General features: G+C 44.9%; 3 protein-coding genes, 1 long non-coding RNA gene and 1 pseudogene across 4 annotated transcripts; 1 reads left to right on the forward strand and 4 right to left on the reverse strand.

Annotated features, from left to right (window-relative positions):
* Positions 1-290: 290 nt before the first annotated feature.
* On the reverse strand, positions 291-17,213 carry C1H10orf53 (chromosome 1 C10orf53 homolog). The gene is made up of 3 exons (XM_078020374.1): positions 17,117-17,213; positions 1,163-1,282; positions 291-598 (listed from the first exon to the last, which is right to left on the reverse strand). Exons 1-3 carry the CDS (start codon positions 17,211-17,213, stop codon positions 534-536), a joined length of 282 nt encoding a protein of 93 aa, XP_077876500.1. The 3' UTR covers positions 291-533.
* Positions 17,214-20,917: 3,704 nt separating this feature from the next.
* Positions 20,918-72,298, reverse strand: Chat (choline O-acetyltransferase). The gene is given in 16 exon segments (XM_005339063.4): positions 20,918-24,487; positions 24,489-24,731; positions 26,769-26,906; positions 31,257-31,319; positions 31,450-31,591; positions 33,330-33,452; positions 36,025-36,153; positions 37,683-37,783; positions 40,530-40,699; positions 59,550-59,727; positions 61,683-61,863; positions 64,758-64,811; positions 66,247-66,365; positions 66,991-67,182; positions 69,956-70,059; positions 72,079-72,298. Coding segments are annotated over 15 exon segments (1,953 nt in total). The 5' UTR covers positions 70,022-70,059; positions 72,079-72,298; the 3' UTR covers positions 20,918-24,433.
* Positions 72,299-73,713: 1,415 nt separating this feature from the next.
* On the reverse strand, positions 73,714-76,874 carry Slc18a3 (solute carrier family 18 member A3). Its single transcript, XM_005339065.4, has one exon. It carries the CDS (start codon positions 75,672-75,674, stop codon positions 74,079-74,081), a length of 1,596 nt encoding a protein of 531 aa, XP_005339122.2. The 5' UTR covers positions 75,675-76,874; the 3' UTR covers positions 73,714-74,078.
* An 808-nt stretch (positions 76,875-77,682) lies between these two features.
* LOC144376122 (uncharacterized) lies at positions 77,683-82,747 on the forward strand. Its single transcript, XR_013436217.1, has 2 exons — positions 77,683-79,275; positions 79,817-82,747. It is a non-coding gene; the product is annotated as an uncharacterized LOC144376122 (long non-coding RNA).
* Positions 82,748-99,611: 16,864 nt separating this feature from the next.
* On the reverse strand, positions 99,612-101,414 carry LOC101967055 (cytokine receptor-like factor 3 pseudogene; annotated as a pseudogene).
* Between the last annotated feature and the right edge of the window lie 22,303 nt (positions 101,415-123,717).

Here is a 123,717-nt window from a genome sequence, read left to right on the forward strand (position 1 = left end):
ACATTTATTTCAGTTAATTTTATATTAGCAATTTAAAATATTTATTCCAGTGGGAACAGGAAATTAATCTATAGAAATAACCAGGTTTCCAAATACTGTACTGACATTGACTTTTGGTTCAGACTTCCAAAGGCCTAAATTCCTGCCCCTACCCCCAACCCCAACCTTTTCCCTCCCTTTAATTTTATCTGTTCCTAGCTCTTCACTTACTATAGAATGGAAACTCAAGTGCTTCTGGCAATGATGCGTTATTAGTAAGGCATGGTGCTTTGTTATTAGATTGCATTTTATTATTTCCTTCAGCTCAGTATGTACCTGATATTGGAGGGCTATTCCTATGGGTCAAGATTGAGAGATGCTGCAAATGATGTGGTTTTATTATTTTTGTGGCCCTTGTGCTGCCATACAGGAAACCGGAGGCCAGCGTCGCCTTGTTCTGATTGGTAGAGCCCGATGTCCATGTTCCGGAAGGCCACTTTGCTGGCATCCCAGAATGGCCAGAGGCAGCTGACATTGTCTGTTCCACGAAGGGATCAGTCGGCATTTAGCACGGCTATTCTGGCCTCTTCACACAGTGGGTCTAGCTTACCATCACCTCCTTGGGAGAGAGAAATCATTTTCTTTTGGCCACCTTTACACTCAGTTTGATATTATATTAAATACAACTAGGGCTTCCACCAGGAGTGCATTTTCAAAGGCCACAGGCATTTAAAATGTTAACTAGGCTTTAACAGAGTTAGTGGATTGTAAAAACTCTTGCTTCTGAGCACAGGGATGCATGCATAGTGCCAGTCTTCCAAGCCAGAAGCCCTCCAGGGCAAAGAACTCCCTAGAAGGTTGCTGATAATGCCATATACTACAAGCATATGGACTTTAATTGTCTTAGCGAGTGTAGATAGAACAAACAAATGGAACAGATATTACTTTAAAAGCAAATGATAATAAAGCACACCTTATTAAAGAGCAGAAAAAGCTATTATCTTTAAATTCCATCATATATTTGAAAGCTCAGGGCTTCATTTTTTTTTTCTTTTCTGTTTTCAGTGTTCTGGAAACAAGCTCAGTCACAAGCATTTTACTGTGTGTGGTTGGAATGCTTTCCTTCATGTGCTACAGGTTGCAGGGCTCTTAGTTTGCATTAAAAATTCAGAAAAAAGCTTACCAAACTCCAAGTCCTTAATGTTGCAATGGAAGACGATTTCTTCATTCACCATGAGTTCTACCACATTCCAGTCTTCTATCTTCTCTAGGAAGACATCATGTCCATCTTTGGTCAACACAGCTGGAAAACAGAGTGAGATGGGGACATGGGGACAGACTCCAGACTTACCGAATATGTAGTTGTCCTCATGGATGACAACAGTTTGTTGGCCCGCTCATGGCTGTGAGTTAACCAGATGGTGGGCACATATATGGACTGACCTAATGTGTACTCACCCTGACTGGGAAGCACAGCTAGACATGAAAAACTCAGATCTTGGTTACAAATGACTCCAGACCCAGAGGATCTGCTGGGCAGTAGCCTTTCTCTAGGAAAGGGTTACTGACCTTTCCACAGGTTTAATCTCATAGAGATGATGCTCAGTGTCAAAGGGGATTTAGGATTAGGCAGCTTCTTTTCTTACTGAAGAAATATAATTGGTAAACTATTCGGATGGAAATTAACAGTACAAATCAAAAGCTTTGAGAAACAATTCTAGTCTTTGGCCTAGGAAATTGTACTTAAAATAAATCCTTTCCTTTTTCCTATAAAGGAAAAAACTAGAAAAACAGGGAGATTTTGGCAACAAGATGTTCTTTCTTTCCATATTACTATAATGGCAAAATTCCATGAAAAAGAGAATGGTTGGGTAAACGGTGATATGTTCATATGCTGAGATTTTATTTAGATGTTTGTGAACTTTTTTCCCCACCTTTTTTATTGGTGCACTATAGTTGTGCATAATGATAGGATGTGTTTGTTGTTGTATATTTGCACATGCACACAATACAACAATATGATTTGGCTACTATCACTTCCCAGCATTTCCCCCCTTCCTCCCTACCTCTCACCTCTTGGTCCCTTTCCTCTATTGACCTCTCTTTGATTTTTAGGAGATCCATCCCAACCTGTTTTCCGTTTTCCTCTCTAGCTTTTGCATATGAAGGAAAACATACAGCCCTCAACCTTCTAAGTTCCATTCATTTTCCAACAAATGCCATAATTTCATTTTTCTTACAGTTGAGTAAAACTCCATTGTGTATATATACCACATTTTCTTTTTCCATTCATTCTTTGTGAACTTTTTAAAATAGCAAGAGTAATACTTGTGATATAAACAAAAATCAGGCAATAAATATGTACAATTCCATATTAAAAATACATGCCCAATATCAATTAAAGTACATATTCAAGAAAGAAGAAAAATACCCATGGTTATCTCTCTGTGGTGAGCTTCGATGGAAAGAGAAATCAGATTGGGGACATATTTTTTTTAAAAAATCTTAGCATTTCAATCAGTCTTCAGAGGAGAAAAGCAGACATTTATGTCAGTTAATTGCATTTAATTACAGAGACAATTGCTGTTTCAAAATGTTGGCGTGTCCACTTCTTCATCTTTCAATCAGTTCAAGAACATCTAGCCCCAACTGTGAGCATTTTAATTGTGTGATTTTAATTTCACTTGTGGAAAAAAACTTCAGAAAGACTCAGTGAGAATCTCTATTAACAAGATAACACTGCTTGGGCCCCTGATGGCAACCCTAATTGACCTGCGTCAGCTAATGCCTCTCTCTGCAGAATGCCATGTCATTTTCTTTGGCATATTTATGTTATTGTATCCTGTTTAAGTGTCTTGTTCTTAAACATCTTTGAAGAAGGCACTCAGCTTGGACCAATGACTTGTTTAAATGAAGCAGTCCCGCTGGGGTGGAATGGTAGTTGATTATCTACCTTTGATTATCTAGGGAGACATGCTGGCAGTACAAAGCACAGGGTTTTTGGGGCTTAGAGTTCCTCAAGCAGCACCCCCTGAGGAGGGAGCATCAGTGGAAAGGTACAGTGAGGGCTCCATGTTTGTTGGCTTTGCACTGTACTGCGGAGGAATGGACTTCAATCTGACCGGAAGGCATCAGGAAACAGCTCCCTCTTTGGGGAGCAAGGTGCTGCTACTCTCCTAGTCACACCCAAGGCCAACTCTCCAAGGTTTGAGGGATTTTGGAGAAAATGTTGGCCAAGGAACTTGGAGGAGGAGTCTAGGGGGCATGAGCACCCTGCAACCTGCCCATATTCCCCTCCCTGAAGGGCCTAGCTGACACAGCCTCACTTTGCACCTGGGTTTGGAGTTTGTTTTATGGAGACAGTGTCACTCTTACATGACATAGTGTAGACCTGGAAAGAAACAGGATTTGATTCACCAGTTAACCCACCGTATGAGTTGGAGGGTGGTGCTGATTAATGCAGGTCCACCTTATCTGTGAGCAAATGAAGCTCCTTAGGAAGAACCCTCTTAGGAGAGCATCTCCTCTCACCTGCCTTCCAGGGGGATGCCAGGAAAGGCTCTCATGGTCTTTAAGAGCACGTGTCTCCCTCACTGACCACAATCCTTCCCTGCTCCTCCTCCAGGTGCCTGGTGTTAACACAGTCTCCCTGAGTAAACAAACAGAACGATGCTGGGCATCACCACTAGTTCTTGTGGATCAAGGGACCTAAGTCTGATTTGTATTGGAGTGATAACTGCAGCAGAGTCTACCTCATATATTCAGCCTCAGGACACTTGTCACCTTCCCATCAGTCCAGGATATGATGCACCCAGTTAGCTGCATGGCCAGGGCAGGCTTAAGGGATCAAAGAAGAAGAATCCCAAGAATTCCAGCAGCTCATCCAAATGCCACCGCTCTATGTGGAGGACCCATTTTTTTTTTCCTGAGCTGCTGTGTAGTTGTCTATTCAAAGAAAGGTCAGATAAACATACTTCCTGAAGCAAAGTCTGTGCAAAGGCAGTGGCTAAACTCCAGCATAAATCAACCAGAAGCTGTAAGGCCACCCGCAGAACACCCACCTCTTTGAAGTGGCACCACATTCTTCAAGAGGGATCTGGATAAAGTGAAGGGACTCAGGAAGAGCTCCATCCTCTTGCACCCTCAGTGGATGATTTAAATGCTGCCGAACAGGAGGGCAGGCATACAGACAGGTGTGGTTCTTTCCTCAACACAGATGCAATGCGAAAGGCCGTTAATGAGTGCAGCTAATGTGTAGCTAGGGATAAGAGAATGGCGCTTAAGGTGGCTTCGCTAAATAACTGGTTCTAATTTTAAGGGTCAGTTTCAATTCCTTCCAATTGTTTTGAATGAGTCATTTGGCAGATTTAAGTACAGCAGGCGGGGAGTAACCCTGGCCAGGACAATTACTTAAAACTCATTGTTAAACATCAGTATTGAGGCTAGAGTGGAGACATTTTTGCTGAGCTATTATAACTCATGGATAATAAAGAAAGAACAAACCTTTTCAGATTGTTTAAGGCAAGGTAAGTTCAGAAAAGATTGGGCATATTTCCAAAGCAGCAGGGCTTCAGGAAATGATAAAGGGTTATGAGTTTTTAAAAATAATACCAAGAATTCAGATGCAGATTTTACGGAGGAGGGCTTGCAAATAGATTTGCTTGCTGTGATGTTAGTGTTTGGCCTAAAGTGGTGGCGTGGAGGGGTTGGGAGATGGGAAGGGAGAGCATGTGCCCCCTGCTTTGCTGCTATTAACACCCTGGCTCTTGTCACCTGTGGTGACTTGTTGGCAGCCAGTATTAGATGAGTTATCATGCATAGATATACAGAGCTTACTTTATCAATCAACCACCTGCTGATACCACACAATCCTCAAATCTCCTTCAGCCATAAAAATGCTCCTCTGGATTTAAAAACTCTCCTTCCCCTCCATTCCTGGAGGAGGAGCAATCTGCGCCTGTGGTCTGAGTCTTTGCCTTAGCTCCACTGACTCCTTTACCTTCTGCAGAATGTCCCTAGAGGAAACCACCCACATTCAATGGCCCACCCAGTTCTCCCTCCCTCTTCTCTGACCATTCTCCTTTCTTAATTTTTAAAAGTACTCGTGTTGGGAAAATTTGTTTTTAATCTCTAAAATTTTGTTGGACTATAAAAGTAATGCAGACTTGTGATTAAAAAAATAAAAATTATAGAAATGGACAAAATTTTTTAATCATCCATAATTCTGCCCTAGTCCCCTCTTGGTCTAAAACAATAGAAGTGGGGTGGTGGTATTCATGGTATTCAGGAACGTGTTTTATGACCTTAACACCATGTCATGGGGACCAAGCCCTGTCAATACACATAGTCTTGCATTATTTTTCACTTCCACATTGTACTTCACATGCTGAATGTGCTCCGATTTATTTAGCCATTCCAATTTTGGGTTTTTTTTTTCCCTCCCAATTTTTACTATCTCCAAGAATGTTGCAGAAAACATTCATGGGCATACCTCCTTCTTTATGTGCAATTTTCCTTTAAAACAAGAAGTAGTTAGAAATGGAACAGCTGGATTCTACAGTATGGATTACATTTTAATAGACACTGCCAAGCTTACCTCCAAGGTCACTGTCCAATTTTCCTTCCCACTGAGAGAGTATGAAAGCACTCATTTTCTAAGTCCTTTTCTCAGCCATAAGTTCATCTATCTCTCGAGATAACTTCTGCTCAATAGTTTGGTGTTCACTGGCCATTCTCTTCTTGAAATTCCTGGGTCACCTGCCTCTGTCTGCATCCAGTGCCCATTCCTTCTATGACTTCTCTTAACACTCTGCCCCTCAGAGCGAGTCCTGTCAACCTCCTGCTGTCTGCTTGGCTCTGTCTTTCATTGTTTCATTCTCCTTCACCTCCTGAGATTCCAGCATTTGACCTCATGCAGGTTGATTTACTTAACTAATCTTCATTGCTCCTTATGATATGCCTGGCAGAGTTCTAGGCACTGGGCGCTAGAAGAGAGTGGAACAGAATAGAACCCCTGCTCCCTGAAGCACACATCCAAGTGCGAAAGAAGGATAATGAGGTAAATAGGTGAACTATATGTGGTTTCAGGTAGTTATGAAAAGAAATAAAGGAGGAGGGAAGAGACGAAAGAGAGAATGAGAAAGAAGAATGGAGATTTTAGGTGGGAATACCTAAAGAAGGCCCGCCCATGAAGGTGACTTTTGAAGAAGATCCCAAACCTGAGACGGTGAAAAGTGAAGACAGTGTTGGAAACAGCTTTCCATGTGGGGCAACTGCCAACACTTGGGTAGAAGTTTGCAAGGAGTATCCAGGGGTCCTTGGGAGGGTGGATGTGGCTGGAGCCACAGGGTAAGCAGTGGTGGGAGAGAGCAGGTCAGGAAGGCCATGAGGAGTCTGGCAGCCATTGCAAGTTCTTGGCTTCTACCCTGAGTGAGCTGGGAGCCACTGGATGTTCTTAGAGGCAAAGGTCATACTCTGACTCAGGATGAACAGTGTCACCTGGCTTTGGTACTGAGACTGCAAGGGGACAAGTGGGGTCACAGGAGCGCAGTCTGGAGGCCAGCGCAGTAATCCAGGCAGGAGATGATGGCAGCTGAACAAAAAGGTGGAGGAGGGAGGTAAAAAGGAGCAAGAGGGCTGGATTGTGGACATGCCTTGGGATAGAGCTGACCGGATGGACTGACGCACTTGGTGGGGAGTGTGAGGGAAGGGGGAGTGAACAATGACTTCGAGGTTTTTGGCCTGGGTAACTGAATGAGTGCAGCTGGCATGAACAAGACAGGGAAGCACCCAGGAGTTTCGGAGGTGAGTGTTAGGGGTCCAGTTTGGAAACCATGGACACACAGGGACTGAGCTGCCTTCTCAACATTCTGGCAATGAGAGCTCCTGATTAAAGATATAAATTGGGGAGTCATTAGCCTGTAGATGTCATTTAAAGTCAGGCACTCTTAATTCAAATTTCCTGCCCTCATTTTTCTTCTGAATTCCAGAACATAATTTCTAACTGAAGATTAATTTTCCCCCCTCTCTTCTTTGTTTCTTGCTGTGAAGGAAGTAGGAAGCAAACCCAGAGCCTCACACATCCTAGGCAACTGCTCTACCACTGAGCTTCATCCTCAGCCCTTAATATTTTTTTTTATAGTTCATTTTCCCCCACTTCTCTTGCCAGAAGCTTCGCCTTCAGAATTGGCTTCTTAGAGGACAGTCTGATCTCATTATACTTCAGTTCAAGAACCTTTGCTGGCTGTCCATTGGCATGGGCAAAACAGGCCGGATTCTCTTTCTGGACACTGTCTTCCACCCAACCCAACCACTTTCTGTTCCCCAAACATGATCCAAGCGGTCCCCTCCTCCCTTTCCCTAAGTTGACCTGCTCCCCCAGAATAATAAAAAATGACACTTGTTGAGCCCTTACTATGTACACACATTTCTTAGTAGAATCTCACTCCATGAGGTGGGGATTCACATTCTTCTTTACCAATAAGTAAACAGAGGCTCACAAAGGCTAAATGATTTTGGCTTTGCCCACAAAGCTACTGATTTGATGGGGACAAGTTCAAAACTAGATTGGTTGGACTTCAGAGCCTCTGTTCATACTGTCTCCCTGCCCAAGAGTATAGGAGATAAGCAGCCAGGGAGAGGTGACAGGTAACATTGACAGGATTTGTGGACGAACTAGAGGAGGGATTTTTCCCCTCAATACTAATAAGTTGTATATTATAACAAAATGTTCATTTATGCTTTCTGCTTTAATGATTTTGGCAAGTAAAAGATCTAATTGAATTTTTATGATTGTGCCAATTATGGAGGCCGTAAGGAACACAATTTAAAGGACCTGCAGACATCAGCAAAATGGCAGAGCAGATAGCCCAAAACTCTTTGCAGAAACATAAAAATAGACAAAAATAATCCCTCCTCCCACCACTGAAACTGTGAGAACCAACTTTGTCATAATTCTAGAAAATAGTCAAAGGTCTATAGCAATAAAATGAGCACTAATCAAGAAAAAGGCAACCTGAAAACAGTAAGCAAGCTTTGTGGCATTTTTACTTGTCCTTGACCACTTTCTCCCTGACTTGGTGTCATCTTGAAGACTCTAGCTCACGTTCCCAGTATGGACCCTCATCTTTAATTCCAGATAATGCAGAGCAGATCCTATTGGCAGATTCTTGTGTTGTATGTTCTAATCCATTTGGGGACTTCCTGAAGGACTGACACAAGGCATTTGTCTTTGCCTAACTTGGGATTCACACAGGGTAGAAAAGCCATGAGAAGGGTTTAAAAACATTGTGAGGCAAATGGAAAATCTACAGTTGCCTGGCAAAAGATTATAATTGGGACATACAATGTAGGTCATAAAGTCCAAGAGGAAAAGTCAGAGAGAGAGAAAGAATTTCTTTGAGAAATTAGGGCTTCCAAAAGCATTCATGTATCTGAACAATTTAGAAAACAGAGTGCATGCCCAGTGTGGGACGCATGTTCAGAAAAGACTGAAGATCCTAGCTTTCACCACTGATCTACAGGCTCAGTGAAAGCAGGGAGTAAAGTTGGAGGCAGAATTGTAGACAACCTGGATAAATGCTAAAAAGTGTCTCAACAGGGCACAGTGGTGCATGCCTGTAATCCTAGTGGCTTGGGAGGCTGAGGCAGGAGGATTGTGAGTTCAAAGCCAGCTTCAGCAATGGCAAGGTGCTTAGCAACTCAATGAGACCCTGTCTCTAAATAAAATACAAAATAGTGCCAAGGATGTGGCTCAGTGGTTGAGTACCTGGGAGTTCAAACCTTATACCAAAAAAAGAGAAGAGTTTCTCAACAGAGCAACCACACAAGAAATGAAAGGATTTTTGTTTCATTTTAAAGCTCCTGGCAATTCAAGGAAATCTTTGTCAAAACACTGACTAAATATAGGCCAAAAATTAAGAAGAGCAAACTCTGGGGGAAAGAGGAATTCTCATTTCCAGGAGGAATAAAATAAAATATTTGCTCTCTTGGGGTCATATGTGTTTGTATTGCTGAGGCTGATTCTGGGCCTGGTGAATGCTGAGCAAGCACTCTACCACAACATATTATAACTTTTGGATGTGTAATTTTCAACAAAAGCAATAGCAATAACAAAGCATACACAAAATAGGAAATAAAACAAAACAATTGTCAAAAACTGTCCCTGAGGAATAAGAAACATTGAACTTATTTTAAATAAATTATCATAGTATTCTCAAGAAACCAAAGAAAACTGTAAATAAAAACTAAAAGAAACAAGGAAAAATGAACAAAATAAGAATATTATGAGAAAAAAGTCAAAAAAAAAAAAGAAAGAAAAAGAAAAAAAAAAAGAAAGTCCTGGAGTTGAAAAGTACAATAACCAAAATGAAAAATTCTCTAGACAGTTTTGACAGCAGATTTGAGTAAGTAGAAGAAAGAATCAGAAAATCTGACGACAGGATAAGGGAGGGGCAAAAAGAAAAAAGAACAAAGAAAAATAAACAGAACCTTGGAAAACTGTGGGAAACCTTCATATTTGTATGTATGTTATGTAAATAACAGCATATTCATAATGGAAGTCTCAGAAGGAGAGGAGAGAGAAAGGAACAGAAAGGTTATTTGAATAAATAATGACTGAAAGTTTCCAAATTTAATGAAAATACATATCTGAGACTCTTGACCAACTCCCAGCAGGATAAACTCTAAGAGAGCCATATTAAGACATGACACAGTCAAACTGCCAAAAGACAAAAGCAAGCAGTGAGAGAGAGGAAACTAATCACGCACAAGATGTCCTTAATAAGATTAGTAGCCAATTGCACATCAGAAGTCAGGGAAGCGAGATGTTCACAGGAAGACACACTTAAAGTGCCAGAAGAAAAAAGTAAGCCTAGTGCATTGGTCAGAGTTCTCCAGGGGAATAGAATCAACCGGACACTAAACTCATCATAAGTTGAAAATATTTAAGTCACACAGGCACTTAATACACCCCACTGCCAAGTATTATAGCTTAGCAAAACAGTACACCATAGAGTGCCCTTGGTTTCCTGTCATGACCCTGTGGCTGACTGGGAACTGCCTCTTGTTGCTGCTGCTGCCTAGCATTGCAAAGGAGCATCATCACTAGCCCGGGAAAAAAAAAGAAAAGATCAAAGTTTAAAATTTGAAACACAGTTTCTACAGAATGCATGTTGCTCTTTCACACTATTATAAAGTCAAAAAGTTGTAAACCAAATCATTATAGATTGGAGATAATCATCTATGGAGAAGAGTTTTAAGGAATGGACTCAGAGACACAGGTATGGCTTCTATGTTGCTGTCTCAAGGAAAACTTTTTCTTCTTCAGGAAACCTCAATCATTTTTCTCTTAAGCCTCTAAACTGATTGGAAGAGGGCCATCCACATTATGAATGGTAATCTATGAAGTCTAATGATTATAAATAATAATCACATCTAAAAAGATACATTGCAACATGTAGACTATGGTTTGACCAAGCAATTGAGCACCGTAGCCCAAGTTGAAAATGAAGGATCACAACTGTCAGCCAGTATATCTGACAAAACTATCCTGCAAGAATGAATGAGAAGGGGAAAAGTCCTGGGGAATGATACTGGCCAAATTGTATCGTTATATTGTGTATTGTGTGCATGTAGGAACATGTAACAACAAATCCCATCAGTATGTACAATTATAATGCACCAATAAAAACGTGAGGGAAAAAGTGAATGAGAAACCAAGACATTATCCAATAAATAAAAGTTGATGGTGTTTGTCATCAGTAGACCTGTGCTACATGAAACGCTAAAGGAAGCCCTTCAGGATGAATGAAAGGACATCGGAAAGTAACATGAAGCCAAACGAAGAAACAAAGAGGACGGGTAAAGGCAGTGATATAGATTAACATAGAGGAGCAAGTGTCATTTCACTTTTTGTTCATAACATCTCCTTCTTTTTGCCATATGATTTTTTAAAAAAACCAAATCAATAACAGAGTAGTTATAAATCTATGTTAATGGGTACATAATGTACAAAGATTGGATCTGTAACATAACAACCTAAAGGAAGAGGGACATGGGACACCAGGCATGGTGACACATACTTGTATTACCAGCATTTTGGGAGGTTGGGGCAGGAGTGTGGCAAGTTTGGCCAACCTCAGCAACTTAGTAAGATCCTGTCTTAAAAAAAAATCTATATATGTAGGTTAGTGGTAAAGAGTCCCTAGGTTCCATTCTCCATTTCCAGGAATACACACACACATATACACACACTCACACACACACACACACACACACACACACACACACATGAGTGGGGGGGTGGGGGGTGACATTTGCATACTAATTAAAATTAAATTGGTATTATTTAAACAAAGTCTTTAAAAGTTTAGGATATTAATTGTAATCTCCAAATTAGTAACTAAAAACATGCCAGAAAGGATCAAAGAGGTACATTACAAAAATACAAAAATAATAATGGAGAAATTTAGAAACAAAATCATGTAAGACATACAGAAAACAGCTAATTGGCAAAAGTAAGTCCTTCCTTAGTAATAATTACTTTAAATGTAAGTAAATCAAACTCTTTAACTAAACTAATCAATTTACTGCTAATAAATGAAATTAGCAAAGTTAAAGGATACAAAATAACACATAAAAGCAGTTTTATTCTATACAGTGACAATGAAAAAATTAAAAAGGAAATTAAGAAAATAATTCCATTTAAGATACCATCCTAAAGATAAAACACCTAGAAACAGATTTAAGCAAGAACTGGGTTGTGGCTCAGAGGTAGAGTGCTCGCTTAGCATACATAAGACACTGGGTTTGATCCTCAGCACTGAAAAACCAGCTTCTACCTCAGAGCAAAGCCTGTCCGTGGAAGGGGGAGTGACCCTTGTCCTTGGAAAGACCCACAGAGCACTCCTAGGCACATTCCCACCCTGCTGAGTTGTTTATCTACAAATAACAGGAGAGATCTGCTGGGCCAGGTGTCCCTGACTCAGTCAGACTAGGTGGGGACCCATAGCAACCCTCTAGAAGCCACCAATCAGCATGAGACAGGGAAAATACCTGGCAGATGACCCTCCCAGTAGTTTATGGTGGTTGATAACATGTTGGGAAACCATGTAGTTCAGCAAGTACTCCACTCGTGGCTTAAACCATTCAGTTCAGAGGAAATCCCCTTTTTGTACTAGCCAATCACCCTTACCCAACTTGTTCCCGCCAGTGAATGTGCTAATCGTGTTTTAGAGTTGTTTTATGATTTTCCCGCAGTGTGTGATGATTTGCTAAGAGATGCTATGATGTATGTGAAGTCCCTGCCTTCTCCAAAGAATGTATAAAACTGCCGCAAACTCTGGGCTTGGGGCCTCTCAGTGTCACTAGTTGCTGTGTGCCCACGGAGGACTGAGCTAGCTGGCAATAAACACCTTTTTGCTGCTTACTTCGATCTTGGTCTCTGGTGGTCTTTTGGGGGTCCCGAATTTGAGCATAACAGCACCACATAAAAATAAAATAAAGATATTGTATCCACCTATAACTAAAAAATTTTTAAAAAAAGAAATAGATTTAAGCAAAAAGATGCATGTCTTGTACACTGAAAAATGACAATTGCTAAAGAAAATTAAAGAAGACCTAAATAGATGGAAATACATCCTGTGTTTAGGGAATTAAAAGACTTAGTATTGTTAAGATGATGATACTACCCAAAATACTGTACAGTTTCAATGAGACCCCCATCAAAATCCCCTGGCTTTTTTTTTTTTCAGAAGTGGAAAATTTAAAGAGAATTTTAAAGGATCTAGAATAGCCACAATGAAACTGGGACTCATTATTTCTTGATTTCAAAACTTACTACAAAGCTACAGTAATCAAAACAGTGTGGTACTAACACAAGGATAGACATATAAAACAGTGGAACAGAACTGAGAGCTGAGAAATAATTGACTGAGGTTAATGATTGGACAATTGATTTTTGAAATGGCTGCCAAGACCATATAAAGAGCAAATGGTGTTGGTAAAATTTGATACCCATGTGAATACCTCTTTAATGAAGTTGAATCATTATATTATACCATAATCAAAAATTAACTCAAAATGGATCAAAGATTTAAATTGGGAAATTTAAAAAAACTCTTAGAATAAGACAGGGGGAATCTGCTTGAATTTAGATTTGGCAATAGTATCATAAATACCAGAGCACATGTAACAGGAGAAAACTATAGATAAAGTGGACTTCATTAAAGCTAAAAATTTTGTGCATCAAAAGACATTATCAGGAAAGTGTGCAGTGGTGCACACCTGTATTCTCAGCAACTTGGGAGGCAGGAGAATGGCAAGTTCAAACCGGCCTCAGCAACTTTACAAGACCCTGTCACAAAATGAAAAATAAAAAGGGTTGGGGTTGTGGCTCAGGGGTTAAGCACCCCTGGGTTCAATCCCAGTACAAAAAAAAAAAAAAAAAAAAAGATCAGCCATATTTCAGCAGTCAACCATCTCTATGTCACTGAGCCCCAGCCCAAACTCCAAAGTTCAGGCAAACTTAATCTTATTGGCAGTATTCTGAGTGTATTGTCACACATTGCTGCCAGGAAAAATGAACACCACTTAATAATTCTACTGTGAAAAGAAAATTGGAAGCTTCACACTTGGAACTCTCCTGAACTTTGCCCTGTGTATCTCCTCCCTTAGCTGATTTTAGTCTGTATTCTTTCATTGTAATAAACTATGAGTAAAAATTTAAAAAATTTTTGTTTTGTAAATCATACGTTTGATAAGTATCCAGTATCCAAAATATATAAAGCACTCTTCCAATTCAATAACAATAGAAGAGCAACTCAATTTAAAAATGGGCAAAGGACCCACACAGACATTTCTACAAAGAAGACGCACAAATGACCCATAAACACAAGAAGGAGGCCCAATATCATTAGTTATCAGGGAAACAGAAGTCAAAACGATGAGAAACCAATTTATACCTACTAAGATTGGCAATAATACAAAACAAAACAAAGAAACAAAATAACAAGTATTGGTGGAGAATGTGGAGAAACTGGAATTCTCATGCATTGCTGATAGGAGTGTAAAATGATATAGCTGCTCTAGAAAGTTCTTCAAAGGGTTAAATGTAGAGTTACCATATGACTCAGCAGTTCTACTCCTTTGAACAAAGAAACTCAACCAGACTCTTTATAAGGTTCATAGCGTCTCTGTTGGCAATAACCAAAAGGTGGAAATGGCTCACGTGTCCATCAATGAATGAGAATGAGCAAATCTGGTATATACATAACATGGAATATCATTCAGTCATAAACACGAAATATAAATACATGCTACAACATAGATGCTAAGTTAAAATGACCAGACACAAAACAACACATATTATGTGATTTTACTTATATTAAATACTAGAATGGACACATGCATAGAGACAGAAAATATATTCGAGAATTTCAGAGGCTGGGAATGGGAGATAGAGAGTTATTGCTTACTGCATATTCTCCCTGGATCTTTGAAAAATTTTGAAAACAGCTAAGTGATGATGGTTCTATTACACTGTGAGTAGAATTTGTGTCACTGAGTTAAAACTTGAAATGCTTAAAATGTCAGATTTTTGTTATAAATATTTTACTCAATAAAAAATAGGAAAGAAAATAAATAGCTGAACCGACAGAAAACGTGCAGATGGGATGTGGAGGGTGAGCTTGCATACCTAGGACTGGGGCAAAGAGTTCTGCAGAAGTCAAGAGTCTGTGGACAAAAGGAGAAAGTGAAAAGGGGTAGAGATCTCTTGAATTCTTTTTCAGCAGTCTAAGATTCCTGCTATTTTCAGAGAAGCACTGTAGCTGCTCAGTCTTATCATTTAGTGGACTTAAGCTAGAGGTAGTTGCAAGGTGGCGGGGGGGGGGGCACCTTATCAGAGGGGCAGGAAGAGAAGTCAATTATATAGGTTGGGTCCTTAGCCAAGACTATAAAACATTTTAAGCATCGTCATGTAACAGTGCTGTGGACTGAATTGTATTCCCCCCGTAATTTGTATATTGAAGCCCCATCTTCTTTATGACTGTATTTGGAGAAAGGACCTTTAGGAGGTAACCAACTATAAATGAACCCTAATCTGATGGAATAAGAGTCTCTATAGAAAGAAACACCATTCTCCCCACCATGGGAGGGCAAGAGAGAGGGTGGCTGTCATCAAGCCAGAAAGGGAGCTTTCCCCAGAAACCAACCTAACTGGACCTTGATCAGGGAGTTCTAGCCTCCAGACTGAGGAAATAGACTTCTGTTGTTAAATCACCAGTATGTGGCATTTTGTTTTGGCAACCCAAGGAGACTAATGTGCACAGTATCTCTTTACAACAGAAATGTCTCAGCCAACTGTTTTCTCAGAGCAAGTAACTTTCTCTGTCAATTGAAATTCTACTTGTCTATCAAACTTGAACAAAAAGCATTTCTTCTAGGATTGTCTTCCCTGAAGGCCAGACCAAGACTCATTTTTTTTTTTTAATCTTCTGGACTCCTACAGCATTTTGCCTGGAAGATCCTTACTTTGGGTCAAGACTTAGTCCTGGATTCCCTTTCATTTGGAATGTTCTCTCTAAATCACGGATGCATCCCTTTCCATCTCCAGCTTGGGCTTTTTCTCTGAACTCCAGAACTGCAGATCTGACTGAGTACTTTCATCTAGGAAGCTGAAAGCACATAAAACTTAATATGTCCAAAATGTTCCTCCAAATGTCTTTGGTGTTTTTCAATTTTAGTGACTAACACCTCCATTCATCAACACCTTCTCAAGCTAGACACAAACTAGATGTAGTTGGCATCCTCTTTGCCCTTGCCGACCGAATCCACCCTCTCAGGCAGTAGCATTGCTTTTATTTTGACCCATTATCCCTTTTGTGGATGTCCTGGTCCAAGCTACTCTCATCTCGATCCTGGACCACCCTCAAATTGTCCTTTCTTCCACATTTGACCCCTCTAATTTGAGTTCTAAACAGTTCTCAGACCAACCTTGGTTTCGTCTCCCTGCCTAGAGTTTTTATGTGATCCTGGAGGATCTGGCCCCTGTCTATCTATCCAGATTCATTCCTGTATCACTTCAACAATTCCATCATTTTTCCATGCCTCCAGCTTTTGCAGGTATCAGTGCTTCTGCCTGGAATGCCTCCCCCTACCTCCTGGCAGTGGTGAGGATTGAACCCAGGGACTTATACATGATAGGTAAGCACTTCACCATAACCTATACCCTCAGGCCTCAGGATTGTTTGTCACTGTCTTTACCTGGTTAGTTTCTATACATTCTTTTTTGGGGGTTGGAATTGGGGATGGGAATTGAACCCAGGGGTGCTTTTCTACTGAGATACATCCCAAGACTCTTTTTACAATTTTTTTATTTTGAGACAGGGTCTCACTAAGTTGCATGGCCTCAAACTTCCCATCCTCTTGCCTCAGCCTCCTGAGTTGCTGGGACTACAGGCATGTACCAATCATGACCTGCTTCTACTCATTCTGTAAATCTCAACTCAAATGTAATTCCTCAAATGAACCCTTTCCTCCACCCTATCTCCTCCAATTGTGGACAGTCACTGGTCCCACTATGAGTAGGCTCCCTCCACTTTCTGTGCTTCAGCACACCTGTCATTTAATAGTCTACAATGAGAAGATCACTTTAAGGATATACAGCATGGTTCAACAGTGTGTCCTAGATACCTGGAAGAATGTCCCATACATATTAGATGTTCAGTAAGTGTTTGCTGCATAAATGATCAAGGAACAAAATCTCAGCACTCCCATTTTCCATCCATTTGACTTGGGAAAGTCACTTAATATTCCTGATTCATAAAGAGAGTTTATTTAATTTTTAAAGTTTTATATTACTATTATTATTATTATTATTATTATTATTATTATTATTATTATTATTATTATTATTTTAACAAGGTGGGCCTTAGGCTCGTGTTTGCGTCCACTCTTATGTCCAAACAATGAAAGCCAGAGGAAGCTGTTTAATCATCCTGGGTAGTGTGGGCTCTGGGAAGACTTCCTGGGGGAGGTGGCACTTGGTTAGGGTCTAAAGAAATCTAGGCAGAGAGCACGCACTACATGGATGCTCGGAGGCTGCGGCTCACAGAAAGCCAGGCGTTGGGTGGCCCACCTTGCAGGCCCTCCAGGCGGAAGGTGCGGTGTTCCACTGAGAGCCCGGCTGCGCTGTAGGGCCCGTAGCGCAAGATGACCACAGCGTTCCTCGGCATGGCGCTCGCTGCCGCCAAGGCTTCAGCCTGGGATACCAAACAACGCGCGTTGCTGGGTAACCGCTCTTCCGGCCCCCAGAGGACTGGGCGAGGCCTCGAGTGGGCGGGACTAAGGCGGGGCTGGGGATTCCACGCCCCCAAGGCTCCAGCCCAGGGGCAGGGAAACCAACGCAATTTCAACCTGCGGGGCAGGTGTTGAGGATAAGTAACAATAACCGACATTTACTGTGCAGATATAGGAAGTTTGTGTCAGGATACAGTGCTAATCACTTTACGGATTTGTCATGTATATATATATATATATATATATATATATAATTTTTAATATTATATAATATTATATATATAATATTTTCTTTGGTCCCAGGGGATTAAACTCTAGGGACATTCGGCCACTAAGCCACATGCCACATCCCCAGCCCTATTTTGTATTTTATTTAGAGACAGGGTCTCCCTGAGTTGCTTAAACCTCCACGTTGCTAAGGCTGGCTTTGAACTTGGGATCCTCCTGTCTCAGCCTCCCGAGCCACTGGAATTACAGGTGTGATTTCTCATAATTTAACCATGATATTATCCCTATGAAGTAAGTTGCATTTTGTATTTTTTATTTTCAAAAAACAAAAAAACAAAAAACAGGTCAAGCAACAAGCCAAGCAGGGGTTTGGTTTAGAAAATTTTTGCATTTCCTCTACTTTTTTTGTCTGCTTTTGGATTGATTCAATATGTTTTTTTAATCATTCAGTTTCTCCTCGTTTGAAAGTTGTTTCTTTTCTCTAGTTAAAGAACAGAATGGTGAGCCCACAGCTCAGGTTTGTCCCAACTCTTGTATCCAAGCGGTGGAAGTCTATTTGGTGAAGACAAAACTATAGGTTCGCAAACTTGTATTCATTTGCTGGGTTCTGCCGGTTGGAATGCAGACCTAAAAGACATCCATTACTTCTAGCTCTGGCCTCTAAAACCTTTTCTGTGTCAGTCAGACACAGAGGATGCTAGGAGGACCTGGAGGTCCCATGGATTGAGGGACCCAAACATGTCAGGTGACTGGGTCTCTGAATATCTGCACCTAATAAAGCCCGGCCAATCTGCATCAGTCTGTGACAGGAGCAAGAAGGAACATTTACTCTGCAACCACTGAGATTTTGAAGTTGTTTATTACAATGATTAGTGAAATCTAATAATTACACCCTTGAAATTACAACATATATCTTTAATTTCCAAAAATCAATGGTAGCTGTTATTTTTTATCCTCCTTTTGAACGGTGAAAAGATTTAAAAACCCTTTATCATTACTTTTTCTCCCAGCATAGGTTCTTGTTTCTGTGTTTTAGTTCTTTCTGTGGGTACAATCTGTTCTACTATGACACATATTTCTTTGAAGTTAGTTTATACATGTTTGGTAAATAGAGGGATGATGCCAGGAGAATTCTGAATTGGGGGGGTTATAAATAATTTCCCCCAGCACATTGTTTTCAACATCAAATGACAACTGAACTCACCAACAGAGTTGAGTACAGTAAATTGGGGAGGAATGTGGAACTGTAATGACATTGTTAATCTTCCTGCTGGCTCAGTATGGTCAGGTGTCCTGTCTTACAGGGATTCATATTATCTGGTTCTTTCTAAGTTTTATATACTTTTTATGAAGCAAAAATCATCATTTCATTTTAATGTTTTTATTTATTAGAAATTTAACTGTAGCATTCACTTTGCTAAAAATTTTAGAAGTATTATTATTGCTTTGTTGTTGTTGTTACTGTTCTGTTTTCATGTTTATCACTTGCTTTCTACGGTTTCACTGTAAGGTGCCTATGTATAAATTTCTTTTTCTTTATCCTACTTGGAATTTGTGGAGATTCTTGAGACTAAATGAATGCCCTTCATTAGTTTTTGGAAAAGTTTTAGATATTACTTTTTTTCTTCCCCATTGATACTGGTGATTGAACCCAGGAGTGCATTACCACTGACCCCATCCCGACCCTTTTTATTTTTTCTTTTGAGACAGTCTCACACTAAGTTGCTTAGGGCCTCACTAAGTTGCTGAGGCTGACCTTGAACTGTGATCCTCCTGCCTCAGCCTCCTGAGTCCATGGGATTACAGGTTTACACAACCATGACTGGTTGAGCCATTAGTTCTTCACAGGCTACTTCTGTTCCATTTTTACATTTCACGGACTCTAAATATGCTAGACCTTCTTACCATATTCTTTGTTTCTTCTCTTCTGTATTTTTTTCTCTTTTTACCCCTCTTTCCCTGCTTTTTTTTCTAGAATGTATATATGCTTGTACACTATCTATGTGCAATTGTTCATTTTTATAAACAATCCAGTTTACTAATTTTCTTTTCATCTGTGTCTTCACTTATGTGAAAGCCATCAACCTGGTTATTTATTTTCCAATTCTAGAATTTTAGTCTGTTCCTTTTCAAATCTTCTGTGTCACTTTGTATAATTTTTCCCTCCATATGTGTTTGGTGTGTCCATATGTGTTTGGTGGGTCCAGGAAAGTAGTTTTGAATTTGATTCTTCTGAGGTCCTTTGGGTCTTACTGACCCAGGCCATTTTTTTTTTTTTAATGCCAGGTTTTAAATCTGGGACGCTTATCCACTGAACCATATCCCCAGCCCTTTTTTATTTTGAGACAGGGTCTTGCTAAATTGCTGAGCCTGGCTTTGAACTGGTGATCCTCCTGCATCAGCTGGGATTACAGGTGTGTACCACTGTGCTGGGCCCAATTGGTTTTTTAAATTATAGTCTTAGAGGTCCTACTTTACACAGAAGGTGTGTTGATTCAAAGTCCTCATGTGGCACAAGTTTGTGGTTTTGATTTCTCATGGGTTGTGTTTCCTCCTCTTCTACAGCCCCGAGTACATGGCAGATTTCTTCATTGCTCCCTTGAGCCAATGGAAAGGGTTTTTCAGGGCTTTTTCACAAGGTTGGGATACCTCTAGGAGGTCTTGGTTTTGTGGAGGGAGTTCCTAGCTGCTTTTCCCAACTTCCGTGGGCTACGTGGCCTTTCAACTGGCAGCAAGGGTAGACCCCCACCAGCCCCACTGCGGTCTGGGTCTGTCTGACGCACCTTTAGCTTCTGCTTATTGTTGTGTTTTGAACATCCTTCAGTTGATTCTGGAATGTGAAGATTCCTTCCTTCCTTCTTTACCTCCCTACGTCTTTCCTCCCTCCTTTCTCCCTCCCTTCCTTCTTTTTTTCCTTCCTCATTTTCCTGGGGATTGAACCCACAGTGTTTTATCTCTGAGCTACATCCCCAGCCCTTTTCTTCTGGGGATTGAACTCAGGGGTATTCAGCCACTGAGCCACATCCCCAGCCCTATGTTGTATTTTATTTAGAGACAGGGTCTCACTGAGTTGCTTAGCACATCACTTTTGCTGAGGCTGGCTTTGAACTCAGTATCCTCCTGCTTCAGCCTCCCAAGCCACTGAGATTACAGGCATGTACCACTATGCTGGCCCCTTTTCTCTCTTGACCCCTATAGCTTTTATTTTTATTGTTTTTTTTTAAGAGATAAGTTCTCAATACAGTGCCAGGTTGGCCTCAAACTCCTGAGTTCCAGAGATACTCCTGCCTCAGCCTCCCAAGTATCTGTGACTACAAGTGTGTACCACTGTACCCAACTTCCCTATATCCTTTAGACATTTGCCACTATTGCTGGCAAAATACAGACAAAGGCCAAAGAATTATTGATCCAGTTCACAGAATTTACAGCATTATATTTTATAGCATTTGTCAGTAGATACAATGACCGGCGACATCTTTCTTGGCATTAAGTTTTATTGAATACAGAGTTAGGGTCTTTTAAATACATTGAATAGAATGCTTTCAATATACAGTTCTTTAATCATACATATATTTCTTTAAAGCACAAAACTATAAATTAAGATGGAAAGGCTATAAATACACATGTACATATTGCCATAAATCTATAACTATTTTATAAAAATAGAACTTAAATATTAACTTTATATATTTTGGCAACTTAGCAGTCTTGTAAGGTGGCCACATTTATTATGCATCATTGTTCCAAATGACTGTCTCATTTTCCATCTCTTTGGGGACACATGGAACAATCTCCTTTCCCAGAGTCCCCACAGAAATGCCCTTGGCCATGGCTCAGTGTTGCCTTTGCATAAAGACGTAGTGGACCCATCTGTTCTTGGAGGGGGAAGACCAGCTTCCAGCCCCTTCCTCAGACAGAAGAGGTGTTCCCTCCAGCCAAGTGTCTGTCACCCATGATTCTCAGACCCTCACAGTGAATGGTTTAATATCTGAATATACAGAGTGAGTTCCCTTTCCCTATATTCAGAGAATAGCAGCTATGAACTTGGTTCTGTCCGAGCAGTGTGAACAATGCCTGCTGGGGAAAGCCATTCTGAGGGTGGGCACTACTGCCCCCCTGCCACACAAGAGCTTTGCGCACATGGTCTCCATCCCTCAGAGCCTGGCAAGATGGGGAGACTATTGTTCTCATTTGACCATGGAGGGAATTAAGTCTTTGGGCATTTAAATCACTTGGCCACGTTCAGTGGAGCTGCCTGACCCTACAGTCAGAGAATTTTGTCTGCAGAAAAATCCACGGAGGGAAACTGGAAGAGAACTCAGATCTGGCACTGAGGTCACTGAGTGAGATCAGACAGGGGGCTAGTATTCAGAAGGTAGACTGCAGGTCCCCAGAAACCCCCAGAGTCTTTGGGCTGCGAGTTGCCAAGAGAAACTGGAAGGTAGGCCTCAGGGGAAGCCACATGGACCTACAGACCAGTGGCTTAAGTTTAAATGTTAGAAGCCAGTGGCCAAATCTCCCCCATCATTCAATAGGAGTTCTTCCTCCTGAAACCAGGGTCTCAAGGACTCCTCTCCTTTGGGTTGCTTGTGTTCTCAAATAGCTAAGCAAGATCAAATGCCTGCCCTGCCTTAGCCCACCTGTGGCAACCCAAAGCAAGGTGCAGACAGCTTTCACAGTGGCCCAGAGAAGGAACTCTTGCAGTACCCCTGGGTCAGAGTGGATGGAGCGCTTAGAATGACACAGAGCTCACCTGGACTGGGGAGGGGGCTTTTCTAGGAACTCCACAGGAGGGCACAACAACACAGTAGGGGGTGGGCTCTGCCTGTTCCCTGCACTTTAGATGTTTTACTTTCCCATTCCGCTTCCCCTGCCATTTAGACTTCCAACTAAAAAACTGATCTGATTTACAGAAGCTGAGAGTAGGATGATGATTCCTAGACATAGAGGAGGGTGGGAGAAGGAAAGAGCAGAGGCGGGTCACCAAGTACAGGGTTATGGTCAGACAGAGGGGTGAGTTCTGGTGTCCTGTTGCACAGGAGGATGGCTGGAGTCCATAGCACTGCGTAGGTTACTTCAACTCTAGAAGAGGGGATTTGGAATGTTTGTACTGCAAAGATGTGATGGATGCTGGAGGTGCTAGATCTGCTGATGACCCTATCTGACCATCACATATTGTACACGTGTACTGAAACATCACATTGCATTCCATAGTAAATACGATTATTACCTGTCACTTAAAGAATTTTAAGGTGCCTCTCACACCTCCTGTACAGTCACAGCCCTGCAGGACAATCTTAACCTCGCTTCCCTGTCTGGCTTTCTGTCAGCTGTCCCCTCAGTCCCAGAAGCCAGAGGAGAGACTTGTATTGGACTCCTTCAGAATCCCGAAGGTGAATCTTCCAAATAAAGAAGCCCAGTCACTTAAGGGTATCGTGCTTGAGCCGTGGAGGTAATTTCTGAAATTAATGTCAATCTGACTTTCTTTTTCTTCTCATCTACCCCCCTTCCTTCTCTACTTCCCTTTTTGGTACTGGGGGTTAAACCCAGGGATGTTTTACCACTCAGCTACATCCTGTCCTTTTTATTTTGAGACCGGGTCTCACTAAGTTGCCAAGGCTGGCCTCAAATTTGTGATCTTCTTGCCTTAGCCTCCCACGTAGCTGGGATTACAGGTATGCACTGCCATGCCTGGGCAGAATGATTTCCTTAAAAATTCCTCTCTTGAAAACAAACAAAAAAGAGTAAAGTGCAGTGGCACATGTCTGTAATCCCAGGAACTCTTTTGAGAGGCTGAGGCAGGAGGATTACGAGTTCAAGGCCAGCCTTGCAGGTTAGAGAAACCTTATTTCAAAATAAATACAAATTTTAAAAGACTGGGGATGAGCTCAGTAGTAGAGCAACCCCCCCTAGGTTCAATCCCCAGTACCACAAAAAATATGTTTTTAAATAAAAAGTTTTAAACAAAAGATAAATTATAACAATAGAAAAACCTAAAGCAACTCTCTTTGACCTCCACCTACTGGCACCAATCACACACTGGGCCTATTTAGTGTGAAACAAATAGGAAAAAAAAAACTGCAAAAGGCATGACCTTAGGAAGTGAACCTGTCCTCCACATATCCACTCTGCCTGCTCAGGGCCGCATGGTTTGCTCACTTTGAACTGACCCTGGTGCTGCCTGAGACGCTGAGAGTCACAAGTCACAGGGTCAATGCAAATTTTTTTTTCTTTCAGAATAGCTAGATAAGATTTTTGAATGCAACAGAAGGTTTCTCCCAGAGGGTGAAAGGAGAAATGTGTTTGGGACATAGGTCACTATATTTTATGAACTTGGGGTGTGTGTGTGTGTGTGTGTGTGTGTGTGTGTGTGTGTGTGTGTATGTAGAGGGTAGAGCAGGGTCTTGCAGGACTGTATGGCTCAATAGAGATGCTCTGAATGCCAAGATCTGATACTTTAAATCTGAAAACAAAGCCCCCTGTCCCTCCCCCAAAGAAAAGAGGTAATAATCCAGAGCTAGCCTCTGCCTTCATGCTTCATTTGGGTACACTGCATGTAATTGAGTGACTCACTCTTTCATTGGGCAGAAACATTACCTGGGCATGCTTACGTCCTGCTGGGGAGGGACACATGAGTATTAAGCTTCTGAGGTCTATGGAAGGAAGACCTTGATGGGGATCTCCTACCTCCAGGCCACCTCCAAGCCAGTCTGGTTTCCCTTCCCAGTGCACAGACCAGAGGGCACCTTGATGAATAGTGATGATTCCCATGCATAATGAGGGACCCTTTCTTGCTAACACTGCAGCCTTGTGTGATGCCTCTAGGTGACCTGTGGGTTGGGTCCTGAGGAGAGGGAAGCTACAGAAAGCTGGAGTGACGGATGGGAGCAGGGATTTGGCAGGGTCTGGCAGCCTCAGAAGGCTGGGCTCAAGGAGCTGAAACCGAGTGACAGGAGTCAAGGCTGGTGCCCCTGGCTGGGCCTCATGGCTTTTTCCTTTGTTGCCAATGACTTGCCGTCAGCTGGCTGCAGCGAACTGCAGAGGTCTCTCATGTCGGTAAGGCTTGCTCCCACAGCTTTTGCAAACTCTGTAGAAGAGGTTTCCTTGCAGTTGTGAAAACTGGAGATGCAGAAGAGGATGGTCTCAGGCTGGGGGTTATAGCAGGCACCATAGCCATTGGGGACCACAGGACCATAGCAGCAAAACATTTCCATGGTTGTGGGCACCTGAAGAAGAGATCAGGTCAGCAGCAGCTTGTTCTGAAATGCAACCTGTGAACCTGCTAGAATGTGGGGCGTTCCAATATCCCGGGGCCTCTGCTGGGTATTTGCTTCCCTATTTTCCACTCCTGGGGTTTGACTGAATTAACCAAATCAACTGATTGCTTCAGCATGGGTGGACACAGCCAGAGTCATAAAAACAAATGCATCTAACTGCATGATTTCAGAGGGAGAGGGACCCCAAGCCCACTCCCCAGTGTACAATCTGCTTTACTTGTGGAATTGGAAGCTCCCAGGGTGACCTAGTGCTGGGGCTTGGGCTGAGTCTCTTCTTCACCTGGGGGCCATTTGAGGCACAGTGGCAATCAGGGTAATTTACTAAATGGCACCCTGGTGGCACCCAACTGTTAGATGGCTTCCCACAGGGAGTAATTTATGAACTGGAGGAAATCTGGCCCATCTTCTCTGTTGATTTCCCCCAATCCTTAATTACTGTCAGTGTTGCCTGGCTGGTCTGATTCTCTCTCCACAGCCTGGCCATGCACAATTACCCAGGATCGGGCTTTTAAAAGGTTGCCATCAGCTGGAGTTTTAGTTTTGTGCCTGATATGTTTTAAAGTCAGAGTGCTAAGATTTTGTAATCTGGATCATAAACACAGTAAGTGTGTTTCAGAAGGCTTTCAAGTCATAAATGCTACTCTCCAGTGGGAAAAACAACCATCAAAAAACCCACACCCTAATTAATTAATTAAATTAGCTGTCCCTAGGTGTGGGACAGGGTTTGTTTTTAAACCTAACAGGTTTCTGGTGCTGTGTTCTGGTGCTGTGTTCTCTGGCCTTCTTTAGCGATACTGGCCATTTTAATGGGGCAGAACAAACCATTAGTCTTACTAATAGAGTCACCGCATTGTCAGATAAATTTGCCGTGCAATAGCCGAAGGCCATAAAGCCATTCCAAAGCACTTTTTGCCCATGGATGGTTTCCTGAAGAATTTATGTTGTTATGTTCTGTCCCCGTTTATTCATGTCGGCAAGCTCACTGCCGTAATGACAAAATCAAATTACTGAGTGGGCTTTTATCCTCAAACACAGCTTTATCAGCCCCTTTTATTGCCCATGTCCGGCCGTTCACAGATGAGGTGGAGTTTTAGTAAATTGACGAGTGTGGGGGTATTCCTCCCCTTGACTGCTGCCTCCCGCTAATGGATTTCATTCTGTCTCTGTGACAGTGGTCCTCCAACACAAGGGGCCTGTCTGTAGCACAGATTAGAAAATATTGGGCTGGCCACTCACCTTCTGCTCTTGGTGGCATGACCCTTTATGATAATGCCTGTGACTTGTGTGGAGGGTCCATTTAAGCCTGTTGGGCTTCAGAGTCTTTGGTCCCCATGGTGGGACACTACCTCTCAGGTAACAGGTTGAAGGAAGTGCTGCATAATGGTTAGAGTACTGGCATGGTGTGTTCCTAGCATGGTGTGTTCTTGGCTAAAATGGAGTCTGTGGTTGTTCCCATTTAGGAGATGGCAAACCAGTGCTCTGAACTTTTAGATTATTTTGCCAAAGGTGACACAATTTGTAAGAAGCAGAGCCAGGCAGAGGAAGGAGGGATGGAGAGAATGATGAATGGGTATGGGGTATGGGGTTGGGGGGTAGTTAGATAGGAGGAATCAGTTCTAATGTTCTATGGCACAGTAGGGTAGATGGTTGACAACAATTAATGAAATATTTCAAAATGGATAGTAAAGAAGATTTTCAATGTGCCCAACACAAAGAAATGATAAATGTCTGAGGTGATAGATATGTTAATTATCCTGATCTGACCATTACACATTGTATATAAGTACTGCAATATCACACTGTAGCCTGTGAATATGCATAACTATGTGTCAGTTAAAATTTTAAAAAATTTTTGAAAGAGGCAGAGGTAGAGTCAGAACTTGCCTGACTCCAGCCAGTGGGCTCTCAACTACTGAGCCTTCTAGAAAGCTCACTGCTTACACTCTGGGTTCTCTTGGGTCATGACTGTGCATACAGGGGCTGTACCTGGCTGGTGGAGAGGACAAATCGGTTGCTCATCAGATATGTCTCATCTGTAAACATCTCAGGTGGCTCCTTGTACAGATCCCGGGCCAGCTCCCGCAGTGCTAGCAGGTGGTTGTCGATGGCCATTCCTGTTATGGCCTGGGTGGTTGGGGACAAAGAACAAGAGATGGGACATGGGCTCCTCTGTGCATCCTTTTCCCTTACTCTCTACTCCACAACACTAATGGTGTCTCCAACAGTCATGGCTCCTGCTTACCTAGTGCTTGCTGCAGCCAAAGTATGTGAATGGCCACTTAGCATCACCACTTTACCTCTGGCCCTTGGGCCAGGTGCATTTCTGCAGGTATAGGATGAGTCCAGAGCAGGTTGGACTGTACCCTAAGGATGTCTGAGTTAAAGGTCAGCAAGCATCCACTCTACACCCACATCCACATGGTGCTCCAATGGAGGAGTGAGTTTAACCTGGCCAACCCAAGTAGCAACCTGCTCAGACCTGGGAGGGAGTTTGGGGAGAAGGTTGTGTGCTGGGTCCAGGGACTGCTGAGCCCCATTCAAGCACTGGGAAGGGTGTCTCTGACTGTCGTGGTGGGGGGCTCTCTGACCACAATCAATGCTTCATCCTCTGGCAGGAGACTAAGGAAGGCAGGCCAGAGAGCAAAAGGTCTGTTGCTAAATCTTCGCCATTTGTGGGCCCCAGATCAATTCACTTTATCTAGATTCGTGATCTAAGAAATCATTTTGAGCCAGGAGCTAGATAACTTAGCAGAGGCTCTGCTGACATTTTCAAGGGGAAAGAGCTACTTGAATAATGAGATATTTTCTCTCTCTCTCTTTTTAAAAAAAAAATTACAAAGATAAACTCTTATCAAATCATAGGCTAATAGAGCTAGGGCTTCAGAATTTTAATGCAGGAGGGACTCAGAGGGGTGGTGTGTCTGCCAGGGCACTAGTTCTGGCCTTACTTTATTTGCATACTGTTATTGTTATTATTATTATTATTACATATTTATCTGGGGGCAATTGGGGGACTGTGGAGACTTGCAGGGAGGGCTATCCCGTCCCTAGAGCAATAAACTTCAGATTAACTTCAGGTAAATTTGGGGGTTTCATAGTTCATAAATTGGCCATTTCCTGCTACAGCCCGTCACAGGGGGAAAACTTCCTTCCCTGTAAACTTTGCTTAGGTTTACAAAGCACGTTTTGGGATTTGACAGCTGTTCTCTTTCAGTTGAGAATGAATGCATAAAGATGATGCATAAGGTCTTTTGCTAAATCTTGGTCACTTTGTGGGCTCCAGATCAATTCACTTAATCTAGATTCATAATCTTCAGAGGCCCCAGGCTCTCTAAAGGCACCTGGTTAACAGTCTGAAAAGACAAGGTTTACAAACCACAGCTCATTTTTATATGTTTTATTTATTTATTTACTTGTTTGTTTGTTTTGCAGTGCTGGGGATTAAACCCAGGACCTCATGCATGCTAGGCAAGCACTCTACCACTGAGCGACACCCCTATTCCCCCATCTCACCTTAGATGTGCTCCATTAGGACAGACAGGAAGAGCTATGAGCCTGTCCATAAAGGAGATGGCTCTTTTCATTTCTCAGGCTACTCTATTTAAGCTCTGATTTGTGTCCAAAAAAGCAGCCGCTCTCTAGAGCAGCTGATCCACTTCTGTTTTCACCACCTCTGTGCCAACTGAAGCAAGAGCTGAGTAAAAAGGATGTTTAGATTAGAGCCATGAATAGTTAAGAGTAAAACGACTCATGGTTCAGGCTCTCATTTAGGGAAACTTTCAGTGCCCACCATATGCCTGGTACTGCGAGGTACTGAGCAACAGTGGAGAACAGAGGAGTCAAAGTTGGAGCTGTCATAGAGCTAATGGTGTAGTGGGGGTGGGGGGACAGGGAGCCACCAACCAACAAAAAACATATCATCATAAATGAGGAAAGAGATGGGAAGGAAAAGTACAAGGTGATCAAAGAGTTCATGAGAGGGCACCTAAACCACATTGTCTCTGTATCCAGTCTCAGGTATTCAGTTATAGCAGTTAACACTGACTAACAAATCAATCAGCCCTCTTCTTTTCAACCCCTACATCCACCCTGTTTTGGTGGGTGTCCACAATGCCTGAGCCACCCCAAGGCTCTGCAGTGCAGTTCATTGGGGACCCCGGCTTCTCTTGCTGTTTGCTAAGTCAGTTGCTAGCTGTTCTATTTCTAGCTTGGACACTTTGATGTTACCTTCTTTCTCAATCTCTTTGCCCTACCGTATTTATGGGTTAAAAAATTCCTGTCTTTTTAGAGAGTTTCAGAGTGAGTGCCATAGACCCTTGTGTTCAGTTTGCATGTTAAATCAAAAGTTTGTGTTGACTTCTTTAACCCCTGCTGTTGCCCAGTGGAAGCCCTTAATCAATTCTCCTTCAGTGTCCTAGAGCTTCCTAATCAGCATCTCTGCTGGTTGGCACACCACCACCGATCAATCCCACTGGTCCTTTGTAGACTCCATACTGGGGTAAGCTTTTAACAGGAAATCCAACATCTCCTGCTCCTCTGTCCTTGGTCAGCTGTACACACAGAGCTACTTTTCTTCAAATGTATCTTATTCTCCCAAGACTCTTTGCCTTTGCACCTGATGTTCCCTTCTTGGGTTATCCTCTCCTCTCTTCATCCTTCAAGTCTCATGTGGAGCACCACTTCTTCTGGAAAGTCTTTTTTGGATTTTCCAAGCAGAGGAAAGAGCTTCCTTCTCCATGTTTGCTATTTCCTCCTGAGTGCTCTTTTCACAAGGGATTGGACTTGACTTTGAATAGCCTCTCCTCCAACTATATACTAAGCTCCCCAAGGATAGGGTTTATAGGCTTCATTTTTTGTTTGTTTGTTTTTTTAGTACCTAGCACTTCTCCTGGCCTATAGCAGGAAAATACAACAACAACAACAATAACAACAACAACAACAAAATATCCACTGAATCCAGAATACAAACTTGCTGTAGTTTGAATCTGAAATGTCTCTCAAAGGCTTGTGTTAAAGGCTTAGTCCGTAGGTTGGCACTATTGGATGGTGGAAATTTTAAGAGGTGGGCTTCATGGGAGGCCTTCTGGTCACTGAGGAAGGAGTGTGAACCCTTACCAGGGATAGTGAGAACCCAACCCCTCCTCCTCCTCCTCTTTCTCTTTTGCATTCCACCATGAGGTGAATGGCTTTGCCCCACTATGGGCTCCCATCATGATGTGCTGTCACCAAAGGCCTGAAAATCATGGGGCCAACTGACCATGGACTGAAACCTCTGAAACTGTGAGCCTACACAAATCTTTTCTCTTCCTAAGTTTATTATCTTAGGCATTTTGTTATAATAATGGAAAGCTGACTAGCAGAGCATTTAATTTTTCCCTTACAGAACAAACATAACTCTTCAGATAAAAGGGACATAGCAACTGAGAAGAAGTTGCTAAAATCCAGAGCCAGGTGCGGTGGTACACACCTGTCATCCCAGTGGCTCAGGAGGCTGAGGCAGGAGGATCACGAGTTCAAAGCCAGCCTCAGCAAAAGCAAAGTGCTAAGCAACTCAGTGAGACCCTGTCTCTAAATAAATTACAAAATAGGGCTAGAGATGTGGCTCCGTGATCCAGTGCCCCTGCATTCAATCCCCAGTACACCCCCCAAAAAAAACCCTCAGAAATGTATTATAGTTGCTTTCAAATATATAGAGTAAAATTTGATCAAAACTTTTCATATTATCCTTCAAAGACTGTATTGGAATGATTTTCTATCAATATATTGATTATCGGCCCAAGCAGATGCTTATTCTCTATTGTTTACCTGCAAGTGATGTCTTTGCAGTGCCAGAAAATACATTATTTCCCTAAACCAGGGAAAAGGCCCCCTTACAGTTTTTTTTAATATTTATTTTTTAGTTATAGGTGGACACAATATCTTTATTTAATTTTTATGTGGTGCTGAGGATTGAACCCGGTGCCTCATGCATGGTAGACGAGCACTCTACCTCTGAGCCACAACCCCCGCCCTTCCCTTACAGTTTGAATTCAGTATTAATTTTCAGTGCGGGTAGCATAAATAAACACATGGAAATTAAAAGCAAAAATCAAACCTAGGTGGGAATAAATACTGCCTCCCTCGCAAGTGCAAGTACAATTGTGAAAGGTACACAAGCTGCTTCCACTTGCCAGCCCAGAACCCCGTTCCCTCACATTTGACCTCTTTTGTATAAACTGAAAAGTTCTATGTTATTATTAACATTATGGTTGTTTCAAAGGACTCCTAATACTCTTATAAAATCTCAGGAAAATAAGGAACAGGGTGCTCTCTATGTTCTAAAAACAAGAAAAGAAGACTCTGAGAGGGAGGTGGCCAAACCACTGGCAGTTGGAGATGCTGTTCTCACCCAGGGTCTTGTGCCACAGCCCCAATCCTGGCAAGCTCTGGCTCTGGGCACAGACTGTGGTCACAAGGAGGCACGACATCACTCACCATGACTGTGTACTCAGTCTGGGCTCGAATGGCATCCTTTAAAAGCAGCAGTTTCTCGGAAGCCTGTCAACAGAGCAGAGGGTCAGCGCACAGGGCTTTAAGGAGCTGGTGTCCAGGAGCCCAGTGGATGGGCAGCTCACGGTGGCCTCAATGTCTCCCTCCTTGTGTCTCCTTAGGATGGTATGGGACTTACTGGAATGGCAGCCTTGTGGTCAGTCATGGCTCTCACAAAAGTCAAAGCCTGTGGGGTGGCAGATCTGATGTTGTCCACTCGCCCCTCCCGGAATCGGCGAATGGATGCACTCTCATAAGTGGGCACCAGTCTCTGGTGGAGCCTGCAGAAGATAAAGGATGAATGGCAAATGGTAATTTATTCTCAAGGAATCATAAACACTGAAAGAAAAATAGCCTTGGCAGGCTTTATTTTTACAGTCCTGACTTGACTTGGCATAGTATTTCATTTTAATGTTAATAGAATTCTAGAGGAGAATTCCCGAAGATGAATGCTAGGGGGTCTCTAATGGGAAGAGCTGTGTACATTTTTATACATTGGAAATGCTATGTTGATATAAAATAAGAGATGACTGGTTGCTTTTTAAAAAATTCCCAATCTGTGGGAAAACCTGGAATTTCTGGTGAGACCTGATGAGTGAGTTATTAATAGCACAGAATGGAATAATGGCACCATTAATCATTTACACCCAGGAGGGAATCCTATTTTATTTAAAACAATTCAGCCATGGCCTCTGCATTAAGGCAGGGAGGGGTTTTAGTGATGTTGAGTGTAAACTGCTGCCCAGGTCACCCTTTCATGGCTGTGCCTCTCCTTTCTTCACAAAGCAGACCTGAAAGAGGTCGTTCACTTGACCTGCATAGGGAGGTGTGTCTGGCATCTGTATGGATTATTTTGACAACCTGGTTAACCCAGCAGAGCTCATGATAGTGGCCAGAATAACAATAGCTACTCCCCAAAACAATCAAGGGACACTTCTTTCCTTGTGTGTGAGAACCAGGTGAGGATCCCCAGGCTGGTACACCCCCTTTCCTACCAGTCAGTAAAATCCTTAGTGTTGAGGGTGAGAGAGCAAAAAAGATACAGAGCTCAGAAAGGGATAGGGATCACCCAGAGTTACACAGCAAGTCATGCCCCTGTATCTTAGCCCTCCTGCACTGGGTGGACTTTTGAGGGACCATGAGGTATGACAGAACTGGGTGGCAAGGGAGAGCCCAAGGTGGCTACTTCAGGTAAGAGAGTCCAGACAGACCTCTGAGGACTGACACGTGGTCTGGAGGTGACTGGGGTGGGAGGGCAGAGGCATAGGCAGGACAAAGTTCTAGAACTAGAAGAGAGCTTGCAGGAGGGTCTCGAGCATGGTGGGAAGCCACCAGGAAGTTTCAAGGGGGCAAGGGACGAAGTCTGGTTTGCAGATCTCATAGTTCATATTTCATGAAGTGGGGGTTACAGGGGACAAGAGGGGGAACAGAGAGCCCTAGGGAGTGTGCTGCAGTGGGTTAAGCCAGGGATGAAATTAGCTTGGTGGGGGGGGGCTGGTGGCAGTGGCCGTGGAGGACAGAGGATGGGCTTGAGAGACATTTGGAGAACTGACATGGAGAAGTGGCAGGGTGGGGCGTGGGGTGAGAGAAAAGGTAGAATCAAGAATTAGTTCCAAATCCTTAACAGGACCAACTAGGGGACTGTTGGTCCCATTTCTTTATCAAGGTTGGGGAACTGGGGAGGAGCAGATTGCCCCCACAGGAACTCGGGTGGGCTGGGTAAAGTTGAGATGCAGAGCAGCATCCACAACTTGGTGGTCCTCCTCACCTGCCTGGCTCTCCTGAGCTCTGCATGCCAGGACCTTTGAGCTCTGTGCCATGGCTCAGGCAGTTCCCCGACGGTGACTCCCTTCTTTTTCTTTCCTGAGGTTGGATTTTTTACTCAAAACCAAGTTCAGTGGCACTTCCTCTATGCAGCTTGCTATGGTCATCCCCAGCCCACTGGGCCCCCAGAAAGCCAGCTCTCCCTCTAGACTCCATCAACCCACTCGGACTCAGGTCCATCTCATCTTGGCTCACCTGTAGAAGGCCAGCTGTAGGGCCACCTGGATGAAGGCATCAGGGCTGCATTTCTGCTTCTTAATGAATGTTTTCCCATAGTTGTCAAACTTATAGACAACGAAGTCAAGATTCTTTACTATTCTGTAGGAAAGAAAAGATACTTTTATTGCATGTTTTAAAAAATGCATATACCACAGAGCCCACCCAAGTTTCTCACTCCTGGCTGACATCTTAGTCCTCCAGAAGATGAGGACACAGTCCCTGTCCTCCAGGAATATGTTGGGGTGTCAGAGACATGCCTTGACCTATATAAGTGTGCAGGACCAGGGCTGCCCTGGGCAGTTGAGCTCAGCTGGACAGGGGGTGGCTCTGCTCTGGCAGGGAGGTGGTCCTAGCTGCATTACAAGGCAGGGAGAAGCATGGGGAATTAGCGATATTTGCATGGGCAGGGCCAGCACTGCCCACAAACCAAATCCTAGCAGCCTGCTGCCCACAAAGTAGGCCTACAGAGGCCATTCATTTGACCCACGTAAGAAGGTGTGGCTAACATGACTGTGGACTCATCTCTGGCTACTCTAGCAGAGCTCATTTCTTAACTGGCTGCCAGCAGCGTGACCTCACCAAGACTCATCCTCAGTGTCCTGTAGGGAAGAAGGTCCTGCGGCCTGCCTGACTGCTTGTCACAGTCACCTTAGTAAGGGTTACTCATCTGGAGCTTTCACAGTGGCTGAAAACCTGGTTTATCCATGATATGCCCCGGTCTTTATCAGAGTAATAGGAAACTTCCCCGAGTCTACATGAGAATCTTAAGCTCCAGCCACCCTTAAATACACCAGTCTCTTCTTTCAGACTGCCCAAAGGAGCACTGTCCAGCAGGATCCACATCTTCTGCCCCTATTCTTGCCTGAGCATGAAGCGCTGGGAATTCAGCCCAACCCCTGCTCAAACCCTTCCTTGGGCCTTAGTGTGCCCCCTCGGGCCTCCTTGAATTATCCCTGCCTCACAGGAGCGCAGCTCTCAAGGGGCTCCATCAGGTGCTGGGGACATACACAGACTTAGAGGGGACCCAGTTTCCTCAGGATTTGCCCCTCAGCCTGGCCTTTGACAAACTCTTTGGACAGACTGAGCTCTGTCACCACAGCCACTTGGAAACCTCCTCCCCAGGCTCTGCCCATTCAGACCTCATCCCCCTTCCAGGGGCTGCTCAGGCCCACAGGGATCCTCCTGATTCCCCACCCACAGACCTTACCTTGGTCTCCAGAAAGAGGAGCCAGGGGCCTTGCGAGCACATGGGGCCTGCTTGGGGACCTGAAAGTGAGCAGGCTCCTTCTTCCCCCAGGACTCATAGGCCCACCCACTTATTCTTCTGGCAGCCCACTTATCCCCCGAAAACCACCCTGTGAAATTGAGATGTCAGGATCATTCTATAGAAATCCTGAGACCTCGGCTCTGCCCTGCTAAAGCTGAGCAGCTCCACAGCAGCTCTCAGTAAAACAGTCATCTCCATCTTTGGGCCTCCCAGCCTGACCACACCCTGTCCTTATCATCTGTGCTATCCCTACAGTCTCCTTCCTGGCTCACGCAAGTTTCCCCACCCAAGTTCCTCCAGGGGCTTATCACCTCCAGCAGGGCAAGCTCCAGAGCCCATAATATGAGGACAGTGCACTTCTCCACAGTGTGGCCCCACTTTCCCTTCTGTGCCCTAATTCTGGCCATTCTGCCTTTGCTGATCTCCAGACCAGCCTGGATCTTTAAGAACTGGTACAAGCTTGAACAATCTTCCTTTCTACCTCTTCCCCGTCTACCTGCCCCTGGAACTCCTATTCATCCTTGAAGGCCCACTTCTGCAAAGCCCTTGCTCACTATCCAGGCACAGTTCAATTTCTGTCTCTCTGTGGGTTCAGGTCTATATGCCTCTCTTTCATTTGGGCACTTATCTTCCTACTTCACATGTTTGGTCCTGGAATCTGCTTCCTCCTCTAAAATTATGAAGGATAGGCTTCACGGCACATTAATTTCTGTGTTCCCAGAGCATTGCCACAGGTCTGGCACAAACTAGAGCTTGGCACATGTTTGATGAATGAATAAGTGAGTTGATGAATGAATTCCTACATTCATACTCACTCACTGAATGAAGAAATGAACAACTACAGTTGTCCAGATACGGTTGCCAGTCCCCAGCTCCCACCACACATTACCATTGTCCTTGGCCAAAGCCCACCCAGAAGGGCTCACAGCTGTCCCTGGTCCTCCTGCCTGGCTCCCTCCTTCCTGGGTCCCGTTAGGGCCTGAACCACCCCCTCCCCTTAGGGAGAAAGGCTCCCCTTGTCAAGTTGCAGTGTAAACTCAAGCAAATTGAGTAGCTTGGATTCAAATGACCTATTCAAACCAGTTGTTTATTACTCTCCCAAAGCAGGGGATGATTTCCTGGCCTTGACTCTGCTCAGTCAGGTGAAACCTGCAGAAAAAAATAGCTCCACGTTTGCATTTTATGGAAATGACAGATACTTCAGCAAGGTTATTTCCTGAGAGTTGTAACTCCCTTTTAGTTTGACTACATTTCCATGAGGGGTGAGGGTGGGGTGGGCCCTGGAGGGGAGGCTGAGTTGCTGGGGTCTTTGGAAACTTCCAGGGTGCATCAGCAGCTGGGGGAGGGGCAACTCCGGGCAGCCCCTGGAGGATGACCCTGGAGGAGACTTTGAGTTTCTCTTACCGTTGAAGTTTTTCAGCCGAGGAGGCTAGGTGGCCTTGAATTTCTGGAGAACATTTCCACCTCAGCCTCCTGGGAGCTGGGAGCTCACTGACAGAGTCTGCTCGGACCAGCTTCTTGCTGTTCTTCATCCTGTGGGCACAAAGGGGCCACCTCCTGAGGCTTGGAGGGCTGCAGGACAGCACTGTTCCTCTGCCACTGCAATCATCTTAACTGTCGGTGGGTGCAGCCTTGGAGTTTCAGAGGATATAAGCTGCCCCGAACTGAGAGGTAACGGATAGCCATGAGTGGTGGGAGCTTGAAGTTAAGGGGATAATCTAATAAACTGGGCCTACTGTGCTGACCCCCATATGCTTTCTGTTGAAAACCAATTTACCTGCAGCCTGCCAGTCTTAAGTCAGAAGCATGTTACATTCCCCAGCAAACAACCTGTTATCTGCAAAAGAAATGCAGGCCCAAAAAGCCAATAAGAGGAACACAAGTTATCTTATTTTGTGACCCTTAAATAGGGAACTCAGGGAGATAAGGATAATTCTCCCAACCATAAAGTCTATAAGAACAAGTTCTAATTAGAACCAGTCAACATGGACCAAAGCAACCTAGAGTTGCCCTGGACTGTTAACCATGCTCAGTGCGGACTTGGAAGTGTGAGGCAATCCTGCTGTCAGTCAAAAGTCAAGGGATAGACCTGGGTAGGACTTTCTAGAAACATCTCTGGAACCCCCATTAAAACTGGAGGGCAAGAGTGGGTATGAACTTCCTTCTCATCTCTGAGAGGACCCACTCTCTCCCTTGAGAGTATCCCCTTTTCTTTTTTCCTAATCTTTCTAATAAACTCATGACTACTACATGAAGTGTCATGTCTGAAATTTTTCTGGTGTGATTGCAAAAATTCATGAGAGAAGTCTGCTGTGGCTGTCTTGGCTCCTTGGTTCTGCGGCAGGTCCTTGCTCTATAACAAACCACTGTACAGATGAATAAACTGAGGCTCAGAGAGGCCACCAAAATTTGTAAGAGGCAGAGCATGATTCTATTCAGTTCTGCCTGACTACCAAACACATTATTTTTATTTTTTTCCTGTTGGTCATGTTATACTGATAAGATTTACATAAGACTTGGAGAGAAATATAGGAGCAAGCTGCTGTTCTATTTTCAAGGATTGGTTTGGATTTTAGTGATCCCTAAGAGTTCTGTGGAAGAGATTGAGAATTTAGAACCAGGGAGAAGGTGCTAGAAGAAAATGATCAAAACTAAAAGGAAGAAAAAATGCAGTGTGTTTAAGGGATAGAGAAGCAGAGTGCAGAGGCTAGGGAAGACCCAGGCTGGGGAGGGAGTAGTTGTCACTCAGAGACCTCCCTCTGTGCTGGGTCATTAGTTGGCCCAGTCCTGACTCAGGACAAACAGCAGGTATTGGTCTGAGCTTCCTGGACTAAAGCAGATGTTCCTGACAATTCCATGCCCGCCTCTTCCGGATGGCCCTACATCTCTTGTCCAGTTTGCAACCTCCATCTGGGCCACATTTAAGCTGCTTTCCCCCAAAACATCTTTTACTAAGCCACTTTCCAGATGGACACAGAGCCCCTCTCTGGTGCCACCCCAGTTTTTCCTGGCCTGGTGTGTCAGCTCTGGGCGGTCTTCCTGTGTTCTGCCCCTGGACTCACATGTGTTTGAGCAGATGCTCTGTACACTGCACCAGAACGATGCCATCAAATGGGGAGTGTTCACACACCACGCCACAGGTGCCGTCTCGGCCCACCACAAACTGCAACAGGGAAGAGAGAGGTGAGCCTCTGGGAGTCAGCCTTTCACACCAGCCCCTTGGCTCCAGGTCGGGTTCCCCTGGCGTTTTGGGGTACCTCTCCTCCAAGGTACTTTATTTCCTAAAGAGAATGTTGCATGTGATTGCAGTGGCCTGAGCCACTGCATGTGAGTCTCAGACAGCTCTACACTGGGTGACCTCTTTACCACAAAAGCTAAGTGCAAAGGAGACCCCCACGTTCCCTGAATGAGGCAGTCCAGGGGTTCCTAGTGAGCACACGTGGAGCTCCTTCTCAGCCTCGTTTCCCCTTCATTGCACACGTCACAGACACCATCTTTACTGAGATCATTTGTTTGATGCCTGTTTGTTTTGGCCACCACTGATTTTATTCCCAGGATCTAGACTCCAGAAAAGGTTCACCCCAGAATAGGTGCTGGATTATTGCAATGAACAAATGAATGAAGATGATGATCTGATCTGGATAGTAAGCAAATTCCTAGGGAGAAATAAAATACCCCTTGACAGGGGTGAAGGCAAGGTATACTGAGGATGCTCTGCTCCTCGCTGCCAGGAACCCGGTTCTCAGTTCTGCTGCTGCCATGGGGAGTAGGGAGAGCTTCAGCAAGATGCTTTGAGTCTTTGGACTTCAGATTGCTTCACTTAATACAGGCCCAGCTCAGCCCAGTTCAGCTCAGCTCCCAGGATTAAGATGAGGATTAGAGAAAAGGAGTAGGATCCATAGACACCATAAAGATTACTTGACTTTTTTTGATGACTTTACAAAACTATATTTATCTTAATCAGTGCAAAAGGTATAGGAGGAGATGATGAGAGAGATAAAATTTGGTTCTTAAAGTTTAACTAAAAGTGGGTCTGGCATGTGGTTCATCACACCGAGGAGACACAAGTCCTTCATCCATAAAGGAACAAACAAACAAATAAAAGCTCACCGGGTGCCATAGTGCACACCTATAATTTCAGCAGCTCAGGAGGCTGACGCAGGAGGACTGAAAATTCAAAGCCAGCCTCAGCAACTTCGTGAGATTCTTTCTCAAAATTAAATACATAAAAAGGGCTGGGGTGTGTGGTTCAGTGGTTAAATGCCTGGGTTTAATCCCTGTTACAGAAAGGAAGGAAGGAAGGAAGGAAGGAAGGAAGGAAGGAAGGAAGGAAGGAAGGAAGGAAGGAAGGAAGGAAGGAAGGAAGGGAGGGAGGGAGGGAGGGAGGGAGGGAGGGAGGCAGGCAGCCAAAAAGCTCTTGAATCTCTTTCAGGGGACCAGAACATATCACACACACCCCAGGGCTTCTTTCCAATTGAATGCCACATGCTGGAATCTTTACTACTATTCTACAAATGAAAAGGAAAATTAACTAACTGACCACAGAACTTCTCTCCAAAGGCATCCCTTGCTGACTTTTTCTTTCTCCTACCACTCCCTGCCTTTCTGTGCCGAGACTCATCCTTCATCTTCTCAAATTCAGATTGATGGAGCCTCTCTGGGCTTCCTGGCTCGTCTGATAAGCTGTCCTGCCTGTGAAAGCCACCCGGAGGCCAGCACAGGCTCTCCGACATTAGTGCCTCTGTCCCTGCCACTCAAAGGAAAGGAGGAAAACAGTATCTTTTAAAAACTGCTCATTGCTGGGTGAGGTGGAACATGCCTGCAATCCTAGCTACTCAAGAGGATTATGAGTTCGAGACCAGCCTCAGCAAGGTAGCGAGATTCTATCTCAAAATAAAACAGGGCTGGGGATGTAGCTCAGCGGTAAAATGCCCCTGCTGGGTTCCATCCCCAGAACTGAAAACAAAACAAAACAAAAAAGATGCTCCAAGGCTTATTATGTTCCTCATCCTGGGCATCCATTATATCTTTTCATTCCACAGCTGCTCCATGAAAGATCACAAGCAGTTAGCTACACTGTGACAGCTAAAACAGCCAGCACACTGGCAGGAGAACCCGTCAGAAACAAAAGAATTGACAACGCAAAACAACAAAAAGGATAACACAGGGATAGAGATTGAAAAACGAGGTGTTCCTAAGAAGTGCTCACCAAATTGAGCCCTGCCATGCCAAAGAGGAGCCAGGGTTTGCCTGCTCTTTTAAACGGTCACTGTGAGAGTACGGTAGCTTTAAAACTGAAAACAGATCTGGGATTGGCATGTTGAGGGAAGAAAAGATGGAGAACAGGAATGAATGGCCTCAGTTCCACTTCTTCCTCACCTGCCTGGGTGTTTTCCTCCAGGTGGAAGTACATATTGTGTTCTAGGATGATGTCACGTGAATGAGAAAACATGAATTATTTGATTTCATTTGAGGACTTTTCTTCTGTAGGGATGATAGGCTGCCCCATTTCTCAAGGATTAAGGAAGGTATGTTGAAACCAGGTGGTAGCCATTAGGAAAAGCTGACATGATTCTCCATGAATGTGCCGGGGATTTATTTGGTAGAAATGTGGCGGTCTCCCATCACTTTTATGTCCCCACCATACAGTGTGTGATGGGGGTGGGGGATGAGACCCAGGTGTGACCCAGATCTTCCTGGCACAAGCTGCAGGAGGCTGGAATTTTCAGCTGGGCTCAGTCACTTACTCCTGAAGAGCTCCGGCCAATCCAGAGGTGACAGCAATAGTACATCTCAGGACCCTTCAGCTGCCCCACCCCCACCAAATCCAGCACCCTGGGTACAGAGGCCAGTGGATGCACGTGCTGGCTGACAGTGCTGGGCTTGGCTCTGCAGAAGGGGGCACTTACCTGCAGGGACTTGTCATACCAGCGGTTTGCCCCATTCTTGCTGCAGCCTCCTCCATGCAGGAGCTGGAGTGCCCTGTTGGTGTCACTGAGCTCCCCACCACCTGGGGCATCCAGGCACACCAGGCAGATGCAGCGCTCGATCATGTCCAGCGAGTCCCGGTTGGTGGAGTCTGTAGGACAGGCAAACATGGCCTCAGCACCTGCCCCAGGCCTGGGGTCCCTCTCCCAGAGCCCACACATGGAGGGCAGCCTTGAAAACCTTAGGAGGGCAGTGAAGTCAGCTAGACTGTCCTGAACTTTATTCTACCCTCGTGGTCTCTGCAAGAGTCCTGGCCTTCAGCTGTGGCCAGTTCTACCTCCAGTATGTGCACCATTGGCCCTCCCTATTAGGGTAAAAGGAGATAAACTTGGACCCTCAGTTCGGCCCGTGTTGCACAGGGACCCCAATTCATCCTCCACTTGGGCACCCTTGAGCCATACCTATGCATAGGCATGTTTATTTGTCTTGAATCATGATTTTCAAACATTTAAATTAGTGGTTGAAGTTTTAAAATTAGGCAATAATTTCATGCAAAAATCTGAAGGAAAGGTTCTGCTTGCCCCTCTCTCCAGTTCATGGTTTGGAGTCAGAATCATAGACAGAAGGGCCAGGCTGCCCCTGAACCTGCATCTGGATGATCATCTGGGGCCATTTCAGGCATGTGGAACTAACTCATCAAGACAAATAAACTAAAAGCCACTAGGTGTGCAGGAAACATGTCACTTGGGAGCCCCAAGCCTGGCCTACAGCTTGCTTTAAAAAAATTCTCAGGCTGCTGGACATTATCCTACAGGAAGGGCTTTTTGAAAGCCATGCAGGCCCCCAAATAGTACCCCCCCCATCCCACCACAGTGGCCCTGGAGGAACTTAGACAAGGATGGTTCCTCAGGAGGGGGAGTCAGGCACAGGGGGCTTACTTCTCCACAGAGGGCACCGAACACAAGGTTCTTCCTAGAAAGTGGAGTCAGGCTAGCCAGAGGGGCTACTCTGTGATTCTTCCACCAATCATAGGTTTTTTGTTTTAACAAAATCTCCTGATGGGGCCTGATCACAGATGCCAGTGGCTGCTGCTGCTGGAAGTATTTGCCCTTCTTCCAAATGGAAATCCCTTTTGTGTTGGTGCCGTGCTTTCTCCACCATCCCATACTGAGTGAGTGTGGGAACCGACAACCTATCTTTGGTTTAAAGTCCACCCAAATTTTTAAAGTCCACTAAAATCAAAGTTTAGTATTAAGTTCCAAATTCTAAGGAGCCATATCAAGACCTATAGGAGAGGGCTGCAGATCTCCCAAGATCCTGAGCTTGGGGCTAGATACAGTGATGAGATCTGGTGCAGGGAAACCCCAGGGAGGGGCTGAGAGTGCTCTATGCATGGGAAGACAAAGTGCATGGTATTGGGAAACAAATGGCCATTGTGTGGCAGAGATTCCTAGCTGCTTGCCAGGCCTCCTTTCTCCCCTTATTCATAGGACCCCTGGTACTTAGCTTGGCACAGAAATTACCAGTTAAAGCTACATTTCCCAGTCTCCTTTACAACCAGGAGCAACCAAGTGTCTAAATTCTGCCAACAAGATCTAGAAATGCTATCTTACAGCTTCTAGGAAATCTCCTTAAAGGTAACTAGCACACGCTCTCTGCCCTTCTCCCTACTTTCCTCCCTCCTGCTGCTTGGAACGCACATGTAGTGGCTGGAGCTGTCACCTCCATTTTGCCTTCTTCAAACATGTGGTGTACACCTCCACTTAACCCCCAATGTGGTTGTTCAATCCTAATTTCTTGTGATGGGCCTTCTCAATAGCTGCTGGATATGTGGCCACCTGTGCTGGTCCCTGCTCTGCCCAGGTGATTTCTTCAGGTACATGAGAGGTGTCCACAGATGTCCTTGAATGAAAGGTGTCGCCAGTCCCCACTTATTCCTTTACTCTATCTGCAAATCTTTGGGGAATGAGATGGACTTCACAGCAGGCCTTCCACTCTGGGGAGCCAGCCCATCTTTGGGACATCCATTCATCCATTCCTGCTTCCTGTCTCCCTTGCCCCATTATACTCCTGCATTGCCCTCATGGTCAACCACCTGTACCCCCTGGTCACCTGTGTACATTCCATTTCCTCATCAGGGCCCTTCTCCTATTCTGCCTATCAAATCCTGCTGGTTAGTATCTTTTGAGCTCCCTGATCCCCTAGCAGTGCTGGCCCTATCCTCAAGGACTCCTGACACCCAGAATACACTGGCTCTGCAGCCTGCTCAGTACAGACATGAAGGCCTCACTTTACCAGCCAGGTTGGACTCCCTCAGTACCTGAGTCCAGGGCTGGACCAGCTCTCTCTATGCCCACTGCCTCCTGCTGTATGGCATGTGACCCTGCCAGCCCCACAGCCCCACACTTCAGGCAGTCACTGCTGTCCAGCACATGCAGCCCCCTGAGCACTGATCTGATGCCCTTCCCATGTCTGTGAGCTCACCAAGGACAAGACCTAGACCTCTATACAAGGTTGGCACAGGAAAGTGTCCATGGTTCGTAATGGACTTCAGTGTGCTTCTGTTGGTCTGGCCTGGGTGGGGCTGAGATGTGTGAACCCAGCTCAGAGAAGGGCCTGGAGGAGCTCTGCTAGCTAATGAGAAAGGTCCATGGTTCCTCGAGAACAGGAAAACACTACACTGGGGGCATAAAACATCAGAGATGGTGGGGGAGTGCAGGCTGGGGGTGAGGCTGAAAACAAGGTAGGGATTCCCTTTCGTCTGCAAAGTTCCTCTGCCCCCTGCCCCCTCCCCTCCAGTAGGCATCTCTGCAGAAGGCCATGGTGCTCAGTCAGTCCTGCACCAAGCTCTGTGCCGGGCATCCCCTTGGGCTTGCAGGCTAGCCTGTGCCTTCACAGCATAGCAAGGTCTTGGACAGGCCTCAGTCAGATTCAGATATGAGAGAGGAAGACAGTGATGTGTCAAGAGGGAGAAAACAGTATGGGGAAAGGCTTGGGGGACTGGGAGCAGACCCCGGTTTGCAGGTGGAGCTTGGCCTCCAGCTTATGGATGGAGGCTGGAGGATTTAGAGGTGACTGGAAAAACATAATGATGTGAGGCTATTAGCCAACCTATGTTGAGCACCTATGATGTGCCAGTATCAACCTAAGCATGCATGTTGGTGAATATGCAATAGACATCATTGTCATGTCTCATCTGCAAGTGAGAAACAGAGAAACCAAATATCTTGACCTTAGGCAATTTCCAAGGCCTCACTTGTAAATGGGGTATGATAATAATCATTCAGTAAGAGGGAGGAGTAGGTTTGATCCCAGGCATTGAACATCCAATGCTTATGTTGGGAGCAGATCATCAAGAGTTGTGAATGTTAGGCTCAGCAACAACAGGGAGTCACCAAAGAAGGTTGGACCAAGGTTAAAATTGTCAGAGTAGAGTCAAAAATGCCTGGCAGCATGGGAAGGGTGTGGACCTGGAGGCCAGGCAGGGACCATGGGCAACTCAAAAGCTGCACACCTTAGTCCTATTGGCTATGCCTTGCTGAGCTCCAAGAGCCTGCTGAGTATCTGGCCTCATCAAGATTTCTTGGAAACAGCCCTAAGATCAGTGTAGGGTGGACAAGCTGCAGCTCCCAAGAAAGCCCACAGCAAGGCTGATCTGCTAGGAGGCTGGAGGAAACCTGATACAACCCTGGAAAGGAAAGGAAAGACTTTCTGGGCATCACAAGGCTGGCAGCAAGAAAGGACTGTCCTCTGGGCATCAGTGCCTCAGCCTCCTCCAGGCAGGAGAGAAGGATGCCTGAGGAGTGGCTGAGGTCTTGCCATCTCCTGCAGGCTGTGCAGGGCCCAGCAGCTCCGTGTTGCTCAACAGAAGCCAGGTTTTGGCTCATTAGACACAGTGAAAGGGGAGCAGGACAGAGCTGAGAAACCAGGTGGCCTTGCAAATGAACTCCCTGCATACAAGTGCTGATCGTTCAAAGGCTGACAAGTTTATCGTGTAAGGCAGAAAATGAACTACACCCAAACCCATCCACCATGACTCTGGCCCAAATGTAATGGAAACACAGGGAGGTGGGATGGAGGCACACGGCAGGAGCTGTTTGTCTTGTGGCATCCTCATGGAGCATATCGGGGCTCACTTAATGTGGTAAATCAATCTTCTTCAAGGAGGCCCTGCTCAATAGTGAGGTGTGTGAGTTGAGTAAAAAGAAGAACTTGCCCTGACACCCATACTCAGGGCACTGACAGCTTCCATGGTGCGGAAATTCCAGAGACTAGAAGGCCTTGGGAACCCCTGAGGCTTCTGTTAGAGGTCGAAAGCTTTAAGACTGACTCAGGTGAGCAAAGATAACAGGCATATCTAGTATCTCTGTCTTTGGAGGGCTGCATGACTTTGTGTTGCTGCTCTTTAACATGCACATCTGTGCATGAGCACATAAGGACATACAAAGTCCTCTCTAGGACACTTGTCATCCTTGATCTGTTACCAGGGAAATGGGCACAGGTCAGATTTCTACTATGCTGACTGTCCCCCATCACACAGGGAGATGGAGGTACTGACCTCCTCTTCAAAAGCATAAAGCTTCTAATCCCTTGGCAATCCCATCTGAACAGCTTTCCTCCCCTGGTGAAGGAATTGTATCACCTTTGGGGAAGTAAATCTACCATCACAAGTCCCATATTCTTCCCTGCTCCATGGCCTGGAGGGTGATTTTTATGTTCCCAATAATCCCCAGAGACTGAGAGTCCAACAAAATTATTTCTTGCTCATTGCAAATGGTTCTTGCGAATTAGAAATGCATTGACTTAATTTACAAAAGCACCCTTTAAAAAGTTCAAGGCGGCAGGTCTTTGGTTTCCAGGAAGATGGAGTAGGCTTTTCTCTATCCTCCCACTGTAAACCCTGGCTGTTACACTTTTTAAAAAATATTTTTTTTTAGTTGTAGTTGGATACAATACCTTTTTTTATGTATTTTTATATGGTGCTGATGATTGGACCCAGCATCTCACATGTGCTAGGTGAGTACTCTACCGCTGAGCTACAACCCCAGCCCCCCACTGGATGTTACATTTAAAACAAACATGAATCTGGAAGTCAGAGGAAGGAAAACAGACAAGCCTGGGACCTCAGGACCAAAACAATACAGAAACAGATCTGTGTGTGTAATGGACTGAATTGTGTCTTCTGCAAATTCATATATTGAATCCCAGACCTCTAATGTGAGTGCATTTTGAGGTAGGACCTTTACAGTGGTAATTCAAGTTAAATGAGATCATAAGGGTGGGGCTCTAATCCACTAGGACTGGTGTCTATAAGAAGAAGGAAAGACTAAAGATGTGTGCACAGAGAAGGGCCATGTGAGGAGACTGTGAGAAGACAGCCAGCTAAGGACAGAGGCCTCAGGAGACTCCACCACTGCCAGTACCTTGATCTTCAACCTCCAACCTCTAGAACTATAAGAAATGCACCTTTGTTGTTGTTTAAACCACCTAGCCTATGGTATTTTGTGATGGCAGCCTGAGCACACAAATATACAGGGTATTTTTCCCCCTAAAATATCCCACACTTAGAAGAGGAAAAGCCAGCAACATAAAATCTCAAGTTGGCATAGAGAACCAAATGGAAAAAAAAAATCTCAACAAAAGCCTGCTCTCTATGTCCAAAGAACAGGGGGTTGGATGTGAAGGGAGGCAACCTGGAAAGATATAGACTTTTAGATAATAGCTATTCTTGTTCAGTTAAATATCACAGGAAAGACTGTCATTCTACACACGCACACACACACACACACACACACCAAACACACACACACACACCTCAAATCCCAACCCTCCACCATTTACTGTCAGCAAAAGCCAGCGGGTAGCCTAGACTTTGTACCATCACTGGTCCATAATGAGGCATCTCAACCTCTGGGGCTATCAGAGAAGGCATGATATCATATGGAAACTTAGACTTCATCTCTACTGGATGGTAATTAGTCCCATGGATCCTGTCCGACTAGTATTAATAGAGACCACATAAGGAACAGGAATCCCCACTCAGCAGCAATAAGAACTACCTTTCCTAGAGTATCGATAGAGCCCAAGTGAAGATCCTGGATTTCTGTTTTACCTGCTGCAGCAGTGTCAGAGTGAGCCCGCTTAAAAAGAGTAGGTTTCAATAAGCTCTAGAGTCCCAGAACATCATACATCCAAGTTTCAACTCAACAGAGACGACAGATATGTTAGGACTATGTGACAGATATGTTAGGACTATGTGACAGATTATTCTAAACCAATAAATATAAAAAAATGTGTCAAACAATTCTGAAGAAATTTGAAACATATGAACAGAACCATAAAGTCTCGGCAAAGCATTATAAATCTCAGCAGAGGGTGGGAGAGGAGATATAAAGAGTCAAATAGAAATTTTAGAAATGAAAGAAATGATAACCAATGTAAGAAGCTCAGTGGATAGACTCAAGAGCAGAATTTAGGGGGTGGAGAAGAAAATAGGGAGGTTGAAGCTAGAACAATGGAAATTACCCAATATGAACAACAAGGAAATAGATTAGAAAAATAAAATATAAATAAATAAATAAACAAATAAGCCTAAGAAAACTGTGGCACACAAGATCTAGCATTCATGTCATCAAATTCCCAGAAAGAGAGGAGAAAGAGCAGAGCGGAAAAGTACACAGAGAAACAATGGCAAAAAATGTCCCCAAATTTGTCAAAAGACATCATAAACCTAAAGATTCAAGAAACTGACAAAACCTGAAACAGGATAAGTTGAAAGATGTACATATTAATAAATATCATAGTCAAACTTCTGAAAACCAAAGACAAAAGAAAAATTTTGAAAGCAGTGAGAGAAAAATGATACTCTGGAGAAAAGCAATTGGAATGACAACAGATTTCTTAGTAGAGGATAGAAGGACGTGGCACACATTTTTCAAGTTCTGAAAGAAAATAACTGTCAACACAGAATTCTAAATCCAGATAAAAATATCTTTTGGAAATATCTTCCTTAGAAGGCTGGGCTCAGTGGTGCATGCCTATAATCCCAGCAGCTCAGGAGGCTAAGGCAGGAGGATCATGAATTCAAACTTAGCTTCAGCAACTTAGTGAGGCCATGGGCAACTCAACAAGACCCTGTCTCTAAATAAAATATTTAAAAAAGATAAAACAAAAATTTAAATGCCAGAGTTTAGCACTCACATATAAACTATTGCATTAAGTGTAAATTATCTAAATATACCAATTAGAAAACAAAGATTGGTAGATTATATTAAAACATTACCCAGCTCTGTGCTGTTTATAAGAAACTCCCATCAAATATGATGATATAGGTTTGTTGTGAGTAAAAAGAAAGAAAAAGATCTATCATGCAAACATCATGAAGAAAGCAGGAATCACTATATTAATGGCAGATAAAGTAAAATTCAGAATAAAGAAATGAATCAGTCATAAGGGGAAAATAATTTAAAATAAAGGGTAAGTCCATAAAGCAATCACAAATTCATATGTACCAAAAATATCATAAATGTGTGAAGCAAAAACTAACAGAATTAAAAGAAGGAATAGACAAATCCACTATTGTAGTTGGAGACTTCAACCTCTCTCTGTTGACAACTAATAGAACAACTAGACAGAAATTTAGTAAGGACATAGAACTCAGCACCATCAATTGACAAGATCTAGTTGACACTTATAGAACATTTGTTCAGTGACAGCAGAATGCATTTTTTTAAGCACCCATGAAACATAGGTTGAGATACTACCTCCAGGGATAAAACAACCTCATAAAATTGAAAATAATTTAAACAATACAAAATGTGTTTGTTTCTGATCATAGTGGAAGCAAAGTGGAAATTTAAAAAAACTGAAAAATAACATGAAAAATGTTTAACATTTAGAAACAATAACACACTTCAATAATCTGTGAAGGGAGATTTTAGGGAAATTTTAAAAATACACTGAAATAAATGAAAATTAAAATCTACATGTCAACATTTGTGAGATGAAGCTAAAATATTAAGATAAAGGAAATTTATAGTATTAAATGCTTACTTAGAAAAGAGGAAAAGTCTCAAATCAACAATGTAAATTCTCACCACAAAAACCTAGAAAAAGGGGCTGGGGTTGTGGCTCAGTGGTAGGGCGCTAATCTGGCAAGCGTAAGGCAATGGGTTCAATCCTTAGTACAACATAAAAATAAATAATTAATTAAAATAAAGATATTGTGTCTATAACTAAAAAACATTTAAAAAAAGAACTAGAAAAAGAAAAGTCGGAGGAAAGAAATCATGGAAAAGAGGGGGAAAAAAGAAAGAAAATCAATAAAAAGAAAATAAACTTGGTTCTTTTAGAGGATCAATCAGATTATTAGCAAGACCAATGAGAGAGACGAGAGGGAGAAGAGCGAAGGTGGGGGTCAGGGGAGGGAGAGAATGCATTACCTATATCAGGAACAAGATGGAGGATATCACTTTATGTCCTATAGATACCAAAAGTGAATAAGAGAATACTTTGAACAATTCTACACATAAAAATCTGATAATTCAGATTAACTTTAAACTTCTACCATGCACTAAATATAAAACAGATAATTCATGTATGTGTGTGTGTGTATGTGGTGCTGGAGATTGAACCTAGGGCTCTATGCATATTGGCAAGCACTCTACCACTGAGATACCCTTCTGGACCTCTATAGCTATCAAGGAATTGAATTTGTCAGTTTAATCCTCTCCAAAAATGTAGCTCCAGGCCTAAATGATTTTCACCAAAAAAACTCTACCAAACATTTAAAGAAAAATTAATACCATATCTGCACACTCTTTTCTAGAAAATATTACAGGAGGGAAAACTTCCAATTGATTTTATGAACTTGCTATTACCATAATGCCCAAACGAAACTAACATAGTACAAAAACAAAGCAACCATAGACCAACATAGGTGCAAAAGTACCGAATAATACATTAGCAAATAGAACTAAGCAAATATAAAAATAATTATACACGATGTTCAAGTGGTATTTGACTCAGGGATGCAAGGCTGTTTTAATACTTTTAAAAAAATCGATGTAGTTCATCATATTAACAGATTAAAAATGAAAAAATCACATGAATATTAACTGTCATAGAAAAAACATTTAGCAAAATTCAACACCCATTTATGATAAAATCTCTTAGGAAACTAAGAATAGAAGGGAACTTCCTCAATTTCATAAAGAGCATCTGTAAAAAAAAAAAAAAAACACCTACGGCTAACATCATATTCAAAGGCAAAAGAAGGTATCCTTCCCCTAAAGATCAGGAATAAGACCAAAATATCTACTCTCACCACTGGTACCCAACATAGTACTAGAAGTTCTGGCCAGTACAATAAGGCACAAAAAAAAAAAAAAAGGTGGTGAGGGGGGAAGACAGATTAGAAAGGAAAAAATAAAATTGCCACTATTTTCATGTAACACAATTTGTTACATAGAAATTCCTAAAGAAGCTACAAAAGCATGCAAATAACAACAACAACAAAAAAAACCCACCTAGAATTAATAAAAGAATTCAGCAAGGTCACAAGATACAAGATCAACATATAAAAATCAATTATATTTCTGTCTATCACTGACAAACAGAGACATTAAATTAAAAAATACAGTGCCAATTCTAATCATTCAAAAGAAATTAAGTTTTTTTAGTGTAAATCTTGAAAAACAACATATAGAACTTGTATACCAAAACAAAGCACAAACCAAAAAGAAATCACAGAAGATATAAGTAAATGGAGAAATACACCATGCTCACACTTCGGAACAGTCAACATATTCAAGATTTTAGTTCTCCTCAAATTGACATACAAGTGTAGCAGTTTCCATCAAAATTTCAGTAGGATTTTTTTGTAGATATAGATGATGTTATTCTAAAATCTATGTGAAAAAGTGAAGAAGCTAGAATAGCTAAACCAATTTTGAAAAAGAACAAAGTTAGAGGAATCAGTATATCTAATTTCAAGGCTAATTATATTAAACTATTTTATCAAGCATGGGTGATACTGGCAGAGGGATAAACACATATCTCAGTGCAAGAGAACAGAGAATCCAAATATAGACCCACAAAAACATGCCCCATTGATATTGATTAAGGTACACAGATCATTCCATGGAGGAAGGATGACATTTCAATAAATGGCACTGGACCAACTGGACATTCATGGGCAAAGAAAAGAAAAACCTTGAAATAAAACTCATGACTTATATAAAGAATAAATTTAAATGAATTGTTGGCTTAAATATACAATATAATACTATATAACTTTCAGAAAAAATATGAAAGAAAAGCTTTGGCTTTTGGTGAAGAATTCTTTTGGCAAAGAACCTTAGATAAAACCAAAAACATGATCTATAAAGAGAAAAAAATGATAAATTGGACCATAACAAAATTTTTAAAAATGTATTTATTGAAACATTGTTAAGAAAATGGAAAGATGGACTGGGGATGTAGTTCAGTAGTAGAGCACTTGCCTAGCATATGTGAGGCCCTTGGTTCCATCCCCAGCACTGAAAACAAAAGAAAAAGAAAAAGATGGAAAGACAAGCTACAGAAAAGGATAAAATATTTGCAAAATACATATTCAATAAAGGACTGGTACCTAGAATATATAAATAACTCTTAGAACTAACAATAAAAAAATTCCAAACAACCCAATTAAAAAATGGGCAAAAGAATATGAAAAGACATTCAATGTTATTAGTCATTTGGGAAATAGAAATTAAAACCACAATAAGATATTACATCACCTCTCAGAATGGCTAAAACAAAAATAGTGACAACACTAAATACTGGCAAGGATGCAGAAAAACTGGATTGCACCCATATTGCTGATGGGAACACAAAATGGTACAGTCACTCTGGAAAACATTTATCATTTTCTTAAAAAACTGGACCTGTCACTATCATGTGACCTACCAATTTCATTCCTAGGTATTTTTCCCGGAGTGAAAACTTATGTTCCCATAGAACCCTGTACATAAATGTCCACAGTTGCTTTATTTGTAAATAAACATAGCCTCAAACTGAAAACAACCCAGGCATCCTTGGGTGGGTAAGTGGTGGAGGAAACTGTGGTATGTCATACCATAGAATACTACTCACCAATAAGAAGAATGAACTATTGACAAATGTAACAACTTGAATGAATCTCCAGAGAATTATGTTGAATAAAGAAAATCAATCCAAATAATCACACATAACGTATAGTTAAAATGTTCTTTTTTTTTTTTCTTTTTTTTCCAGTACAGCCATTCTCTCTGTTCTGCCTATAGGTCAGGCTGCTGTCTTGGTGCCACAGAGCACTTCACCACTGAGCATCCTAGGCCTCTATTTTATTTTATTTCTGATACAAGGTCTGATTCAGTTGCCCAGGTTGGCTTTGAACTTGCATCTTCCAGCTTTAGCTTCCTGAGATGCTAGGATTGCAGGCATGCATCACCATACTGTGTTTTCATAATATTCTTCAAACAATAAAATTATAAAAGTGGAGAACAGATCTGGTAGCCAGGAACTAAAGAAGGGTTGAGTGGGAGAAAAGTAGGTGTGGCTTAAAAGGGCAACTTGGGGCATCCTTATGGTGATGAAAACGCTATAAATCTTGACTGTGTCTATGTCAATATCCTGGTTGTGATATTGTCCTGTAGTTTTGCAAGACGTTATCATTTGGAGAAATTGGGAACACGTACAATCTCTATTTTTTCTTACAATTGCATGCCTATTGACAGTGGTCCCAAAATAAATTTAACTTAATTTAAAAAAAAAAAAAGAACTCAAGAATCAAGATGTTCTTTTTTCTTTTCTTTTGCTTCTAACTACCCTTCCCATAAATACAGAGGATATGAAGATCTTTCACTCTTCCAGAACTTGGGAGAAGGGTGGTAGGTGATAATAAAAAAAAAAGCACTTCTCAGATGCCTTGTGCCCCAGGTACTATTGCACTGCACCAAAAAATGGGAGAAAAAGGCCACAGTGATGGTGACCAGAGAAGAATTAAAGAAAATAGGTATCTGGTATGTGGGCATACAGAGCATGTGATAGGTGAAGAGTAGGGGAAGCAAAATTCACCCTAGAGATAATGAGGTTGATTAAGGACTGCATGCAAGGATCAATGACCCTCTACACCCAAGGCCCAGGGTCACTGTCTTTGACCACATAGGTTTTGCCCATTCAACAGGTTCCAATTTTCAAGTTTGCTAGATTTTTTTTCAGAGAGGTTGAGGGCATTGGGCAAAGTATCCCCAGAGTATCTCCCTAAATCTATTAAGAATTCTCATTTAGTGAACATTCCTGGTGTGCCAGGCACCAGGCCATCTGCTTAGCAGCCATTCCCTCTGTTCTGTCTATAGGTCAGGCTGCTGTCTCCATGTCACAGGCCAGGAAGCCTGGGCTGCCGGAGACAGCAACAGGGGCAGGTCAGGACAAGCCCTTTTGCCCTGGACCACTCAGCCCTCCCTGTCTGAATGCTCTTATCCATGAAGGCCTCCATGCTTCTACTGTGGGGGTGAGGAGGAAGCATGGCCCCAGGCCCCCGCCCCCAGAGAAAGAAAATCACATTGCCTAGAGAGTGCAGCAGGTATTTCTAGGCCAATTAAATCAGAGAGGCTGTTATTGCTAATGTGTAATTGGTTTTAAAATCAGCAGACTTGCCTAGCTCTGGATGACAATATTTAAACAGCAAAATGCCCCCATCCTGAGTAGTTCTTGTAAACTCTGACCATGGCCTTCTGCAGCTGCAGCTGCCTTCTGTCAGTTCCCTCCTTGAAAGCAGTGGCTCAGCTCTAATTGGCTGCTGGGGATAAATATTTACGGCACTGTGTAAACCAAGAGCATCTGCCTGTGAGGTCTGTTCACAGGATCTCTACGCAGCATCCAGGAAAACCAGCGGGCTCAGGGGGGCCTCTCCAAGCTGGCCATCCTTTTCCTACAAATTGACAAGTGCTGCAGTCTTCCAGACTCAAGGCCGAATGTCTAATTAAATTTCCAGACCAGGATAACGGTGTTAACTCCTCCTGGGTTCAAGAAGGCCACAGCTTCATGGCTCAGTGAGGAGGGAGGTCCTAAGAGGATGTGCAGGTCCCCTCTGAGGCCCCTAGCTCATCTTCAGAATCCCATCACCCCGCCTGCTGGGCATGCAGACTTCAGGTGGGGAGGTGGATGTTCTGGCCCTACCATCAACTCTAAAGGTGGGGAACTGCTCGCCCCATGGGAGACGTAGCTGCCTATGCTATTCAGAGGGAGGAAATCTCCACCTCCCAGAAGACTGTGACAATACCGAACAGAAAACACTGGGAACAGAATCACGCACAAAGGAAGGGCTTGACGCGCAGCCGCTGCTAGTATCTGAGTAAGTGGATCCCAACCTGGGCTGCACATGAAGTCATCAGGGTTCTTTAAAAATAGATTCCTTGGCCCCACTTTTGTCCCACTGGAAAATCACTGAGGCCAGGAATCTATCTTGTTTTTAATGGAATGCTCTAGATGATTTTGATGTCATCAGCCAGTCCCAGTCTGCAGCCAGGACTGAGTCACGCTGACCTCAGCCCACCTGGGCTAGGCCTCAAGTTCCACTTCCTCCTGGGCTTGGACAGGCCAGAAATGTGGCCTCCACAGCCCTTCAGGACTCTGTCTGAAGTGCCCTTTGGTATTAGCCTGGTACCCTGGGCATAGGACCCTGTAGGAGGGCACTTGTCATGGTTTGTGGATGCTGGAGCTGCTGACCGTAGTAACCACAGCATGCATACTTCTGTGCGGTGTTAGTGAGCTTCTCATGAGAAGCTCTGAGCAAGGGCTGTGTGGGGTGAGGTGGGGAAAGGTGCAAGTATCCTGGCTCTCCTGCATGCGCTGTGTCACCCTGATGGTCCCTCAACCTCTGTGAGCTTCACATACTCAATGTCAGGGCAGAATGTCTGATGAGGTAACCTGGGGGCTCATGGTGGGGGCCTGTCCTGGTTGGAGGTGGGGCTGAGGAGCAGAGACTGTGTCTCAAAGGAGAAAGGGATGATGCAATGAAGACTGTGGGCAGACAAGCCCCTGCCCTGTCTGGTCTTGGTTGACCGGATGAGAACTCAGGGACACTCTTTGTCTGAGCATAGTCACCATGATTCAGCCCTCTGCCAGGATGAGAAGAACCTGGTTGATGGGCCTTCCTGCTGGACAGCACCTGCCTGATCCCTGTGCCCAGATCTCAGGGAATGAGGAGGGGGACCTCAGGGCTTCAACTGAAAGAGCTGGGATGTGTGTTGCTCTGAAATGTTTTTCCCATCCCAGGGCATTAATACAGATGCTGTTGTGGGCCTCAAAGACCCTGGGGCCTAACAACCACTTCCAGACTGGGAGAACACAACTTCCCAGAGGTTAAGGATTGGGGAACATTGTTGGCAATGATGATCTCCAATCCCTGGGTACTGGCACTCCCATCCCCCAGCTCCACATACTCAGCCTCCTCTCCTGTCCTCCTTTCTGAGCCTTTGTGCCTCTGGCCTTGTGACGGACCGGTTCCCAGCATGGCCGACCTCCTCTGTGAGTATTCTGTTCACCTTCTGCTTTAACGGAGCGTGGAGGGACCCAACCCGGCAGTCCTCTCACTGGACCCTGCTGTTTTCCTTCACACTCATGTACCTCAGGGCCAAGCCAGGTATATGGCTCCCTTATCCTTGTTCTCACTTCTAAACAATTCCTCCTGCTGCAACCACTTTCCCTTTGGAGCTGGACCTCTTAGATTCTTACCATCATTGGCGTCAATTTCTCTGTTGCTGTGTTGTGCTCAACACAGCACAACAGAACCACTCCCGGTTCTCCTTCATCTTCCCTGTAGTCAACGGAATCCTCATTCTTGCTCACTTCAACAGTCATGACAATGACCCAGCCCACGTCCTCTTCTCTCAATTCATTTTTCCACCCACCTTGGACGGTGCAACCCCAGCACCCACTACCAGGAGCACTTCTGAGAACTTCTCTCTACCAGAAACCCAGTACCTCTGAAGTCTAGCATGCACTAATGTACCCTGACTTCCTGGTTTACATGCTGTCACCTACTGAATAACCAAACCTCACTAGGACCTCCCAAACCCATTGGCCTCTAACCTACTCTCACCATCCATGGGATACTGTCCTTCACTTTGTCTCTTGTTATAGGCTAATGGTGTCCTTCCCAAATACATATGCAACCCTCTAGCACCATAGAATCAGAACATGTATTTAGAGATGGGGGGGGTGCTTTAAACAGCTAATTAAGTTAAATGGTGTCGCTAGGGTGGGCCCTAATCCAACACAACTGCTGTTAGGCCCCAGGGAGACAAGAACACAAGCTCACACAGAGGGAAGACCAACGTAAAGACAGAGGGAGAAGCTGCCATCGACAAGCCAAGGAGACAGGCTTCAGGAGAAACCAACCCAGCTGATGCTTGGAATCCGGATTTCCTGCCTCCAGAATTGTGAGACAAGAAATTTCTGTTGTTTACTACTGAGTCTGTGGAACTTTGTTGTGGCAGCCTGAACTGACTAGCACAATCCCAACTCAGCTCAGATTCCAACATTACAACCATTCTCTTGCTGTACCTCTCTCCCTCAGTTGTATTCACCAACTCCAGCTGAACTAGAGTAACCAGAGTAACCCATCTACTTCTTGCTGAACCCAAGAAGCTGAGCAATGTATGTGTGTGTGTGTTGGGATGGGGTCCTATAGCAACTCTAATTAATGTGCTAAAATTTATGACCCCAAACCCTCCTATATGGCCCAACACAGCTCATAAATCTCAATCAAATTTCCTGAGAAAGTTTTCTTTCTTTTCTACATTTCAAGAGGCTCTATCATTTTTTTTTTTTTTTTTGGCTTGAGAATCCCACCCCACCTTCAGCTCCTTGCAGATCTGGGACCAGGCGGTATCAGTTGAGAGTCTCCTCATACTCTACTGCCATCACAGGTATAGTCCTGCAGGTCACAGGCTCAAATTTTCTGTGTCCCTGTAAAACAAATGTCTCTCCAGCTCCTTTTGGTCCTTCATTGGTCTCCTCATCCACCTCCTTTTACTGGATTCCTTCCTTGCATTTGTCTCTAACCATGAACTTGCCTTTCCTTTTAGAAACACTTCCCTTGACAGTCATCCTCTTCCAGAAATTCCCTTATTTTTCTGCTTCTTTTAATACCAACTGTCTGATCAGAGTCACCCGTGCTTGCTGGTTCTACTCACTGCTCCATCAACAATCTTTTTCTGCCAATGGACCATTCCCATCCACATCCAACCAGTCTTTCTTCCTTCTACTCCAGCCTGATCCTTGTCAGGTTCACTGACAATGTCAAGGTTGCCAAGCTTAGTATTTCCCCTCTTCCTTGAGCTCTCTACAGAATCTATATGGCTGGCCAGTCTCAGCTTCCCTCTTGAATTTGTGACTCATCTCCTGTTTTTATGGGCTGCTGTTTCTCACTCCCTTTGCATCTTTCTCTATTTGACCCCCTGTCCCTGTTCTCCTGTTTCTAGATGATCTCATCCAGGTCGGAGACTTTAAATATCATTTAGGTGCTGATGGCTCTTGAATTTATATCTCTGTGCTGACCTCTCCCTTGAGCTCCAGACACATAGATCTAACTTGACATCTCCATTTAGATGACTCAAAGCATCTCAAATCCAACACGCTCTGACAGGATCTTTATGCCCATTCCCCACCTTGTTCCCCATCTCAGGAAATGGTGCCATCATCCACTTAGTGGTTTATATTAAAACATACAAACAAACAAACAAACACAGGAATCTCTCTCACTGCCCTTTTCCTTCCCAATGTGTCTGATTTGAGACACACACAGACCTATGCACATCTTTCCATCTTCACTCTCAACGCTCATCCATACTATTATCCTCTTTCATTTTGAAATGGAAACTGTTTCCTAAATGGTCTCCCTGCCCCTTTGTGGGAAGGGGCTGCTCCCAGAAGGAGTGCTCTGGGGAGGATTGGTTTCCTGCAAATTGCCCATGACACAGTCGATGGTGCTAATTCAATTAATCCATTTGCCCAAGAGGCGGTGCCTGTGTTCCCTCCTTTCTGTTCAACTTGCTTCAGAAGCAGCACTTCCATTCACAAAGCCAGATCAAGTGCCATTAACAAATTAATTCTGATTAGCGCAGCCCAAGCATTCAGACCTCAAGGCAATCCTGGTCAGTCGTCTGGGGCCTGGCCTGCTAATAAAGTGGAAACCGTGCTGGAAGCAGAGGCGATTATTTTGATGCCTGTCTACGTCCCTGGAGGGGAGAAGAGTGGGGATGTGATTTCACTACAGTCTCTAGAGGGAATTAACTCACTTTCAAATGATAAGTTATTAATTCCCCAATGTGGTGGTCAGCTCTGTGAGAACAGAGTCAGCGTAGCACACCTCCCTGTAGCCCCTGAAGCTTCTATTTAGGAATAAGTATTCATCAGGTGCCCAATAACTGGGAGAGAAAAATAACTGGTAAGTGAGAAATAAATCTAGGGCCTGGTATCATTAGTAACACTACATTCTTTTATTTAACAAATGCAACTGGGCTGTTACTCTGATTGGCACAGCAGATTCAGAACCAGTTGGTTCTATTTAGACAGTGCCCTGTCCTCTTGGACCACACAGACTGTGGGAGGAAGGCAGAGAATTGGCATTAGCCAAACAAATGCAAAGCTGCCCTCAGAGATCTGGCTAGCAATACAATCAAGACAGGAAAAGTGGTGTAGGTGACAGAGTGCTGATGTGAGGGAAGGATGCTCTGGGAGAGCATGAGGCCCTGACCTAGGCTGGCTCTGCATGAAGCCAGGAGCCAGCTCTGGAGAAAGAACCTTCTAGAGAGGGACCATAAAAATGCAAATGCCTGTATTTTTTAGAGAGCTAGGTGCATTCATCCAGCATAGCCATCTTTGCCAGCCAGCTGTTCTCCTTGTGGTCCCCAGGGCAGGAGACACATGTCCTGCTGAAAGGCTGACTTTGTCCACACTCATTCCACCTGCGTGGATGTCATCCCTCCATCCTTCCTTCCCCTCTCACTCATGACACAGGGCTTTGCTCCGTACCTACCTTGTCCAACAAAGCCTTTCAATATTCTAACTATAAGGACTCCTTGCCCTCTTCTCAAGTCCTGGAGCACTTGCTTGGCACCTGCTGTCTCCGTTTCTCTGCAATTGGGCCTCCTCTCCTATGCTCTCTCTTGCCCTGTTCCTATCACTGTGGTGGCTCAAAGGTAAGGGGCTTCATCCCCTCTATCTCTCATACTCCCAGGCTAGACACAGATTCCTCAGTTGTTGACACAGAGGGAGTCTGAATAGATTGCCTGGTCCAGTGCAATCTCTAACTGAATGAAGACTCCTAGAAGTCTTGCTTCTAGAATGCTTAATGTGGACAAGAAAGGAAGGCACTTCATAGAATTAAGGCTGATTTGGTTGGAAAGTAGTTTCCAAAAGGACGATTAAAATTTTTTTGAGACTCCAATAATATTAGCTTTCTAATAATGATATTTGGATTCCTATAATATTAGCTTTCTTCTGGGAATGCTTGGAAGCTCTTATAAGAATCAAGCCAGCCAGAGGGATAATAATTGGCTTGAAAAAGACCCAGGACTAAGAAATCAGGTGAAGAAAGAGGCCAACTACCCTCCCAGAGCCCAATCTGACCATCTCCCGACAGTTCAGAACTCACCATAGCCCAGCCCACCAGTAAAACACAACCTTCTTCCCGTTCAAAACCTCCCCTCTCCCAGTATTCCCAGAAGCCCCACAATTCCAGTACTCCTCAGTGTCACCCAAAAAGCTAGAATATCATCCAACAAAACACGAAGGTACAACAGGGTCTTCGGCTTCAAGACACCTTGCCATCCCATCTTGAGTCGAAAGGTGTCCTGAGCACCCAGTGCTATGGCTAATGGGGATGAGGTCATGGTGCCCAATCCTGGAAGAGGGAATGCCAGTGGGCATGAGGATGAGATGAACGTGGAGATGTGCTGGGCACTGCTGCTAACCTTTCACGAGGACTGTCCTGGCCTCAGCCCACTCGCTCCTCCCGTCTGACGTCAGCAGGCCGATTGGAGGTAAGCGTTCATCCTCGTTGGAAGCCATTTTGACTATCTTTCTCAACTGAGTGAACAGATCCCCCTCACTGAGACGGCGGAAATTAATGACAACATCCAAGACAAAGAACTGTGGGGGAAACAGGTCAAACATGTCACTCATGGCAGCTGGCCCAACGTGCCAGGCCTTCACTGAGACTTCACTGGTGAGCTAAGGTTTGGGATTACTCAGGCCCAAGGTTCCCAAGGTAATTCTGAACTGTCCCAGTTTGGGGAATGACCCAATATTATTGACTGTGTTGGACTTCGGTGGTGTCCCCTGCCACCACTGAAGAAAGCCAGAGTAAATTTAGCCAAAACAAAACTGGCTTTTGTGGTTTCTAGTTCATGTAAAACCATTATTTCTTAGAAGAATGGTTCAACCCCACTATGGGAGGGCAGTGTCTATCAAGACTAACATATACATACCTATGACTCAGCAATTGCTTTTATAAGTACATATGATTTAGCCTATGACTTGGAGAAACATGTGTATCGGGGAGATATGAAGGAATGTGTGCATATCAGCCTTTTTGCATTGGCAAGACAGTAGAAAGAGCATCATTTTTCTCCAGGAAGAGAATGGATAAGTAAAATACAGTGTTCTTATACAGTGCAGAATTAACTAGAATGAACTAGTTAGAGTTATGGGGATAGATCTCAAACACACTGGTGAGTGAAGAAAAATAAGCAAGCCAGCAGACAATATGCAGAGGAAGATTAAAGTAGAAAACCAATACACAAAACACTCTCTGCAACCAAGTGCACATGCCAGTATGTCTGTATGTACTCTGTATGGTGCTGTCATTCTGTCACTTTGAAGGTCAGAGCCTTCATAAAGGGCTCCATAAAGGGCCAATTCCCAGGTTGAGACATCATTTTTAGCTGATTGACATGCGCATCTAGTCCCTTCCCTGAGCAGTGCCTACATGGCCTGGTCTAGAGCAAGGGTCTGAGAGATTGTTTCTGGAAGGGGTGAATACTGTGCCATACGGGGGCTAGGAAATCCTGGGTTTGACTTGTGAGTGAAGATGGAAAACGGCTTTTGTTTTATGGCTGGCTGACCAGGTGCCAGGTGGGCTTCAGAGCCTCTTGCTGGCCTTCAAACCTGGGAACAGAGGTCTCAACCATCTCAGATGGCAGACTTTCACTGGGCTCCCCACTTACTAAAACTGTGAGATGAGCCCAAGAAGGAAACACTGTGGAACAAATACAGGGGGGCTGAAGGTCCATGGTATGGTTGTCAAACTAAGGTTTACCATTTAAAAAGCAAAAACAAGAAAACAACCCCCAAGCTCCTTTTTTCAGGTGAAATACTTTTGTGAATCCTCAATATATAAAATATATTTTTTATATATATACACTAAGAAGGGGTCAGGAACTCATCTTGGCCTGTTTCCCATGGAGCCCTTACTAGCTCCTCTGTGGAACGCTGTCTGAAGACCTGAGCTGCAGGGCATAGAACATGGCCTTGGGGCATTGGCCAGACCTATGGGGTCCTTTCTACTCTTGGAGAAACCACTTTCCTGAGTCTCACTTTCTTATCTATCAAAAAGAGATTCAAAGATCCCTTCTGGAGGTTCATTTTGAGGACTATGTGGAATGAATGAGTGTTAAGAGCTATGATTTAGCATAGGGTGTCCCATCCGACAGTCCTTTACAGAGTTCACCTCTCTGGGGGGTAGTCTCCAGGGAGGCCACAGCCTGGGTAACTACATGGAAATAAACAGATGTGCAGGTGGCAGCACCAAGGCCATGCTGGGTTTCACTCATGACCCTCATTCTGTCACTCAGGAGCTTGGTTTGAGAGCCCAGGGAGGGCATTCCCTATCTGATGACTCTCCTTGCTAACTGGTGAACAGAAATAGGATTGACTGGAAGTAGGAGAGCCCACGTTGCGGGACTATTCCCCAGTTCACTGTGTGACTCAGGGAAGTGGGCTGAGCACCCTTGGAGAAGCAAGAATGGATGAGCACACTTGGCCACTGTGTACCTTATTCCCTCCCCCAAGTTGGAGAGGCTGCAGAGGTGACAAGGGCCATTTACCTGGTTGCAACAGGCCACAATGACATGTTCAGGCTCAGGCATGATGCTGCTTTTTTGGGCCACCAGTGTGTCCTGGGTGTGACCAGGGAGCCGGTAGGAAGAGAAGAGCCCATAGTACTGCTTCATACAGAGGGGCTGCCCTGAAAGCTGGCCCCTGGCACTGTCCATGGGGATGGAGTGGCTGGAAGAGGAGAGCAAGAGAGAATCAGGCAGATGAAAGAATGGACAAGGGGGAGAGAGGAAATTTGAATCAATTCTATTGTTCCTCTGTGAATGTGTGTGGTGTTGGGGATTAGACCCAGGGCATTGTGTATGCTAGGCAAGCACTCTACCACTGCTACACCCCCAGACCTCTATTGCAACTTGATTAGGAAAGATGGGGTACCAAGCCCAGAAGTGAATTTCTATGTCAATTTCAAAGCTCACTTCTCCACTTTTTTGTGGGGGGGGGGGGCGGTTGGCAGTATCGGGGATTGAACTCAGGGGTTCTCAACCACTGGGGCACATCCCCAGCCCTATTTTGTATTTTATTGAGTCATTGTCTCACTGAGTTGCTTAGTGCCTTGCTTTTGCTGAGGCTGGCTTTGAACTTGGGATCCTCCTGCCTCAGCCTCCAGAGCCACTGGGATGACAGGTGTGTACCACTGAGTCTGGCACTTCTCCACTTCTTAAAATAGTAGAGTGACCCATTTCTGTGGCCCAGGAAGACCCTCAGGGTTTCCTCAAATCTCCCACCACCCTGCCACTAAAGGTGCAACATTAGTAGCGACAGTATGGAAATTTAAAATCTCTAATTCCATGATAAAACACATTTTGTCCTTTGTGGCATTTTTCTAGTAATTCATTGTGGTTGTGTTTTATAATTTTTTTTAAAGTCCTCCTTAGAAATAGTTTGAGAAGCAACTGTGGAATGCTGAAAGACAGAAAGGAAACCAGTAGGGTTGAAGTTGAGTGAAGAGAAGGCAGGTAGGAAAGGCCAGGTCCTGTGGTTGTTTTTTGTTTTTTTTGTTTTTTTTTTTTGGTGCTGGGAGTGGAACCCAGAGCCTCACCCATGCTAAGCATATTCTATACCACTGAGCCACACCCCAGCATTGTTTTGCTTTCGTAATGAGCAGAGTGGGAAAAAGGAGACCCAGGAAGAACAAGGAAGAGAGCTATAGCTGAGATGGAAAAGTGGCCTTGGTCTTTGGGGCAGGGAGAGGGAGAAGAGCAGCTGGGGCAGCTCTGAGGGAAAGTGACCACTCCAGAACACAGTGAATAGATGTGGGGTGAGGGAGAAAGAGGGACTTCATGGTTCCTAGACTTACCAACTGGGGATGTGCTGGTGCACTTACTGAGACGGCGAGACAGTTCGAGAAGCAAGGAGGGCGGAGGAGGGGCATCAGGGTTCACAGGGGCTCTTCTGAAATGACTGGGAGGTGCCCAGGGGGGATGCCTGGGGCTCAGGGGAAGAACAGAGCTGGACAGCTGTATTTTGTGTCTATGTTTCTGTCTTGCCCAGTATCTGAGAATCTTTTGAGGGTAGGGATGAGGCTTTATTTCTCATCAGTATGTTGCAAAGTGAATTAGTTAATTAATTAAGGGTCCAAAACAGGCACTCAGGCAAATGTTCCAACCTTATGGCATTTACAAACATTGTGCAGATAGGCATGGATGTGTGGTGTGTGTGTGTGTGTTTGCACACACAGAGACACATACACCCCTAAGAGTTCATGTTCAGGACTGTCCATGATAAATGTCTTCAAAAGTCCCTAGGCCTAGTGGGCAGGGTCAGTGCCCTTTCTCCACTATGTGGCTGGGCTGCTGTAAGTGATGAGGTGCTCTGAAGACAGAGATGGGGCTGTGAGCTAGAGGACTGAGTTCTGGGAGGAGACAGAGTATTGCCAGTGAGGAGGGAGATGGCCGAAGAGACACCTGAGGGGATAGAAGTTCTGGAGATCCAGTTTGGGAAGGCACAGTGACCACCACATTAGAGAGGAGTGAGAAGAGTGTCACAGTGTGCATGGTTGAGTGCACACTGGGGAGGCTGCTGTGTGCCTCGCTTAAGGCTGAGAGATTTTAGGCCTCAGAGGACAGTCAGGGTAGCCCACTGGAGAGGCTACTATTAATATTTCCATTTGACAGGCAGCAGACAACAGCTAGAAGCTGTCAGACTCTGAGGTCCACACTTGCCCTTTGTGGCAATCTGAATTCAGATTCAGGTTGATGACCCCAGGGCCTGACCTCTGAGCCTTTCTACCCTTTGTTTTCTGAGAGTCATGCCTCCTCCTCTCTAGAAGGTATGTGGGTCTGAGCCTCAAGGCTGGGTAAAGCCTGAGTTGGATCCAGTTGAACAAAGAATACAGGTTGGTCTTTGTTCCCTCCTTACCCTGTCACCTTCTGGCTGTGTGAACACAGGCAAATTACTTAATCTCTCTGAGCTTTGGTTTTCTTAATTGTGCAAAGGACACTATTTTGGGCTCCTCTCTCTTTCTAGCACCTGATGCCCTTACATATACTATGCCTCTGCAGACCTGGATCTTCAAGACATCCTCCCTCTCCCTGCTGTTCCTAGGAGCCTTGGGGCTTGGCCAGGAGAGGGACTTCCCTTCTAAAATCACAGATAACCTACTGCGCTTGTACAACTCTTTCCATCTGTGGGAGCATCCCCATGTCCACTGAGTTTGGTGGGATTGAAGAAAGAAGCTCAGAGCAGGGAGACCACTCTCACCGTGCAGCACAGCTAAGTCTTCTTTCTCCACCCTCCACATGTTATGCAGACTCCTGACAAATTCACACTGTGTGAACATCTAAGTTTTGGAGGGAGGGAGGCATTTTAAACAGACCAAAGAAAGATGGTGCTTATTCTGGGAAGGAGAATGTTCAGTGGTCAGGTCAGCTGGTTAAAGGTCCTCCAGATGCTGAGGAGTGGACAGGGAAACACTGGCTCTGTGACTAGGGTCAGGAATCCAGAGCAGGAAAAAGACAAGATCCCTGCCCTCTGGAGCTCTCTGTCTAGCGTGGCAGGGGGATAGATGCATGAATAGGCTGTGTCAGAGCAGAACACTACCCATCCGGGGCTGGGCCCAGTCCTACCTGTCCAGCAGAGTCTTGTAGCTGAGCACACCTGAGATGAGGCTGGCTGCAAACCTGCAGAGAGAGGAGAGGCTGAGTTTGCCTACTTCTCTCCCTCTCTCCCCTCTGCCTCCTTTCCTCCTTCTTTTTCTCTTCCCTTCCTTCTTCCTCCTCCCTACCTTTGTCTCTGCTCTTCCTGCCCGCTCCTTCTGTTCTAAACTCAACCATCAACCCACCATATGCCAGGTCTGTGTGTGCACTAATCAGCTGTGGCTCCTGCTGCCCCTCCCCCAATGCCGTCAGCCCATCACAAGCCTTGCATTAAAAATGGTCCCTGGGGATGAAGCAGTTCTTGGGGAATGGAGAGGAGAGGAAACTGAAATCACCTTGAGGATGAGGAGAAGGAGGAAGAGGGGGGCAGGAGAGGCTCCAGAGTCAGCAGGAAAGGGCTAAATGATGAGGGGTGGAGTTCTCCCTGGGAAAGGCCACTACAGGGGTTGGGACCCTCAGAGTTCTGGAAAATTCAGTCTACTGGGAGAAGTCCACAATTTCATTCTTTTAGTGGCTAATGAAAAGGAAAGTGAGTAGTGAGTGGGGGGAGGGATGCCCCAGAGAACTGTGCCAGGGGACCATGTCATCTTAATTGTCCATGGATGATGAGGCAGGGCTTAATTGCATAGGGGGGAAAGTGCCCCCTCAGATGCAATTTGGAGAAGTGTTTTCAGAAATTCATCCATCCACACTCTTCCTTCTGCCCCAGTGAAGTTCTGGCTGCAGGGGAAGAGAAGGTTACCCCCATCACTACAGTCAGTGGAGCTGGCCTTGTGGAGAGGATGAGGGTTGTGGTGAGGGACTTCCCAGCATGGCTGAGCCCTGCCCAGAGACTTCGGGGCCCTGTCTTTTCTCCTCAGGCCACTTTGGCCTGCCTTCTCCCTGCATTGTCCCCATTCAGGTCTTGAGAGCAGAAACTGAGACTCCAGCAGGGGGATCCTTCTACCCCCACCCCCTACCCTCACCAGTCATCGTCATCAGTGGGCCCAGAGGCCCTTCCAGCGGCTCAGTGAGCTCTGAAATTGCAGCAGATGGCAGAGACTCTGGCAGCAGCGGCTGGCAGGGAGCGATGTTTCCACCCCTCTGGAGTCTCAGTTTGGAACCTGGGCTCTGGAGCAGCAGGAGCTTCACCCTCGGGCAGTCTGGGGCAGTGTGTCCCAGCCAGGAGTACTGGTGAGTGGCAGAACACATGCTTCCTCCCAGGGCCTCAGCCAGGTCAAGACTGCTGTGGGGATCCCCAGGGCCCATGACCTCCATTTAGAAGACTGTGTGTTTAGTACTTGACTGCAGCTGTGCCTAAACTCCTTTCAACCCAATGCTTTGGATAGCCACTGTCTTGAGGCATTTGGCTCCAGAAAGCTCAACCAATACACAAGCTGTGACCTTCCTTGTGCTGGGGCCAGACCCCATACCTTGGGAAGGTACCCAAGCTGCAAATTCAGGAGCACAGTAGCCTCACCTTAGCTGGTCGTTGGTGTCTTGAAAGTGCTGCCGAGCAAAGATCACAGCTGGGCTGGAGTTGACGGGCAGAGCCAGGCGGTTATTGAGATACATGTCATTGAGCCAGAACTCAGACACCTGCCAGGAAGCACAGGGAAAAGGAGCCATTCTGGATGTTTGGTGATATCCCTCTGTTGGCCACACAGACCCCTCCCAAAACAGGGCCCCTTGCCAGTAGAGATGTCCAATTCTATCCTGGTGGTCCCAGGGGAAAATGGGGCACTTCATTGGATTATTCACTTCATTCATAACTGAGCCCCAGTTACGTTCTGGGGCCCAGGTGCCCCCAGTCCACCAGGCCCACCCTTCATCTTTGTCCCATTCTGGATGGTTAGTAATACACCCCTGTGCCCTGCCTGCGGGTCTCATTTCTGCTTTTCACTCTGCTCTGCTTCTCTGACTTCATTTCTATCTCCATTTCCCCAAGACTCGTCCCCATCTTTGTATCTTGTCTCAATCCCCGACTCTATTCCTATCTTCCCCTTATTCCTATCCCCCACCTGTTGTATCCCCATCTCTCCTCTTCTTTCTCCATCCTTTTTTCTCATCTTGCCTGCCCCTCACTCTTGCCTTTTGCGGTCCCCCAACCCATGTTACCTATCTGTTCCTGTCTACCCCCATCCCTGTCTCTCCCTGTGTCTCTACATGGGCTTCCTGCCCCTTACCCATGGGACCCTTGTCAGCCTGTCCCAGCAACACTTACCCAATTGGCTGTCTTCTCCTGTCGCTCCAAGAGTTTCTGTTGCAGGGTCTCACCGAGGCCACCAGGGGCCCCAAATCTCTGCACGATGGCCTGGCTGTTTCTGAACTGCTCCTCAGGGACCAGGTGTTGCATGCACTGCAGGTAGGTGGCCAGCGTCTGCTGCAATGGGGGCACTGGCAATTTGGGCAGCTCCTGGAAGAGGGGGTTCACAGGCACTCAGTGTGCATGTCCTTATTTGTAGCCCATGACTGTCCCTGAGATGATCCATAGCATGTGTCTCATTCTGTCCTCTTTGTTCCCTATTCTGGGACCTGTCTGTTTCTAGGATCTAGCTCAACAGAATTATAAATTAAGGATACTTCTGTTTCCTTTTCCTGTCTTTCACTATGCTTGGGTCCCAGAAGGTCACAAAACACAGAGGAAAATACCTTGATATTGGTATCAGCGAGACCTTGACCCTCTGGCTGACAGTGGTATGACCTTGGGCAAGTTCCTTTCCCTCCGTCAGTATCCGTTTCTTTCCATATAAAATGATCCTCTTATAGGATGAAAGAAATAATGCATATGAAAGTACTTACAAAACATAAAGGGTAGGTCTAAGGTGAAAATTACTGACATTGTCAGATGGGAAGGGTGCTACTCTTGTAGAGATTTAGATGGGTCAAATATTGCTTTGGGTGGGAGACATGGTTCAGTGCTGCCTAGATGACCAGAGTCATTAGTGCTGGGAAAGTGCTGACAGCCACACTTCATAATCCCCAGGTCCCCAGCAAGATGTCTCATGCCCTGAGCTCCTTGTTATATCCCTCCCAGTTATGAAACCTAGGAGGAAGATTTTGTTTCATGTGGGGATGAGGGGTGGGAAGATACAATGGAAGCTCAACCAATACACAAATCTCTCCAAGTCTTGGCTTATCATCCATAGGACATAAATAACAACTCTTATCTGAGAGGGTCACACAGAGAATTAAATGAGAAAAATGAGTGTCTATAAATAGGCCCATTTGGGGGTATTACCAATCTTATCCCTCCAAAAGAAATCCTAAGAGGAAAACTGTAATCTTGGGGTACTCCAAAGTGTGGCTAGAGTCAGGAGAGCATCCCAACTGCTGAGAAACCCCACCACTGAGAACCCAATCACGGTCCTTACGTGGGCACTGTACTTCCTATTTGCCCAGTTGCATTTCATTTAGGGGTGTCATGTCTGTCTTCAACTTTGTCACCTTGCCAGGCCACAGTTTTTCATTCCATTTGCAGAAGAAAAAACTGAGGCCTGAAGAGTGGAGAAACTAGTCCAAGTTCACAAAACAATTTGATGGCAGAGCCTGAACTGAAACCAATCTGTACCCAACATCCGGGGATTTGCTTCTTTCTCTCCAGTTGTTCTCTCTCTTTCTCCCTTTTCCACCCCTTCCCTCCCTGCTTAGCCTCTGACAATAGGAAAGCAGGACTCTGGATAATGCTTAATTTGTGAAGTTGGCAGACAGTGGGCTGCCTTCCTTGGAGGAATTTCTCCTCTGGAGGGTGGAGAGTTTCCATGAGGCAGCCGTGTTCACCCCACAATGGCTGGTTGAGAGCGAAGAGGCCCCTGGAAAGCATTTCCTGCTCTGTTCCTGCCCCTGCACCCTGGGCAGAGCAGAGTGCTGATGGATGAACACATTTCCCTGCCTGTCTGATCCTGTCTCTAGAGTTCATTGCTTCAGCAGGGTGTGGGGGTTTGGTGCCAACTATGGGCTGCTGCTGCCCTGGAGACATGTGAGAACGGGTTTGGGCAGTAGCTGGGTTGTTCAGCCCACTCCCAGAAAACCGAGTCTGGTTCCCTACCCAGCTGCTCTGGTCTTACTTCTCTTGCATTTGGTGGGGGTGGTCTCTTAGTGGTCAACAGGTGAGCAAGCAACTACAGAAAGCTCAGCCCAGGTGGTGACCTGGCCAAGAGTGCTGGCAAGTCTGACAGGAGCCACTGCTAGAAATGGTTACTCTTCTTCCAGGCACTCATTGTGGGCTAAGGCTCAGCCTGGGTAACAGGGAATCAGAGGTGGGTAAAAAGAAACGAAGCAGGAAATTTCAGCTCAGGCATCTCAGGTCTAGAAGGGCCTTTTTCCAGGCACTTCTAGACTTCTGAACTGAACCAACAAAGGACTTTGGTACCTGGAGTCTCTCTCTCAGGTCCATACATGTTTTCTAGGGAGTTCTCAAAAGCCAGGCTCTGGACTGGACTTGGAGATGATGGAGAGACAAGAGCCTGCTTTCCAGGAAACCACAGTCTAGGGGAATGGGGGTCACAGCATAAACTAGAGGTAACAGTGGAGGAGTTGATCAACTGCAGAGGTTGGGGCAGCATTAATGAGCAACTTCAAGGTCAGAAGTCAGAAAATTCTGATTAGGGTTTCAAATGAAGGCACAGGAAGGAGGAAGAGTAGTGGCAAAAAGATGTGTATGGAAGAGGAACCAGCACAAGCAACAACCTGAAATTAGATATCGTGTTCTATCACTTGGAGGATGCCTACCCAGGGAGAGTGGCATTGTCGCAAAGCAGTGGAGAACGTGGTGCTTGATGTTCTAGGGCTGAATGGTGACAGCAGCTGGTGCTGGGCTGTGGCAGGGTCTCGAGTAGGGAATTCAGCCTCACCCTAAACAAACACACTGGGCTCAAAGCCACCTGAAATAGAATTTGGTCTGGGGAGGTGGCAGGGGGAGTAGTCGTGTGTGGCAGAGTTCAAGGGTTTTCCCTGATCTGGTGATTAGGAAGTGTGGCTGTCAGCATTCCCCAGCACTTCTGAGCCACACCCAGCCCCTCCAGGGCCTCTGGGCTCCTCTGCTGGCCTGGGGCAGCACTGCAATCTGGGCCTCATGCCCAGGAGAGTGCAGCATTGGGGAACAGGAAAATGCTGGGTGTCAGTCACTTAGGACTATTCTAAGGCATGAGGAGGGTACAAGTAAGACAGAGGGCTCTAAAATGACTCACAGTTTCCTCCTCACTGTTTGAAGTTTTTTCAGCCATCTTATGGGTTTTCTTTTCCAGGATAGGCATCTTGGTGACTCCTGGTCTCAAGTAGCAGAGGTGTAGATCTGGGGACAAAGAAGGAGAGTCATTAATACAAGGAATCCTCCACTGCCCACAGCCTGACTTCTGCCCCGTGCAGAGGTTAGAATTTGAAAACAGTATCTAGGAGTCACATTGAAGATTTGGCTCTAATCTTTGATCCCATGCCTATTCCTGTGAGCACAATGACCTCCCTGAGCCCCCATGTTGGAAAGAGTGGGTTCTGAAGTGAGCCTCCAACTAGGACTTACTCTATCAAGGTTGCAGCTACCAAAGGCCAAGTGATCACCCCAGGGCAGCATTGGAAGAAGCAGGGCTGGGTTTGCCCATTTCCAATCCATGAGAGATCACTACTGAATTCTAGCTTTGCTCCTGCCTGGAATCCAATTGGCATGTGCTTTGTTAATTGAAATCTCTTTTTCTCATTAGATTTTGAGCTTCTCAAGGGCAAGACTATATCTGCTGTGCCCAGTGCTTCATCCTTGGTGCTTGGTCTGGGGTGTGGCATGGAGTAGGGGGAATGATAGTCAGCTGAAGAAAAGAAATGCTTGTGTGAATTAACATGAGCATGAATGACTCCAAGGTCCTCTAAGGCCTTTTGCTCTAGAAGGCATTCTGGGATGCTTGGAAGTGGCCTATGACCAAGGCAGGAGGGACCTTAGGGCCTGCTGGAAAGGCTATGACTTAGGCTATCACTGGTCAGCAGGCTCCAAGGGTAGGTACCATAAGAATGTGGATGGAGATGATTTAGGAAACTGGATGACTAGGGTCCTTAAGAGCCACCTGACAACCTGGCGGTACACATTAATTTTCAAAGTAAAGTAGAAGTGAGCCAGCTCAAGAAGGGCAAAGGCCAATTTTTAAAGCTGTGGGGGTACAGTCTCTACCCCCTGCAATCCACTTAAACCTAATCTGCAGAGGTATACAACCAGGATTTCCATCAAACTATCATCTATTTTTTTTCCCCAAGAGCCTGAGGCATATGTTTAACCCATTCTACTACTACTGCCCCTAACCAGAGGCAAGCACAGTCCTGGTGCTTGCATGTGGGTCAGTTGATCTTTGGAACACAGCATCCAGAAAGATGGATGCACTAAAGTCCAAGGTTGGAGGGTCCTGGAACTGAATGGCCCTGCTGGCAGAAAGATGTAAAGTCTTTGCAGGCAAGTGAAGGGCACTCCCAAACTAAGCCCAGAGATTGCAAGGACTGCCTAAGACTATATGGCCAAAGTAGCAGTGTTTAGGTGAGAGTCCACCCTAGCACTATGCTGTTTCTAGGAGGCCATGAGGGCAAGGGCAAGTTTGTAAAGTCCCTGCAGAACGTGCAGCCAAGGCTTCTTCTTCCTTTGGTTCCCCAGGGGTGCCACATGGGTAACACTAGTCAGGCCTCATATAAGGAGCACAGACCTCAGCCATTGATTTCCTGGTGGTCTCCACCTGCCAGCTCCTCTTCTTCGTGGGGCCAGCACCTACATATATATGAATATATGTCTTTCTGTCTTTTTTGGTGCCCTCCCATCTGTATTCCTGCTGACCTGGTCGTGAAAGCCAGCGGAAGGGATCTCTCCTCTGCTCTGTTGGTCCCACCCTACTCGGTCGGGCATCACAGCGTCTCTGAGCTGCGACCCGGGTCAGAATTGCCACCTGCTGTCGCTCCTTTCACTTTTCTGCAAGGGTTTGAAGACAGTTGGGTGCTCCCAGTACTTCAGGAAGCTCAGGTTGGGTCCCGCGGACCCTCCCAGAGGGCACCGAAAGTATAGTTCTCCGCGGTTCTAGAGAGATGAGAACACGGAGTCCGGAGCCCTGATGGTGAAGCCTCTCCAAGCCCAGGCACCCAAGCTGCGTAATGCCGCAGCCTCCTGTGTGTTCCCCGACGGCTGTTTCTATCATGGGTAGACCTCCGAGGGTCCTGGAGCCTCTGGGCCCCGATGCCGTCGCTCCTTGGACCGTTCCTCCGGAGGGACAGCGCCTCTGTTCCCTGCCCTCCGCTTCCCGGTCTCCGCTTCCTGTGCCGCCCTCTGCCCGACCCGCCCAGCCCTTCTCACCTGCTCTCCTGGACTCTGTAGCCTCGGCTGCCGCTGCACCAACAAGCAGGACTGGGGGCGGAAACGTGAGCCTGAGGGATGGGGGTGGGGGGAGGCGCGTCAGCAGCGTAGAGGTGGGGGCTGCCACCTAGGCGGGTAGTGGAGCCTCCGACGTCGCCGGGTCCCCGCCGCAGCCCGACTGGCGGCTAGGGAGCCGCCGCGCCTCTCCTCTCCTTCCAGTTCCTCCTCCCTCCCCTTTCTCCTTTTCTCTCCCTCCCCTGGCCCCTCCCCCGTCTCTCTTCCTCTTGGTCCTCTGGCTTCTGCAACCCATCCCCCGCGATCCCACCTCCCAGTCCCGGAACCTGCCTGGACGGCTTCCCTGATGATGTCGCGGACCAGCTGCGGGATTCAGACACATGAACTGGGTGAAGAACGCTGGCCTGCCGGCGCCGGTCACCCCCAAGCCCAGTCTTCCCCAGTCTCCGCAATCCCCCAAACCCCCATCACTCACTGCTGTGTTTGCATAAGCAGAATTGGGTGTGTCGATCAAAGGAAATGACTGTCCCCCTCCCCAGTGGCTAGGCCAGGATCAAACCCTACATTATACCCCCTTTCAAAATAATAATAATGAATCAGCTTGTGGATCCCTGCAGGACATTCTTCCATTTGCCATCCTATCCTTTCTGGCACTTTGGGGTGGGAGGTGGAGTTGAGGAAATGCAGATTTGGGCCACCCTGGATGGCAGACCTGAGCTGCTTAGGACATTTGGCAAGAGGCACACATTCCTCCCAGACAACCCCTTTCCCATATAGATGCTCCCAGAAGAGTATATATAGATTCACCACAAAGAAAAACGCTGCTCACACCCACCTTGCCAGACTCAAAGACCAAGGCAGACATGCACACACCAGCAGTACAAACACCCCCCCACACACACACACACATAGATGACCCTAACCCAACTGCCTTTTCTCTCTGGAATGGAAGGACTTGCAGCAGTGGTTGTGGGTTCCGTGACTGGGAGAATCTGGCACACTTGACCCTGGGGCTCCCAGTACCAGGACTCAACAATGGGAAACTTCTCTTCCAGCTCCCACACTCCCATCTTTTCCCTTCAGGACCCAAACCTGCTCGGCAGTGACATAGCAGAGATGCTGACAACTGACAACTCCTTGTAGGATACAGTCTGCCTCTCTAACATACACATTTATGTTATGAAAGATGGGGCCCATTTTCCTCCCTCTCTCCACAACAGCTCTATTCCTACTCCTTTCTGCAAGCCTGGATGATGGGAATACTGGAAGGAAGGGAAGCCCAGCCTAGGATCCTAGGAGCTCTGGCCTGTTCCAGAAGTGTCTTCAAGGGCTGGGTGGGGAACCCAGTCTTCCGCTGGTGCCCCAGGGCCATCTGCTGAGCTTGAATAGGAAGGGCTATCTCTGGTTGAGATGAATGTGTGCTCTACTGTGTATGTGGAGAAAAGTCCGTGATGGGTTTGCTTCCTTTGTATTCCCTTTCCCAGGTAATAAAAGAACCACAGATTCTCACACGGCTACCAAACTCAGGGCTGAACTGGGGTTTGGAGTCCCAGATCACCCACCCTTCTCCCCGTCTTTGTGCCAATCTGCCCACCCTCACCAGTAAAGAGACTCGGCCTCCTCGGACAGACATGGTTTATTAATTTGGCCGGAGGTCAAGTTTGGCACTGGGAAAAACCAAAGGGAGTACAGACAAACGTTCTGCTCTAGCTAGGGAGCGCTGAGGTGGCCGCTCACACACCTCCATCTCTGCCAGGAGTGCAATCTCTTCTCATACCTTGGTGCTTCCAGGCCCCATTGGATAAGAGAAAGGGGAATAGGGAATGGGTAGCAGAAAGGGGATTAGGATAAGGAAAGACAAGACTGGGATGGAGCTGGGGAACTCGCTGGAGGAGGCGGGCCCTGAGCCCGAGTTGGCCAGTGTGCTCGCAGGGCACCTTGACTCAAGGGGGTAGGCTGGGTGGCTTGGAAGAGGAGCGGGGCTGCTAGCTGTGTGTGTAGTAGTAGTTGTAGTCATCCTCGCACCGGTCAAAAGGGCCAGGCGGGCTGCAAGGCTCGCCATCCGGGCCCGGCACAGAACGCTCACGTAGGCGCACCGCGTCGTACAGACCCTGCGGCGGCTCGTCGAGCAGCACATCCCGTTCTGACCGGGAGCGCGTCAGGAAGCCCACGTTACGCAGGAGCAACAGGACGGGCGCATAGAGCAGGTTGGCCAGGCCCATGCCAAGGCTGAGCTGCTCAAAACCAAGCGAGTGTACAATATGGCCAGCTACTATGGGCCCGAGCGCGTAGGCCACGGAATAGGAGATGTCAGCGATGGCATAGACGCTGCCGTAGACTGAGACGTGGCGCACGTCCACGAGAAAGGCTAACGTGGGCAGCAGCGCGGTGTCCACTAGTGCAATGCCGAAGCAGAGGCCACAGAGGGAGACCACTAGCGGCGCGAAGGAGCGGCAGGCTGGCACAATGCACGAACTGGCGCCAATCACTGCCAGCCCCAGCGCACCATACAGCCACTGCAGGTGTGGATAGCGCGCCGCCAGGCGTACGGTGAGGTAGACACCTAGCACGTGGGGCACAAAGGCCGGCAACCAGGCCATTCCCATCTCCCACTCCGACGCCGCCATCGTGTTCTTCATCCACGTGGCGATAGTGGGCTCGAGGAAGGCTAGGGGAATGTTGCAAGTGGTCAGCGCGCCGGCTACCACAGCGATGTAAGGGTCCAGCATGAGGCGATGGATGGGCGTGCCCACTGGCAGGTTGGCTCGAGCGCGTGCAGCTGCAGAGAAGGGCTTGGCCACCGCCAACAGCAACAGCGCGTCGAAGAGTGACACGGCAGCAAGCACCAGAAAGGGCACGCGCTTTCCAGCGAACTCATAGAGGATGCCCCCGAAGGGCGGCGCCACTAGGCTTCCAAAACTGATGAACGCCAGCGCCACGCCCAGCGCTCGACTGCGCTCAGGCTCCTCAGGATACTTGTCCGCGATCATGGCAATGCCGGACGTGTCGGCGAAGGCTGAACCCAGGCCCTGCAGGCTGCGTGCTGCGAACAGCGTGGCGTAGTCCTCGGCGAAGGCGAACATAACTGTGGAGGCAAACATAACGCCCAAGCCAATAAGCAGCGGCACATCGTAGCTCATGCGGTCAATGAAGGGCCCGCTCAAGGGATTCACCAGCAACTGCAGTATAGCCTTGGAGGCAAACAGAACCCCAATTTTCACATCTTCACTTTCCGTGGGGTAGCGAGGCCGCAAGATCGATCGGGCAGGTCCGGCAGCCGTCGGGGACGAGGTGTTGGCAGTGTAGGCGCTAGCATTAGCCAGAGTGGGCGGCGGCAGGGTGGGCTCCCACACCTCGGAGGTCAGGGTGGGGCTCTCGCTGCCCCCGCGCATGTGAGCGATGTAGTCGGGCACGATGGGTACGATGACCATGTACAGCATGTTGTCCAGTAACAGCGCCACACACACGATGACCAGCACCAGGCGCCGCTGCCTCTGGGGCTCTTGCAGTGCCGCATCCACTGCTTCCGACAGCTTGGTGGCCGCTGCCCGGGCCTGGCCGGCCGGTGCCTCAGGTTCCATGCCCCCACCTAGCTGCTCCTCCGAGGACGCCTCCACCGGAGTTGGGCACCAGCGTCCCGCAGTGCAGAGACCAGGGCGCGGGACTTCGGGGGCGCGGTCCTCGCCGCGCAGCGCCCCCTGTGCCTCAGGTGGTTGTGGGGCTCATGCCCCCGGGTCCAGGGAAATGCAAAGACTCCGTCCGGCAAGAAGCCGCCTCCGCTTTGAGCAGATCCTGAGACCCGCCGCCAGTGGGCTCAGGTGCGGCTGCGAAGGCGGGTGCGCAGAGGGGTTGGGGCAGAGACTGGGAGTGCTACGCCTGGGGAGCGCAGCAAGCACTCCCTGCCGTGCCGAGGCCGCTCGCACGGGCCGAGGGGCATGCTTCTGCCGCCCGCCGGTTCACTCGCCCTGCCGCCGCGTTCCCCTCCCTTCGCGTCGGCTCTTGCCTCCTCCTCCGCCTCCTCCTCTTTTTTTCCTTTCCACTCGGGGCTGTGACGCGGCGAGTCCCGGCCCCCGAGTGGTGCCCCGGCCACTTGCGTCGCTCATGCTAATGCAACGTCGGCGGGGCGGGGGCCAGGGGCGGGGCGCGGCCGGGCAGGGGTCTTCTCCCTCGGTGCGCCGGGGCTAGAAGCCCCTGGAAGGGGTCTTGGTGCAGAATGGTCCTGCACAAACCCCTAGAGATGTGCGCACCATGAGAGGAACGGGTCCTCTGTCTCTTCCAGTTCTAGGACCTACGGGGTCAGCCCCCGCTCTTCTCATGGGAAGAGGGGCGCGGCCGCCAGTTCCCCGCAGCCCAACGGGAGATGGGGCAACCCGGGCTTGAGATCGCCACCTCAGAAGGATTTCGGCGCACAGCGGGCTGGGAGCCCCCGAGGTGAGCCGTGCTGCGTCCATCTGTTCTCGCAGCTGGAACGTGGAGCCGCTACCCGAGGGGCGCTGGGCACTGACCCCCAAGCCCTTACTCTGGCCCCGCCCCCTGGCTCCTTCCACCCCCGCGGAAAGGGAGGGGGAGGCTCAGAGACTGCTGGGCCTGCTTTGGACTGACCAGCCCTTCGGCAGAATGTCACCGCAGCTAATTCCCGGCTATGAAACAAGTGGGGATTGAGGGGGGAAAGTCGATCGCCCCCAGGCAGGGTTTGCTAATACAACCCTGTTCCTCGCAGTCTCCCGAACTGCCTTGGCACCTTCCTCCCTCCCGCTTGCCTGGACTCTCCCTTCTGCTATCTCAGTGCGGGTCCCCCAGCTCCGCCTCTTCTCCCTTCTATTCTCCTCACCCCTCCCCACTCTTATCTCCTCCCAGGCCCTCGCCGCACCAGACCAAGCCCTCCCTCAGCTCCTGCGAGTCTCCGCCCACTTTTCTACATACCCTGATTCGGCTTCCCCCAACTCCAGAGCCGCTTCCCAGCCCCGGGTGGGCTCGTCAGTTATGTCGTCCTCTCTTGGAGCTATAAGAAACCCCGCCTGGGAGCTGCGCCCACTCACTACGCAAGGCCCAGCAGCCTTGGTGTCTTGAGAGATTCGAGGGAGGCTCACCTTTAGAGAGAGTTGCACACGCCGAGGTGCCCCATTCTCAGCTGATAGGCTGAGCTGTCTAGGAGTGTATGCTGGGCCTGATGCCTCCCCAGAAGAGCTTTGACCCTGGATGGCACGTAGAGCCTGTGTTCCACTCCGCAGATTGGCAGGAGAGAAGCTCGGAGGCAGCTGAGGTTGGGGGATTGGTGTTGTTGACATTACAATTTGTCTCTCTTCCAGAGTCTCCAACCTCATTCTTCTGGCCTCAAAAGCAAACTAGCATTTTATTAGATCCAGCTTCTCCCACTGTGACTCCCACCTTGCAGGAGGCATCGTGATGCAGTACAAAGAACGTGGTCTTTAGAGACAGACAACTTAGGATGACCAGATCTGCCACTTACTAGATAAGGGGACCTAGGAGGAATTATTTTGCCTCTGTCTGTTGGTTACTTTTTCTGTAAAATGGAACAATGGATTACCTACTGCTTAGTGTTCCTGGCTTAGTAAGAGCAATGTAAGTACTTGCTATTGCGATTATCATTGTAAAATGTGCTGTTTTATCCTCATGTCACAGTTAAGGGACATGTGAAGAGTAGATAAGACATGGAGGCACCCTGGCTAACTGGATGGGCCCTCTGGTTAGGTGGGCATTGTGATTTCAGGCTCTGTCTGGGCTGGTGGAGAGTGCAAAGGGAACTGGGAAGTTGGCTTCTGTCCCTGAGCTCTCTGTGAGATGAGGCAATGGAAACCAGAGTGTTAGTGTGAGAGGCAACAGCTTTGCCATCTATTGCCGAATCTTCCCAGGCATCCCAGGGAAGGAGGAGAAACTGCTTTACTTGTGGCCTTGCTGGCACATGCTCTACAGAGAACCTCCCTTTTGTCTGAGGGAGGGAAAGAACCCTATTGTGGGGACAGTCCTGGCTTTGACTTTCCTTGGGTGATTCATAATCCCTATCTGGGACTTAGCCTTGGCCTCCGTCTAGTAAGGGTTTAGGTGGGAGTCCACTCACTGCAGCCATCAAATGGAAATGTATGTTGTAGAAGGGCTCTTTTAGGGTAAGAGAATTATTTAAAATTTTATTTGAGAGTCTTTATTCATTACATATAATTCTCCAGCTCATCCTAGTCTCACCCTTAGCTGACTTTTCACATTTTTGTCACTTGCCCGGGTCTAATTATTTAAGACTTCTGAGCTCTTTGGACACTCCCATTGAGGCTTTTAAAGGGGGCTGTCTTCCAACATGCAGTGATTGTTTATGCATATGTTACTTGCCCTGTGTGATTAAAAACAGGAGGCAGGAAAGAATTTGAGGCTTAAGTTTTCTGTCTTGTGGTTAAAAAACAATGGAATATTAGAGAAAATTTCCTGGTAACTTCAAGGTGAAAACTGTTTCTCCCAGGTCCCTAGCCCACATAATTCATAGCTATTTCTGAGCATGAAGCCAAGTTGTCTCTGGGATCATGTTAACTCTCCAGTCCTCCATTCCTATATGGCAAGAATTAGGCTCATTTATTAAGCACTTGTTCTGTGTCAGAGGCATTGTGTGTTCAGTTTTACTTCGTTCTTTCTCAATCCTTGTGTAGTATAAATACTATCCTCCTTGTCTTACTGGTTGAGGAAACTGGGCATAGAAGACTTGGATCTTAACTCAAGATCCATGTAACAGATCCTGGCTTTAAACCCAGACTATGGAACCTGCCTTGTGGTCCTCATGCTGAGTCTTATTATGCTGCAGCTGCTTTACCCACACCTGGTGGCTTAAGCAGATGAAGACCCAGGAGAAAAGGAAGGTACTGGGCAGGTTCCTTCAGTAGGCCCCAGGGACACTAACCTTCATTCCTCAAATTCCAGATCTGAAATCACCTCATCCCTTCTTCAATTAGCACCAAAGACTGGGTACAGGGGTTAGAGGTAGGCAATGGCCTTCTTCAGCAAAAGGTCTTAGGGAGAAGGATCCCCTGATCTGGGACCAGCTGTGAGAACAATCCTCTTTCCCTGCTCAGGATGTCTGGAGCTGTCCATGGTGCTGGCCCTAGCGCTGTCGCTTACTATACAGTCTTCAAGGGCCCAACTGTCTTCCTGTGCCTGTGACTTCCCTTCCTTGAACTCTTGGTAAGTTTTTTTCCCCAAGATTCCTCTATCTAAGCATAACTTATAGATGAAAGGAAGTCTCCCATCCAATCCTGGGAAAAATGGAAGCTTTTTTTTTTTTAACCACATATAGCCATTGTTACTGCAGGGTACATGTAGTACTAAGTTTCAGTTGAATCAGTAAAGGAAGAAATTAATTTATTAAACACAGAGAAGTACTTATGATGTACCAGGCACCATTAAAAGCATTTTACAAATATTAACTCATTTGATGCTCTCACCAACATTTGTATTACCGTTTTATAGTCAAGGACACGGAGGTGAAATAATTTATCCACAGAGAACTCACAAGCAGTGGGGACTTATTCAAATACAGGGGGTCTAGCTTCAGTGTCCATCTTCTAGTCCCCATGATATTCTGATGCAAGACAGCTGAGAATGAGAGGACTTACTTGACAAGAGATACCCAAATGCTTGAATCTTAGTAGGAACTTTATTATTCTATGTGGCTAGAGATAGTTTGGTGATTTGGGCTTGACAACATTCTTTTCTTTTTATCCAGTGGACAGAGCTGTGGTCTCAGCCTGATAGAACAAAGTCTGTCTCCTGCTGGACTAGTGCCATGGAGAGCTGATTGGGGACTGGGGATTCCTGGTGTATGGGAATTTGGGGAGACAGTGGAAGGACAGCCATCCTGTACCATGCCTGGGTGAGGTCTGCTATGTGTGTATGGAGGGCTCTTGAGTGGGTTGCAAGGTTGTGGTGGCATTAATGGAGCGAGCTACCAGTCCAGCCTGGCCTCATTTCTGAGGAGGACATAGGGACACATCAATTCTGGGATTTTTGTCATTTATTACTGCACTAAGACATGGGTCCCTGAGAAGTGAAATAACTGTGTTTTCATGAGGAAGCAGGCTGGTGTGGTGGTGGCAGCATGTGGGCGGGGTGCCTGCTCCTGATTTATTATTTCTTTGTCTCCCTGGAAGCACTTAAGTACAGGCTTAGTTCCAATGAAGCTCATGAGCCTCTTTGGATTCCGGCACTGGGGTGAGGGGTATAGTTTGCCCAGGCCTTGCTACATCTCCCCTATATGCTGCCTTGGGAGGGCCCCAGGGCTTCAACATCACCTAATTAATTTAGGCTTCCACAGCCATGTATTCTCAGATTCAAAGGAACATAGTGGCCTGTGTCAGCTGTTCCCGGAAAACTGTGAGTCGGGTGGCTGGAAGCCAGAGCGCTACGTGCCTGCCTGGCTGCCCTTGGCTAGTCCGTCCCAGGGCCCAGAAGTGCCTTGTGCACAACATAGAAAGGGACTGTGGCTTCTGCAATGTAAGTGAGCCTCAAAGCCCACCTGCTTTCCTTCTGACTCTCAGGTAGTTCACATGAACCATTGATTCAAAGCAAAGCCTCAAAAATCCCTCTGGTTTCTGTTCCCACACTTACTTTCCATTCCAATCCAATGAGTCTTTCAGATTGAGCTCTCTCCTCCATTGAGGCAGATTCCTGCCTGACGTCAGCTCAGACTCTACATCTCCTCTAACACTATATACCTCCCTACACCCCTGCCTCCTCACTCAGTCAACCCACTCCTGCATGGACACCAACTGTTTCTCTGTAAAGTTCTAGGCAAGCTTCCAGGCTCACAGACCCTGCATAGCCCCCTTGCTTCCTGGGACTGTTGCCCAGCTTCTTCCCTGAGCATTGTAGCCTTCCAAAATGCCTCTTTCCTCCCATCTTCCCTAATTGATCTCAGAGCTCTTACCTGTGCACCATTGAACCAATGTTCTTACGGCTCCTGCTTGTTTTCCTCTCCTTGGTTCCTGAAATAGTGTAAACAGCTCCCCCCAAGCCCCAAATTCCATCAAATTTCCTGCTCCTCTGGAATCTATCCCACATAACATTGAAGCTATTCTCCCAACCCAGGCTTGAAGATAGGTACTGTGGCTTACTAGTTAGGTACCTACACAGCACCAGCTGTAGCACCTTGCATGGGAACTGATGGGTCAGTGGTGTTTGAATCCACTTCTACATTTATTAAAATGAAAATTAATCAAATAAGTAATACAGAAAAAATATTCTTCTTATAGAAACTAGAGCATGATAACTGTTTGGTCTCCTCTGCCACAATTACTCTTTTTTTTTCCTTCTATTTATTTATAATTTTTAAATTAGTTCATTATAGATTCACTGAGTTTTTGTTAGTGCATAATGGTTACACATAATATTGGGATTCATTTGGACATAATTATACAAGCATGGATATAATTTGTTCCAATTCAATCCACAGTACTTCCCATTTCTCTCTCCTCCCTCCCACTGTTCCTTTTTTTTCTTTTTTTTACTTTTTTCCCTCAATCCCAGAAACTGTATTTATTAACCCAATACAAACACTATTTCAAAATTATGTTAATTACATTTATGCTTGCTGATTCCTCTTGATGTCAATTCCTTTAACATCAGTGATAATCCACTGACTGAGTTTCTTAGGACAAATATGACCTAACTCTGCATACACAGAATTACCAGAAACTTATAAACCTGCAGTAACAGTCCAGGAGACACAATTACTCTTTTCAAAGTATATTTTTCAACCATTTTCTTAACTCTTTCCATACACATATATGAGCTCATATAAAATTTAACAAACATTTTGCTCACATAAACATATTTAAGAATTTCTTTTCTTTTCTTTCTTTCTTTCTTTTTTTTTTTTTTTTTTTTTTTTGGTGGTGATGGGGTTTGAACTCCAGGTCTTATGCATGCAAGGCAAGCACCCTACCAACCGAGTTATATCCTCAGCACTATTTAAGAATATTTAACATGAATTTTGTTATATATGTCTCCTCTGCTCTCATTTTTCATTGAACACTCTATCCACTTTAGTCTCTAATTAAAATAGCTCTATTTTCTTAAGCTGCTGAATAGCTTTTGTGTCGTTTTTGTTCTTATGAGTAAACCAGTGCTTTTTAACGTTTCCCTATCAATGGACATTTAGATTATTTCTGATTTATAGATGTTACAGTGTGACAATGAATCTTCTTGTGCTAGTATGGAGATGCTTAATGATGCACTAGTAACTGGGATTGCTGAAACCCCAACAATCCCTACCCATTTTACATTTTAAAAGAAATTTCCAAATTGCCCTCCAGAGTGGTTGCATAAATGTATCACTCTTCGAGCAATGTGTGGGGGGTACAAGTCCCCCATGCCCATGCCCGCATTCACTCTTTACCAGTATTTTCCCCTTTCATCAGTCTGATGGAAAAAAAGTGGTATTCAATACCATTATAATCATTTAACTTTTTAATTGGCCAAAAAACTTTTTGTATATTTATTAGCCATTTGTTTTTCCTTTTTCTCTCTTTGCTTTTCTATTAGGTTGTTTGTCTTTTTTTCACCTGAGTTGTAAGTAGTCTCAATATTTAAAACTGGAATATCTTTGTCCCAGACATGTACATTAGAGATTAAAATTATTGATACTTCTTCATTACTAGATTTGATGTTTTTATTTATTGGGCAGGATAAATGAGAGTGGATATGACATTGCTGCATCAGTTAAAACCCTTCAGAGACTCTTCATCAGCAATGGGAGAGAGTCCAAGTTCTTTAATTTAACATAAAAGGTCCTCTATTATTCATCCATCTCTACAGTCTCAATGTGATGCCCGTATTTGATCCTGATTTCATCACCTTCAATCTCTGTCTGTCTCTTTAACTTGGAGCAAGTTGACTTAAATTCTCTGGGTCTAGGATCTGTCATTTAAAAAAAACTTACAGAGTTGTCCCTCCATTACAAGTTTCTAACTCTGATCTTGTACAAGTTACCTAACCTCTCTGAAACATACCTACCCATCTATAAAATGGGTGCATTTACAGTACCTTATAGGATTCAATATAGATGGAATGAGATTACTTGTAAATTTTGATGCTATTGTTCATTATACCACCTCCTGTTTGCCTAGAGGACTTCTACTCAATTTTTATGATCAAATCAATCTCCACCCCAAATAGAATCATCTCTTCCTCCCTCGTGTCATGACCACATACCTCTTGCTGTGCATATCACAGTATTTTACAATGATGTGCTCTGCTTCCTCTAATGAAGTGTGTACCCTTGACAGTTGGGTCTGAGACAGACAGGTCTCACTCCCTGACTGGTACAGAACACCCTGAATAGTTAACCATGGAATGGAAGAATGCACCTATTTATCATTTTAAAAGAGTTAGGGCTTTCTCATTGTGCCAAAGTTCTGTGACCCTGGAATGTACTGGGAAATCCTTAATGGGAGAATGAGATATTCCTGAAAAATACTCTCAGATATACCCTGAGGAAACCGGGAAATGGTTCCCCTGATTGAATAGTTGAGTAGGCAAAAAGATATTAAAGGAAAATTGCATTTTGCTATCAGAGCTGCCTCTGCTGAGAAAACCAAGAGTATGGATGAAGGCCACCAGTTATCTTTCCAGATTCTGAGGCTTGTCCAAGCTCAGTCCAAGCAACCAGAGTCACTTGCAATTTTATACTTGACAAGCATGGGTTTGGGGTAAGGACAAGATAGTTCTGAGGACAGAGTCATAGACAGGGGACTGGCATGGGAGGATGCATCTGTGTCTCCCTGGCACCCAGCACACTGTGGTACATGGAAGAGCTTTGTGAGAATCTAAAGGAGATACTCATCACAGAGCCCGTCATTCTGAATGGGTAAATAGTGGCCATCTACTCTATGTGCCTGGCTAATGTGATCACAGCTTCAAGATTATCTGTCTTGAAGTCTCTGAAAACAGGCTCCCAGGTATGGACATGGATGGTAGAGATGCAAGAAGAAGGCCCCATCTAGTGGGAAGATTGGGCTTTGAAGAGCCTGTGTACTGTGCCCACAACCTCACTACAGAGGGGCTGAGTTTTGTTCAGGGGTTTCAAGAGGGCCATTCGTGCTTGTAGTCAGCCCTGTGTCAATGACTTGTGTCTGTCTGAGTGGCTGGAAGTCGGGTCTTTCCAGCCTGGCACCTGGTGCCTTGTCCAGACAAATCTGATGTAAGAGAGGTCAAGAGCAGCCGCAGTACCAGCTGCAGCACCATGCCAGTCATGGTGGAAGGCTTTTATCATTATTAGTTTTCAATCTCATAACACCCTGTGAGGTAATTCCTCTTCTGGACTCTTTTAGCTGAAGATTGGCAGGGCGGGAAGATGGAGTAAAGTACCAAGGTCACAAGCTGTCTGACTCACTGTTTGGTCATGTGGCTTTAGTGCTTTGGGGACCTGTGGTATTCTTCCATGGCCTTCAAAGCCCTGTTTTTTCCACAGCACCTCCACTTCCACAGGATCAATGCCGCCATACTCCCCCGAGTGCTGGAGATGGTCCAACCCCAGGTACCTAGGAGCAGGTACCCTTTCTTTCCTTCATCGTCAGACAGATTGACCTCTGTCCTTGTGAGCTCTTGCTGGGGCTATTGCAACAGCCTTTTGGGAGGTCCCCCGACTCTAGTATTGATACCAGTTCTTGATCCCCCAAACTGTGCTAAGAGTCAACTTTTAAAATAAAAATCTTCCCCACAGTAGGTACACAATGGAGAGTTGTTAAAGTAATCAGCCTCCTGCTTCAAATTCCCATTGCCTGGGTCAGCCACCCACTCATCATGGTTTCCAGGCCTCTATCTGTGGTCTCCAATCTCCCCAGTGCTGCTCTTCCCAGCACTCCCTGCCACTTACAGCCTCGACTGCCCAGGATGACCGGGTCCTGATGGGCCAGCCCCACTGTTGACTATGTCCTCTTTCCCAGCAGAATGGGTTACTCCCTGCAGGGAGCACATGCCCACACGTGGACCTCCACCCTGACATCACCGGGAGGGATTCTGGGCCATGTTCAACCCATCTCACATCTCCCAAGCCCACCATGGGGCAACAGGCTGAAAAACACCTGGAATTGTTCTCCACGTGCATACATGTCTGTATGGATCCCTCTGAAGTGAGGCACATTCTTTTTATCTTTATTTTCATGTTAAATGTTGCTCACAACTCACCAAATTGGTTCTATAATCAACAAAAGGCTTGTTGACCTGCATGTACCTCCTTACCACATCTTCATCATGTCAGTACTGTCACTCCTTCCCATTTTATTTGGGATGAAACTGAGATCAGAGAAGTGAAGTAACTTACTCCAGCCCACACCACTAAGAAGAACAGAGCTGGGGCTGGAACCCTGGCAGGTGGCCCCCAGCCTGCTCCCTACCATCCTGAACAAATGTGGTTTTGATGACGATTACAAGCCTCAGGGCTAGGTGATGCATGGGACACAAGGCCACACTAAGCCTCCTCAGAGATGTCCTGAAGCTTCTGTCCACCCTTGGGAATAGGCAGAAGAAAAGAATGAGCTGGAGCTACCACCCTTCCCTCTGGGTCCAGTAGTAGCTGCAGGTGATCCTGCCCAAAGCCCTGATCTTGCCCTTGTCCGGAGTTAGGGACAGTCAGCTTGTGCTGAAGCCATTGGTATCCAACCCTTTCCTCATTTGCTATTTATGCTCAGGGACAGAACCGGGCCTAGGGTGAGAGGTGAGGCAAATCCCCAGTGAGCAGGATAGGTACCAGAACAGTTCTGGGAGTGCTGGGCATCTAACAGTGGAATACTGGACCATGACACCCCCCTCGCTACCCAAGACGACATGCCCATGATGGTTACTGTTTCGAGTACATGACCTGTGATCCTCTTAAGATTTGTCATGACTGTGTTCCCAGCACCTGGCACATGTGAAATGAACACATAAAATGTTGCTCACCTTGGAGACTCTCAAGGAGAAGAAAGTGTCCAGAGTTCTGATCCTCTCTTGTTGAGGTTCAAAGATGTGAAACATATCTCAATAATCTTAGAGATCTCTACTGTGTCCACCTGGTACAATGAGGCCCCAGGGGAGATCTCTAGGAGATGAAAAGCTCTGGGCTGATAAATTGAGAGCCTAAGGGGATCTGACCCCTGAATTCCCAATGATGTTTAGGGTGGGGATAGAGAAGATCTCTATATTTATGTTGAAATAATTAGCCCCTTGGGGTGTGGAGAAGTGGTCCAGGACATCCCTGACAACCCTGACTGTGACCTGTCCATAGTGGTCAAGTTCTTTGGCAAACCCTGATTCCTTGTTCTCTGAGCAGGGGAGGGAAAGTCTCTTGAATGGCCTTGAAGGGTAATGTGAACAGGAACTCTGAGACTTCGCAGGTGGAGATGGGAATGTGGATGTGGCCTCCATCCTTCCACAGCTGTCAGGAGACCAGGCAGCGTGGGGTGATGGCTGTGGGGAAGGTCACCCAGGCACTCTGATTTAGTTGAAAACATGATCTACCTTGAGTGTCAAGAAAAATAACCAGAGCATTGTTTCCCAGCTAAGATGTAATTAATTAAACTGCATTTAAAGTTAGTGTCAGACCAAAGCTTGATGACAAACATATGGCAGGCATCGCTTACAAAGGAGGGTGCTGCCTCCCGCAGGATATGCAGTCCCACTGCATGAGTCAGACCACTGGTGGGCTTCAGGCCCCACCACACTGGCTCAGAGTGGACTGCCTGTAACTGAGAGGTGCCATTGCTTCACTTAAATTCCTTTGATATCATCTAGTAGCACACAACGTGGCCCAGAGTGTTTTCATTGGAGCCCAGATGTTGTGTAGATTTCAGACTCCCTTTGTGCAGTGTTCAGTCTGCATGGTGGTTGATTGGTTCAGAATGCCTCTGTCCTGCCCCTGTGGCTGGAGAGAGGAGAACAACAGGCCCTTGACTAGCCCTTCTCAGCTGTCCCTAGTGAGAAGTAGGATCACTGAGAACACCCCAGGGTTTAGGAGGGGTCAGGCTATCCAAAACAGAGTTTCTACTCATGGTGGGAGCAAGAGGCTGACCTGAGCTGTCCTCCCTCTTCTATGAGACCTTCATGAGAGGGATGCAGAGAGGCCTCTGGCCCAGGACTGAGGCTATTTTTGAAAGGGGAAGAAGAGGACTTTTCTGTGCAGGAGTGGAGAAGGGCTGCTCTGCCTGAGGGCAAGAAAGAACAGCATACCCTGACATGGTGGAAGAAGACTGAGGTCACACTAAGGTAAGTCCTCCTGGTGGTCATGGGCAGGGGTGTTGATGGAGAGCAGACTCCCAGGGGCTGGAGGGGCAGTGTACCCAGTCTTGGTGAGCCACAGGGTTTCCATGGCTAAGCAAAGGGAGCAACACAGGATTCCCACAGCTGGAAATCTTCTTAAGCATGCAGTTCCAGATACAGGATGTTCTTTCCAAAAGGTAGGACCATTTTTATATCTCTTCATAGTTAAAGCCAAAGCTCTCCAAAAGCCCGATACTGAATTCCACTGCATCTATTGTGAAAGGTGACTTTTTAAGGTTATTACCTTAAAGTTATTTTGGAGGGAGGGTACCAGGGATTGAATTCAGGGGCACTTAACCACTGAGCCACATCCCCAGCCCTATTTTGTATTTTATTTAGAGACAGGGTCTCACTGAATCATTTAGTGCCTTGCTGTTGTTGAGGCTGGCTTTGAACTGGCGATCTTCCTGCCTCAGCCTCCTGAGTTGATGGGATTACAGGTGTGTGCCACTGGCCTGGCTACCCTAAGGTTATTACCTTAGAGGAACCAAGAGCTAACAGGAGATCCTTGCCAGGTTGTTTAATAACTGCTCTTTGATGATCAGGGATGTGGGTGTCATGCCCTTCCAGGCCCTCTGATCTAGATTCCACCCTTGCCTCAACTCAGCATACCCTTATCTACTGCCTTGGGTCTTTTGTGTGACCCCCTGCCCACCCACCCCCAAAGGCATTCATCTGCCAGTCTCATTCCTTGCTGTCTGTACTCGACAGTGAACCTTCCCAAACTTCCTTATTTAAAACTCCACCCAGCACTTTTTATCTTCCTCAGTTGCTGACACATGACATGGTTCATGGACTATGTGTACTGTCTCCTTCCTTAGAAGGCATGCTCCATGAGAGTGGGGTGCGGGGGAGAGGGTGGGGAGGTAAAGAGTTGAATGTCAGCTAGAAAAGGGAGAATCTGACTACCCATGGCCCAAGGAGAGCTATAGAAGAGTTGGGAGCTTCTAAATTCCTGTCTAAATTTGGGTGCTAGTCTAGGCCATGGCATGTAGTCAAGGCTGTACACCTGGTCCCCTCTGATGTGAGTCCTGGGAGTGGCAGCTGCTGGCATGCAGAGACCCCTGAGGAGCTGCTGAATTAACCCAGAGGGGAGGTGGTAAAGAGATGGTGTCCTACCAGAAAGCCAGGATTCAGGAAAGCCCCAAGGTTGGGGGCATGTTCAAGGATGGTGGGCTTAGGGAGGAGTTAGCTGCCTGTAGAAGCAGGTTTGGTAGGAAGGGGAAGCTGAGCTGATCATAAGGGACTTTGAGAAGACGTAACAGAGAGAAAGGGAGAGGGTTCATAGAGGCAAATCTGCCCACTCCTGGGATTGTGAATGCATCAAAGCACAACCCAGATGATCTCAGCCTTGACGACAGTCTGGGGAGACCGACCTCTGATCTCATAGGCACTGACCTTCCCCATCTTGCTTTAGCTTGTTCACAGTCTCAATAGAATTACCACTGAGGTAGTCCCCATAACACCTCTGCCTGGGAGATCTGTGTTCATCTTTCCTGGGGCCACCTCAGGAGAGGGCAGACCACAGCCCTCCTGGAAGAGACCTGGCCCCAAAGGAATTGTAATCTGCCAGTTGTGAACCTCCTTATGGGTGAAAATCATAGACTAAACCTTGCAGGTACAGACCACCACCCACGAAGCTGGAGGCTTTCTAGAAGGGAGATATTCTGTCCAGCTTCCCTCCGTGGCAGGACTGTGCCCTCCAACAGCCATGCATAGAAGGGAAGGAGGCATAGATGGTCTCTAGTGGCTTATTCGGGATCCTGTAGATCCCAGTAGAAGGAGGCAATCAGGAGCCGCCTGGTAGTCTCCATGCTTCTCTGCCTCTGCCCCCAACCCCAATAACTCAGATATTGGTTCTGAGGAAGAACTAAATGATCAGGCTGGCACCAAATCCCCATCCTTCAGTGTCAGGAATAGGGTGTGGAAGGTGGGAAGGGGAAGGAGGAAGGGCAGGGGCAGGCCAGGCCAGGCTCAGGGCTCATGGATAGAAAGGATGCCATCTGGTGCCTCCTGGGGTGGGGAGGGCCAGAACTGGTAACAGAACTGTCCTCTGAGGGGACCCCACCCCATGGGGACCGTGCAGTACTGGTGATGCTCAGAAGAGGTCTCAAGGGACAGGAAGGAGCCCTGGGAAGGAGAAAATGGTACTCATTATGAGAAGCCATATGCCTAATGGCTGGTAGTTTTGAGTTTTTGCCGTGTGCCTCTACATGGAATATCACATGTAATTCCCCAACCACCTGTGAGCCAAAGATCTGCAAATCCTTATCTGAGACCCTGGAGCCTTAAGGATCTTGGAATTGAGAATCTTTTTATTTTTACTTTTTTAGTTGTAGTTGGACATAATACCTTTATTTTATTTGTTTATGTGGTGCTGAGGATCGAACCCAGGGCCTCCTCAGTCATGCTAGGCTAGTGCTCTTTATTTTAGGGAAATAATATGGTTCACGTACTGTCTGTTACTGTACATTTTATAACTACTCCCAGGATCTGGGGAGCAGCTTATAACCAAAGGCATGTATATTTGTTTCAGAGACATGTACAAATATTCATATTTTGCAGGGTTGATGAAGATCATAAATAAACTCATGTCACATCCGGTTAGATTTTGTTACCCAATGAGCCCCGAGAATAACAAGAAATCTGGCTTTTAGTGCTTTTTAGAATTTGAAATTGCAGCCAAAGGACTGTGGATTTGTACTCATCTCCAAACTGAGTCTTTGCGAACTTAAGTGATGAGCCAAGGTCACTGTTATGGTTTAGGTGTGGTGGCCCCCAAAATCTCATGTGTAAGAAAATGCAAGAAGGTTTGGAGGAGAAATGATTGGGTTATAACCTTAACCTAATCAATGAATTAATCCCATGATAGGGATTAACAGTGGTAACTGAAGTGGTAGGATATGGCTGCAGGAATTGGGAATTGGAGTGTGGCTTTGGAGTATATATTTGTATCTGGCAAGTGGAGATCTCTCTCTCTGCTTCCTAATCATCATGTGAGCGGCTTCTCTCTGCCATATTCTTCCTTCATGATGTTCAGCCTACCTTACGCCCTGAGGAATGGAGCCGTCTCTCTATGGATTGAGACTGCTGAAACCGTGAGCCCCTAAATAAAACTTTCCTCCTCTACAGTTGTTCTGGTCAGGTCCTTTGGTCACAGCAGCAAAAAGAGCTGGCTAATACAGTCACAGAGCTAGGAAGTGGTAGAGGTGGGCTCAGATGCAAGCTTTATAACCTAGCAAGGGTCTCCCTAGCCCCGACATTGCTGGAGGGGTGCTATTGTGATTAGTACACCACTATGATTGTGGGACCATGGAAAACATGGTGCTGAGAAATCTTGTTTTTTAAAATCATAGATGGTCAGAGACGAGGCTATTTGGAATCGTGACTGAGAAGCGGACATCCCAGTTATCTCTGGAGGATCTGTCCCATGGGGTAGCTGAGCTTGATCAACAGTCCCCATTTCCAACCGAGGTGCAGAGCAGTTTCAGAAATAGCATTCCACAATGGTCTTAAAGTTGCTAGAAATTTACCCTCTTATGAAAATTGCCCTGTACAAAGTACTAACACAATGTTTTTAGAAAAGATTAAGCAAAGGGAGATAAGATGTTTTTAAAAACCTATAAAATAGGTTACATTTCAAACATTATCTATTGATCAGATAGAGGAGACAATGCCAACCTAGAGACTCACAACAGCGAGACCACCATAAATCATCTTGCCGTGTCCACACTGAGGTCATCCCCATATATTTTCTTTCCCATGCCCATCTGTTGGGGTAAACACTCGTCAATACCTAGGAAAGCTTTTTGTTCCAGGCAGTGAGATAAGGACTTTAAAGACTGTGATAACAAAGTAAATGGAGAGGGGAAGCTGGCCACTTCCTGGGTCTCCTGTCTTTAGGTGAGGATCAAAGCAGAGTGAACTTGGTGGCAAAGTAAAACAATGTACACATAGAACATCTATGAAATCTACGTGCACAGTGGGTGTGCAACCTGTCCTATGTACTCCACCTGTTTGTAGGCATGGTATGACTCTCCATTATATATAAGCCTGCCGTCACTGAGGAGCACGTGAGTAATAAAATCTTCCAAATCTTTCCATTGAGTCCTTTAAGTTCCTTCTTTGAGATTGGTAAACAGTATGCTGGGGGTCTTTGAGGTTCTGTGTTGAACGCCTTCCCTCAACAAGTTTCCTTTAAAAGAAGAAATTGAGATACCAAAAGCAATCTCACTTTGGAGATAGCCTGTATCCTCCCTTGAATGTGTACTTGCCTTCCTGATTAAATTTCTGCTAATGCCTCTGACTCGTATTGAAATTCTTTTCTGTGATGTTTGTGAGGGACCCCATCATCCTGAATTGAGGTCGCCCTCTCCAGGACCTTCTTGGACCTGCTCTAGTGACAGGGTATCTTATTAAAGGTGTAGCAGGGCAGAGGGGGTGAAGGGCAAGGCACAGGAGCAGAGTTAAATGAAGTCAGCCTATAGGTAAAGGAATCATCCTTGAGTTAATCAGGGACCACCAAGGGGACAAAAAGCAGATACATTCCCAAATACATGCTATGTGTCCTTCCCTGTCTCCCTTATTCTCAATCTTATCATCTCCAGTGACCAGATACATCATAAAACATATGACTTATCATAAACATTCTATGTTCTATGTGTATATCATGTTAGGATACCTAACATCTCTAGGAATAAACTAGATGAGGAAATGACAGTATTGTGGTATCACCACAGACAGAAGGCAAATAGACCCCTGGGCTCTTAACGTGTGAACTTGCTAAAGCATGGTTTGTGTTTCCTTCCATCTCCACTGGAGGGCACACTTAGAAGCTGCAACAGCCCAGTCCTATCACAAGGCCACAATGTTTGCACAGACTCATGCAGACAAAGACAAAAACAAAACCCGTCTTTTAAAATCTTGCCTTTGAACACTGAGAAACTACCAGATTTTAGCCCACCCTATAAGTCAATAAAAGTTTACATTTTCCATTGTTCAGGGAGCAGCCTGCTCTCTCTCTCTCTCTCTCTCTCTCTCTCTCTCTCTCTCTCTCTCTCTCTCTCTATCATCAGTGCCGTCTCCCCTCTTCTTGGGAAAGAGTCAAGACATGAAAATGCAGGCCCTACTTCCTGGGGGATAGATTATAGGATTCCTTCCCAAGAGGAGACCCAAGACAAACAGCAAAGCCCCCCTTGCAGGTAATCATCGTGAGAAACATCAAAGCAGGAGAGAGGGCTAGGCTGGAATGGTCACGGTGCCCATCTAGGGGCAAGAGTGACCAGGCTGGGCACTTTCTGCAGACACTGGATTCAAAACCTGCCTACATTTACCTGATTAAACTGCAGACAAAGTTAGGTGGGAGCGGTTGACATTTGAGTCTGATATTGAGTTGACCACATTTTGTTTCTTCCAAAAATAAGAAGTTTGTGGCGAGGCAGAAGCTGTTTAGAAAAATAAAGAAATCCGTGATCAACTTGCACTATAGTGACTGCAAATTTTGAAGAAAACTGCCTGGTGCTGGGCTGCAAGGATTTGCCAAAGGTAGTTAAAACTGAACAAGCATCCAAATCACCTTGTTAAGATGCAGGTTGCTGGGGCCCATTACTAGAGGTTTCAGATTCCTCCGGTTTGAGATTTGCATTTCTAACAAGTTCTCAGCAGGGATTTATTTGCTCTTGCCTGGAATGCCTTCTGGTGCTGATCAACCTCCTGAGAACCAGGCTGGGATGATCCCATTACTGGTCTTTGCTGCCACCATCTGGTCATTGTGGAAAATGGCATGCTGTTCTTCTGTCTCAGGCCAATTCCAAAATCCATCTGGCTGTTCATTTCAATTTTTATTTCACTAGAAGTACCTTCATTGGGATAAGTTATTTTCCTTCAAAAATTCTCAGTAAAGATCTTATTTTTCCATAGGCCTTTGAAATTTTTTTCCAAAATAACTTTTACCTCTGTAAATTTTCTTTAGGGACAATTATTAATTTATCCAGTTTATCTATTTTATCTAATATCTAATATATAGTATATGTTATATATAATATATGTTTTACATGTGTGTATATTATGTAATGTGTACATGTGTGTGTGTGTGTGTGTGTGTGTATGTGTGTGTCATATAAGGACACAACATAATCCCAAATTCTGCTTCCTGGTGGCTAGGTGGGAGTGAGATTCTGGGCTGGGGAGGGCTGAACTTCAGGGAAGAAGAAGAGCTGCTGCCAGGCATGGAGACGCCAAGGAGCAGCCCCCACCCACCTTTATATGATCATATTTTCAGCTGATGGTGTATACATCCTGCTGTCACATTTAATTCTCTGGTTCTAGGTGATGATGTTCTTCTTGTCTAGATGATTTGGTTGGAGTTGTTTCTGTGGTGTTAGGAGTATCCTAAAGAAGAAAAGTAACCCCATATGTTTTGGAGGGGAGGAGACAGATGACATACAAACAAATCTTCTGATAGCTGAGAAGTTAGAGGAGAGAGAGAGAGAGAGAGAGAGAGAGAGAGAGAGAGAACCCGTGCAATAAGGTAGAGTCTCTTTTTTTGGAGTCTTCAAATTGACCTAAGAACAAATAAGTGAAAACAGACTTAGAGGGGAGGACAGTGATTTTCCGGGTAAAGGGACAGCCCATGTGAGAGGGAACCTGCTTGGGTCAGAAATCCATAGGAAACTGAGAAGCATTGCAGTGTGAAGGTGGGAGAAGTAGAGGGAGAGTATGTTAGTCAGTTTCATGTTACTACAATAAAAAATCTGAGGCATTGACTTTATAAAGAGAAAAGGGTTATTTAGCTCACAGTTTTAGAGACTGGAAGTCCAAACAGCATAGAAAAGGCTTGGTGGCCGCCCCTTGGCTGCACCACCACGGCATGGGTGGCACTGGATGGCCATTTGTGGGGAAACAAGTGAGTGATTGCATCTCATCCAGGAGCAGAGAGGAGGGTAGAACAATTGCAGGCTTTATAACAGTTTCCTTGCAAGAACTATCAAGGAGTCATAGAACTACTTTCCATGGGCACACCCCCAATGACCTTTCCCATTTCTTACAGATTCCACCACCTCCCAATAGCACCATTCTGGGAAACAAGCCTCCAATAAAAGGGTCTTTGGAGGACTTTCACTATCCAAACCAGTTGAGGTCTGGTGTATTTCCCACACAGTGCCTGTTCTCAGCCTGAACCAGAGATCATCATGCCAAGGCTAAGAGGAGGATTTCAAGCAAGGCTGGAATCTAGATTGACTGAGATTTGAATTTGCTTGTGTTCCCTGACTCTTCTTTACCTTGCTTTAAATAGTCATATATAGTCATTCATCCATTGCTTTCTTTGCCCATTCTTCCATTTGTGTATCCATCTTGGGTCAGTTTCTTTCTTTTTTTTTTTTAAAGAAAGAGAGAATTTTATTTTAAAGAGAGAATGAGAGAGAGGGAGGGAGAGAGAGAGAGAGAGAGAGAGAGAGAGAGAGAGAGAGAGATTTTTTTAATATTTATTTTTTAGTATTTGGCGGACACAACATCTTTGTTTGTATGTGGTGCTGAGGATCGAACCCGGGCCGCACACATGCCAGGCGAGCGCGCTACCACTTGAGCCACATCCCCAGCTCTTGGGTCAGTTTCTTTGCAGGGCAATGGGAATGTAAGAAAAGGAGCCATGAACCCTGCTGTCCAACACCTTTCTCAGAGCTCTTGAGGAGGAGTCACTCACCCTACCTGCTTTTGTCCACAAAATCATACTCTTTCAAGGATCACCCTTCAGTGAATCTCTCCTCTGTGAGGCTCCTGCTGACGGTGGCTGCCAGCGTCAGCAGTTCTGTATGCTGCTGCCTAGGACATATGGCAGCTGAATGAATGGATGGACAATCCAGGTGTGGTCACTTCCTTGTTATTAACCTGAGTCGATCCATTGATTTGCTGTTGGGTCATGAGAATTAAGGAAATGAGGGAAAAGAAACAAAAAGGAAATCTTGGCAGCACTTCTTCTACATCCTGTGCTCACAACTGAGAGCAACTGGCAGACTGCAATGGTCAACCCATATTTCAGGCTCACAGGAAATATAAAAGCTCTTTATTTGAATTCCAGACTCTACTTTTCAGAGGTGAGGAAAGCCTCCCCCTTCCCTTATAACTGAATCTGATATTTGGGAAAGAGAGGGTGCTATGAGTTAAATGTTTCTCTCCAAATATTCATGCATTGAAAACTTAACATCTAAAATTTATGTTTAATGGTATTTGGAGATGAATTTTTAGGAAGGATTGATTGGGTCATGGAGGTTTTGCCTCCATGACCCAATCAATTAATAAATCACTGAGCGAGTGAATTAGTTATCACAAGAATGAGCCTGCTAAAACATCAGTTTGCCGTATTATGTGTATCCCCTTATCATAAAATGCCTTTCACCGCCTTGGGACTCTGTAGACAGTCTGCACCAGCAAGAAGGCCCTCATCCGATACAGAAACTCCACCTTAAACTTCCCAGCCTCAGAAATGTGAGTGGAGCAAACATTTATTCTTTATAAAGTACCCAGTCTGGTATTCCATTATAGCAACAGAAAACAAAGACAGAAGATTCTAGTCCTTGATGTCATTTGTCTTTGCAGTTCACAGTGGTGGAGAGGGTGGCATCCCTCATCCCTGTCGCATGGCCTCTTAGGGGCCTGTCTACTGGGCTCTTCTTAGACTTCATGAATTGCTGTGTTGAGAGTTTGCCCAAGTGGCTCTCTGCATGGACATCTACTGCTGACATTTTCCCCAAGGACAGTCCCTGACTCTTTGCCAGGGTCTTCCCCAGGAGGCAGGCATAACTTACCTGTGCTCATGGACCCCACTGATAAGTGAGGATTTGATGCCTTTTTCTCAGCTGAAAGAAATTTACAGAACTCCTTTCTCACACTCAGATCTGCATGGGTAAAGAAAAGGGTTCCCCTCCAGAGCGATGGGCTGGCTGAGACTTAAAAGCCAAGAAAAGTAGCACTACAAAATAACTACAGGGCACAGAAGTATAGTTGCAGAATGTGGGCAGCGATGGGCCAAGCTGACCAGACAGGTACAGCTTCTGACAAAGAAGGGAGCCCGTGCTTGCTTTATTTATATTGGAATAGATTAAAGGGATTTGATAGAAAGTTCATCACCAAAACAGGATAGAGGTGGGGGCATGTAGGGTGCTTGGGAACTTTTAAGCAGAGCTGAGAGAGAGTTCACTTGATTTGTGCAGTCTTAATAGCGGGAGTGCCACTATAAGTTCCCCATCTACCCCCTCACTGGCTTCAATGCTGAAAAGGTCCCCACACATTTCATGGGTGGCTTCCCACACCTCTCATCTAAGTGCCTTCTTAGCTTTTGAAACTCAAAGCCAGGAAAGTTTCCCTTTTTATAATTGCTTATAGTCATCTCCTTTTCTGTGGGACCATGAACACCTGTCTTAGTCTGTTTTCTATTGCTATAATAAAATACCCGAGAATGGAAATCTTATAGAAAACAGAGGCTTATTTTGGCTCATGGTTCTATAGGCAGGAAGCCCAAGAGCATGGCAACGACATCTACTCTGTACCTGGTGAGGGCCTCTTTCGGCATCATGACTTGATGGAGGGTATCACATAGTGAGGCACAGGAGATTGCTAACTCGAGTCTCACCTCCTCTCCTTATAAAGTCACTAATTCACCATGGGGGCCCATCCTCATAACCCATTGCTACAGTTTTTACCCATTTGAATGTCCTTCATATGCCCATTTGTTAAAGGACTGGTTCCTACAGTGGCACTCTGGAGAGGCAGTGGAATCTGTAAGAGATAAGGCCTAGTGGGAAGTCTTGGGGTCATTGTGGACGTGCTCTTGAAGGGGATTGTGGGATCACAGATCACTTCCTACTCTCCTTTATTTCCTGGCCCTGAGATTTTGCTCCACCACACACTCCTGCCATAATGGGCTGCCTCACTACAGGCCCAAAGCCACAGGACACCCAGTCATGGACTGGGACCTCCAAAATGGTGAGCCAAAATAAGAATCTTTCTTTCTTCATAAGTATTTCATTAAGCTGACGAACATGTTCATCTAACCTAATTACCTCCTACAAATGCCTACTTTCAAATACCATTAACATATGCCTTGAGGATTAAGATTCCAACATGGGATCTTTTGGGGGATGCATTCAAATTATAGCACTGTCCAGTGGGAAATGACAGGTGGGGTGAGGCAGGAGTAGTCAGGGAGGAATATCCTCCTCCTCACTGTTGCACAGCAACTCAACTCTCTAGGCCCCAGAGGCTCCAACCTGTACCAGGCAGGATCCTCTCAAACACCCGGCCATTGCCCTGAGTTTGCACCAACTGATGCTATCCATGTCTATAACTAAAATCCTCTTCCATCACTCTCACCTCACTCAGACCATACTCCTTCCTTTCCTTCCAGCGTATGTCACTCCCTTGGTTTGAAGCTCTTCCTATGGTGGCTAAGGCTGATCAAGTAGGCCTGAGCTGGGGTTCGAGCCCCAGGAGCTTAATCTGGGTCAATTCATCTAAGGGGACCTAATAGGAAGAGCAGAGCAGAATGAGCTACCGACTTTGGGTCACACCTTACAGAGTCATGTACTGCTCACGCTAAAATCCCTCTAAGAGGACACCCCAAAATATGTGACTTAAAGAACAAAGTTCCCTAGTGAAGTTTCCAAGTCAGCAGGAGTTTCTATTCCATGTGGTCAGCAGGGCGCTCAGTTCTTTTCATTCTATTTTCCCCATTACCCTTCTGACCTTGTATATCAACCTTGACTGCATATTAAAGTCACCAAGGAAGATTTTTAAACATTCAGGCATTCAGGTCCCATTCTAGACCAATTAATCTGAATCTCTGGATGTGAGACATAGTTTTTGGTGTTATTTAAAGGTGCCCTGGCAATGCGAATATCCAACATGTTTGAGACATGATTTTAGATCAAAGATTCTTAAACTTTAGTATGCATCAGAATTACCTGCAGGGCTTAAAATCACAGAATGCTAGGTTAAACAAATTAAAGTTTCTAGTTTTTCCTGGTATATATTCTAATATTAATTTCTAATGAATTTCTGGGTAGTTGCTGCTGTTGCTGCTCTGGGACCACAGTTTGAGAGATACTATGCTGGATTCATGAATAAAGCTGGGTCCTTGCTCCATCTGGGCTTAGTTTGTGGAAAGGGACAAGGGAGGCATTTGTCCAGATTCCAAGGCCATTACCATCCAGACAGTTTCCAGCAGGAGACCCAAAAAAAACTCTGCATAGCTACTTAATTGTTTGGCATCTGGGGCTCACTTTTACCAGATGACCAAGGATTTTATGCCTTTCTGTTAATTATTTCTCCCTCTAGGTTCAACCCAGTCTAGCTAGAAAAAGGCTGTCTTAGTCTGTTTTTTGTTGCTATGCCAGAATAGCTGAGACTGAGTAATTTATAAAGAATAGAGGTTTATTTTGCTCACAGTTCTGGAGAATGGAAAGTCCAAGAGGTTGGTGCCAGCATTTAGTAAGGGCCTCCTTGCTTCCTCAGAACAAAACAGAAGACATCACATGGTGAGACAGAGCAAGTGAGCCAGAAACGGCTTACTTTTACAACAAAGACACCCCTCCATAACCTGTCAATCCATTCATGAACCAAGTTGCCTTTCAAAGGCCCCACTTCTCAACACTAATGCACTGCGGACTAAGTTTTCAACACATGAATCCTGGGGAAGTACCCAAATCATAACATGGCTAAAGAGCTGAAGGGGCTGGGTTTGCAGCTCAGCGGTGAAGCTGCTGGCTTAACATGTGTAAGGCCCTGGGTTCAATCCTCAGCACCACATAAAAATAAACAAATAAAACAAAGATATTGTGTCCATCTACAACTAAAAAAAATTTTGGAAAAAAAAAAGGAGCTAGAAAACAGTGAAGATGATGACCGTGTTCTTCCTCAAACAATTTCATCTTCCAGGGGTCCTCATCTGAGATAGGGAGGGACCAAGGCAAAGAGGAGTTTTAAATTGATTTAATTTATAAAATGGTTGTTACCCTGGTGTAAAATGGAATTATATTTTTATTATACTGGGCTGCCAAGGATGTATTTATTTATTATCTAAGTATAACTAGAAAAGTTATAGAATCTATCTAAGATTTTAAATTTAGGGTTAAAAATAAATAGCCTGCAGAGCAGGTTTAAAGGCACATAGGAAAAGTTATAAAATTAGTCTCTGCTGACATCCTATGGATCCTGTTCATTAAAATAACTGATTAAGTGATGTAAGTGAAAATACTGGAGTAGATGGTTCCCAGGGCCCGTTTTTCCACAGAAATAGGGGAAAACCCAGCAGACGCTGTCTGAATCGACTTCTTCAGAACTCTGAAAAATAGGCAGAAATTTACAGCAACCAAGAAAATCCTGAATCAAGGGGAGGGGGGTACTTAAGAATAGTTAAGAAAGTTCTGCCTTGGACTGTCAGTGGCCTTAAAGATGGCAACCTGAGCTCCCAATGGGGGACCCTGGCCCATGCTTCCAGAGTGATCAGAGAAGACCTTTTCTGATATAATTGTGATTTCATGCATGATCACGCCTTGCATTCTCTATCTTATCTAAAATCAAGCTGTGTGAAAAGAACAAAAGATAATACTGGCCTATTATATACATCTGCTCAGGCATTATGAAAAAATGCAAAAATAATAAAAGCTTTTTAGATTTTAAAGATGGTTGATAATGGAATAAAATCCAGATTCCTGAACCTGCAGCACACAGTCAACGCACTCATGTGGAAAACACACAAGTGAACATGCATTACAGAACTCTAGCTTCTGTCTGGTCTATTCCTATTGATTTACTCTGAAGTTTTACATGACTTAGGATGCAGATAGAGATTTAATAAAATAAAGGTACATGATATATTTCTGATCTAATAACAAACTTTAAGAAGAAGTACAGTGGAATGATACAAGGTGTTTTGTATCTTTCCAAACATTTAAAGCTAATCTGATTATTATTGGTGGTTCCTAGAGTCACAGCTTTGATGTCAAATGTGACAGTGAATCCATAGGTCACTGCAGGCAATTTACTGGTCATTTCTTTTCCATTTATAAAAACTGCACCGTTGGTGATCTGGCTGTAGAGATTCTTATCCATTCTGCTTCTCTCTGAATGTTAATGTCTGTGCACAGAAATAGGTTGGAGCGCTAGCATAGAGAACACCTGAGGATTCAGAATCATCCCAGAGTGCTGTACTTCTTCAGCTGTTCAGGCTGAATCCCTCAGAGCCAGTTGTCCACTTATGAGGCGCCTATGTGGGGGATGTTCCAAGGACTCCACTCCTGTCAACCATCTCGTCCGGTGCAGACTCTAAAATGATAATCAATATTGCGGTCTCTGTGCAATACTCTGAATTCAGTTTCAAAATGATTTGAAGCATATTTGTAGAACTGGAGCCTGTCATCTTGGGCTTAAAGTGGTCATCCACCTTACACCATCTTAGTATGATGCCTCCAGGTTTCTCTATTGGTTCTTCTGTCTGAACTGGTAGGTGAGATGCTACTGTTTCATGCTTTAAAATAATGTCTTTATGTTAGAACTGAATCATCCAACTAAGCAGATAAACAAGGCATATCAACCAGTAAAGGCACTTCTGGTAAACTGCCCAACTGAATGTGTGAAGCCTTCATGGTAAAGCTCCACTATTTCTCATTGTGCTCTTCTATACCACTAAGAATGGCAATCTCCCCTTCCTGGACCAAGTCCTCTGCAGTGTTAACTCCACGTTTCATGAGCTTCTGGCAGTCATATAGTGGTTTAATGGATTCCCGTTTAATGGTGTTCCCTACTTACAAAAGGGTCACAAATCATTTGTTCAGGAGCTTACCAGGCTTCCCTTTAAGTCATTAACTTGCCATTTGAGGACATCCCTTGTCTGTGATGCACTCTTTTTGATTTCTCTGCCTCCTGCAGCCCCTGCAGTCTGTGGTCCAGCGCAGGCTGGTAGCTCTACACGTCCTCCATGTTCTTGTGGACCTCCTGCAGCAGGAACTCTGGGTCAGCTCCATCGCTGCTCTCATCAGGCAGTGTAGCTGCTGTGGCATAGAGCCTAGAGCAGGTAGGCGGAGCAAGCAACCCTTATTTTACTTAATAATGGCCCCACAGTGTAAGAGTATTTATGTTGGCAATTTTGTTATTGTGTAATGTCATAATTGTTCCATTTTATTATTATTGGATTTGTTATTAATCTCTTACTTTGCCTAATTTATGAATTAAGCTTTGTCATAGGTATATATGTATAGGAAAACACACAACACACAACAAACAACACACACAGAGGTATACTATGAGGAGTTTGGGCATCCACTGGGGTTTTGGAACATATCCTCCCTCCATTGATAAGTAGGGACCACCATAATGGCCAAGAACTCTCCAAGTTTGACATTATATTGACACATAAGAAGCTCAACTGACTCAAAGGATAAACACAAAGCTATCCATACAGAGCACATTATAATCAAATTGTCAAAAGCCAGAGAGGACAAAAGAATCTTGAAAGTAGCAAGAGAGAAGCAACCCTGTTAAACACAAGGGTCCTCCTTAAGATTAAGAGCTGAATTGTGTTCAGAAATCAAAGAGCCACAGGGAGTTGGATGACAGATCTAAAGTGCTGAATAGAAAAAAAAATCCTGTGGACCAAGATTTCAGCAAAAGTATCCTTCAAAATTAAAAGAGGAATTGACATTCCTAGATAAACAAAAAGTAATAGGGTTTGTTACTCGTAGACCTGCTCTACAAGGACTGTTAATAGGAGCACTTCAGGCTGAAGTGAAGACACTAGACAATAATTCACAGCCATCCAAAGAAATATAGAATTCCAGCCAAGATAATCCAAAGGTAATACAAAAGCTAGTATTATTAGATTTTGGTATGTAATTCTACTTTTTGTTTTTTTTTATATGATGTAAAAAAACAAATGTTTAAAATAATACTTATAAATCTATGATAATAGACAATATATAAAAATGCAATTTGTGACAACAGCAACATAAAATGAGTCAGAAAGAGCAACAGAGGTGCAAAGTTTCTGTATACTACTGAAGCTAATTGATGACAATTCAAATTAGATTGTTATAAATTTAGGATGCTAGTAGTAATTCTCATGGAAACCACAAAAAATAAAATCTAAAAACTGAAGAACAGGAAATGAGAAGGGAATCAAAGGGGTAATTACTAAAAGAAACAAAAGGCAAAAAAAGGAATAGGAAAAATATAAGATACACAGGAAAAAAAATAGTAAAATGACAGAAATAAATGTTTCCCAGTAAGTAAATACTTTAAATGTATCTTGATCAAGCTCTCTAATCAAAAAGCAGTGATTGGCAGATGGAATTTTAAACAATGATCCAACTATTATAAGCTATCTACAGGGAACTCATTTTAGATTCAAAGACACAAATAGGTTGAATATGAAGGTCAGAAAAACATAGTCAATATTCCAAGCATATTATATTCAAAACAGAGTCGGAGTGGCTATAATAATATCCAAAAGAAAAAAAAACAGACTGTAGGGAAAATTGTTAAAAAGATTGTTACAAAAGATAAAGAAGGCATTATATATTAAGAAAGGAGTCAATTAATTAAGATATAACTATTAGCAGGGTGTGGTGCATGCCTGTAATCCCAACAACCTTGGAGGTTGAGGCAGAAAGATCACAAGTTCAAGGTCAGCCTGGGCAACTTAGTGAGACCCTGTCTCAAAATAAAAAATGGAAAGGGCTGGGAATGTACCTCAGAATAAGGTGGGCAGTCCAGGTGAGAATGAGAGTCATCATTATGACCTGAAGAAAAACAGGGTTACACAGGAGAAAATAACACAGGAGAGGGGTTTGGAGCCTGGGGTCTGTCCATGGACAGAGAGGACAGTGGTGGAAAAGACCAAGGAGAGGGCAAAGATCCCATAAATGGGGCAAAGGTAGATCACAGAAGTGGTCTATGTGAAAGTGTGGTTTTGCAAACACAACGTGAGCCACGGGGGCAGATATGACAAAGGAAAGCAGTCTGAGACAAGAGTGAGAGTTTGTGCGGCCAAGGACAGAAGTTGAGTAGCAGTGGGGCTAAGTCTGTCCAGCTCATTCCTCAGGTTCCCACAGTGATCCAAGCCAGGTCCAAGTTATGGAACCATCTATGTTTACCAGGTGGAGGTCCTCAGGTCTTGTTTTCCTGAAAGCAAAATTTCAGCTGAGAGACACAGTTAGAAAAGCATAAAGGATTTATTTAGTGGAACAGAAGCAATGCTCTGAAGTATATGGAGCACACTGCCTCCAAGCGGAAAAGGTGGGTTTTCTTCTTTCTGTACTCTAGGGAGTACAATATAGGGTCTTATTTACCTAGGTACAGTTGTATTTGTAATGTTAAATTTAAAAGTCAATAATATGTTGAACAAAAGAGGACTGGGAAGGAGTGAAAGAAAAGAGAGACTTAAGGAGAAAGATGTATGATACAGTACTATATCACAGAGAGATCTGATTTTCAAAAGGTTAATTTATCACCAAATTTAATGATCTGATTCTGTCTCCAGCTCTCTCCTTTGGGCTGTGATCTCTCTCCCTCTCCCTCCCTGCCCCCTTCTCTCTCTCTCTCTCTCTCTCTCTCTCTCTCTCTCTCTCTCTCTCTCTCTCTCATACACACACATACACATCACAAAGTCTAGCACCTGAGATTCTTGGTTTGAAGTTTTAGTTGTGGTCTGTTCAATACATAGAGAAACAGTAGAGATCTTTGGAAATGATTGGACCATTTGACATTTTGAAATAATGGTTTCATCCTGCATCTCATAAATGGCTAAACATTACTCAGAACTCTGTGTTGACCTACCTATCCATGCTCAGCCAGGGACTGACTAGGTATTATTTAGCTCTCATGTCCTAATGATGTTTGGAACAGTCTTTCACTCTTTGGCAAAACTTGTTTTCTGCATCCTTGGTGAAAATTCTGGTTCTTAGCCACGACATTTATAAGTCTTTCATTCTTGTTGTCTATTTTCCTCCCCCATTTGATAGTTCTGGCCTCATTACACTAGAATTTTCCTGTTTCCCAGTGACCACCACCCTTACTTTATTTAATAATAGCCAAAGTCCAAGAGTAGAGATGCTGGCAATTCAGATATGCCAAAGAAAAGTCATAAGCTGCTTCTGTTGTGGTTCAGATGTGGTGTCCCCCCACAAAAGCTCACGCGTGAGATAGACTATACAAGAAGATTTGAAAGAGAAATGATTGGGCTATGATCTTAACCTAATCAGTGAACTGGTCCCTGATGGGATTAATTCGGTGGTGACTAAAGGCAGGTAGGGTGTGGCTGGAGGAAGTGGTTCGCTGGGGGTGTGGCTTTGGGGAATATATTTTGTATTTGGAGAGTAGAGTGCCTTTTTCTCTCTGCTTGCTGATCATCATGAGAGGCGCTTTCCTCCACTACATTCTTCTGCCATGAAATTCTGACTCACCTCGATCCCTGAGGAAAGGAGCCCCCTTCCTTCTACGGACCAAGATCTCTGAAACGGTGAGCCCTCAAGTAAACTCCTCTTCTTTTACAGTTGTTCTGGTCAGGTCTTTTAGTGGCAGCAGTGAAAAAGCAGAGTAAAACAGAAAGATCTCACCTTAATAAGGAAAGCAAAATAATCATGTGCTGAAGTCGGTAAGATCTACCAAGAATGGGTGGGGGTCCGGGGAGAAACAGAGAGCACATTCATATGATCATTACAGTGTATTATTATAATTGTCCTATTTTATCATTATGATTATTAATTTCTTACTGCGCCTAATTCATAGATTAAACTTTATCATAGGTATATAAAAGGAAAAAACAATAGATAGGGCTTGGCACTATCTGCTGTCTCAGATGCCCACTGGGGGACTTGGAATGCATCCTCCACAGATAAGGGGAGATCCCTGTAACACTGAATTCACTCTAACCTCAACTTCTCTCTCTGCTCACCCCACTGTAGACCGACTCATGCTGGCCTCTCTTGGTGATGGGGGCTCACCTTCAAGATCACTTTCTCAGAGCAGCCTTATCTGACTAGTGACCAGTCTTTCCAAGTTTCCTCTTCTCCCACCAGGCACAGTCCCTCTACAGGGCCTTCCTTCCATGTTCTTCAGGGCATTTACCTCTGTCTGACTTTATTGCATTATTTTCTTTCTCTATTGAAACATAAGCTCCAAGAGAGCCAAAAAATGTACTTTTGTTATTTGCTGTCATATCCTCAGTGTCCAGAGCAGTGCAGGTGCGTAGGAGGCAAGGTAAATATGCATTGATGAGTGAAAGAAGGAAACCGAGGCTCAGAGGTATTTGTTTGCTTGCCAGGATGCACATCAGTGCCTGAGCTGGACACCAGCCCACATTTTCTACATTTGCTCCAAAGCTCCTGCCCTTCTATGTGCTCAGTGACTATCAGGAGAAGAGCCCCAGAAACTTCTCCTCTATAGAGCCCAATGAGGTGCCCTTGCTGAGGACTTTCAAGATCATCTAGGGACACGTACTTAGTATCCTGTAGTTGAGTCTTTGGAATATTTGAGTAGCCAGCCTTGCTGTGGGCAGGAGTGATCTTGAGTATGGATGGTGCCAATGGTGGTGCCCAGCAGTGTGGTCTTTGCCCCACAGAATCTGGCTGTGCATGGGATCTAGGGCCTGGCTGTTCTTCCACAAGCCTTCAACCAGAGAGAAATGATTTAGTGAACCATCTGGATGGTCAATAGCAGGAAGTAGGATTCAGAATTTCAAGTGTTTAGAGAAAGCTTTCAAAGTACCTGGGTTGTATATGGTTAAGGAGTTGTAGTCTGACTTGCCATAAAACCATATATAGGGCTTCTGGGGTTAGAGATTTACATTTTGATGGCTAAGTATGGCAAGGGCAGGGAAATCTGAGGCACTGAACAGAATAGGCCATCTTGTAAAAGGGACGTTTATGAGGATAGTACCACAATCCTCAAATGATCCTTAGCTGAGTCTGAGGACTCAGGATGGGGGGAGAAAGAACATGAAGACGTTTTCAGGCCTAAGGGGTTATGTGAGCAAGAACAAACGAAGGGGGAGAGGTAGGGTTAATTCCACAGGAGCACTGGCCCATAGGATCTAGGGACAAATGGAGCATAAAATCAGCAGCAGAAGTGAACAAAAAGCCACACCAACACCCCTTCTGCAGGCCAGGAAACTTTGGAAGGTCTTACCCCTCAGAGGCCCTGCTAAGAATAGAAACCTGGGCAAAATCTCCCAGTGGGGCTTATTCCTCAGCTCCATCTAGTCCTTGATGTGTGACTTGGGAACCTCAGCTTTTTCACCTGAAAAGTGGGATTAATAAAAACAATGAAGAAATGTCCAACAATGAAGAATTGTCAAAGGGTATGATGAAAATACTGTGAAAGGCTGCAGAGCAGTGTCCAGCCCCAAGCCTTCCCTGAATGGCACACCCCCAACTCAGCTCTGTGTACCTCCTTTCCACAGACTTCCGGAAGCCAGCAATGCATCCCACAAACTCCCAAGGAAACAGCCCCCACTCCCAGATTCACTGGAATAAAAGACGAAGGGCTCCTGATAGGAGAAGATGCTTGGGTACCAATTCTACTCACCCCTATCACAACCCAGCAGCCCACCCCAAGTCAATAACACCTAGAAAGCCACCATTTCTTTATGACTTCTTCTTCTCTGTCAAGGCTAGTGTGCTCAGGAGCCACACACTGCTGTGTGCTTGGGCAGTCCCCCCATCTTGCTGCCATGCCACAACCTTGTATTTTTCTAGTTTTATGATGTCAAAGATGACTCATTAGGTCGGTGTTAGCTTTACTGATTAATCTTACTTATGCACATGTCTTATTTCTCCCGGAAGATTTACTGGGAGCTTTCATTTCTGCTACACTAGGAACAAAATCACAGGCAAGTCTCTGAAGCATTGCATATTGCAGACTCCATCTCTTTGGCCCTCCACATTAATTTCCTTCAAATGACACCAAGGGGCCAATATGCTGCACGCACACCTTTGCTTTGATGAAATTTTTGCTTTCATTTCTAATCATTTGTGGAAAAAGCTCTTGCTTGAGTTTGTTTAGACCTTTTGGGCAGGGAATTGATCTCCAAGCCACTTCCAAATTGCTTCCACGTTGGAAACTTGCTGAGCCCAGTATTTTCTCTGCTGGACCAAAAGGTTCAGTTCCTTTATCAGATGGAAACCAATACACACCACACTGGCTATGATTTCCAGTCCTAATCCTTAATAAGGATTTCAAATCTTTAAATTAAAGCCATGATCCCAAGGTGTTAATTGTTTGAAAGGAGTTTACATCTTTTTCTTGAATATTGGTTTGAATTTTTCCTGGCACATTTGCTGAGTTCTACATCCTGACTTCTACCCCTACCTGTGTCACTTCCACGTGGACCACCCTAGGCTAGAGTAGCCAACTACAGATAAGATATTAGATCTCTTCAGTGAGAAACATGAAACAGTGTAAGTTCTGGAAAACAATATTACCATAATGCTCCACAACAGTTATTCTGGTGACCAGAAAGTCAAGATGATAGTCAGGAAAAGCCACGAGGTAGAGGGAAACACAAGAAAACATTGGTCAACAGAAGGAACCATTCTGAGGATGTCACCGAGGAGGAGGAGCTTCCTTGAGAGAGGTGGAGTATCGTCACCCATACTCTCGTTTTGCAGCAGGAGAAAATGTTAAAACAGACAGGCAAGAAACTTGGGCTCCTTACAGGGCAGTTCTCCCTGCAGCAGGGCTGATACATTACAGGACAGAAATCAAGCCTCAACAAGATCAGGAAAATTCCTCTGTAAGGGATTGGGATGGATGAACTAAATGATAGTGAGACATGTACTGCCTAGTGCTCAGACTCCCACCAAAAAAGGGGAGGACAATAACTTGATTGGACCACAGAGCAAGTGGGTGAAGAGCTCCTGGACACTGAGTGCCTTACCCAGAATTGAGTAGGGGACTAGCTCTCTTGACCCTGTTTGTATGGACAAACCCCGATACCTTCATTTTATTTATTTATTTTTATGTGGCACTGAAGATTAAACCCAATGCCTCACAAGTGCTAGGCTGAACTAAAACCCCAGTCTAGAGAGTGAAATCTTTTATATATGTATGTGTGTGTGTGTGTGTGTATTTAGTTGTTGATGGACCTCTTTATTCTATTCATTTATTAATAGGCGCTGCTGAGAATTGAACCAGTGCCTCACACATGCTAGGCAAGAGCTCTACCACTGAGCTACAATCCCAGGCCCAAGAGAGTAAAATCTTTTAACACTTTGAACAAACTTAAAGTTTTATGAAACAAAAGCAACATCCAAAAGATGATAAAATGAGGGCTGGGAAGCTGAGCTCAGTGGGAAAGGATTTGGCCGTGCCTGCACAGGGGTGAGGCTCTCCCTGGGTTAATTCCTAGGGGAAAAGGGAAGATAAAATAAAAGAGAAAGGCTGAGGGTGTGACCCAGTGATCTAGAGCATTTGCAGAGCATACACAAGGCCCTGAGTGTTTTCCCCATCATAGCATCACAAAAGAAAAAAGAAAGGAAGAAAGAAAGAAATGTATTATCTAGTGTGGATCCTGGAGGCCACCTCTCAGCTTCTACCTGGTCTCCAGGTTGCTGGGGAGATAAGCCCTTTCCCAGCCAATCCTGAGGATTCTGGTTCCAGTGGCCTGAAGTTGGCCTGGGATTCTGTATTTAATGTCAACACCAATAACAGCTGACATTTGAGAAGAGACATATGCCAGTCATTGTCCTCAATTTTTCATATATATATATATATATATATATATATATATATATATATATAGTCCCTGATTTATGAGGGTTTGACTCATAATTTTTAACTTCACAATGATGGAAAAGCAAGAGGCCTTCAGGAGAAATTGTACTTTGAGTTTAGAATTCTGATCTTTACTTGGGCTAGTGACACACAGTATGAAACTTTTAGCCATGCTGGGCAGTGACAGTGAGTTGTAGCTCCCAATCAGTCATGTGGTCATGATGGTAAACAACTGATAAGCTACTCTGCTACTTGCTAAATTAGGGTTTTGATAGGCTAGATGTATTAAGTACATAGTCAATGTATGATATTTTCAACGTACAATGGGCTTATTGGGACATAACTTCAGTGTAAGTTAAGGAAGATCTATATATTAAATTATTTAGTCTTTACAAAATCTCTGTGAGGTAGGAACTTATGATAATTGGAATTCTAAGATGATTCCCAGTGGCCCTTTGTCCGTGTGAGCTATTCGTTTGGAGAGTGGGCAGAACCTATGCTTAAGTTATCTCTCCCATGACTTTATTAAATTATATGGCACAAAGGGGCTTTGAAGATATAATAAAGATCTCAAGTATATTGACCTTAATATAGGGAGATTATGTTTAGTGGGTGAGCCCCAGATGAGTCTTTAAAAAGGCTTGGTCTCTTCTTGATGAAAGAGATTTGAAATGTGAAATGAATTGGACACGAGAGGTTCTCTATGCCTGGCTTTAAAGATGGAGGGGGATATATGGCAATGAATGCAGGTATCATTCTAGGAACTGACAATCAGCAAGGAAATGGGGGCTTCACTTCTACAGCTGCAAGGAACTGAATTCTGCCACAACAGGTGATCTTGGAAAGGGGTCCTGGGCTCCACATGAGAATGTAGCATTGGCCAATTCCTTGATTTGAACTTTGTGAGATACTGAGCACAATTAGAATACAGTCATGCTGAACATGAACTTCTGATGTATAGAACTGTAAGCTAATAAATAGTTGTAACTAAATTTGCAGAACCTTGGACTGAGGATGTAGCTCATTGATAGAGTACTTGTTTAGCATGTGCATACACACACACACTCACACACACATACACACACACACACACACAAATGTGGCACTTCTCATAGTAACAGACACCCAAGATGGATCTTGGTACTGTAAAGTGGCGTACATCCATAAAAAGTGCCCAAAATGTGGGCATGATTCTGGAATCAAGAGCCAGCTGAGGCTGAAGGAATTATTTTTAGGGGAATTTTGAAAATCATGATAGAAAAAACTTAAGTCACCCTGAACAGACTTAGTGGAAAAATAAGATTTAAGGATGCCACTAGCAAGGACTCAGAGAAGGAAGTGAGTACTATTTCATTGGAAACCAGAGGGAGAAGACTGCTAGTTACGTAGTGACAGAGGGCAGAGTTATCTATTGGAGTTCTGTGGAGAGAAAAATTTGTAAGTGATAAACTTGAATGTTTATATATTCTCAGAAATGAAAATATATGTATGAAGGTATATATTTCTTTATATATTCTATCATATATATGTATATTATTGGTTATATTTGTATTCTTTTGATTCTGCTTCTCTGGAGAACCCTACTTGATATAGACTCATTTCCCTAGATGTGACATTAGAGACTTCTCTGCTATTCAGATCCTCAGCTGTGGACTCTCCAGGAAGGGCTGGACCTCAGCCCTCTTCTCTGGGGATGCTCTCAGCTCTAGGAGTTGTAGCTGCACATTAAAGCCACTATTCTGATGTTCTTTAGAGTTCTCTTTACTTTTTTTTTTACCAGCTAATCGCTTGTTACTCAAATCCCCTGTTATATTAGTATTTTTTTATGTCAAAAATTTCTTAATAAAATGATGGTGTGGTTTTCACTCTTCTGACTGGATCCTGATTGTTACCAGGAGTCATCCCAGGGGAAAGACAACAGAGACAGAACTTGGAGTTGCTATGGTTAGGCCTTTGGGCTTGAGTGCAGTTCTCAGCTCCTTGTTCATGGGAGATGGGGTGCCAGTAACCCACAGCACGTGGGTCATGTTGTTACCTATGGTTGGCCATGATGAAGTATCAACAGAAGCAAGTTCTCGGTTCTCGGAGTCCAAGTGCTTGCTGGACTGACCTGCTTTGGTAATGATGATGATTCCAAGGATTCTTTTTTTTTTCATTGTTTTTTTTTTTATATATATAGAGAGAGAGACAGAGAGAGAGAGAATTTTAATACTTATTTTTTAGTTTTCGGTGGACACAACATCTTTGTTTGTATGTGGTGCTGAGGATCGAACCCGGGCTGCACGAATGCCAGGCCAGCGTGCTACTGCTTGAGCCATATTCCCAGCCCGATTCCAAGGATTCTGTTATAAGATCATTTTATATTTTAAGCATACTTGAGCACTTACAAATAAAAAATAGGCAGCACAGTTTCCTTTTCAACTCAAGTCATAGTCTGAAAACTAGATTGCTAAAAAAAAATCTAATTTCTTGTAGCTGAGCTGATAACATTTAAAAATCAAACACAAAATTTAATATTTTTGCAGAGTTGCATTTAAATTTTAGAACATTGGTGAGTAAAGAATGTGATTCTGAAATCTAGAATGGGAAAATCTTGTTGGACTCAGAAAAGAATGACAATCTTGAACCTCCAAACTGCTCTGCAATGTCCTTACCTATGGAAGAATTTTGCCCTCTGGTTACATGAGGTTTCCTTTGTCTGAAAATCTTGTGAACCTCACCCAAGGCAGAAGTCTTTAAGAGGGGTGCTCATATTCCTCAGAATCCACCCAAACCACCTCCTGTTGCCACTAGATCCCTAATTAATGTCAAATCTCAGCATCTTTCAGGGAAACAGGTAAACACAATGACTCCCCCCCATTTGAATAACTTACACATAAATAATTACAAGATTTTATTAGTGTCTATTGTCAGAAGCCTGGATACATGAATAGCAGTAGATCCTAGGATGTTAGACCAAGCAGGGTAGAATATAACACTAAACTAAACCTTATTCATTGATATGGATGAATCTCAATACCTACTGGACATTCTGGACTTAATGCATAAGCTCATGCAGCTGGAGGTGATTCTAAGAGTTTTCTTTGTTGATTGGCTGAAACTTGGACATGATTGACCTATATTTAGTGAGAATAACATGCTAGCACTTCCTTGGCATGATACAAAGAATGGAATTTAAAGGCTATGGAGATAGAAATGTTGGACAGGACTTTTCTACTCCCTCCCAACTACATTCTCAGAGAAGGTTCAGAAGATATTCCAGTCACTAAGGCATTGAGAAATACACCAGTGAGCAAAGCATCTGCACTCCTGAATGGTTCTGGTTCATTTCTTTTATAGATCAGATATTTCTGTAGGGAATGCTGATACCAAGATGGGCTCTTTGGTTTTAACAGGGATGAGATCCCTGAATAGCACAGACCAAGAATATAACTGTCCAAGACACATATAACCTAAAGGGCAGCATAGATGTTCAGGCACTCAGAATGCCTTGACCCACAGAGATCTTTGGCAGTGGCCAACTGATCATGATATTCCTAGGAATTTCATAGGTGGGCAGTCTACTTTAATACTTTTGATCTATATGGTAAGAAATACTTTAGGTCGGGTAGGCAAAAGTCTGAATCAAGCCTCAGCTTCTCACTCCATTTCTAGACCTAAGACTTCTCACATGCTCAGATATTGTGACAATAGCCACACCCACAAAATGCCTGAAATTCATGCAGAATGTCCCTGTTGGGGCCCAACTATGGCCCCGTGTCCTGCACAGTGATGAATTCAAGATCACTCCGCATGAACTGGGCTGGCAACTAAAAGACCACACAAACACAGAAATACCTTTTTCAGGGGTCAAGGCTGGCTCTGAGACTTCAGGTGTCGGCTCCTATGCTGGGAGGCAAGAGGAACAAGGGAGGCAAGAGGCAAGAGAGCAAGTACACCCTTAACCTTTGTTTTTATTAGGGGAAAGAAATTCCATAGAAAATTCCACCCAAATAAGGGATTGTGTTATAACAAACAGGGGGTGTAGCCCATCCCAATGGGTGACGCCCAATCCCAGAGCTGCACTTCCTTGTCGAGGGAAGGTAAGGCCCACTTGCTTCACATTGCTTGCAATGCCAGCTCCACACCCCATTACTCAAGGGTAAGGGGATGTGCTCAGCTCCTGTTCAGGGAGGGCCCCCAACACCCCTTGAATGGAGAGTCCCTTGAGGTAGAAACCTATATCACTGCCACCAATATACACTGTAAGTCTTACTCTAAGTCTTTTCCAAAGCCACCCATGACTATTTATCAGAAAGTCTGCATGTGAGAGAAACAATTACAAGACCTTTCCAAGGTTACTAGACATTGACTCTGAGTTGACACTAATAACTGGGGACCCAAAATTTCACAGTGGCCCACTAGCCAGAGTGGGGGTTCATGGCAGTTGGGTGATAGACTCTTGCCTAGTTCTGACTTACAGTGGGCCCTGTGGTCCGTGGACCCACAGTGTACTTATTCCCTCAGTTCTTGAGTATATAATTGAGGTATACATACAGAACAGCTGTGTGTGAATCCCCACATAGCCACATGACATGCTAGGTGAAGATCATCAGGAAGAATCGAACAGATGGACATTACCATAAAATACTTGGCGGGAGGAAGGGTGATGATGCTGTCACATCCCCACGTAACTCATTGTTTGGCCTATGCACAAGTCTGGAGAATCTAGAGAATGTGGATTATTACAGACTTAATCAAATAATGACTACAATTTTATCTGTCCCAGATGTACAGCTTTACCTGATAAAATAAATACAGCCCCTGGTGCTTCTTACACAGTCATTTACCTAGCTAGTACCTTTCTTCCCCATACCTACTGCTATTGTTTGGGCATAACTTGAGTGTCCCATGAAAGTTCTTATGTAGAGTTTTGCTCCCCAGAGTGGTGCTATTGGAAGATGATGAACTTTGGTAAGTGGGGCCTTTTGTGGGGTCCTTAATCATTAGGGGATGGCCCTGGAGGGGACTGTGAGACCCAAACTGGTCCCCTCTCTCTCTATTCCTGTTCCAGACCACACTGTTCATTCTGACATGTGCACCTGCCACTGCCATTTGCCTTGTGGTCCTCATCAGAACTGCATTGATGTGGTGCCATGCCTTTCAGCCTCCAAAACTGTGAGCTAAATAGAGTGTTTCTCTTTATAAAGTTAGTTGCCTCCGGCATTTCATCACAGCAACTTAAAGTTTACTTATACACCTACACATCAAGACTATGAGTATCAGTTTGCTTTTACCTCTCAGGGTGAATAATACATTTTCATACTCTTACAGTCAATTCTGAGCTCTGCTCTATTAAAGTCCACTGAGATCTCAATCATCTTAAAATTTGACAAAACATCATAGTCTTCCACTACATTGATAATATTACGATGATCAGATCTGATGAATAGGAACTAGCAGTTTCTTTAGATTCCTTAGTGAGATGCATACAGTTTTCATGACTGCACGTCAACATGAGCAGTGGTTGTCAAATTCATTTGTCCAATGTACCCATTTCTATAACAAATAGATCTTAATACCCTTTACTCACACACACACACACAGAATTTTCAAAATTATGATGTCCTAGCAGAATAAAATAAAAGGGAAGTAATTTATAATAAAATAATACTTATTTCAACAAGTAAATGCCTGGGCAGGCCTATACTCAAGATAAATGAACAATGAAATGATTGAGCCTATATATAGAATCATTATGAGTGTGATAAGCTATAACAAAAACTAGAAATATACTAGAAAGGGTGTTGTTATTGGGGATGTCATTTTAAAAATGCTGCCAAAGTCCTATCTACACTCATTTCACATAATGATTGCATTTCTGGAAAATCCTTAAATATTAAATTGAGCAAACAGGACTTTATGTTTGCTTGCAGTTTAGTTCTATGCTCAAACAATTATACAGGATGTCTGGGATTCTTTCTCACATCACTTATTGAGAATATTAGAATTTCTGGCCCCTGACCACCAAGTGTCTGTGGTGTGCCCCCATCATTGTATCCACTACTCCCCTTCATGAGGACCGGAAAATGGACATCCTGTGTATAATGCCCCATCCATTTTTGGAGTGGCCATGCTGTGGTTTGAATGATTTCCCCAAAGTTCATGTGTTAGGAATTTAATCCTCAATGCAACAGTATTGGGAGGAGGTATTAGATATGGAATTGAAAAAACCTCGTCTTTTTGTGCTAACAGGTGGGACCTTTAATAGTGATTAGGTCATGAGGGCTCTTCTCCATGCATGGATCAATGTCATTATTGTGGAAGTGAGTTCATTATAGCAAGAGTGGGCTTATTTTATAAGTGAATTTGACTCTCTCTCTTTCTCTCTATTCCTCTCTTGGCCCCTCCCCCTGCTCTTTTTTCTTTCTGTCTTCCACCATGGAATAATGCAGAAGGTCCTTGCTAGATACTTGCCTGATTCTGAACTTTCCAGCCTCCAGAACTGTAATGAATTTCTGTTTATTAAAAATTACCATATGGTATTCTGTTACAGCAGCACAAAACAAACTAAGACCAGCCAGAAAACTGGAATCATTCCTGCAGAATTAGTTACTAAGACACAACAAAATGGGGATCCCACCAATTCTTACAAATTGCTCCCAGAAGGAGGAGCGCTCTGTGGTCTCATTTCTGCTGCCCTTACGTTTTTGCTAAAACACATCACTGATGTGTGACACTTTCATTATTTACTGCTCTGAGGCTCGGAGAGCAAAGCGGCCAGGCTGGTCTCTGCTCACTCATTCATTAGTTTTAATTAAGCCCTCTAATTTTATTTATGCTGCCACAAACTGATTAACAATTTGCCAGCATAGAGCAGGAAGTCTCAAAAAGTACCTCAAGGAATCTGTGGGTCTCAAAACACAGACCTTACAGAAATGTGGTGGGCTGTGGGGAAGGGTTTCTGCCAGGTTGGAAAATTTGTGACAGCCGATGGGTTTGAGATCTGGGGTTCCTCAGGGGCTGGGGCATTAGGAGACTGTCTCTCTGTGCAATGCTTATGTTCATATGCGGCTGTGGGAGAGGGAACATGCCTGGGCATGGTACCCTGTGTCCCTGGAGGGATAGGTTGTGTGAGCAGAGATCCTGTTCTCTGATCATGGGAGAAATGGACTTGGATCCAAGTAGTTAGTTACAAGAGTTTGGTGAATACTAAAAGGGGAGTTGTGAACAGTTAAAAAAAAAAAAAAAAAAGGGACTCCAATCAGCCTGAAAGTGGTATTGGGAAAGTTATCTAAAAAGGCTGGAATTTGAGTTAACCTATAAACACCAGATTTACACCCTGAAAGAAAGAACATGAGCAAAGAATCTGACATTTATTCCTCCACTCTTCAAGGGCCAGGCACATTGCTTGTTCCAAATACTTGGGAGATAAAAATGAATGAGTGAATGTTAACTCGGTGGATTTTAATCCAGCAATGTGCAAAAGTGATTCCTTCTCCCAATAACCACTCTATCCATTTTACTTTTTCAGATTCCTTTTCTGTTCCTTAGAGTGGGAAGAAAAAAAACCTCAGTCTCTTCTATATCATATCCAGATCATATTTGATAAGTTTGGTCAGTATTCTGACATGAGAGTAAAACCTCTGCATCCTTTCAGGCAAATATTCAGCTTACTTGGCCGTTAAGTTCCCCTGTCCAGGGCTGGGAATGTAGCTCAGCTGCAGAGCACTGGCCAAGCATGTAGGAGGCCCTGAGTTCAATCCCCTGGGGGTGGGGATCCCTTGCCTAGGTCTTCAGAAGCAGTGACCTGCTGGTAGAGACATGTGGCCTAACTTCCTTCCTAGATCCTCCTTCTTCTTTATTCTTCTCTGTTCCCTGCCCTGGGTGCCTGAGCTCCAAGTGTGGCCAATATAGGGGAGATGTGAGGAAGGTCTTATTTAGGGACTACTGGCTCTTGATATAAAGGGTGTCCATTTGCCAGCATTTTTTTTTTTTTTGGTACCAGGGATGAACCCAGGGGTGCTCAACACTGAGCCACATCCCCGACCCTTTCTCAAATTTATTTTGAGATAGGATCTTGCTAAGTTGCTTAGAGTCTCACTAAGTTGCTGAGGCTGGCTTTGAACTCATGATCCTCCTGCCTCAGCCTCCCAAGATGCCAGCTCATTCTTGCATCTCCTTTCAATGCTATCTATCTGTGCACTCTTCAAGGTCCCTGGTGGTTGCCTTTGTGTGACAGCAGGTCTTCTCTGGCACTCTGAGCCCTCATAAGGCAGCCTTCTGGTTGTTTTCCATCCACATCTTTGTGCTGAGTGCTATGGCAGCATTCTGAGTCATCTTCCATGGCAGTTAGCTTTTGCTGTGCAACAAGTCATTCTAAAACAGTGATAAATACAATTGAAATTCCTTAGTTCTAACAATTCTGTGGGTCAGCTAAGAATTTATCTGGCCTTCGTCATTGTTACTGATCTCTGAGGTTAGCTAAAGGCTTGATTAGGGGTGGATAATCTAGGTTGGTCTCACACATCTTGAGTTGACCTGACATCACTGGGATGATGGAGACGACCTGAACTCATTCCCATGGCAGTTGTCATAAGAGTCCCTAGAGAAAACTTTAAAAATTTTGCATGAAGTACAATAGATCTAATTTTTTGTTGTTGTTGTTGCTCATGCTTTTAGTCTTATATCTAAGAATCCACTACCGAATCCAAGGTTATTAAGATTTACCCTAAGTTGTCTTGCAAGAGTTTTATGATTTTAGGATGTACATTTAGGTCTTCAATCCATTTTTTTTTTAAAGAGAGAGTGAGAGAGGAGAGAGAGAGTGAGAGAGTTCAATTCATTTTAAATTGTTTTATATGTGGTGTAAGGGAGGGTTTCAACTTCATTCTGTTGCATGTGGTATTCACCTATCCCAGAACAGTTTGTTGAAGAGATTATTCTTTTCCTACCTTGGCACCCTTGTTGACTATCAATTGAGCATAGATATATGAATTTTTTTCTTGACTATTCTATCCCAAAAATCTATATGAACATCCATATGCCAGAATAATCTTTTAAAATGCAAATTCAATCATATCACTTATTTCTTTAAAAACTCCAGTGGGTTTTTTTAAGAATAAAATCTAAATTTCATGCATAGCTTACAAAACTCTAGATATCTGACCCCTTCTTATCTTGGTTTCAGTCACAGAGCCCGATTTCTAGTCTTTTTTTTTTTTTTTTCAGGATTTGAAGGTTTTTTTTTTTTTTTTGGAATGGAACCATTGTACACTAAACCATATCTACTGATGGAATAAATAAGTGAAAATTTATACTGCTGTATAACACAACAACAACAACAAAAGAAAATCCTTTAAGAGGCAGAAAAAATTAGGTAATGGTTAAAAAAAAGGACTTCATATCTCTAACTTGGTCCTTGACCATAATGAACTTCCAATCATGACATGATGATGGGAAGTCACCACCCCACATGAATCCGTCATCAGCCTTCCAGGTTATGGGTGTAAGTGTCAGCACTTTGTGGAATGTATAACCACAGCTTCCCCACCTTCAAGTTTTGAGGGGGAAGTGGGGGGAGAAGATTAATTTGTTCTTGGAGCCTTTTAGGCCATGGGACCTGAAATCCACAAAAAGCTTTCGCTTAGGATCCTCCACCCCTGCCTCAGCCGCTGAAAGGTGTGCAGGGCGGGTGAGGAGTAGTGCCTCATAGTAGCAGACGGCATAGAGGAGGGAAACACATTCTATTTCTGCAGTCTAACCACTCAGCATGGAACGCTGTCCAGGGCAGCCAGCATGGAGTGCAGGGCTGCTGGTGCTGCTGGTGTATGGCCTCCGCGGGGCCCATCTGGTCCCAACCGCTGGCCTATTCCTACCTTCAGGCACTTCAGAGAAAACTAATGACAGCCTCAGTACTATGGGTGTCTTCATCCTTCACCACCAGGTCAGTTCCCCTCGCCTGTCCAGAGAAGCCAAGAGCAGAGGAGGCCTGGGCTGCCTTCTTGTCTCCATGGATGTGTGTGTTGGAGTCTCCTTCAGCTGTCTGGGTTGTAACCTCTCATTTTCCAAAAGAGAAATAAATTCCAGATTCATCTTTCATAAAAATAGAGTTTTGCTGAAAAGAAAATACAATTCCCTAAATCTACAGGATCTGAAGGTAAAGCAGCCTTGAGAAACCCTGAGACATGGTGCCTCTGGTCACTTCCATGCCAAGGCAGAGCACAGTTACCAGCAGAACTGACTGCTTGAGGGGCAAAACTGATAAGTACAAGAATTTTTTTTTTTTTTAAAGACAGAACCTTTCAGCATTGCTAACTTCAAAATTAAGATTTTCAAAGTTTTTTTTTTCTTCCCTTACTTCAGGAGACATTTTACATGAGGCATTTGAAATTCAGGAACATTCTGATTCTTCTTGAAGTGCAGGAAATAGATAGGCTCCCTTAAAAAAAAATAGGAGCTTCATTTTTAGAAACTCTTAGAAAATGGAAGCTGGCAGAGAAAGATCCGCATGTCAAAGTTGTACCTGAATATGCACCAATTAGCCAAAATAAAAACAAAAATTCCCAACAAAACCCAAAGTCTCCCTCTCACCCCCCCCCCAGTAATACACAGCTCAAAGGGAGTTAGAACTCCAAGGCAATAAAGAAAGCTTAGGAAAAGATTTAAGTTCTGAGAATCTGTATATTAATTAAGAGCAAACCAGGCATCAAAAGTCAATAGGTAGGCAGTGTGTCCAAGGGGGCATCTCCACTTAGAAAGGACTATCCAAATGCAGGCTAGGCACGGGGTAGGGGAAATTCAGTGGCTCATTTGTGGAGGATGGGCAAACCTTTCCCATTCGTTGGTGCCTTGTTTCTGGCCTTTAAGGCCCAACCATCAAGGCCTGGTCCCTGGAGGAGACAACAGCTTGTCCTCGGAATGAGATTCAATCCAAGTGTTGGCTCTGAGAGTCAGAACATTATGCAGAAGTGAGTGGGTTTCTTCTGCTTGCAATCTTGCCTCTGGGGGTTGAGAGAGGTGGGAGGGAGGAGAGTGGTGTCAGAGGGCAGCAGGTTTCTGTGGATTTGAAATCCAAGCAATATCCTTAGAGAAAGTTCAGCACCAGCTGTTCCTGCTGCCTGCTCTCACGTCCAGGCCCTGCTATCATCTTAAGGAGACAAATGTTCTGTCAGCCAGAGAAGTCACTTCGACTTTGGAAGTCCAGGAGAAAGCAGTGATAGAGGTGGTCCTGATAGTGGGGGCAAGAGGGTGGAAGTGCCAGAAAAATCTAAGAACTTTGCACGTCCAACTGGGCTGCTGGGAGCTTGGAAACACCTGGCCCCCAAGGCTGGGAGGAGGGTGGGGCATGGGCTGGACACTAGGAGGCCAGCCCTTGGAGACTGGGCCCTGACACCTGGGACTCCAGGGGTTCTGGAGGCTGGTGCCAACCCCATCCAGGGCTCAGGGTGTGCCCAAGTCCCCCCCTTTCGACACTGGGCCAGCTAAGGAGGGTCAAACTTCCCGCAGCTGCACCCTGCCTGCTCCATAGCCATTCTGGGCAGGGAAGAGAGAGGTGAGGGAGGTGGTGGCTGCTGCATCAGGGGACTGAGAGGGCACTTTGTAAAGGGAGATGCAAAACAACTAAGAAACTACCAGAGGTCACCTCAAGGCCATGAGGCACTAAAAAAAGAAAAAAAGGAAAACAAAAGAAAGAAAAATGAAAAAGAAAAAAACAAAGCCGAAGGAATTGGTAGAAGAGTGAAAAGCCCCCCCACCCCCCCACATCCCCCACCCCCACCCCACCCCCCACCCCCCCACCCCCCACCCCCAACAAAAAGTGAATTCCTGATGGGTATCACTCTCAAATAGCTTATATGGTTATATGGAGAAGTGGGTAAAACAGCAGAACACAAATGTAATCTTGGCTTGGGAGACAGTCTGGACACTTCTGAGCGGTCAACATGCCTCCCAGGAGAGCCTCATCAAGATTCTGGTGTTTTGCTTCACAGCACATTCTTCAATGTCTGAGAAGTTCCCCTGATCTGGGTTTTCTGGGATCTGCACTTGGTAAACTCGAAATGTTAGCTGTTCCATTTGTGCCCAAGAGGAATCACTGTGGCTGAGTTTTTCTAGAATAAGCCTGCTGATGTGCCTGCCACAGAATAAGGACCAGAGGATTTCTGTTGAGTTCTCTTTGGAGTTCTGTAGAGAGGGCTCCAGCTTCATCTTTTTAGAGGGTGCAATCTAAATCACAGGAAGTTGACACTCCTTCTAAACAAATCCTGAGAGATCTTGGACATCTCTGCAGCCAGCCCCGACTCTGCAGATGGCTGTGTTCTTCTTTCTCTGAACTGTTCATTGACTTTTCCATAGCAGATTGTGAATACAATCTTCAGCTTCTCCAGGTGCTCCCTCCCATCAGCCTGCAGCTTCATCCACTTTGGCGTCCATGCCCTTGCTGGGTATGGCTGAGTTGGGCACTGGAGCAGGGCTGGAGCTGCTGCTGTTCTGTTTGATGGAGGAGGCGTCTGCTGTGGAGCTCTGGTTGCTGTTAACGTCGCGCATATCCATCATCCCAGGAAAGGAGTTGTTCTCCGGAGTGGTGACCATGGAGCCACACTTGTGATCTTTGCCTTTTATTCTTGTTTTTCTCAGTCAACATTGGCTCCATCATAGGGACCCCCTTGTAGACTCCATAACCCTCTTGATATCATCTTTGGCCCGGCTCCTGGACCCACCTGACTTGGTTCTGACTCGGGGCAAGCCTGGAGGAGCGCGCCCACCGGGTCCTGCTGGAGCTCCTCCGCCACACTCGTGCCCACACACTCTCTCATCCACCTATGCACACACAAAGCCTGATGCTGCCGCTGCACGCCCCCAGGCCCAGTGCCCAATTTCTAGTCTTTGTACATGCTAAGTTGTGCTTGCTTTATTCCATTTGCATGACTGTACCTTGTGAGGAATCCTTCTCTGCCTGAGGCTCTGATAACTATCTTTTTCCTGTAATTTAGATTGCAACTGAAGTGTCTCCTATTCAGATACCACTTCATTCTCACTGCAACGGTCTGAATGTGTCCAAAGGTTGTGTGTTGGAAACTTAATCCCAATGCCACGGTATTAAGAGGTAGGACCTTTAGGACGCGATTAGATCACAGGACTTCGCCCTCATGGATGTATTAATGTTGTTATCATGAGACTGAGTTTGTTGAAAAAGCAAGTTCAGCTGTTTTGCTCTCTGTGCCCTCTCGCCCTTCCACCTTCTGTCATAGATGATGATGCGTCATGAAGGCCTTCACCAAATGCAGCCCTCTCAATCTGAGCCTTTTCAATCCTGTAAGAAATAAATCTGTATTTTTAAAATAAATTATCCAGTCTCAGGAATTCTGTTACCGCCACACAAAACTAATACATCCACTAAAAGATAGTCCAGTTACTCTGTTAACCTCTTTCAAGTTCCTTAATAGTACTTATCACTTTATATTTTTATTTGCCTAATGCATTTTTTCCTCTCTGTGCTAAAATGCAGGTCCTAAGAGTGCGAGAATCATGTCTGCTTCATTCACCTCTGTGTTCCCCACATTCAACAGAGCACCTGCTTCATTGTAGTTACTTAATAAAATGAATTTGTTGAAATGGAAAATGCCCACATCTATTGCTTGGTACTCTCATTCCACTGCTGCCTGATTGTTAAATAGCATCCTCTGAGGGTAGGCTGATCAGAGGGAGCTGCACGAATTGACAATTACAAAACAAACATAACTTATTTTACTTCTCCAAATTAGATATAACATGCCCATACCCTCAGACTATTTTTTTTAACTATTGCTACAGTTTTTTATGTGTAAACTCAGTTTAAATCAGTTCCCATTGATGTACTCAGAATCTTCGAAGTTTCATTTTCAAAATCTCCTTAATACCTAATTCATTAGTCACAATAATGGTTACTGATAGTAAAATTATATTGAGATAGCAGAGTATTAGTCAGGGAACACTGAGACTAACTTTCTACCTTCCAGAGTTTGAATAGAACTCTGCTTGTTTGTATCTGTTCTCTTATTTTTGGATCAGCTTTGGAAATTAAGGTGTTTAGTGGAGATTACTTAAAAGACCCTAAAAGATTGGGGAAAAAAAAATCAATCCCCAAAATTAATCAGAGTAGTGTGAGAAAAAAACGGGGAAAACAAAAACTTGAACAATATTATGTGCTGTGATTTGGATGCGGCTCATACCCACCAAAACTCATGTTGAGGTTAAATTTCTCAATGTTGCTATATCAAAAGGTGTGGCCTAGTGGAGGTAGTTAGATCATAAGTGTACCACCCTCAGAATTGCATCCCACAGGAGTCATGTGGTCTTGAGGGATGGGAGCCACATATCCTCACTGGAGGCCATCAGGTGTGGTCACTGAATGTTGAAATTTTACCTTCTAAACTGTGAGCTAAATAAACCTCTTTTCTTTATAAGTTATTTTACATCGGGTATTTGTTGTCATAACACAAAACAGACTAAGAATATGAAACAATAAGATGAGGAGCAAGAAAGGAATATAACACCAATGATAGAAGAGTGACATAGAACTAAGGGGACTGTTCATCACCCCATCCAACCTCA

The sequence above is a fragment of the Ictidomys tridecemlineatus genome, chromosome 1 (genome assembly GCF_052094955.1).
Source record: "Ictidomys tridecemlineatus isolate mIctTri1 chromosome 1, mIctTri1.hap1, whole genome shotgun sequence".
NCBI lineage: Eukaryota > Metazoa > Chordata > Mammalia > Rodentia > Sciuridae > Ictidomys > Ictidomys tridecemlineatus.

Coding starts and splice junctions, on each gene's coding strand:
- Slc18a3 (XM_005339065.4), bottom strand. CDS start 75,674: ATGGAACCTGAGGCACCGGCCGGCCAGGCCCGGGCAGCGGCCACCAAG.
- C1H10orf53 (XM_078020374.1), bottom strand. CDS start 17,213: ATGCCGAGGAACGCTGTGGTCATCTTGCGCTACGGGCCCTACAGCGCA. Junction 1,283..17,116: donor CCGCCTGGAGGGCCTGCAAG/GTGGGCCACCCA, acceptor TCTGTTTTCCAG/CTGTGTTGACCAAAGATGGA. Junction 599..1,162: donor CATTAAGGACTTGGAGTTTG/GTAAGCTTTTTT, acceptor CTCTCTCCCAAG/GAGGTGATGGTAAGCTAGAC.